Source organism: Syngnathus typhle, linkage group LG3 (assembly GCF_033458585.1).
Source record: "Syngnathus typhle isolate RoL2023-S1 ecotype Sweden linkage group LG3, RoL_Styp_1.0, whole genome shotgun sequence".
Classification (NCBI taxonomy): domain Eukaryota; kingdom Metazoa; phylum Chordata; class Actinopteri; order Syngnathiformes; family Syngnathidae; genus Syngnathus; species Syngnathus typhle.
The window spans coordinates 12,344,995-12,483,152 of record NC_083740.1 but is presented as its reverse complement, the minus strand read 5'-3'; the positions used below and the strand labels follow the sequence as shown (position 1 = coordinate 12,483,152).

Genomic DNA, 138,158 nt, shown 5'->3' with positions numbered 1-138,158 from the left:
CTTTATTTATTTTGCTACTATCGGCTCCATTTTATAAAAGTCTAGTTGGAGTGAAGTGGAAGTAAAAGAAGAAGAATAAAAGACAGAAGAAACGCAGGGAGTATGTGAGGGGAAAGCATTTGGGCAGATCAATAGTTCTTTCTCCCCCCCAACGGTAATGATGAAATATGGTGTAAGCAGATCTGGTGCATAATCATCTCTATGCTCCACCGTTGTTGGATTTTTTTTTTTGAGAGGGGGGGCGAATTTGCTGTAAGATGTGTCTCCTTGCTGTGTGTGTTAAATTAGCCCAAACTCCAAAGGTGTTTACCTCCCCGAGGAGAAATAAAAACAAATGCAACATAAACTAAATGTGGTTAAGAACCTGAAAGCTGGTTTAGTTGACGTGAAGCCACTTGTTTTACTGATCCAACCTCCAGTGCTGAAATGACTGCGGCGAATTCAAGATACCAATTATACAAAGCAGCTTCTATTTATCAGGAATCACGCTACAATCTGTGCTCGTGTTTGGCACCTCTAATGGTTTTCTTCCAAAGGCTCCGGCATTCACTTTGTAAATAAGATTGTTCGCACACAGAAGTGTTCCGAACCACCTTATTGCCTTTGCTTTTCATGCAACGCTTCGGTATTAGGAATGGTGTGTAGCGTTTGAGATGCAAGGTGTCGGTCAGGCGAGCATCTGTACGAGTGGTTTTCTACCAGTTGCATCATCTTGCGCATTTCTGACTGCAGTGTGACGATACCAGAATTGTGCTTGGAATTCATGAACCGTCCTTATTTGGAAACGTGCACATATTGTATCAAGTTCAGAGAGCAAAGAAAAGAAAAGCAAGCGCATCAACAGTTCTGGGCGGACTTGCAACAAAGCACATTCGTAATTGTCCTCTTTAAATGTTATAACAAGTTGTTGCATCATGTTCAATGGGAATTACTGCAAATAGTTAATTGACATTTTCACCTTGTGATGCTCACAAATACTGTAGTATTTATACACACTTTTAGAGAGCCACATTTGTATTTATTTGGTAATAGTTTACTTTAACAGACTACTTTCTGGTTCACGGAGGATGACTAAGTAGATGTAATCTCTTGTCTGATGAATCTTAAATAACCCGTTGAACGAGCTCCAGTAGATTTGCAACCTTAAAAGTCCGACAGACAGATGGATTGTTTTTAGTTTGAATACCCGACAACATGCATCACACTTGAGTAGCAACTGTCCGTTAGCCACACATGCAACCTCCTGGTGACATCTAACCTCACAGCTCAAGAGGAACTAGGCCAGCTACAAACTGTACGCTCATGTGTACACTTTCTGAGATGAGCATGTGCTCTATTTCCGAACTGCACACTTGTCAACAGAGAGCAGAGAGTGACAGATGCACTTCACAGCTCTACTGGGAGCTTTGCGCTACGGCAGTGTAATAATAGAATGTCATTATTGCACTTAGGAGTTCATACAGAAGCTTACACAACTAATGCCATTGGTGTCAAACTCAAGGCCCGGGGGCCATATATGAGCCGTCACATCATTTTATGTGGCCCGCGAAGACAAATTTTGCATTGACTTTGTGTCATTACTAAAATTACAAATTGTTTTCGCTTTAAAAAAAAAAAGAAATATTGTTTGCAATTTTTATTACCATTTGTCTTTTTGAAACATTTGAGTAGTTTTTTACTAGTCTCCAATTTCAAAACTAGTTATTAATCAGTTTGTTTTGCAGCCTATACTGTATATAGAAGACGTTGACAATCATAATGGCGCTCCGAGTGAAACTATGACTACGAGGCGGCTCGCGACAAAAATGAGTTTGACACCCATGACTAATGCAATCTGAGTAGACAGCCTCTCCTTATAATGTCACAAGGAAAACAATCTTAACTTACTATATGCAAGAATAGACATCATAAAATTCCAAATTTGACTTTGCAATTCCAAAATAGTGGCATTAAATCGTATACCTTAATTAGGACGGGCAGAATATGATGTCAAACTGAATTGTTTTCAACTGGATGAACATCATTTTACTTGCTTTTACTTGCCACTAATGTTTTCCTTGTGGCCCTCTGATTGTACAAGCCAAATGAGAACCAGTTTGACCAAGGATGATTTTCTCTTCTGGAAAAAAAAAAAAAAGCAGAGCCAGGGCTCAACAGTCTGACGATGCATTTTTTTTTGCTTGTGTTGGGAAAATAATCATCACACTCCGACTTACTACCTGCAATGGGAAAATCGTGTTGACGCCAGGACTTTTTCCTCACTTTTAATAACTCACTTTGCACAATCACTGGCTCATGCACTCTTAACCATCTTGCACACACAGATAACTCGATTTAAACTCTTGAGACAGTGATTATTCCTTCTCTACATTTACTGGCTAGTAGATTACAGACATCCACAAAGGCAAGACGATCCAAATGTGTCCCATTGACCTTTGATGTGCGAAGCGATACTGTTCCACTCTAGTCCTGTAGGTGTCCGTCATGCCTATAAAAAGTCGGGTAAACATTTGCAGCATGCAGCATTTTCTCTTTTTCTTTTTCTTTTTTCAAATTGTGAGTTTAAGTGTGACTGGAAACCAATCTAGCGTGAGCCCTGCTTCTCACTCAAAGTCAACTCACTGGGGCATAGAACACGAATGGATGGAGTTTATGTAGACTTTACGTAATCCTACTAATGTACTACTAAACTAATTAACTTACCAACTAATATCATAACAAACTAACGGAGGTCTCTCACATTACGCATTTTGTTCCATGCTTGGTCACTCTTGACACCGAAAGCAGATAAACCAAACTGAGGCACATATGTTCCTCATGCCAGTCATTAACGATATAGTGTAGTCACTTTGACGTGACAAAAACTTTTGTGGCATACTTGTTTTTATGACAGGCAAATTCATAGCTTGAGCTGTGCTCAGGGGGCCGGTTGGAACACTAAAACCAAATAAATGTATTATTGCTAGAAGCGTACTCCAAAAACTAAAGTTCAAAGTTCACTTTGCATTCAGTATAGTAAAGGGAAAAAATCCCAAACAAATGGGAACATTTAATTTCTTTTAAATAAATGTCTCAAATATATATTTTTTAGATTTAACTCAAATGGTTAGTGTTATTTTTTTGGAAATGAACAATACAGACAAGTACAGACAAGACTGTGATAATTAATGAAGACATAGAAAGTGAATGGATGGATAGAAAACATGGCTAGCCGTGACTTTTCCTCAGAAGCAAAGTTCCTTCCGGGTTCGACACTGCCCCTATAAATGGTCCCATTTTGCCCCTGAAATTTGAAAAAGCGTATTGTTCCCATCAAACAGCCACCCAAGTGTTCCTAATGATGTGGATGATATGTGCATATTGCCTTTCATGGGACAAGAGTTTTACTTTGTCTTCTTTGTCCCAATATGTTCCCCATGTCTTCCGCTTCTCTCCCCATTTCTTCACGCTCTGCAATCTTCCCATTTAATAGCTTCTGGCCCTCTTTTGCACTCCCCCATACACACACACACATATTTAAACACAGAAAATATATCCTTGTGTTGGCCTCCTCACTCTCTTCAAGATCTCTTGCTGGGATTACCAACTAAATCTAGATTTACCACTGCACCACTCTAACGAGCTATTCTTAATCATTCTCTGTGTTGACTTGTTTGTGCCTGCGTACATCCACGCTCGTAAGCCCTCGGGTTTATTTGTGTCTGTGTCTGTGGCGGTTGAATTGGACTGGAACTGGAAGAGGCTTTCTAAGAAACTTCTCTCCGTGTTGTTATTGGCCTGGCGCAGATGTTGTGCACAGTGCTTTCAGTCTGCACTACATAAAAATGTTTATTCTTTTGCTGTCTATGATTATCACTGTTTCACCCGGTCCAGGATTTTGTGTGTGTTATGTGTGTGTCAGATGGTCAATAGTAGTTTTGTTGCACTGGATCAGCTTCAGAACTTTTCTAATTGGAGGTTTTAGCCATGGTCGTTGCTGAGCTCAGTTCTTTTCTCCCCGACCCCAATCCCCCCGCCGCTACCCCCCCTCCCCTTGCTGGTGTTCTCTCTATCCTCCCTCCACCCACCTCCGTGCCCAACAGCTAAGCTCTTACAAATGTGTTGAGGATGCATTTTCCCCCAAACACCCTCCCACCCCCTCTGCCTCCTCCCTTGCTGTACCATCCCCACCTATAACCCCCCTCGCCTTGCACCCCCCTGCTCAAGTTCTTTTCTGTCTCCCTTGTCATTTGCACCCCCCAGCCGGTCCTCTCTCCATACTCAGCATTTTTCTCAGCTGTGGGTGTGATGTCTCCGCTGTAGCGCTAATCAGCTCTGGAGACGTCAGCATTCTTCCCGTCCTCCTTCACAACCTCCTCCAGCATCACCTCCTCACTTACCTCACAGTCTTATCTCCGCTTGTGTTTACCTATCTCCACGGCATGTCATCTGTTTGCGCGTGTGTGTTTGTATGTTTGTTTCTGTGTGTGCTGTCTTTCAGCGGTAACCATAAGCAGCTCCGCTCTTGAGTCGTCAGCGTTCTTTCTGTGGCTACATAAAAATACAGCCGAGCACAGCAGAAAAGCTGTCTGTTGTAGCAAGAGTGGCGGTGAGCGGCATTGACCACAGCACCACGACCACCCCACATGCACTTTGGGAAGGACGCCACTATCGAGCACAAGATGAATGGCGATGGCCTTGCTCAGCAGATGATCCCTAACCCAGGTGACACATGACCTGTGCTGTCCAAGATCATTTTACGCAGCAGGGCGGGCACCTTTTTTGTCGATTGAAAAAGAGCTTCTTTTGTGTGTGCAGTACATAACAATTCTTTCCCAACACGGTTAAACTTGTAGCAATCTACGATACATTATTACATGATCAAATAGTGCTGAGTGGTGCGCCTTCACAAATTGCTGAACAGCAAAGTGTGTATCCTTAGCGTCAATAGCACATTATGTCCACCTTCAAAAGCTTTTTTTTAAAAACCCACACAAAATTGATACAATTGATATTAAGGAGATGATGGATGCATTCCTGCCCTGAGGACACGATTTACGTAGACAACACACGTGCGCTCAGGCTTAAAAATGGGCATATCTTGATCTTCATGCAGGTGTTAGTCTTCTTTATCTTGTTTTATCGTGAATCTGGCAGACTGCTGCACCGTGCTGGGTTTTCTGGCCGGCTGAGAGCATTTCATTTTACACAAACCCCGACACACTCAATTTGGTGTCTGAAAGTAGAGTAAACTTTAGAACATCTGAAAGCAGGTCTAAGTTGTGGCGCAAGTGGTGTGATGCCATTTTGGTGAACTTGACGTAGGTGCAGGCAGACTGATTCTGAGGTCTGAAAATGTATACGGTGGATGTCTTTGAGTGCCACTTCACTTGCAAGTGGAAATCCTGCAGTCCCTTACTGTATAAACTCTGCGCATCAATGTCCTATAGGAACTCCAGCGAGTCGATTTATTATCTGACATGTAGACCACCTGCCTCTCAAGCGATGATGTTAAAGAGGACCCGCTACCATTGGCCGAGAGGCAAATCAGCTGGACTCACTCCCACAATGGTAATCTTAACTGCGTGCATCTATGAGAATAACAAAAAAAAAATGAAGATTCTACCCATGTGCACACTCATACTGTGCTTTTTTGCTAGACTTGTGCTGGGCTCATGTTTATCTTATAGACTGCGCTGTGACCTGAAACAAAACTGATATCGTGAGAGAGTCTTGTGTACAAATTATATAGGATGCATTGTATAGTTTTACATTGTGGAGAATCATTTAAAATGAAATATATTAATCTTTTTTTTGCATGGATTGCAATCAGTTCAGGTTGCCTACTGCCCCAAGTCAGTTGGGATAGGCGGTAGTGGTTTTTGGCACGGGTGGCCAAACAGGGCTTTTTTTTGTTTCTAATGGCACTTGGGGGGCGGCATGAGTTCCCAACACTGTAAATTAAGGGCTAATAATAATTTGTGATAGAGCCTACCTTTTAAGTTTGTTAGCATTCTGTTTAGGTTATTTTTCTGCCTTCCATTATGCTTGCTTTGCTTATAGGCTACAATTTATAATTCGATTTTAACTCGACAAATATGACATATAATGTTAAGATTATAAGATTGTGCTTTGCAACAAGAACTGTTACAAATTCAGTTATTAGGCCTACTTATTTCCCTTGGGTTAACGTTGTTCCGTGATTAGTTCATATTTGAAGCTAGTTTCATAGACAATAATTTGCCAATTGCTAGCACTACTATTTTGTATCATAACTGGAAGTGTGCCAAGCACAGAATTAAGAATCTTAGTAAGGAGCTAATTGTTCCTCCTTCCTTGAAAGACAGATTAAAGACATTTATGACATTTATTACATTATTATTTCTTATGATTATTTATTAAATTATTTCGTACATTATTACGATATTTACATTAATCACGTTTAGCACGTAAAAGCATATTTATATACATTTATAATTCATGGTGGGATGTTGTGTTGCAATTACAGGGGCGTTTCTAAAAATTTGGTTCTAAAAAAAACGTCTGTGCAAAATAAAATGTGTGGGGTTTTTTTACGTCGGGGGCGGGGTAGCGCTCGGAAATAGGGAGTAATTCAGTGTCGAACTGCCACTGGGGATAGGGACCAGCACATCCGCAACCTCCCTGAGGACAAGCGGTTCAGAAAATTGTCGGATGTTTTTATAAAGCGGAAACTATTGTAAAATCAATAAAAATGTATTATAATGTATTGTACATGAAGCTTCTTTTTTTACACTATTTTTTCGTTTCTGATTGAATTTAGTATAGTGATGCTCACAAAGTAACCAAGTAACAACACGATAATGAAAAATAAAGAAAGTCAATACTTGCTCAATATCTTATGTGACATAGAGACCCATAATAGCGCCGTGTTTGCTGGACTATTATTAAATTTAATATGACATCTGATATCTTCATGTGCCACAGCAGACATCTTTACCTCAACATCCGCCAACTAGAGACCAGAGGTGGTAACTGTAAAGCTAGAAATTGTTGCAAAGGGCTCAATTGCCATTAGACAAAAAAATGTAGTGGAATCTTTCCCTGTGAGATAAAATTAATTGGAAGAAAAACATAATTTTATTACCAATACGTATTAAAATACAATAAATCATAAATAAAAATGAGTGCAATATTGTAAAAAATGCATTTGTGTGATAAAGTTACTGCGAGGTTCTCAAAGGGACCTTTCCGTGCTCATAGGGTCATCATTTTTACGTCCCTCTTATATGGCTTGTTCCAAGTCACTGATGTCGTGACGAAATATGTATGGTCATCTTGTATTGTGTTTAACTTGATCGCATTTGCACGTTTGGGTTCTTGCAGTGGAACATGTGGATATTCTTGTGCCTCCCCGAGCAAGGTGGCAGGGGAATGTGTTGGCATGCTTTTTTGTTTGTATGTAGATGGGGGTTATGGAGGTTGGGGGTTGGGCACGGGGGAAATAAACCTGTGCCTGGCAGTAAAAAAACGCCTCCTTTTTTTGCCTCTCTGTTTTCACAACCCCCACCGTCTCTCCACCCGCAGCCCCAAAGGCACCCTTAGTCTTCATGTCTTTGATCCATCTATTGTGTGATGATGATGATGCATCTCCAACTGCGGGACGCTACAATGCATCCCAGCACACTGCATGCACAATTCAAGAGAGCTACCGCGACATCAAAAATTCCGCCTTTACAAACACAATAATACTCCGTTTTGATTGACCGTCACGGATAGATAGCGGTTCTACTTTGCTGTGTTGTAGAACTACACTATATCATACTGCATATATCGACTCTTTCATGTAGTTTATTGAGGTAACAAAAGTATTAAAATCTTTCTTTAAGTGGTCATAATGTTGGTGGCAGGTGGATGAATAGGGAAAAGCTGTTAAAAATTATGATGGGTATTAATAGTGGCAGCGGCAGCACAGTTGTGGGTTCTGCATGTACGCTGGCTATGCAACGTATGTGCGTGTAATGCACATTTCTTCTGATCTACTGCTATTTTTAACGATTGAATCTGTAGCATCACAGCGACGGAAGTGCACTGTGGGGGAGGTTGACTGCTCAGTGAGGCTGGGCCAAATTAAGAATAATAATAAAATGAAGAAGAATATGAATGACACAGATAGTGCTTTTCAAGAAACTCAATGATGTTTGTAAAGATTATCAATCATCTGCAGGCAAAATGTTTTTTCTCTTTTGGTAGTGATGTGTGTACTCATGTATTGTGTAGTAAAAGGTGGCCTGATAGCAAGTGAGATGAAATTTGCGCGGCAAAGAAAGGAAAGAGCAGAGGGGAGGAGAGTGAGGCCAGCTGGAATCTGCTGAGTCATCGTGACTGGTCTCATGATGATCGCTTAGGTCAGAGCAGCAACAAGAGACACCCTTTAGTGAACACACATACACACGCACACAGAGGTCTGAGAGATGAGACTCGCGCGCTCGAACACAAAGCATCCCCTTGTGGAGATGTGCACTTGGAGGGCTGATGTCATCTTTTGCCCGCCTGTGTTGACTTCTTCATCTCCAGGCTTTTGTCTTTTGTTTCCATCTTTAAGCAACGACATGTAGACCGTACCCGTGCTTTGTGCGTTTATTTCTGTTATCGTTAGACATTTGTATTCCTGTCTGATGGACTACGTAGCTCTGCTTTCTTATATGCTGCTTTCTCATACACTGCTAAGGTGTATGAAAGTGTAAGTTGGCTTTCCCCTGTAATCCTTCCCACAAATTCTATCACTTCCTCTTCGCTCAGTTCACTTCTTAGCCATTGGCCTGAAGCCAACCAAAAGCAGTTCAACGTAACAAAAGCTGTGGGTGTCATGCATCCGCATGAACGGTACTCTGGACAGCTCATATCTACTGCCCCTCCCGTTCCGTCGGCAACATTTACGATGATAACCCTAACCCCATGTTGCTTTCCTGTATGTTACCCGTCTGTTGCCCACCTTGCTATCCTTTATGCTACCCGTCTGTTCCCTGTTCTCCACTACCCCTTCAATAAATCTTGGTCCAAGCTGCACTTGGTGGCCCTGCTCCGTTCCGTGACAGTTGGTACTATCACTGTAACGATCGCCAAACAGGAAGTCAGGGAAATTCTAAGAAATATTGCATGTCACGTTCACTCATACGATCTGATATTGATGCGCAACGTTTAATATATCCAAACAACAGTCCTTGAGAGGTACTATTGGACTTGGTTCGTCTGGTGGGTAGTGACCCACAACTAAAAATAATTATGAAAATAATAAAGGCCTACTTTTTAAATCAAGCTTCTGTACACATAGTGGATAACGGTTGTATTGTTTTCTGCATTTGTGTAGGTCTGTTCAGAAGAGCAAGGCTCCTGTGGCATGACGACGACAAACAAAGGAAATAAAGCCTTAAAGGTGAGCGAGAACATCTACCGAGTGGTGCAGTTCAGGCAGGTTTACCAAGTAAACCCCGATTAAGCTGGAATTTACATTGCTGAGTGTTTAGACAGCATTGCTGTGTTAGCTCCATGAATAATATGACATCATAGCAGAGCAGCAAGGCAGCAGCTAATTTGACAATTTATTAATCAGTGCAGCATACTAACAATCAATTATGAGCATCCATGTTGTTAACCCATGTTGCGATGCCTAAATAGTATATCACTCAGGTTGTTGTTTTTGATTGACTGAACTGTATTTGATCGGATTCCTTCTTACTCGATAAAGGTGAAGCGAGAGCCGGGGGAGAATGGCACCAGCTTGACAGATGACGAGCTGGTGACCATGTCGGTGCGGGAGCTTAACCAGCATCTCCGGGGGCTCACCAAGGAGGAGATCCTGCAACTGAAGCAGCGGCGGCGCACCCTAAAGAATCGGGGCTACGCCGCCAGCTGTCGGGTAAAAAGAGTTACCCAGAAGGAAGAGCTGGAGAAGCAAAAGGCTCAGCTGCAACAGGAAGTGGACAAACTGGCCAATGAGAATGCTTCCATGCGCCTGGAGCTGGACGCTCTCAGGTCCAAGTACGAGGCTTTACAGACCTTTGCCAGGACTGTGGCGAGAAGCCCCAATGTAGGGGTCGGAGTCAGGGCCGGAGGGGGAGGAGGAGGGGGAGCATCATCCGTCATTGGTCCTCTCATACCCGGGAAGGCGGCAACGGCGACGAGTGTCATCACAATAGTAAAGTCCAAAACAGACGCACGGTCTTGAGGGAGGTTTTGATTGACAAAGGTGTGTCGGGATGGAATTCAGCTGCGTCTCCGAATTTCTTCTTCTCTGCTTGCCGCGCCTCCTTCACTGCCCTTGTGTCACGGCAGTCACTTGACACAGTTCACGAGGGCAGGGAAGGACTTGACGAAGGCAGTCAGTGCTTGGTAACAAAGAATCAGTCAATTTAAAGTTGATCATGAACTGATCATGAACAATGAACTCTTGTAGTGAGGATCCAACGTTCCCATTCCGTGGCTAAACAAACAGATGGTATTGGAACACTTCTGTGATGGATTTAGGGACAGAATAGTCTGCTAGATCATCCATCTCATGTGACCTGTTCATTTCATTGGCTGCAGATGAGTCCCATCCAGTTGCAACCTTTTCATATCAGTACGATGGAATATATATATGACGCGCAATTGTGTTACGTGTATTTTTACTGTTTTGTACCGTGTTGTCATTCACATGAGGTTCAAAATGTGTTCTCTGTGTGTGAATTGTTAAATATCAGGAATTCTGTGAAATTCGTGATTGCTTTGTTTGTTCAATTGTCTTTTTATTTCAGACTCTTCACTTGTCACTCATATTTGCCCTTCCCCATTTTTCTGAGTTACAATTGACTTTTTACGACTACACAGCAGTTAAAGAAATTAAAAACATAAGATTCAAACCCTTAAAATTTGGGTTAAGAAATTGGACCGACCCAATTGACCCAACTTCAAAGTTGGTTCAAATTGACCCAATTTTCTGGGTTGGTCCAATTTTTAACCCAGCAGTTTTAAGGATGTATAATTTTGGAAAACAAATATTGACATGTGTCATTCTCCACAAGTAGTGTATACATCTGGAAACAATTTGGAAGGGCAAGTAACGTGGACTACTAATTAAAATGTTGGGAGGTCTCAAGAGGAATTTGATTTGTAAAAAATTGTTTGTACCTGTGATCAATGAGATAATCTAACTGAATGTCTGAATGTCTTTGACATTTAACTCTGCATTGTCCTATGAACTGTGAAGTAGTCACAATAATAATAGAAACTGTAATGACATACATTCACGTGATTTTGCACTTGTACAAATTTGTTTTGTTGATGCATTTCCCTTATTTGAATAGTTCTTTAGGAAAGTTTCAACAAAGCTCCCTACAGTTTAGAAAATAATTGACATAATTATTATTATTTTTAAACGTGCATTCGCATAAATGAAGAGTCACTGACAAGATTGACAGTCAAAGTTATCTCCTAAGAAAAAATAACAATAAATAATCATTGTCCGTACATGGTAGCGTCAATTTTATAAAGACAATTAGCTTTGCATTGTTTGTATTGACCTGTGAAAAATAAGGTAACAAAATCAGTTTGATATACAGTCTCTCTCTATTTTGCAATTGTACCAAAAGTGGCTTAACTACTGAATAGCTTTGTTCTTTCTCTAGTGACTAGGCACTTGTGTGTAGCCGTGAATTAGCGTGTGGTGTGCTGTGTGCTGTGTATGTGATGGGGAAACTATAACGTAACTATATTTGATGGCTACTACTTGTTTGATTTCAGGGCGAGTGATGACACAGCTGGTAACTGTGCTTGTTCTCTCATTACGACGTGTGCTCCAGGACCATCTGAACTTGCCATAATTTGCATCTTTGTTTTTTATCTAGCTTTTTTTTTCCAGCTCTTTGTTTGCTTTATGTTCTGCTCTCAATAGTGGAGATTGTGACTAATCTTGGTGTGCAAGGGTCACATCGTTCCAAAAAAAAAAAAAACACCAGAAAAAGGAGAAATGTGAAGTTATTTTTTTTTATATTTAATTTAATTTTGGGTTAAAAGATTAAAAACCTGCCAAGAATGACATCAGATGAAGACAAGCAAATCATGTCCATACGTTTTACAAGTTTGTTTTTCTTTTCAATGTATTGCTTCCTCATAATTGTGTGTTTTCCTCTCTGTCTCGAGCTGCTTGTTTTTTGACTGTTGTGTTTGATATGGTGTACTTTTTTTAAAAAAAAGGATGAAACTGTTTTGTGAAAATTCTCCACGTTAAACATACTTTGCCAACTTTCAGGATGAATACCTTACATTGTGAGTGTAACAGTGTCAAGCTGGTGTTTAGTTGTCTTTTAATATGCAAACTGTGTAAGGCATAAGTAGAGCTGTCACCCAGGAGCTGTACTGCTGTTGTCACCTGTGTCAAATTGTTCAGGTTCAGTGTAATGTGGCAAGGTGAAAGAGTTTATATTTACAGTGTTTAACAATATGTGTCTGGGTATCAAATGTTTTTGCAATTTATTTGTTTATATCTGGATTATGTGTTGTGATTTATCTTGCTTCCCCCACAGCATATTATTGTATTTATTAATGTGCATAGACAAGAAAAATAGAATATTTTTCTACCAGTTTAAGTTTGAAAGGCGGTGCTTCTTAGTTGTGTTTTTGATCTTTGTTTTGTGATCTTGAATGGAGTTCATCTATGAGGCATTATCAAACAGGGTTTCCGTAACATATTTCATGAACTTGACATGTTTTACTGCTTCCTGCGTAGATGTTTTACCTTACTAATACAAAGGTGTTTCATCACCAGCCCAGGCAGCCACTCCTAAGTCGTATTCATAAATATTTTATGACACAGGAAAAGAAATAATAGTGACGAATATAACACGTTTTACAGACGGAATTAACTGGGCCCTCATTGAAAACATCTGATGATTGTGAAGAGAATGATTATCAATAACTTCGTACCATTCTGTGGGGCCAATTGATGCGTAGTCACTCAGTTATTTCTCTGAGCAGTCAATCACACGTCCAGATGAAAAGGCCTTTCACCCACCTCCAAAGTTGATCAATGAGAGTAAACGAACCAAACATTCCTTTGATCGTTTGTTTGGTGTGTTGATCAATAATAATGTTTGTTTTGCCTCTGCTGGCCTTCACCAGCATCAAATCATTAAAAAAAATTTTTTTTTTGCTGTTTTCTTCTTTTTCATCTCTCTGTTGACAGTTTTCCCTTCAAACTACATGTATTTAATGGTGATCATTTGGTCAGATTACATACATTGAAACTGGGGTATATTAGTGTCTGAAAGTAAATCAGTTTAAAGTTATAGAGAAGTAGTGAGTTTGTTCGACTATGACGCAGCCTGTTAAGAAAAAGTCCTGTAATAAGAAATTGTGTGTTTTGTACTATTTCTGTATGGGGTGTAATAAATTATTATACTGTTCTTTCTATGGGAAAATACTGAAAATGTGACAGTCTTTGTAAGTATTTATCTTCTACTAAATTATTGTGGGTTTTTTTTGTAGATACATAAGTGATGACAAAGTACTGGTGATTATGGAATTAATTGTTTCATCATCAGTCTAATGTTCTTTTAATTTATTGATGTATATACTGTATGTTTGTCAATAAACAGTTTACTTTATTTTATATATGACCAATAAACATGGTTTAAAGTAGAGTTTTGAATTCTCTTTGAATTTCTTAGTGAAATTAGTCAAAGTGAAATTACGTTAAATATTGCTCCATTTCAATTTAATGTGCAATTTCGACAGCACGGTTTTATTTCCACTTTCTTTTCACAGCGAGTAACAAACCAAATAAACATTTCAGATGAAAGAAAAAAAAAAAAAGACGTTTCGAGTGCTTGGCCATGAGAGTTAGTTGATGGCTGCTGTTGATTGAATCTGAATTCTGTTACTGCTCCTGGTAAAGTGCCTGAAGTACCTTCATTATCCTCCAACACATTACTTAAAATATTGTGAAGCAATTTGTTTTATTTCAAATCAAAAGTGAAACACAATACACATCACTTCACACGGTGAAATATTTATTGGTTCTGTAGTCGTGACGATTTGGGCTCCCAGCCAATGGAAATCCAAAGTTCACCATCTTAAGAAATTAGAATACAGTATGAAAAACAAAAATGCAATTTGAATTGAACCTCTGAAATGGAAAAAAAGAACGCAGTCCGATTTATTGTGATGTAATCTATACAAAATATATATGAAATAAATATAGTTAGTGCATCTTATTATTGCTTTCGTCAAAAATAGTTTTTCCTATGTTGGTTAAATTTATTATGTTATTGATTCCCCTAAACCTAAGGAAACAGTTTTGTGTGTATGTTGCGTGAGTGTAATTTTTGTCTACGGTAAAAGTGTCTTAACTTTGTATTATACTTTTATAAATACACGTGATCCCATCAACACTATTACAAAGTTTGTAATAGTGTTGATGGGATCACGTGTATTTTATGCAGAATACAAACTACAGTTTAAGAGGAAATAAAATGCACCCGTTGTGACTGTAGGGGGCGATAGCGTGTTTGTATTAGCAGCACTTCTTCGCGTCTTACGAACTGGAGTTTCTGAAAATATGGACTTCAATGACTTTTGTTTTTTAATTGATACTCTAAGTTTATAACCAATTTGCTCCGTGGTAACAAGGTCTTAATGAGCGAAGCTAAAGTACTATTTGTTACGTTTATGTACGTGTCATGTTTTTGACGATTTATGTTATTTGGTATAATAAATCCGCGAGCGTCCTGGAATCCGCTCCTGGTTTTGCAGCTTTCTAAACTGTCAACAGTAGTACTAGTTTCTCCGGGAAGAGAGGCGGGTAAAACTGGCTTGCACAAATTGCGTTAACCTTATTGATGAAAGTATGGTAGATTATCTTTGACTTTTCTCCCCACCGGTCTATATGAAATAGCGTTGCATAACTATCCAGCAAGCTATTTCGCTAGCTAGTTAGTTAGCTAGCTAGCAAGCATTTTCACGTCATCGCTTCCGTTATAAAAGACATAATCGCCTAATGTAATTCACGACCGCCTTCAGGAAGACTCCAATGGAGGACTACGATATATTTGTGCGGAATCGTCTGTCACATCTGCGGGTGAAAGAGGAGGAACACAAAAAGCCTGCGTCTTCTGCCATCCTCTTCCATGGGGCGCCCATCCTCCCCCCCGTGGTATGATCATTTGTTTCTACCAAGCTAGCACTAATTCTATTCCAGGCATTGAATTTGTTGCCTTTTGAGTACAATGAGACTTGTCACTATGGGTAGAAATTCTTGATAATCGACTCACTTGTAGTTTTTTGCCTTGAACATTTTCATGGGTCTGTCATCTATTGTGGATTTGGCCATTTAGCTCCTCGTTAGACAACATTTGGACAAGTGCATCCAAATGGTTACAAAGATTCTTCCTGTAAGAAGGTATCCCTAACTTTTTATGAGTAGTCTACACTGTGATCCATCTTTGGGTACTGAAGTGAGTTGGGTACACATAACTCAAATCATTGTGATAATGGTTATCTTGTCTGGCAATGTGTCACTTCTCATGCCTACTTTCTGTTGATAACAGCTCACAGGCAAAAGGAGAGAGGAAATGCAGCAGCACAAAGAAGCAGCTCAAAATGAAGCTGCCAGTCGAAGGATGAAGGCCATTGAAAGACTGGCATACGTGCAAGCAATTCTTCACAGTGTTCAGGTACTTGAAATTTGGCAATGTCCCTGTCACCACACTATGTTCCAGTCCGTTATATATTGTGGCACAGACTTGGGCTGAACGATTTTATGAAACGATTGAATTGCGTTTTTCTGGCAGATATTGCAAATTCGATTAGAGGCTGTATGAAGGAGGTTTTTCAAGATTTATTAAAAGGGTTAAGTTAATAAAGCAAGACCAACTTCTTGCCATCATATTTATAGTACACACACACACACATGCACACGTTGCATTCTGCCGGGGAGCCTTTTTCTTTTTTGAGTCAGGATGTTTTTGTGTGTGTGGTGTCTGGCCCATTGTAAATACACCACGTTATGTTTATTTATTTATTTATTTATTTATTTATTACAGACAAGACATTCATCAACACTGGAGGATTTGCGTCAAGAATTGAAGGGCACCCCAACATCTTTGGATTCATCATGCTCCAGTGCATCTAGTCAGCAAAGTATAAAGACTCTAGCAGAAATGAATAGTCCACACATTTGTCCAGTGCCATCTACTACAGATAGTGCCTTTTTCATCTCTCATGTGATTCCTCAACCAAGTTACAACGGAGGGTGTCTTGTTGAGCATCGTGAAAACCAACAAGCCTCTCAACCAAGCTCCTTTGATAGTGTGACTCACTGCTCTGTATCCTTGGGCTGCGTGACTCATGAAATTATGGAAAACACCAATGGTCTTTCAAAAAGTCTTGACGTAGGGAGTGTTGACCATACGCCACTGGGAATGACGAATGCAGCTGACTTTTTCCTTCACAAGACCCCAAAGACAATTGCCAATATGCCAGATATTATTAGCTACCCTCCCATAGATGGGGAGGAATTGGAGAGAAGTGGCCAAGAGTCATTCTTTTGTCATGATTCTATAACAATGAATGGCAGTTTTTGTACTGTATGTCAAAAGGATCCAGTGAGAGGTGATTATTTCCCTGGAGATAAAAGTGCTAACAGCCAAATGGAAAGTCATGAGAGTCAAGATAATCTTCCCTCTTCTGTTGGCGTTAACATGAAGGAAAGCCAACAAATTAAGCAAGTTGTGGTCCCTGTCCTCTCTTTGGACAGTTGTAGCACTTCAAACAGTCCAGTTTTACCTCAAACACCAAGCATCGAATGTTCACCAACCGATCAGCTCACTCAGAGCAGCCACGGAAATGTAGAATCAGTGGATACGCAGTCGCAGTCTCCGAATCGGTCAAGCGTCCAGGACCTGCTGAGGAAATCTCAGGAGTACCGCATGCAACAACGCATGCTGAGGAACCAAGCCAAAAATGCGAGAATCCAGGAGAAAGCCCAAGAACCATCAACAGTGGAGGAGAAGAGCCTCTCTGATAAGGAGAACAATGAGTTTCACTATAAATGTACAGAGGGGAGAAAAACTAAAGAGAAGAGGTTTGTCAAAACAATGAATCCTACCTGCAAAAGATACAATGAGAAGAATCCAGTTTTTCTGGATGCATTGATCAGCAAAAAGGCAAATCGTGATCCTGAACGAGTTTCCCAACTAATCACCCTTCCCCACCCACAGGCCTTGTCGCAATCACAAACTCAAAAGGTACATCTCACGACAAGTGATCAAGCAATCGCGGACCCAATTACTTGTCTGGAAGGGCATGAAACCCATCACTCTATCCCAGTTCCTCATTTCTGCCTGAGTCCGGTGTACAATAAGAGCTCAACTAGTTTACCAGATGAAGCAGATCACTTTGGGGGTAAAGTTTTGATGAACTCAATTTATCGTGTAAGCCACAAGGCTGATGAAGACCAAAGCCTGCGACTGCAACATGATGTACCTAGCGGTATAGTCCAGAGTTCACAGCCCATAAACCAGCTTGAGTTCTGCCTGTCCAACTTAAAAGAGGTGATCTCTGATCTGGGGTCATCCCTCATGGAAATTGGAGGGAAATGGCAGGATGAAGGCAGTGTAGGAAAGCAAGACCAAAAGAGTAATGAAGATCCAAATAGACAATCACTTGACTCTTGTAGCATGCTGGAAAGCACAGATGTGCAAAGCAACAAAGTTCCTCCGATCTTGCAGGATAAAGAAAAAAATGTGAATGAAGAAGTATTGAACGTGAGTTCTCGACAGTTCGAGGGAAACAGACAGCATCAACCACCAAATAAATTGGATGAAGACAGTTCTAGCTCCACTCATGACCTTTCTGTCAACCGTCGGTCGTTTGATGTGGACACACCCTCTGAGTTGTGGCTCCTCGAGGTTTCAGGATCCGAGCGGGACTCAGCCGAGCACTTGGATCAAGCAAACGAACTGACCCCTGTGACTGTGGCAGGTATTGAGGGCAACTCCTCCAAGGTCAAACGGAGACTACTTATGCCTATGGGCGATAACCTAGATGTGGCCGCAGCACCAAGTACTGAAGACTTGTCAGAGGTCAACCGCAGCTGCAGTACTTCCAGAGGTAAGACCTGCATGTCAAATGCAGTGCTGCATGTATTGCATCAGACATGAAATATATTGTTAGCTATCTTAGTAAGGCACCTTTTGTTGACTAAGGTATTTATGCTGTGTCAGAAATCTGAGGGCCTCTAAGAGCCTGATACACCAAAATATCAAATAGCAGGCACTAAATGGTGTGTTCACTGTAATATTGAAAGTTGCTTGTGCCCTACTCAAACTGCAGTCTTTTGCTAAGATCCAAAATAGTGTCTGCTAAACTGCGTTCACTCACAATAATGGTTTGCAAGACCATAGAGAATTTTAGAGAGCACCACGAGCACAAAATGAAGCTAGGAGGTGAGAGTGAAACAAATATTTCAAAGAAGTTCACCAAGCATTATAGAAGCAAATATCGTGAAGGAGACAGACACTCTCTTCATTCCTCCATCAGATGTGCAGATTATTTCTGTAATGCTGTATTGAAGTTCGACTTTTCATGTAAGGTCACCAATTATTAACAGCAAAGTAATGTCTTGTATTTCTGCGCCAACCTAAAAAATATACCAGCAGTTCAAAAAAAAGTTCATTGAAATGAAGTGATTCGTCAGAAGGATTAGAAAAAAGGTATTGAATGAAACCGCAGTTGCCTGGTGACCACTCCTGGCTGTAACCCATCTCTTGTCCAAGATCAGATGGAATAGTGTCTAGTGTCAAGTCTCAGCATGCATGGATTAGCCATGGATCAGGAGGTAGAGCAGGTCATTCAGTAACTTGAGGGTCAGCTGCTCTGTCCAAGTCATGTGGCGTCATGTTCTTGGCCAAGACACTCTGCCTCCAGTGCCACTCAGACTGCTTAACGGCAGGGGGGTTGAATGAGGTGGTGGTCACTTCCATCGGCCTGCCTCAGGGCAGCTGTGGCTCCATATGTAGTTTACCACCACCAAAGTGTGAATAAGTGAGTGCATACATAATGTAGCCATTGAAAAGCATTATATATACATAAATCTGATGTATTATTATTTTTAGTAGTAGTAGTAGTAGTAGTAGTAGTATATTACTATTGTTATCAATATTAATAGATGAAGGTTGTTTTAATAAGCTTTTTATTTTTATCACCTTTATCATTTTGCTTTTTCAGTGGCTTCACCAGGGAGTGATCATTTTGTGGAGGACCTAAAACAGGTCCACGCTGCTCAGGTCAGTGCCCTGCAAGAAGAGCACAGGAGACAGCAAGAAGAACTGTGCCAGGTAAGACTTAAGATATGTACATGATTGATTTTCAGTGTGAAAAAAAGTGCAGAGAAAAGAATTTCTGGGTTGTACTTATTAGGAATGTATGGATGTCAAGTTGCATGAGCAAAAAGCTAGAAAAGTAAATCATACTCTCCATGTTGAAACTACATAGTTATTATACTGAATATAATGGTCACACAAAACTCCTTCGTCTCAACAGGCCACTTCTTGCATGAGGTTGCATCACTTTCTGCAGGTGTAATAGTTCTTCCTGTAGAACAGCCGTAAAAAACATGGGCAAGGTCTGCGAGGGGTTGACAACAACATCATGAATGAATATTTGGGCCATACTTTAAAGATTACAACGCGAAGTTTAGATGAAAATGTTCTGTGATTCACAGCAATCCGAACCTTCTTTTGAGAAAGTAGCATGGTCCATATGTTCCCTGTCACACACACACTCAAAATGATGTTGCATTACCAGTTCAAGCCGTGGGCAGACTACAGACATCCGCTCATTACAAGAGACCTTCAGACTCGTTGTTTCCACGTAAAAAAGCTTAAGGGATTTCCACTTAAATGTTTCATCACATCCCTAAGAGCTGAGATTGTACGTCCGGTCGCTTGTGTGTTGCCTGCTTGTGTGCACTTCAAGGGCGCCGGCTGTTCTTTGCCAGCCATTTCTCCAGCTTGTATCTGTGCATGTTGTAGTTCGATTTTCTCGCCCTATTAATCACGGGCTCTGCTTAATTGATATATCACACAACACAATGAACTTAAGCCGTTAAATAAAAAGGCTTCTTTTCCCCTCCCCTCTTTCCCCTTTGTGATTTGTGATGAGATGGGATGGCCACCTTTGCTTCAAGGGAGGAGGGGAACGAGGGAATTGACACAGAAAAGAAAAGGATCATTTGTTTAATTCATGAGTGTTCACCGTTAAGTGCCAGATCGTCCTGCCGTTGCGCCACTGCTTATGATCCCTCCTTTTTTTTGGTATCTCATCCCTCTCCTTGTTTTGTCTCATGCCGCCTCTGCTGTCCTTTTTGCTCTCTGGCTGTATTATTTCTGCCCTCACCTGTCTCATTATCCTGCTCGTCTCTCTCCTATGCCCCATCCCTCCACTTCTTCCTCTATCCTCAATTAATTCCTTTCTGCTGCCTCATTTTCTCTCTGTTCCAATTCACTATTTGCCAACCTTGTCCACTTTTGCAAAAAGATGCTGGTATTCATGCACACGCACGCTCTTTCTGTCTTTCTAAATTGTGACTTCATGTCTGCCCGATTTTCCTTCTTAGTCACTCGGAGTGCGTTACAGCCTGCTCCAGGGTTCGTTCTTCCCGTGCTCTCTGTCAGGTTCTCATCATGGAAACACATTGACATCTGGAAAGCTCTCTCAGGTATGACTCTTGGGTTTGTCACTGATAGAAAATATTCTGCTGTTTACACACCAGTGGTTCTACCCTTTCCAATGAAATAGTAAGTTCCCCATGTTTTCTGTCCGTTCTTTTGAGAAAAAAAATGGCCTCGAAGGCATACCAATCAACAAGTGAGTGACAACAACCCATCAGTTGTTTATGATTCTGTATTAAAGCTGTGCACGTGCATGGACGCACTAAACAGATGCCAAACAGAAGACCTTGAGAGTCTGGAAAATTAATTGGTTGTCACTGATGGAATTAGCATTCTCCTCTCTCTTCTCCTCTTGCTTTCATTATTCACCCGACTCATCCGCTCTTCATTAGCCCCCTAGGCTGTACCTAGAGCAGTGCCGCCACCTGCTGTTAGCTGCTGTCAAAGGCTATCTGACGCGCAGGCTGCTTCGGACGGAGAGAGTGGCGCAGCTGGTGCGCACCATTGGGGTGAGTAAAGTCTGCCCTTGTGACACCTGCAATTGTCAAACACGGGTGCTTTGGTGAAATACCATTTTCACTTCAGTAGTTGTTGAAAGCGGACTGTACACGTTTCACATCCAGTTTTTACAACGTGAGATGAGGACAATGCTCTTACGGTCTTAAAGACAAAGGACTACACAGCACAATGACATCACGATTGTTTATTTTTAAATAAGGAAATATGAATTCACTCAATTCATTAATTCATTCAAAATATTAACCCTAACCCTATTACATATGTATATCGTGGTTTTCCTAACCCTTGGATGGACATTGTTTTGAGCACACATACAAATTTGCATCTTATAATCAGGCCTCTGCTGACTGTGATTGGATGATGGGGAAAATGCTCAAATTGGGCCCTATTATTTCTATGTGTGTACTCTGCTCAAGACGAAAGCGTACTGATAGCAAATGAAGCATTTAATTGAATTCCTTCATTATTAATGCTGTAGCAAAATATTTAATTTCTTCTGTGATTGTGTGTTTTTTTTCTTTCAGGACTCAAGACAATTCCTGCAGGCTTCCCAGCTGCCTCCTAACAGAGGGGATATCTGTAGCAAACAGGATCGTATCTTGCGGCAGAGAGTCTCTCTGCAGGTATTAAGTCAGCCACATGTTGCACCCATCTGTTGAGTTGCTTCCTGCCAATGTGCATTTATTCTTTAAATAGCGAGTTAGCAACAACAGATTTCTCACAAGTTTACTCAAAGAGGCGTCTGCTGTGTGCTTGTTTACCCCCAGCTGAGAGCAGCACGCTACGAATTGTACGATGTCTTCTTCTGCCTGTCAGTGGCGGAAAGGATGCACCTGATTAGTTCGGACAGAGAGCTGATCAAGGAGAGAGAGCTCAGACGACAGGTAACACAGCTTTCAAGCCAAGTAGGAAACAGACTGGCAAAGTCACTGAATGTCTTACCCAAGAGTGGTCCCTTGACATATAAGTACCCCAACTTAAGGTTATTAAGTTGTGAGCCAACATAAAAGCTTAAAATGCATCTTCTCGATTTAAACTGAAAAAAAGACTCCAGCATGTTTCATTCACATGGATGCACATTTGAACCTTTGAAGCAGTATTATGCACTGCATTTATTGTCCTTAAGTTTCCGTGGACTATACCAGTGGTCCTCGATCTTTTTTCTGTCATGGACCACTTCATGGTCGTACAGAATTCGTTTTTTTGTTTGTTTTAATTGATTGGCGACCTTTTGTGGATTGAAGGTGCTGCCATACATTTCCTTTAGGAACATATTGTAAATGTGTCGCCACAGTTTTATTTTATTCTTTTTTAAGTCATGATTTTTCTGTGTGGTGTGATCTGAGCTGAACTGGTGGTTGGGGACCTAACATAATAAAGCCTGGAAAAAAAAATAACTACCCCCAGTCTAAAAACTAACCAACCTTGACAAGGATTCTTGTTCCATCTTTCATGTTTTTATGCATCTATACTCTATTTCAATAAGTAGCATTTTTTCTTTATTAAAATCTTAGAACAAAACCTTTTCCAAAGGAATGGATTAGTGGCATTCAATTGTGGGACATTTTTATCTGTGTGACTTGAGTTACAGGTTTGGTGACGGAATGAATTAAAATAAAAAGTCGTTACCTCTATAGGTTAAGGAATTGCATTATTTGAACCGGTGTCATTGAAAACAGGAAACTGGCTTATGTGCGTCATTATAACATGAAAAACAAGTGAATGTTATTTGTCAGCACAGCTTTTGACGACAGTCTACAAAGATTGAATTGTTAGTTAAAACAGTTTCTGGGCTACATTTGGGGCGAGTCACACGAGGACAATTCTGACGTGTTTTTGTTTTTTCAGATAAGCCACACAAGCTGTCCAAAAGGAAGGAGTTTTCTGTCTGCTGCAACACAGAAGTCACTCATGAGGAAAAGAAACATCTTGTGAGTATTCTGTTGTAGATATCTGAGACGGAACCAGCTCGTTTTACGAGATTTCTAAAACCAGCATACACAAATAATGCCAGATGGAATACACAGCTACACAATCTCACTAAAGGGAGTGCAGTGCACCCATCATGTTTTTGTAGGTATTCCGTTCGAGCGATAACCGATAACGCCATGATTAAAACATGAGGATTTGTAACGCTAAGGAGCCACGTGATCAAGGATGAAAAAGGGCTTACTGGGATTGAATTTGAACTTTTTCCACTTCGAAGTGTACTCACATGTTTTGACATTAATCACTGTGCTGAGTTATATTAACAAAGCTATACACTAACTAGTTTATATTGCAGTAAAGCCACAGTTCTTGAGTGTTATCCCATCAAAAGATAAAATATTTACAAAAAATGTCTACTCATTTTTGTAAGATACTGCATGTATTCCTGGGTAACCATGTGCAATCTATGCTTTTATGAAATAGAACGTTTTGTACCACAGACAGAACCTTTAATCCGTTTTCTGAACCATTGCTGTCTTTTACACTCCAGGATCCAGAAGAAGGTGTCAGAAAGACGTAGGGGAGTTGTGACGCCTGAACACAAGACAGGATTCACGAGCAAGCAGCCACTTGAAAGCAAGCAAGGGCGGTCGAGAGCAAAGCCTGCAAGGAGCTCTCAGAGCTGGAGCTACTCCATATCCCGATGACACGTGCTCATTTAGACCCACTGAGAACTCAAGTTTACAGTTCTCAAATAAACTACTCGTGTCTTAATTATTAATTACAGGGTACTTTCGCATCAAAGCACTGAAATAGCTGAGTCTGGTTTCTGGAAGCCTGCCAATGGGTGCGTTGGATAAAAAAACACCAACTTCATCTAGGAACTATGCTTGTGACTTCACCAACAGCCTTGGTTTCAGCAAATTTTTGCTCTCTTAACATACAGAGGAAACCCTTTTTTTTTTTAAATTTAAAGATTGTTCTGTTTTTCTCATTTCAAGGTCAGCATGCCTTCTAACTAAGCAATGTCATCAAAACACTAATTCTTTATTTATATTGCTGTGTTTTGTGGTCCTAAATTGGATTATTATCCTTCAATAAATTCTCTCCTCAAGTGTTGCCTTAATTATCAGGCCTAGATTATTGGGTTGCATTACATATCTACCAAAATAAAGCCACCAGGTTTGTTTGATGCAGTGTGGCTATATGTTATTTATATTTGTTGGAATTCATTACTAGTATAATAAATGTTTTTACAACTTGACAATTGTATTTGAGTTATGCAAAGTAGACAGTGCCCTCAGGGCTAATGCATGGCATTTCAAGGTTGCGAATGGCATTTGCAATTGTAAATATTTGCCATCACACAGCACAAGAAGCCACAATTAGTTACAATAGAAATTTTGAGTTTTACATTCATGGCCTCAAAGTGTTTATCTTGCAAACGTGCTGTAATTATAACAATTGGAGCAATTAGCTCATTTGCTCAGCAGCAACAGAATGTGGCACTGGAAAACCCGCTAAATTACTGCTATACTTAATTTGCTAAATGCCGGAATGATGACAGACAGATCTGTTTCAGACAATTTTTCATTCCTGGGACTTTCATCAGTCAGATGATGACATACATTTCATTAGTATTTGGAACCAGTACATTAAACTTCAAACATTTAAGATGCAGTATTTTCCCACAAGCTTCTCACAATAATGGGCAGGAAGTTTGACATATTTCTCCTCAGCGTAACTGAGCCAAGTTTATCAGTATGTTTCTTGTTGCCCTTTCAGCCCATGTTGGTACAGTACTCATTTCAAACATGAGCATCAATCAGCATGCATGTTCCACAAGGCTTTTGTTCCTGGGTTGAAATGCACACTTCAGACTTGCAGTAAAAGGCTTTGGACAAAAATTGGCCTGTCACTATGAACAATTTTTCCACGTCATTAACAAACAGGTTTCTAAAACGCATGAATGCAACATATTAGTGTTTTCCCGCAAGATATTTTATCCTCCATGGTTTATGATTCAATCTCCCAATAATTTAAAACCACACAACTGTTTTTCCACAGTGCACACTGAAAGAAACATGCTACATTTACATATATAATAAGAATAAACCATTTTTTCCCAACACGTTCTGTTTTGTTACTGTTTCCCTCTGCTTACTTGTTATACCTGTTGGTTGAAGTTTTTGTTACAATATTAATTGAAAATACAATGTGATAGAATAAAATGTGTCTTCTGATTTTTATTCTTGTTTTCCCAAAACATTAAATTATGATCTGGGAAATTATGCTATGGCCAACGATATGAACGAGAGTGGAGTACTTTGGACTTAGGACTAAATTGCTATTCCTAAAAAAAAAAATGGTGCATACTCCGAGGCACAGGGGGCGCTATCAGCTGTACAGTCAACATAGACCAGAATCCGCCCGGTTGTAGTTAAAGGGAGCTTTGTTTTGAAAACACAGCCACCGGCTGGTTAAACCCGTAATGGCAAACGAGACGGACCGCGGTGTCTTTTCTAGGGCCGAGAGGAAAGCTTTACAAAAGGCAATGATACTGCAACGAGAAAACGAGAGGGAAAGCTTTAGATTGGTAAGATTAAAAATCTCCCATCTAACAAAATAAGTCGGCACTAGACCATTTGTATCAGCTCGTGGTTGCGCTTCTGTTTTGAACTTCAGGTTGGACGGATCCTTAAAAAACCTGAGGCTGAGAGGTCCGAAGAGGACACTTCCGTGCTTTTGCTACACAGAGACACGGTGGAGGAGCTCTGCAAAAGAAAGATCCGCCGAAATGAACTCAAGAGGAAGCAAGAAGAGGTAAGACAGTTAACAGGTTCCCACACCTTCATGACTTTTTCATGACATCATCCATTCATGATGCACGTTCGTTTGTTTGAAGATTCAAAATCCTTGATTTAGCTGCCACGACACTATAGACATGAGAGGGTTGATAGGACCTAGCTTAAATATTTTTGTTGTATAGAGTATTTTATTAAATTGTTTCTTCTTTTTCTTTCTTTCTTACAGGTGTTTGATACTGCTGATGCCCTGAAAAGTAAAGTACGACACCTAGCTGTGGCAATCAAACAAGCAAAACACTTGGTTCTTTACACTGGAGCTGGAATAAGCACCGTAAGAATCTCTCATTGCTCTTTGACAATTTTCATCTCCATCTTCTGCCTGGTTAAAATGTAATTTAATGATAGGCCGCCTCCATCCCCGACTACCGAGGGCCGAACGGTGTTTGGACACAACTGCAGAAGGGCCATGCTGTCAGGTGTCATGTCGATTCTCATCATTTGTGGGATTTTAATTGTATGCCATAATCTGTTTGATGGGATGATTCATTATTACCTTTTTTTTTTGTCTTTCCAAACAGCTCGTCTGACCTAAGCAAAGCTGAGCCGACGCTCACACACATGTGCATTAAGACGCTTTATGAGGAAAGGCTGGTATGTTTAGCCTCCGTGTACAAACGTGTAATAGTGGGTATTTCATCGATGTGTAAAAACGTGCGTGTTTTTAAAGGTGAAGCATGTTGTGTCTCAAAACTGTGATGGACTTCATCTACGTAGTGGTCTTCCCAGAGATGCCCTGTCTGAACTTCATGGAAACATGTTTATTGAGGTGATAGCATTGAGCTCCAAGAGGGATATTTCTTCACCAAATATTTACACAGAAAGGCTGAAATAACAGACATGTAAAAATACAAACATATAATCTTTCTTTTTGGTATTTCTAGTATTGTCCCTTGTATACAATATTGCTTTTCTTTTTGTGAAAATGCTACCTCTGTCTTTCAGGTGTGTACTCACTGTTCTCCAGTCAGGGAATACGTGCGTTTATTCGATGTAACGGAGCGGACATCCCTCCACCGGCATTGCACAGGCCGCAAGTGCTGCCACTGTAGCAGTGAACTCAGGGACACAATAGTGCACTTCGGGGAGCGAGGAACCTTGGAGAAACCTCTCAACTGGAAGGGAGCTGCAGAGGCGGCTAAGGCAGCTGATGTTATCCTCTGCTTAGGTTCCAGTCTGAAGGTAGTTCCTGTCAACAACTTTGGTCCATGTTTTTGTTAATTTTGTAGTGTTCATGAAATCCTGACATGGGCCTTATTCAGATCAGTTTTCAATTTATGTTATGACATTAGTTTTCATACGTAGCACTGTGAGTAATTTGCCAAGGACTTAAAAAAAATTCTAGACCAAATTCCTAATTTTCTTCCTTGTCCTACGCAAAGCTATAATCAATATATTTTCAATTTAAAACAATTTTGTTTTGTAAAACATTCAATTTTCACTGTGCAATACATTGTGGTACTTTGTGTTGCCATATCTATGATAGAACTTTCTGTCTGTGTAGGTGCTGAAGAAATACGCTTGTCTCTGGTCCATGAACAAACCAACAAGCAAACGACCCAAACTGTACATCATTAATCTCCAGGTACACTATTGCAGATAACATGTAATATACTGTCATTGGTCTTGAGCTGAAATAATAGTACTGCTGCACAAGTGCGCTCATTGAAACCTAATACTGCACTTCTCTTTTGTTTTAGTGGACACCAAAAGATGAATTGGCTGTAATAAAAATCAATGCCAAGTGTGATGATGTCATGAGTCTTCTCATGGAAGAGCTTACGCTCCCAATTCCTGTTTATGACAGGTATGTCTCGACAAGTCAAAACAAATCTGCGTTCTGTCGTCAATGGTGTCTCACCAAGAGAGGGCGCTAAGATGCCACCTTCGCCACCTTGAAATATTTTTTCATTATTTGTATCTGGTTTTCTATGTGCAGGCTAAATATTGTAAATTTTGCTGATGAGTTACAGATAGGCCTGCTCTTTAAAAGTGATCATTTTTGGATGGTTTAAGAATGGCAGTTGGTACTGTGACTTTATGGCCAGGTCATGAAATGAATGGCATTGGCTGTTACATGTGATGATTTTGGCAAGTTTGAGTTTGAACCCAGTGTGATGCTGGAGTACCATTGTGTTTATGTTCTTGTAACTTTTTTGTTGTGTCTCTTTAGGGCAGAGGACCCCATTTTCAGCCTTGCTGTACCTCTTCAGCCTGAGGATAAGGACAGCCACACCCGTGCGGTCATAGCTCCTCACGTCAGTCCCAACGACTCCTTCAGTAACCCCGAGGAGGCTGCAAAAGCTACGGCGGTTCAGGGTGGCTGGTTTGGAAGAGGCTATGGCAAAGGGAGGAAGAAGAAAAAAGCCTCCTAGATCTGAATTAAGGACAAGAACATTGCCTGTACCTGTGATGCATCATTTGGTGGACAAATTGAGGTGCTACTTTTGTTTACTACTTGTAATGTAGAAAAGATGATCATGGAATTTTGAAAGGTGTACAGGTACATTGATAACGCATCAGCTATTTATAAATGGATTAGTTTATTAGCTTAGTTTATCATTTGGGGGTAACTTTATTCATGTGTGACACAAGCTGCTTTCAGCATGTTTACATTAAAGTTGGTGAGGTGTTGGTGCTCTGGTGGGACCTTGCGTGGCAATGGATGTCATGTGTCATGTGACAAACTGCTTGCTCAAAGTATTATGGGGACTCTCCTCCCTGTGCTGCCATAAAGTGTGGCACAATATTGATTCATTGCAGCTATACGTGTTATGTCTGTTGTTTGTACTTGTATCACGGCAGATTAAGTTTCTACATCCACCAAACCAAGTAAACAAGTCCAGTGCAAAGTTGTCTTTTACCGGAAATTTAATTTTCAAGTATTAATATTGCGTAAAATGAAGATAGCTTCATTTCAGTAAGCAATGTTCATAAACATTAGCGGTTGTAGTGGTTCTTTGAGCTAGTACTACATGTTGTTTCCAAGTGGTAAATTACTGCAACAAGCTTTGGCAGCTAGTCCAAGTTTTCTACAAACCTTTTGTGTAAATAATTTGTAAACAATTTTTTTTCTTGCATCAATGAATGTACCAACCTTCCATATAGTTTTACTTTTTGCTGATGGCTTTTGAATTGTCGTTTACTTATTTCGTGACCTCTCAGACCAACCTTATTAAATGTTGATCTGTGCTGATTACATTCTATTTTGATGGAATTTAAAGATGGAGAGGTTCAAGACAGAACTATAAATTACAATTTCTATTCATGGTTAAGTATCATGGTGATTAGGTTTTTTTTTTTAACTGCATTGAGGTTGAAGTTAATTTGTCTCAGGAAATTGTATTTTGTATCATTTACCTCGAAGGTTTTGTGGGGCCAAAGTAACCAAATCAAGTGATGGACCACTTGTGCCACGGTTTCATCTAATATGTTATGTCTGTATTTTGCAAAAAGAAATTGAAAACATGGTTTGTGTGAATCAATAAAACATGCTTTTTGCATTGTTTTGTCAAGAAAATATCCAATACAATTTTTTTTAACTAATAACTCACTTGGGTTTATATAGTTAGCATTCACGCTTACCTCACAAGTGACACCCGATCACTTCACACCTGACTCACTCGTATAAGATAACATTCTTATGACTAGACTAGTCTACTCTACTCTTCTTTCATATTCACGCCCCTTGTGTATACAATTCCAAGACAAATGGTTTTGGCGTTCCAAATGCCGATGGCGAACATTTTGAGCTCAATGTATTCGTTGTTTTGCAAGTCGGCTTTTTCCGTAAAGCTGGTGACGTGTAGAATACAGGCACGTGCAACAACATTCGGTGCTAACACGTTGCTATTTGGCTTTATTTTCCCTGGAAATGGAGGATATAATCTCAAAGATAAGACATTTTTCAAAACTTGACTTTGCTATATGGCTTTATTTGCTCTGAAAATGGAGGATATAATCTTGAAGATAAGACATTTTTCAAAACTTGACTTTCAGTCAAAGCAAGAAATCATAAGTAAGGCAAGACCAACGCCAGATTTGCGAGGATTAATTCAAACTACGGGCCTCCCGGGACGGACTACAACACGTTCGTTTCAAAAGGATCGGTACTCTAAAAAAGACTGGCTTTGTGGTTGTGCTGCCAAAAATCGACTTTATTGCTTTCCCTGTCATCGAGATCTTCGTCCAGAAGGACAGGAGAATGGACTTCATTTACAAGTAAAGGTAAGAATACTGCAGTGGTGTGTTTAAGATGTTATTAAATCTAATCAAGAATGGGATAACAACCATGTATGCATGTAAATCTGACTTGTGAGTCAGTGCCTTAGCGTCATACAGTACGTTTGTAAATCTGACCCTGAGTCAGTGCCTCACCAACCCCAACCCTCACCGCACGTCACTGGTAGAATCTGAACCAGGTGAGAAACTCAACTGTAACCTGAAGTAACCAACGTCTTCACCTATGCAAAACGGAGGAAAACATTGCCACCTATAGGCGACAACGCGCAATTGCGGTATAGGCTACTTCGAACCACGTGATCGATCAGGCGTTTTCTGGAGGCGTCGTCCGACTCAGTGACGTCACTGCCCTAGTAGAACCTACCAGAGGGTGTACAGTACCTGGCATAATCCCCGTGAAGACAAACCCTATCGCGAGTGACCGGATTAGCCACTATTAATTTATATTACATTGTGTGGAAAACTCCGTTAAAATGATTAAAAACGGCCACCATGACACGGAGGGACAACTTGGAAAAGGCGGCCGTAGTAGTCCTACCGCAGGTTCAGAGTGCAGCCCGGAGAAAAGGAAGCGCGTTGTCCGGCTTTGGTGTGACGGCTGGTAAGTACATTGCATGGTACCTCCCCGTTATGTTTTACTCCGTGAAATTATCTCCACGCATATTGCAGGGTTGTCAGGACATGATAGATGATTAGTAGTCACGATTATGCTTGGTAGCATGCTAAACTTAGCCGCTTGGTACACGACGTAAATAAGATCAACATGTCATTGTTTGGGATCATCGAGCAACATTTATTTTTACGACCTTGGATAGAAACGCCAGTAGCACTGGTTAGTACATCCGCCTCACAATGCAGAGGTTTTGGGTTCGATTCCGACTCCGGCCTTTCTGTGTGAAGTTTGCATGTTTTCCCGTGCTTGCGTGGTTACGGGTACTCCGATTATCCCCCCCTAACCCCCCCCCCCCCAATTCCAAAGACATGGATTGTAGGCGGATTTAACGCTCCAATTAGGTGTGCGTGTGAGCGCGGATGATTGTTCGTCTATGTGCCCTGCGATTGGCTGGCAACCGGTTCTGGGTGGACCACGCCTACCGCCCGAATTCAACTGGCATAAATTCCACCGGTGCCCGCGACTCTCGTGAGGATAAGCAGGTCACACCTTGGACTGGTCGCCAGCAAAATCGTAGACCACAAATAGATGAGCAAACATCCACACTGACACCTACGGACAGAGTTGTCAATGAACCTACCTTGCAAATTTTGGGAATATGGGAAGAAGCCTGACCACTCGAATAAAACCCACCAAGAACAGCGAGAGATCACACTTTCGAGCCCAGAACCTTTCAACTGTGATGCAGATGTGCCAGCCACGTCTTCACCATGCTGCCCCATTTTAATGTCCATCCAACCCCTATGGACAATTTAGTCATATGTTTTGGAATGTGAGAAGAAGCACAAGCATAGAGAGTATATTCAAACTCGTGCCATGGGCTATTACAGTGATCCATCGCTACTTCGCGTTTCGTTTGTCGTGGCTTCACTACATCACAGATTTTTTTTCTAAATTAAAAAAAAAAACATTTGAAAGTCAAAATAAAACTTCTAAATTGAGCAAACATGTGTCTAACCTTTAGGGCAATGTAGAATTGCTCCAAATGTTATCATCCGCGATAAACGAGGGATTACTGTACTAACCTACACAGTAGTATTGTTTGAAAAAAGAAATAAAACAATACATTTTGTATGAAAAACACTTCTATGCCTAAAAAATAACAAAAATCCACATAGAAGAAACATATTATCAAACATCCCTATGTAAAACAATAATTTTGTGTGTCTTGTGCCGCGGCAACCTCAAACTGCGGACCCCCTTTATAAAATGCAGTCTATAAATACATTTGTTCAATCAGATGCTGCTCAAGTAAGTTTCGGACAGCATGCCTGACACCTATCTGTGTCTCTTGGTATTTATAAATAAGAAACATATTGCCCAACAGACTTGTTGATTTAGAGTTGGAGTAGAATGACCTGTTTAGAGTTAGCAAGACTTCACAGAACATATTTATTCGATCACTTGCTTGTTAATTCTTGGCAATGTAGAATGCTGCTGCTGCTGCTCTCAAAAATGAACACAGATTTTGTGATCTTTGTGGATTTTTGGGAGTAAATGGCACTCCAGGCTTGGCCCATTTGTATTATTGACTACTCTGGTCTCTTCAGCAAGTGCCAAGCGTAACGTGATCCCTATCCGGAGTCTTATCAATAATTTATTGTATCTTATCACTGGAGGGGAAATTCAGGTGAAGTGTTCAGGTTACGTCTTCCTTTACATAGATAATAATCCGTTTTGACTATGTTTAATATTGTGCCTAGACCTTGCATAGATAAAAAAAAAAAAAAACGACACTGCCTGCACTGTTGAGTGAGTTGTTTTTAATTTAATAAACAGTATTTTAGATCACACTATTAGTATAAACTTAAAAAGAAATATTTTCAAAGGCATGATTTATTTTTTTCAACACTTAATACACTGAATGTACTTAATGAAGTGGTTTGTGAAACACGCATAACGATGACATTTATTCTTTCTTTGCTTAGTTAAGAGGTAAACATCGTACCTCTAGTATGTCACCATTCTTCTATTAATCTTTGTCATGTGTGCATGCTCATTTTATGGGGTTTATGTAATATTTTTGCAAGTCTGCTCTGTTGTGTAATGTTGCAATAAAAAAAGTGCAGAAAGTCATTCGAAGAGCTGAGCAGTACAAAATAAATGATGTAATTTGACTCATGTACTATCTACTACAGTGCTTCTCAATTATTTTCTGTTACGCCCCCCCCTAGCAAGAAGAAAACTATTCGCGCCCCCCCTCTCCACCGTGACTATCCTAACTTGTCTTGTAAGTCGTAAAATGTTGCACTGTCGCAAACGTGACAGAAGTAACAATGAGAGCGCCACTGCCCCCTGCTGTAGTAAAGGCGCAAAACACTTTATTCTAGTACTGCCAAAAAAAAAGCCTGTTCCCCAGGGTCACACGCGCCCCCCCAGGTATAGCACTGCGCCCCCCAAGGGGCGCCCCACTATTTGAGAAGCACTGATCTACTATGAGGGGAAAAAATAAAGATCAATTCATGGATCCCTTCAATATGCATCTTAAAGTTATACTTTACGGCAGTTTAAATTTTAAAAAGTTAGAATGGAATTTTTTTGCAATCATTTAATTGATTAATCAATGCCTGAGTAAATTCACAACTTGTAAAGGGCAGCAAGCATGTATTTTCTGTCACTTACTGTGTGAAGTTTTTCATGCTGATTTGGTTTGTGCTGCGGTACTCTTTTTGTAGTTATGACATGGTCCACTATGGTCACTCAAATCAACTGCGGCAAGCTAAAGGCATGGGGGACTACCTTATCGTTGGAGTGCATACAGATGGTAAGGACCCGATTTACAGATTGCACACACTTGATTTCTGTGTTGTTTTAGTCTTTGCTCCATACTTTTGTTAAAACATAATTTACAAGGGCTGCTTTGTATTTTAAGCTACTTAGGGGTAAGTGGCTGAATTAATGAATAATTTGAAGGTCACCATAATATTCAAAGCAGCTCTTGATGAAATTAAAAGAGTGAGCGCCTCAACACCAATTCAAACTGCAAACGTCAAAATAAATTAAAATGATACAGCTTTCAAATGGGATGTAATGAGATTGTGAAGATGAGCCTAATGTTGGGTGATATTTAATGTTGATTAGCTGAAATTCTGAGGATTTGGACAATTTTAATTGGAAGAGTTTAACTAAACATTTGATCATAAAACAATCGTTATCTAATGATTTAATAATCAATGCATTGTCGATTATTATTCTTTTTTTACTTTGCAGCACTTCTAGTGATGTTTATTTCTGTATCTGTGCCTTCCTGCCAACATTTTTCAAGATAGAAAGAAAGTGAAGGTCTTGCTTTACTCTGTGACTGCCTTTGCAGTCAAGTTGAATTGGTGAGTTTGTTCCCGGCGGCATGTTGGGGCACTGGTTAGCACGTCCGCCTCACAGTTTGGAAGGTGTGGGTTTGATTCCACCTCCGGCCCTCCTTGTGTGGAGTTTTCATGTTTTCCCCGTGCCTGTGTGGGTTTTCTCCGGGCACTCTGGTTTCCTCCCACATCACAAAAACATGCATGGTAGGCTGATTGAGCACTCCAAATTGCCCGTAGATGTGAGTGCGAGTGTGGATAGTTGTTCATCTCTGTGTGCCCTGCGATTGGCTGGCGACCGGTTCAGGGTGTCTCCCGCCTACTGCCCGATGACTGCTGGGATAGGCTCCAACACGCCCGCAACCCCCGTCGGGACAAGCCGTACAGAAAATGTGTGGATGGGTAGTTGGTTTCCTGGGACTTATATATGAATCGTTAATATTGCTGTATATATTTTGCCATCAAAAGCGGAAATCTCCAAGCACAAGGGCCCACCGGTCTTCACTCAGGAAGAGCGCTATAAAATGGTGCGGGCCATCAAGTGGGTGGATGAGATCGTGGAAGGAGCACCCTATGTCACCACGCTGGATACTCTGGACAAGTACAACTGTGACTTCTGTGTGCATGGAGGTACAATAACCCTGTTGTCACAAATCTTCTGCCATGATGCCAGCAATTAATTTGGCCTGCCCCCCACCTCCCAACAGATGACATCACGCTGACTGTGGATGGCAAGGACACATATGATGAGGTGAAGCGAGCAGGACGTTATCGGGAATGTAAACGCACGCAGGGAGTGTCCACCACAGACCTTGTTGGACGTATGCTCCTCATGACCAAATCCCATCATAGCAACATGGTGAGTTTGCTTTTGCGGTCCTATAAAAAAATCTGAAGGCGCTAATAATATGTTGACTGGTATAATGTATGTTTGCATTGTCATCATTTACTGTAGATAATAAGATAATGTTTTTTTTGTAATCATTTTCTGCAGGATAACCCAGATTATCAGCAGCATACAGACAATTTTGGGAAGGTGCGAAAATCTGTTAGTTTTTATTCCATTTTAGGTGTGAGTTATATGATAAAACTTTGTCACAATAACATGTTGTCTTCTTGAGTTACAGGGCCCCAAAGGCCACAGTCCATGGACGGGAGTGTCCCAGTTCTTACAGACGTCCCAGAAAATCATCCAGTTTGCCTCAGGGAAGGAGCCTCAGCCCGGGGACACCATCATTTATGTCGCCGGGGCATTTGACCTTTTCCGTATCCTTGTGTGTTGTTTAAAGAGCAGCTACAAGGAAACCATCAACTTTTGAAATGCTTTTTATATCAGCCCCTGTGTGAACATTTTAAGTATGCCACGCTGGCGGAACACACACAGCTTCATAACACGTTTCCTGCAAAGTGATATTTACTGAAAGCAGCAGGAACACATTACTCGCATAACTCAAATCCGCCAGTCAAATATATGCCAAGTACTACATTTAAAAATGTGCTTTTGAATGAGAAGTGATCAGGGGAGCAATTGGGGTGCTTGACTACAGTATGGACACATTTTTATGTCTTGAGCTCTCTCTCTAAATGAGCATAAAAAAAAAAGTTCAATAGATGTAATTTATTGCCAACTGCTGGATATGTTGCATAACTGCTCCACTTGCCACTAATGCAAAATAGCTGTTGCCTTTACTTCTGACTCCCGGCAGACATCGGCCATGTTGACTTTTTAGCAATGGTCTCCAAGCTGGCAGAGAGACCCTACGTCATTGTAGGTCTACATTTTGACCAGGTATGTCAAATCAGGCACATCTTGGCAAACCTACCACATAACAGATCCTGTTTCTTGCCATAGCACCTTTAAGCCACTGATACAACTCTTTATTTTACTCAGGAAGTGAATCGGTACAAAGGAAAGAACTACCCAATCATGAACGTCCACGAGAGGACCCTGAGCGTCCTGGCCTGTCGGGTAGTAGCACAAGCACACATACACGTTTGCACACATTCTCGCGCACACACACGTGCACAAACAGGCTAATTGTCTCAGTCAAAGGGTTGTAGTGTCTCAGGTCCTATTCGGCTTTCGGTTAGCTGCCCTTCAGCAGTGAGAATCCGTGTTGTGATTTACACTCAGTCATAACAGTTCTGCGTGAGCACAGCTCATACCATTGCGTACTGTACTGTATGGATGAATTCATTCTGTTTAAAACTACTACACTGGTGTGCACTACCTTGACAGTTGTTTCTCCCTGTGTGCAGTATGTGTCAGAAGTGGTGATTGGTGCACCCTATGCAGTGAGCAGAGATTTACTGGATCATTTCAAGGTAGGTGGTTTGGTTTTATATTTTTTAGATATTTATAATAGAACACAGCCTATTTTAAAACCAACTTGAAATTTTCAACTGCATTCATCCCCCATTGGGAAAATCTTATATAATAGCCAATTAAGCAAGATATGATTATGTGAGGACTATGAGTTTAAAAACAATACTTAATATTGTTTGTATTTGGAATGTTGGAGGCTCCAGGTTCAAATGTTTTCATTTGAATTCAACAATATGCATTTGCAGGTGGACCTGGTTTGTCATGGCATGACCAAAGTATTTCCCGACAAGGATGGGTCGGACGCCTACGCTGTGAGTACAGATGCATTTTGCATCAAAATTTTGGGATTTTGTCATTTGTTATTATTTAAAGGGAAGAATGTTTATTTTTGCTAGAGTATATTCATGAGTGGCGGCTCGGTGGCGCACTTGGGTAGCACGTCCGCCTCACAGTTAGGAGGGTGCGGGTTCGATTCCACCTCCGGCCCTCCCTGTGTGGAGTTTGCATGTTCTCCCCGGGCCCGCGTGGGTTTTCTCCGGGCACTCCGGTTTCCTCCCACATCCCAAAAACATGCTTGGTAGGCTGACTGAACATTCCAAATTGTCCCTAGGTGTGAGTGTGAGTGCAAATGGTTGTTTGTCTCTGTGTGCCCTGCGATTGGCTGGCATCCGGTTCAGGGTGTCCCCCGCCTACTGCCCGATGACGGCTGGGATAGGCTCCAGCACGCCCGCGACCCCAGTGGGGACTAAGCGGTACAGAAAATGGATGGATGGATATATTCATGAGTGACATCTGTCTCTGGAGCTGATTCAAGTACAGAGACGAGGCCTTATTCATTCAAATCTACCCACATTTATTAAACTCATAATGCATTATTGCAGGAATTTTAATTACTGATTTGAGTGGAACTCATCAGAAATATTTTCTAATTGTGATCCTTTAGGCAGATGGCATGACCGTAGACCCTTATTGGTGGCAGACTGTGGTAATGATTTGTGTCTTTTCATCCCAGGAGCCCAAGCAAAGAGGGATATTTCGGACCATCGATAGTGCAAATAGTCTCACCACCGATGATATCGTTCAGAGGATCATTAAAAACAGGTCACCCTTTCATTTTCGTGCTTCTCCCACTCATTTCCAACTGCATATATTTGCCTCTGGTGAGGTCCTGTTGTGTCTGATGGTCACCGTCCCCCTGCACAGGCTGCAGTTTGAAGCCAGGAACCAGAAGAAGGAGGCCAAGGAGATGGCGGTGATTGAGGCCATGAAGAAGACAGAGGAGCAGAGTGAAACGGTTCATTAGAGAAATGGCACTCTTTAGACTCTATTGCTTCCGTATGGGATGTACTGGCTCTAGTTCGTTGGTGAGCTGACCCATGGTGGAAGATCCAATCTGTCTCAGCAATTCACAGCTACAGTCCATCCAGCTGGTTCCAGACACTTGTTTGGGAACAGAATCCTCGTTTGTGTCTCTCTGCTGCTTAATGGCTTCTTTCTGTGCTCTGCGTCAGACCTGTTTTAGAGTTATATTTTAATCCTCAATTTGTTCTTGTAATCACACAGTACATGCCCCATGGCTGTATAAGTAGTATGTTAAATCTCAAATTTATTAGAAAAATATTGACACTTATTTTGGAACATTACTTTTTTTAAGATGATCTATTTTAGACTTTTCATGGATAATGTTTATTTTAACACAATAAGAATAATAATGGATTTTAAATTGCTGAAGATTTTGTCAGTCTTAAGCGTCTTACACAGGATACATTTCTTTAGAAAGAGTCTTGTGAATATCATCTTACAAACTGGATCATTAACTACTACTTAATTACCTGGAGAGCTGTGTGAACTTGAATATCGCTTTTCTGCCTTTGGTACTCAAAGCGCTTGACGCTGCTTTCTCGTTCACTTACTGATGATATATCTTTGGGTCTTTGGGTTTTGGAAAAGCGCTATACAAATTTAATGAATTATTATTATTATCAGGAGCAACTGGTGGTTGAGTGTCTTGCTCTTGGACACTTTGATATGGTCACAACGGCAGAGTATCAAACAGCCAACCTCTGGGTTGGTGGACGACCACTCTACCACTGAGCCATGCTGCATGTTTGTTTGTGTGTGGGTGTGTGTGTGTGTGAGCTAAATACAAAGTTAAAGGAATGTTGCTTTCAAGGCTTCATTCTTAAAAGGTATAGCAATTATTAAGGTTATGTAAACTAATTAAAATGTTAACTCCGTGGCTTCCGTTTTTCTTCTTCCCCAGAGAAATGTGCCTTAGAAAATAAGACTAAGAAATATTTTTGTTGTAGAAAATGTCTGCAACGTTTTGCATCTTGCTGTGATAAAACAATGTAAACTAACTTTCTTTATTTGTCAGACAATGTATTTCTAAAGCGTTCTGGTGAACCCTGCTAATGACACAGCTCTTTGTTGCAAGCTCTTTGTTGCATCAGCGTGCATCACGACCCAGTGAGTTGGTGAAATGAGGCCACGGCCGGTCCAAACCTGCCAAATCTGATGGGTGCGGTTTGGTAGTGGCCGCTGGCAAAAAAAACACAAACTGTCAGCCTCATTATAAGAACAAAGAGTTGCGGAAGCGCTTATGTCACGATAATAGCATGGCCCAGCTGAGGGGAACCAAAAACCTGACGCTGTAGAAACCCTTCTGTTTGTGGGTAAACGCTGGACCGCACTCACGCTGTACGTGTGCCTTGATACCAAAAACCACTGAAGCTTTGGTCACCAAAATGTCCATTTCAGTAACGGAATTGTTTAAAACATGAAAGTTTGCATATTTTTATTTGTTTTTACATATTTTGGTAGTGTCTTTTGAAACATTGATTCATAGATGCTTCTTGTTTTTTGTCCAGTTAAACATTTTTTCAGGTCAGTGTGACTGAGCAGAGATTCCTGGTTTGATTGATGTCTATCTCACCAACTTGTTAGTTTTATGAGGGTCAAGTTAAAAAGTTGAAACGTTGGTGCAATTCCACCTAAGGATGTAGGCTCAAGGAATCCTTCTCTTGAGCATTTATTGTGGATTATCAAGCAATAACTTTAAATAATTGGCGCTGAGGTTGCGGGTACGATTCTGCCTCCGGCCTTCCTGTGTGGAATTTGCATGTTGTCCCTGTGCCTGTTTAGGGTTCCTATCATGTTCAGTTTTTTTAAATGACTTCTTAACTCAAAATTGGCGCTATTGGAATGCCCTTGTCTAAATCTGGTTAATTTGGTAAAAAAACAACTAATAAAACACTGATTACAATCTGATTCTAAAATGTAGCAACTGTGCGAATGTCAACTCGTATCACTACCGCATTTGTTTTACCCGCAGAAACTACCAAGAAAATTGATTGTCACGCATGCACACGATACAACGTTCAACGCATCGTGTTCTGAAGCAACCGCATGAAACGATAAAGACAGATCGTCACATTTCAAAGACCAAACGCGTCATTTTGCAAGACATGCCGCAGTTTTTATGCTTTACTTGCAACGTTCAAAGACTCACGAAATAAAGATCCGATCAATTAAATGGCGTAAAACAACGCACATGACACGTCAGTCACTTCTCAGAGGTGAAGTTATTTTTCCCCGTGTAAATGAATGAATTACAGTTATATGTAAGTACCAATAATAGACAGTTTAACCAGTGATTTTCCCACCCGTGATGGTAACCTGGGTGGAGGGCGTGTGCATGCTGACCTTTCCTGTCACACACTTAAAAGTGACAAATCTGATTGGCTCGATGATGACGTCACTTCCTAGCAACTCCAGAGCCTTCCCATCTGGAATGAGAGGGAGGAACTGTGGATTGTTTGGGGTGAACAAGCGCAATATTTTGGACTTGCGGTGAAATAATAAGCGAGAAAACCCGGGAGCGATGCTTCCAGGGAGTTTGGCTTGCAATAAAAACAACGCTAAAGTCGAGGAGCTGTAAGCATGCGCTTGAGTTTGAACAAACTCGCTCGGTTTAAACACAGTCAGGACTTTGTTTGAGTCCAACTCCGAGAGGAGGACATGTGTGCTCGGGATGGGACTGTGTTTCGGTACCGACGTTACAGAGGAGCAGAAGAAGGCGAGGACACTCAGTGCCAAGATTGACAGAGATCTGTACGAGGGTGCAAAGCGGGAGATGAATGTGGTTAAAATACTCCTGTTAGGTGAGATACAATCTTGACAACCTCTCTGGCTTTACTACTAACTCTCGTTTTTTTTTTTTTTTTAAATCACTTACTCGATGTTGGTTTTAACAAGCAACTTTTATTATCTTACTTGTGCTGATTTCTCTTTACAGCCACTTGTCGCAAGTTAGAGTTTATAGGACTTGGTCAACTGTTTCTCACAGACCAATGAAAAAAACGGATTTAAAACAGTCACGCCCACTGGGCATTTTGAATAAAATTTTACCAAATATATAGCCAAGGAACATACAGTATTTTACAAAATATCTCGTCTCACCACCAAACAAAAATGTCACAAAAACGGTAGCAGGCCAATTATGTAAAACAATTTCATCCAATGCAGGGGTGTAGGTGTCCAACTCATCTTTGTCATGGGCCACAATGTAATTTTCCTCAGGTAGTTGCTATAACCATGTAAATGGTGATTTCTTTTTATTATCATATGATTACATCTACAGAACAAATTGATGGAGAACTAGTTTTGAAATCAAGTAATGGATAAAACTATACTATAACTATTACTACTATTCAACAGTTCATTTTATTGTAAGATGTTTGGTAACACCATCAAATACTAAGTTGTAATATTGTATCACAATTTATTAATCATGGCAATTCAGTCCAGATTTGATTAAGAAACAAAGACATGGTTTGCTTTCATGTCAAATAAAATGTTGTCAAGGGCTTGAATTTTATGATACCCAGGCCTTGATGAAAAAAAGATATATTTGTAGTCATAGATCATTTTTAGACCACTTTAGTGAAACTGAATGAGTTCCCACCCCGCATTAGGAGTTGAATCAGCTAGTGGACTCGTCGACGCGTGAACGTTGTCATTTCTCATTGATAGTAATCGCCTCTCACGGATGCATCAAAAGAAAACATCCAACTATGTTTTCTCTGTCATGCATGCAATCTTCTGTCTCCTTAACCCCCACACCCCACCCCCGATTCACTTATCCAATCACAATCACAGATGCTTTCAGAGTCTCAAAGACAAAGCTTAATAAAAGAAAAAAAAATCTTGCAAGAATCCAGATAACAACTGAAGATTTGCTACAGCACGTTATTGATAGGGTTAGGGTTTCTGGAAAATCTGTCTCTAAAATTGCATTAAAATCATGTATGGTGTGATGCAGAAACTTGAGGTAAGCTCTGTAAATGTTTAGTTGTTTTTCTTATTTTATATTGTGTGGTAAAGAGGAAGCCATTACAACCATAGAAATATCAACTATGAGTAGGAAAAAATTAAAGAACCGAGCACAGCGCGATTTTAGAAATGACTATATACCTTGCGATGCTTTCCAGGTGCGGCAGAAAGTGGGAAAAGCACTTTGGTCAAACAAATGAAGATCATCCACAGCAATGGATTTACCAAGCAAGAACTCAGCAGCTTCAAGGTCAGCAACTATCAGAGAATAACATTTTATGACTTCTCCGTAATATATTTTGTATACTTGTCTCCCCTTTAAATTTCACTCAACTGGTCTGGCATTGACCTAGTAAGAAGAATTTTGTGGCTTCTCCGTCTTATTTCTCCGTCACTTGGTCTGGCATCGACCAAATTGGAACTTAAATAGTCCACTGTTCACCTGGAAACTTTTGTTATCTCTCCCTTTTACTTGCTCTGTGATCGGTAGATAACAATGGAAACACTTATGGAACGGAAACAGTTGTATTCTATTTTCCATCAACTCTTATCTTTAGTCACATGCCTCTTGTTCCCGCCCCGTTCCTGCAGTGTTTTACTCATCCTCTGGCCCACCAGTCATTTCCTATCTGCATTTCTCTGTATATCTTTCCACTCTGGATGGAGGCTAAAAGGTTCAATACAGGCGGATAATGGAGATTGAATTGACATTCAACACTGCACTCTGACTCATAACCATTGCAAAAAACTGATCTCACAAGGGTTGCACATAGACTCTTATGGAACAGCACAAGTAGAAACGTTTGAATTGTTCAAATGACTTATATGTAGAGTACAAACATTTACTCAGTACCCTTGTTGAAGCCATTCTACTCGTGTGCACCAATCGTAGCAGTACATGGACCTTAAGCTGGGTATCAAGTAAATACTCAAAATGATTTTCTGTTCACTTGAGCATTAGATCAAGTGTGGGAAAACATTTTGAGCTCAGTGGCATTCTGATTAATATTGCGTTTGTGGAACATGAGTTAAGCAGCAAAATTCACGTTTTTATTCATCTCAGGGGGTGGCCGTTATGCCAGTTACTGCAAGTGTACAATATCTATTCAAGTGGGTGTGTCCAATTTGTATCCCAAAATAGTCAACATGTACAGGCTTGCTGTAAAAAAAAATAAAAGAAAGAAACTGTTGTTTGTGCATTTGGGATTCGCTCTCATGTGGAAGCATTCATTTCTTTCTGATTAAAAACCTCACCCCCAATGTGCACTTTGGTGACATCCGATCACCCTTGCACACACCATCCCGCATCAGAAGTCAACTTGGCGTGCTTTAAAGTGAGCAGGTACTTCAAACTACGCAGGAGTTAATCCCCTTTGTGTTTTGAATTTCATTGATTATGCGTCCTATTGACTTTGTGTCACATTCGGACACCGACATGTCGAGTGTCTGGAATGGGGGAGCAAGGGGGCTGCGTCTCATCTAATCCTTCATTCAGCCAGAGGGCCCCAGTGTATTGTTTTGACTACTCACAAGCCAGTGGACTAACACTCCTCTACACACAACATTGTGTAAACAAGGGACTTGTCTGCAAATGTGTTTTCACACGATTGCATTGAACTCTTGTGCAGTATAGCTAGTAATTGTGTTGGTATTTTCATTGGCGGATCTATTTGATTTCTTCAATATGCAACTGCAGCAGTGTGTGGTTAATAAATATTAGGCTGATGCTATGACAACTATTGAAACTATAAAACTATTATTTTATGTGTTAAAAACGCTGACCAAAACAACTAGAATAGTGGTTCAGTGTGCCAAAATGGATTACTGAGAGTCATACAGCGGCTGACACTGCTGACGTTTCCACTCTCTTTCTCACACATACACACTCAGTGGATTCCAGGTGTCTTTTTTTTTTTTTTTCTATGTTCCCTGCAAAAGTGCGGTGGCAAAAAGAGGGATTCCAATAGAGGTTACTAGACTGCGTAATATACTTGAGGCTTCCTGCTGTTTTTTTTGTGTGTATGTGTGAGAGATTCATTTTCATGGTGGTGGTTGGACGAGAGAATCTTTCCTTTAATTTGTGTTTTTTGATCTCAAGAGATAACCCATGCGGAATGACCCAACAAAGATTGATCACTGATGTTTGCGTACCGTTGAGAACATTAAAGAAAGGTAAGCATGAGTCACGGAGGGAGAGGCAAAGCTGTACTGTCAATTGAATAAAAGGTGGAAGGGTCCAGGAAAAAAAAACATGAACGCATCCAAGGAATCCACCGTCTCTGCCAAAAAATTTCCGACAGATTTTTATCTGTGAAATGTTTTTTTTTCTTTCCCTCATATTGTTGCTCTCCAAAAACACATGAATCTCCAAATTTAGGCAAGGCAAAGCAGCTTTCTGCATTTCAAGATAACTAAATATGTGTCACATAATTCCAAGTAGTACATCATTTAAAATCACAGAAATTCTTGCTTTATTTTGAAAATCTTTGGTTTATATTATATTTATATAATATTATAGTTTTTTTTTCTAATTAGCATGATGTACTCCTCGGCTTGATGGAGGAATTAAGCCTAGATTACCTGAATGTATCGGGCTGATGCAGCGTACACCACGCTATAGATACTTGAAAAATTTCTTTTTTTGATCTTTAAATACATTTGCAATATTTAGTCTTTTAATGAGTGTAATTGCTTTCAAATATCACCAGCTCATAATAATTATATTTAGTCAACAAGAGGTCTTAAAAGAAACGGAAATTCCCTTAAAAAGGTCTTGAATTTGACTTCCTTAAATTTTGTGTTGACAAGCTTCTCTGGTGATTTTCATGCTCCTCTTGAGCCATTATGTTACATAATTACATATTATGCCAGTAGTTACATATTATGAAGCTACCCAGTAAGATAAATCAATGTTACTATTGTATTTAAATGATTGTGTTGCTCATAATGTATACTTCTAATGTTGACAAGTAGAGAACCATAAAAGCCGTCCAAAAGCAACCCACTTTTGGAATTAACGTGCACTGAACTGAATACATCTTGTGTAATGTCACACTTGAATGATGATATCCACTGTTTAACTTTGAGGTTCCTGCGCATTGGTGCTCCCGCTCCATTTTCAACCTAAATCATCATAGCGTTGGCAACAATGTTCTCGTAAAAGAGATTGATGTTTAAATTTGAAGTGGTGTAGCTTCAGGCACATGTTTTATTGAAACTGCAACCAGTTCCCATGTGGACAATCAAGAGAGCAGCCATCAGACTGTGAGAGAATTGGAATGGAATGCAAAGCTTAACGTTCACTGCCAGGAGACCGTCTGCTCAAAGTTTTTGTAAGTTACTGCTCTTGTGTGAGTTTTGTCATTTAACTAGAAGTTTAGACCCTGAATGGCAAAACATGATTTAAAAGATTATAAACAGTATTTATTAATTTAGTTATTCAAAATAACTTTATGTAACACAACATGATTTGCACATCGTGAAGCTACGACGATGTCTCCCTGCATGAAGTTATTTTGTGAAACTAATTAAATGCTTTTAAGACAATTATGAAGAAGGTTCGCTGGAGTTAAACTGTATTGTGAAGAACCAGAACAACAAACAAATTATCCGAATCAGCCATCTTTGTTGTTGACATTCACCTCAAACGCTTTGAGGGACAAACAAGGGTCAGATAGATTGGACTCCCAGTTTTCCTCGAATATATCATTTACTACTCTGTAGGTAAGGGGACTTTTGATTGTCTGACATCAATTTTGCCAACCAACCAATTGCAATAATGTTTGTTGACATCATCACATCTTCAGAGATGTGCATAAATAAGTAGCATCGCACCCAGCTACCGAGCAAGGCGGATAGACAGCAGCCATACCTGTAAAAGTTCCTAAACAGTTTGTCATGTTTAAAGTCAGTTTGGGTGTTTACGTGGCTAAAACAACCAAAATTCCAAGTAGTCGACATCGAGCTGGAGAGTAGTTTATGTTCTTTATTCATTGTTTTCCTCTTGAATTTATTAAGGATGCAACCCTGTCACTGATGATTATTTTAATAATAGATTGTTCTGTTGATTATTTGTTGATTTTAATTGATGAATCGGATGCATAAAAGCATCATGTTCAAAAAAAGAAACTTTCAAATTGACAGTGCAGAATATGCAAAATTATAAAATAAAATAAAAATCTGGGAATTTTATGAATTTAGAGGGGTTACGTATCTTTGCTGGTGATTCTTCACCATGAAGAAAAGTACAATTTTAAACTCATATTATTAACATTACTCCTAGGTCATCTGATCCAGTTAATTTTTTTTATGTTCATATTTTTTGTAGCCTGTAGCCTATATTAATATGTTTTGATATGTCAGCCTGCAGTATTGGATAACCTCCTGACATCTATGAAGTTTGTTCTTCACGGCATGGGCGTCCTCCGCATCAACCTGGCTAACAGCAGGAACAAGGTTAGACTGCTTTTATTGTATTTGCTACCCTATTCTGTACTTTTTTTTTTTTCCACTGCAACTTATGTCTTGTACTGACATCAGTTCACCACTAAGAAGCAGCATCTCACCACCGTGACTGCCCCATCCTACCTCTCAGCGCTCAATTGTATGCACGACTGTCACATTAAGATTCCTTAGGGGGTTGATTGGGAGGATTCATTTGATTATTAAGTCCTGTGTGAACATAATGGAGCTCACACACTTTCCACCCACTAATCACATCCTGTTGGGAGAAGATGTTTATCAAAGAATTTCCTCGAATAATTGCCACCAGTGTGTGTTTGTGTACGCGTGTGTATGCGTGTTCATTTATCAGTTTTATAGCGATAAAGTACGTCTATATATATTCATATGTCCTAATTTGTGCCTTTTCTTCCAGGTGCACGCCCACTCAGTTCTGTCATGTGGTCGCTGCTTTGACGAAGATCAGGTCTTTTTTCCCTTCTTGAGTCACGCCCTTGCCTGCTTGTGGGCTGACCACGGGGTGCGGGCGGCTGTGGCTCGGGGATATGAGTATGAGCTCAACGACTCAGCGCTGTAGTAAGTGCTCTCTGAGCATGCAAACACACACACACGCACACACACACACTGTGCTGTAAAGATGCAGGGGTCTAATTAGTTGGACTTTATGGCTGTTACTCAGCCATGTGCTTGCTGCCACTTGTTATTAATCTTACGGCGTAATGATCAACAAAAACTCCAATCGCACCCAGCACGGCACAGCCATATGCCATGGACAAACAAAACAAAAAATGTCTGAAATGTTACTATGCAGCTATTAATATTAGTGCATTCCAGGCCTCTGGGTGGCAGGAATTACAAAATGATGAACATACTCAGAAACCTTTTCAACATCTGCTGGCTGGTACCTCACTAACCCTCTCGGCATCAATGCAAGCCAAATGTAATGGCCAAAAGTGTTGTGCCATTGCTCAGTCTGCACGTTTATCTGGATCTGTACCAACATTTTAAAGCTCGTGTCTCACTTCTACAACAAATGGTGATCAAAACATGACCTCTTGCTTAGCATTGTGCATTTGGCGGAAGTCAAAGTGTGCATCCTCATAAGCCATTTGGCACCTTATACAGCATGCAACCCATAAACGTGTTTTATTTGTAAATCTATACTTTGAATTCAATTCTAATTCTCTTTGGCGGAAGATCGGAGCATGTTGAGAACTCAAAATGAAAGGTAACTGTCGAGATGATGGCGTGTGTATCGCACAAATACGTCAGAGCTGGGGGAGGTTGTCTGGTCTCATTCGCTACCTAGCGAGAGGCTGTGGCTCTTAAGTTATCTACCCCGACAGGCCACACTGGTCCCCAACTGAGCGCCACTAGAGGTGGTACAATTAGTCATACTCTGTACTTAAGTATTTAAGTACTTAAGTTCAGATCCTTGTGTAAAGTAAGAGTCTGGTCAAATTAATATATCAATTCAACGCTTGGACATAAGAAAAAATAAATCATTCATCACACGGTTTTCCATCCATACTGCTCCTACTATTTTCGGTATAGTAGCCCGTAATATACGTGAATAAAACATTTACCGTCGGATGCCTCTTTAGCAGACAAGGGATGAGAAAGTTCAGAAAAGGACAGACTGAAAATGTACGTGGGTCCGTGTTAATTGTCCCCAAGTGGCTCAAGTGCTGACGGACACCCATTTCTCTGATTATATTATGATTAAGGATGGACTGACGATAACGGAAGGGTGCCCAAGTCGTGAATGTATGTGTGAGTGGTGAAATTTTGTATATTGCTTACATCCACTAATAGCAAAACTACCTTTTTTTTTTTTTTGCCAAAGTCACTTTTCTTTTGTAAGGAAATGACTCCCCACCATCCAATTTAGGCGTTGCAAAAATGCCTAGCTCAAAGAACCAATCAGTGTCTGATTGGCATTTAATCTGATTGATATTTAGTAAACCAGTCTGAATCTGATTTACAGCTATCACAATGGTTTCCGTCCTGCTTCTTGAGTAAGCATTTGTCCTCTGGTACTTAGACTGGTGCTTTCTTTCTTCTGCATGAAATACAAGATGGTTGTATTGACTATAAACGTCTGTGCAATGTCTGCTAGCCATTTCTATCTACTTCACAATTCCTTTTTTTCACCCATGGACAGTTTGCTGATAGCTCACAGTTGTCGGAATAAAACACATTTGTGAAGGGACACACCTGGGCATCAAAACATAGTCAGATGCTCCAATACTATAGCTGTCTTGACACTGACACTCACCAATCTGACGCAAATATACTGTACTGATTATCTGAATGGGCAAAGCTCTGTGAATGTGCACGGCAAAGTCACACCTCAATGGGTTCTGTATGAAAGGCACATGTGAATAAATAGCTGATTGTAATATTACACCTCTAATGTGGCACTTACGTGGAAATATTGTCAGAGGCTATTTTTTTTTTGTCTACTTGTTCCATGAAATTGACTGTGATCAGTCCAGGGTTTACAGAGACCCAGCGTCAAGTAGGACAGACTCCAGCTCCAGCTAGATGCTAAACAGGATAAGTGGTAGAAAATGAATGAGTGGTTTGGCTCAAGAGTGGTTTAATATTCAAGTAAGCTATAAATGCACTTCATTGAGAAGTCTGTGAGTGTCTGCCTGTGTCCCAGTGGCAAGGAGAATCAGCTTCCATCATAAAACTCCTAATGTTTCATAGTGTCTTTGATGACTTCCGACATCAGCCGAGGCAGAGAAAATCATCAAATGCATTTTTGTGCCTGAATCTTTTTGCATTTATGTAGATTAGTCGGCTTCAGGGACTTCAAGGCAAAGTGCGTCACTGCTAAACGTATTTTCAAGCGGTTTTCAAAACGTCACGTATGAATATGTTCTATTTTGTTGGAGGGAGCCATTGTAGGAAGTTATCTTCAACCACCCAACTGAATCCAAGCGTAATCTACTGCTTTTCACATTTAAAGTGGAACCAAACAATTTATAAATAATTTGGCAAGTGATACCAAAAACTAGTGTACACTAACATAAAATAAATGATACTAACGTTCACCAAAAATAAATCTCGACCCTTTGCGGTCAATTTGGGGCCAGTCCACAGTCTACCAGTTGACCACGATCGACTGGTCTGGGACTCCTGCAAAAGATCATCCCTGACCATATTAAATAGAAGAGGACTGATACAAGTTTGATCTTAAATAATGAGAAGGTTTGTAGGGCATTGGGAGTTGTTCAATTCATTGTGGTGCTTGATTACTTAGTGCTTTATAGGCCAATAGAATAAATACATCCTTCCATTTTCTGTACGGCTTGTCCCCACGGGGGTCACAAGCACCCTGGAGCCTATCATTGGGCAGTAGGCGGGGGACACCCTGAACCGGTTGCCAGCCAATCACAGGGCACACAGAGACGAATAACCATTCGCACTCGCACTCACACCTAGGGACAATTTGGAGTGCTCAATTGGTCTACCAAGCATGTTTTTGGGATATAGGAGGAAACCGGAGTGCCCGAAGAAAACCCACGCAGGCACGGGGAGAACATGCAAACTCCACACAAGGAGGGCCGGAGGTGGAATCGAACCCGCACCCTCTGAACTCTGAGGCGGACGTGCGAACCGGTGCCCCGCCGTGCCGCCAGCATAAATACAATTTGTGACTAAATGTTTTTAAACTAAATTTAACAACTTAATATAGCGAGAAAATTACCAACCGACACAGGGCGGAAAGCAAATCGAGACACACAGCTTTAAATGTACATTTGACAGGAGTTAAAAAAAAAAAAAGACAACAAAGGGAAGTCTTCAGCCGAGATTGCTCTTTATGGAGAAACATCACTTTGAGTTGCGCAGCACCATCCAAGCCAGCGATGTTGTTATTGTATTTACCAAACAGCAGGATGCGACTTGCCTTCCAAGAAACTGATTCAGAATGACGAGTTGAGAATGTCACAGTGGGCCCAGCTACTTTTAGATGTCTCGTGTGTCGCATGTGTGCTTGTTTCCATTAGGATCGCACTTCCGCAGGCACAACGCACACTTGGTTGTGCTAATTGTGTTACGAGCAAATCTGTGTTTGAACGTTTGCCTCGGATTATCATGACGGTAAACCGCAGAGTGAATATTCATCATGAAGAGCCACTGCGCCCCCTGGGGCTTGACTCTTATCACTGCACACTCAACCTGCTGCATTGGCCTAATGGCCTTGTACATACGTATACACACTTTTAATTTATTCCTAGTTTTTTCTTTGATCTAAAGCTTGTCTGCAGGTTATTTGTCGTCCCCCACGTCTCTTCTGTTTTTGACCTTTTTGACCCTCTCCTTTTTTTTTCCAGTTTCTTTGAAAATATGAGCCGCATCTCGTCTCCAGACTACATCCCTACAGAGATGGACGTTCTGCGCGTGCGGCTGAGGACTACAGGTGTGATAGAGACCCAGTTCAAAGTCAAGCACCTCACTTTCAGGTAGAATGCATTAACTTTATTCACCTATACTATACGTGACATAGTGCAGTGGTGGACAGACGCGTCGGACAGGAGGTCTGAACGCCTTTCCTAAACACCTTTCATCCAAAGTTACTCTACTTTCTGAGCTGTGACACTCTTATCTCCGTCTACAACCCTGCGATGATGTGCAGATCTACGAAGGAGATGGGTGGCTTCATTCATCAATAAGTCAATACGGCCACACACACACGCATACACACGCGCACACAAAAAGTCAAAGGCGTCTCTGTCGTGGCCTTATCAGTATAGGAGCAGAGGGTAGATGTCAGATCATCATATTCATTCCTGATCAATGGGCCAGTGTCACATAATACTACCTGCTTCTTCATCCTCTCTCAATGGCTAAACTCATTTCCTCAAGCTGCTGATGGTCTTGACAGAATGACAGATAATGAGCTTGATTTCTTTGTGGCTTTAGTTGAACAACCCTGTCATAATTACAATGTTTGGTTTGAATGCTTCTGCAGATGTTTTAAATAATTAAAAATAGCAGTAATGTATTTGATTTATAGTGCAAACATACATTCTTTTATACCTGCTGTTTAAGGTCAAAATTAGATATTTAATGTACATTTTGAACAGACAAATTATCCATCCGTCCGTCCATCCATCCATCCATCCATCCATCCATCCATCCATCCATCCATCCATCCATCCATCCATCCATCCATCCATCCATCCATCCATCCATCCATCCATCCATCCATCCATCCATCCATCCATCCAAAACACAGGTGATCTTCCAAATTAATTTGAATTGGACGAGTCTTATTTAGTTGAGCGGATTGCTAGTTTTATTGTGACGACTAGACATACAGGCAGTGGTGGGCGGCATATGCATTACAACCGAATTGAATTATGTGCTTTCTGTTGTTAGTAATGTCTACCTGAGGACTACCTCGGCTGTGAAGCTTCCACAATATAACTTGTCCCTCATCCCCACATCTCATATTGAGTGATCATAATGCAACACATTAGGTCTGCTTTTACAAACAATGTAGCGTGAGTCAGTTTATCAGCCAATTACTGAAGTCGACATCTAAATGTTGTTTGTCTCTGGGTGCTGCTGACTTATGGTTCTTTCGGTTATGCTTCACTAATGTGTATTATGTTGAAGAACATTACCCGGCCCCCATGAAAGCCACACGCTCCTTTTCTTACAACTGACTTTACCTTGCTATATTTTGTGCAACACGTTTCCTTCCAGACTCGCATAGATTTTTTGATGGGTTTTAAGTCTTTGTTGGACATTCATGTGTCAAATTGTTGTATTGTGTGTGTGTTTTTTTTTTTTGCTATTTCTTTCTTTCTGTCAATGTTGGAAAAAAACCCTGTTCATTCAGCGTACTCACAATTAGACGTTGGAGCTGAGTGATTTATCGTTTTGGGGTCGAAATCATAATCTCAGACAACAAGATTTTGTGATCGATGGAAGCTGCTTTTTTTAAAACTTTTTGTGTCGGTTAATGAGGAAATTCCATAAAATATAAAATAATCTGTAATCATTGTAACACAGTATTTTAAGGTTGATGTGGGCATAATTAGCAATGTCCACATACATTTTGGTGACAAATGATTGCAGTTTTCCGACACATTACGCTTCACGTTGAGTTTTAGGGTCGTTTAACAACGATGTCCTCGTCTTGTGTTATTTACAAATATCTACATATTTTACAATTATCTAATGCCACATTACACAATGCCACTCAAAAAAACTCTTGCAGATAACATTGACATGTTTATTGCATACAAGCTTCTGCACTTGAAATTATTTTTAGTAAGGCTGTTTTAGATAATAACCTATCAGTTAAACAAAATCACACCTTTTTGACATATTTGTATTAGTATAATTCAGCATTAATTTTTTGATGCACAAAAATAGCCAGTATTATAAAATAAATATTGCATTTAAAATATTTATATATATATTTGTAGAGATCTGTTCCTCAAGTAGAGAGTCACAGGGATCTGGTGGGTGGGCACGGCATCAATGTGAGTAGTAGACTGGCCAGCCAGCAGTCCAGAGCTGTATCCCCTTTTTGGAACAGGCGTAGAACTCAAAATGAGTGACTGTCTGCAAAAAAAAAATTTGAAAAGCCTGATAATTAATTATCTTGTCTTTCTAGTGCATTTAATTGAATATAGATTGAAAAAGTACTTACTTTGTTTTTATGTTCTTGTTGTTAAATGTCCCGACTTTATTGTTTGTATTACTCACTGTTAGAAATGTGAAGAGAACACCTAAATCCCAGATCTTAATGATTGAAGCATTGCAGTTTAAAAGCTTTGATCACGTTGTGTCATTTGTTGGATAGAGGCGGCATGATGGGCTCCATGTCCCTGTATGTACTTGCTAAAATGTCACAAGGATGATGCTGGTAGAAGAATGTTCTCCACAGCATCCCTCTGGATCTCCCACAAATATCACATTAACTCAGTGTGAACCAACTCTCATCTGTGAAGTGAACGGCCCTGCCAGTGGCCAATCTGCCGCTTCTGCCATTTTCCGGCTAACGTGAATCGTACCGCATGGTGCCAGTTTCTGAGCAGTGAGCACAGGCCATACTTGTGGTTGCTCCAAATGAAACTCCAAAATTGTCAAATCTAGGGACCTTCTAGCTGTTGGATGCTGTGGACATGTCTGCTAAATGTGCTAAAGGGTGGTGGGGATTGTCCATGATGAATGTAAGCTTTGCTGACATCCTCCTCTCTCCCACCACCATCACGGGCCTCAGAGGATATTTCAGCAGAGAGCTTCTGTACCAGCTTGTCAATCCTGGCCCTTTCTCTCACTGTGCATTCACTCCCCCAGCAGACCACAGCATAGAACAGGGCTAATGTTAACAACCCAGGGTCAAATCTATTGAAGAACAGATCCAAGTCCCTACCCCTAACCCACCCACAGCCAGCAGGAACTGTAGCTCTCCCATGGTCCTCAAATTGGCCAGAGATTGTATTCATGTTTTTGCCAGACTTCTCCAACTTTGTTTTGTTTGAGCTGTTCCTCCGTCCTCCTCCTAAAGCTTTCTTTGCCCTTCCGGATCTTGTATTTAAGATCTTTTTGCACTCTTGTCGATTCCTCCTCTTCTTCTCGTTCAGCAGACCCTTCAGCTCTGGGGTCACCCATGGTTTGTTGTTGGAGAAATTAGTTGGTAGATGTTCACCACATAGAAGTTGATATACATAGTCTGTGATGCAGTGGGTGAGGCATCGATGTCGTCATTGTTGGCAATCTCACCAACAATGTCACATTTAATTAAGGAGAGCAAAGTCCCAGGTGGTGTTGCAAGACAATCTCCGATTCCTCCCTCTCAAACACCATCCCTCTTATCTGCCAGAAATCTTGAGGAGATACATAAATGAGTTTGGTGAATTTACACCCAGCATTGTGTGTATGTGCATACTCACCTTCCTTTAGGAACAAAATCCCGGGTGTTGCTTGGGGAGTTTAGCACGTTAAAGTTATTACTTTTAGATTTGCAACAATATTGACTGGTGTTTTTTTACAAGCTGTGTATATTAGAAAATGAAACATAAGGACTCTGATAAACAACAGTTTTCATCACAGTTGGTGCAGATAGTATGTTACTTTACAAAAAAAATGTAAATCAGAATATTAATCAGTAAAAATACCAACACGCTCCCTTGAAAATGTCGGTTAGCATATTTTAATAGTTATTTTTATTTTATTTTTTTTGCCTCCAGCTAACACCATGACATCATTGAGGCGTAGGCCATGAAAGGTTCTATAGCTCGCTTTATGTTGTGGGACACTATTAACTTCACTGACTGAATGAGTGTCTGGAACATTTCCATCTGAATTTTTTTTTCTCGTGGGCATAACATCCAATGTTTGCTTCCCTCTGTGTGTCTCTGTTTTGGTCCCCTCTTGATAAACGGCTACATTAGTTCCAAGGATGCTCCAATGAAAGGTGGCGCACCTGACCCACTGGTGAACAGCTAGTGCTCATCTCTGATTTTCTTTTGTTTGGTTTTGTTTTTTCTTTTTGTGCTATTGAATCAGATTGACCTCATATTTGTCTTTTTTTTTTATTCACCCCACCATCATGCTGCTTTTTTATTCCTGCACGTTGACATGAATGAAACCAGTGCAGTTTTTTACAAGCAAAAAAAGCAACACTTGTCATGTTGAATAGTAAACATTTTGAGTGTTGACTCTTGTGAGAAGCTTGGAGAGTCACCTTGCTAAATCCGAGGCACCTGGGTCCACCACTGCACAATAAATATCTTTACAGCTCCATCTGTTCTGTTCCCTAAGCTTATTTAGTTTCATGTTGACTTTTTAAGCCTTCTTTGTGAGATCAGATTGCTTGTTTCATTTCTTGGAAAGACAATAATAGTTTCATCTCACGGTAAAGCTTTTATTTGCGCCTGCAAACCGAGAATGTGAGAAAAAAGCTTGGATGAATTATGTTGCTAAAAAGTTGACTAATAAGACTTGAGCTCAAAACTGTGTGACTATTTACTTTTACTTGGCACATTTACAGCTTGTACAGGTATGTTGTGTATATTTCCATATTGAGAAAAAAAATGCTTAATGTTCCCCCCTCCTCCCCCCCCATATTTTGGTCTCCCCTGACTTTTCCATTGGGTGTGTGTAGGATGTATGATGTCGGAGGACAGCGAACGGAGCGGAGGAAATGGATCGGCTGCTTTGAGGACGTTCGGGCCGTGCTCTTTGTTGTGTCACTCAGTGGTTATGACATGACCCTGGTGGAGGACCCCTCTGTGGTAACCGTTTGATACAAAACCAAAAATTGTTCAATTCAAAGATGAATGCGCTCACTGCACCATTTGGCTTTCTTATGGCGCCGTGTGACATTGTGTCTGTTGTCTAGAATCGTCTGCAGGAGAGCATGAAGCTCTTCTCCTCTATCTGCAACAATGTCTTCTTCCGAAATACATCCATGGTGAGAAACTACTTTTGCTCCCTACATGTTTGTTCTATTCTGTACTTTGTCGAATGGATGGTGACGTAAGTAGTAGAGAGAGAAAGTCAAAAGTTGAAATCCTGGGGTGCTTACCTCGGGAAAAAACATGGTCAGTCGCAACACGAAGGGATGCAAACAAGGGAGCATTAAAGACGTAAATCAAGTTATTCCACACCCGTCGCCTTATTTGAGAAAATTGATGTCATAGGTTCTGATGCCAAATGGTAGAAAAAACACCACATTTTGGCATTCAAAAAAGCGTACAATGTGTATTTTTCAGTTGTTATCATTAGTTATTACTCATAGCATTTCATAGAATAGAATAGAATAGATCTTTATTGTCATTGTCACACATGTACAACAAAATTTAAAAAGTGCCAACCAATCAGTGCATAAAATAAAAAAAAAAATAGAATAAAGAGATAAAAAATACAAGCTAAAAACCCACAGAAGAACATAATTTATCATCATTCTAAAGCGTTTGTTACACACGCTCAGAATTAATCGTGGTAGTTCAGATCACAAAGACAACAGACTTTTTGAGTCGAAATACAAAACATCCAACTACATTACAATTCAACTATTGTAAATTCCCTGGCTACTGTACATACAGTATAAGACAATAACTATATACAATTATAAATTCTATATAATGATATGAACATAAAATTATAAATTGTATCAAAGACTTGGAAATCGTGTCCTTCAAGCACATTTGAGTTTGTCATTCCTTTTCTCAGACGCAATTTTCCACAGCAAATGAACTAATTAGCTTTGATGAAGTGATATTCAGCCTGAGCAGTGCGGCAGCGTTTAAAATATAGGTGGAACATATGCTCATTGTGACCCCTGCCTTTGAGCCTTTTGTCAGTTGTAATTAAACACTAATTACAATTAAGATGCGCTTTTCCATTCTCGAGTCTGCTAAATTATTCTATTAAGACAATCATGTGACAGGCTTGCTCAATTCTTTCCACTTAACTTGTGTTTCAATCCATTTGCGTTGCAAGAAAGTGCACATGTCTGTCAACGGAGGGGAAGCCTACACTTCCCTATACTTTGTTGTTGTGTTGTTGTTTGTTTTAAACCTGCAATCCAAGACTCTTATAAACAAGGAACATACATTTGCCAAGCAACACCTTATCTGAGTGTTTCGGTTGTTTGCTTCATGTGACTTAAACCAAAATGTTACCTTTTTAGTTCTTACTGAAAATACACTTTAGTGTGGAAACTAAAGAAACTGTGTGTGTGTTTGGAAAGTGGACAATGAAAAGTTTGTGTGCTGGAATTGTGTGTGTGTGTGGACCTGCATGGTGACACGACTAACTGGCTCATTACCCCTAAGATACTTTTTAATGGGGGAGGAAAAATTTGTAACCTCAATTAAGTCTTCCTCTAGCCTGCTCAGTTATAATGACACACCGCGTATTCATCTGGGCCTTTTTTAGGGGGATTTGATCACTGACATAATTTTAATTGGTCAACTACAAAGTGGATAATGTATTCTCGTGAGAACTGGCGTCTGACCAGGAGTTCATTTGAGCATCAAAAACACGTAAATGTGTAAGTGTGTGCGCAGCACTGCAACCGACAGGCGATTGATGGTACTACGACGTGTTAATTGACGTCACAATCAACTCCTGCCAGTTGGTGATATATATATATATATATATATATATATATATATATATATATATATATATATATATATATATATATATATATATATATATATATATATATATATATATATATATATATATATTTATTTATTTTTAGCCTACACAAGCGTGTCCAGAAAGTCATGAAGCCATAAGCATTTATCTCCCTAAGGTTTGCAGTTTTGGTAAGCATTGAATTACTTCGCTTGCTAATTGACCTTTGTGCTTCATTGGAAAATTGTCACCTGGCAAGATTTGCTTATTTTTCTTTTATTGGTCCCTGATTGCAGTTTAGTTTTTGGCGATCTCACTGCTACTGCATTTATACACCATGGATGTCAAATTCGACAAACTCAATTAATTCATTGGATGCTTTGGAGACTTCAGGTTGTTCAAAGGCTTCAAGTAAAAGATTTTGATGCTCAAAAAGTGCAAACCTACGATGGCCTCGTGTCTGTCCTATACCTTCAACGGAATTCAAAAAGCAAGGACTTGTATTGTGACTTTTGGACATTCTGGCACGTACATATCGACAGTGTAAAGAGACAACCTCATTTAAAACACTTGATGAATTGCTTTCATTGCTTGCTTCGTTATTGTTTTGCTCCACGTGGGAATATGTAATATGGTCCCCCTTGATGTTTGATCGGCTTTCAAATTGATTTTTATTTTCCATTTGAGAGAAAACTCTGACTCATAATGAACACCTTGAATGCTGATTTTTTTTTCTCTCTGCATGGTCTTTTTGTTTCAGATTTTATTCATGAACAAAATTGACCTTTTTCAAGACAAGATTCTATATTCAGGGCGACACCTGCGTCATTACCTCCCTCAGTTTAAAGGTTTGTCTAACGGTTACGCCTTTTATATTTACCTTTGGAACATGTGAAAATTCTGTCCATCACTCATTAGAAAAATTGACAGCTCATCATAACAACGTTTATGGGAATTCTCATTCAAATCATCAAATTCTTAAATTCACCCTGGCTACTTTAACAAATATTCTTATTGCTAGTTTTAAACTTGCCAATAAATGTTACTTTGTAAAATGTGGATGACCTTTTATGACTATTTTTATATCAGTTCTAGTCTGGGCATCGCAGTCCACTTTCTTCGAATTCCAGCTCCAGCCTTCCTGTGGAGTTTGCATGTTTTTGCTATGCTTGTGTTGTTTTCTCATGAGGCTTCTGGACCCGAGCAAGCGCTAATCTAAGCTTAACTTGAACCCCAAAAAATATTTGTTACCAATATCATCTTCCAGGAGCAGACTTCGACGTAGATTCGGCTGCCCGCTTTATCACCGCCACCTTTGTCTCACTCGACGCAGCTGCCAGTAAGCTCATCTATCACCACTTCACCACAGCCACAGACACCTCCAACATCGAGGTGGTCTTCCAGGTAGTTATGGACACGATTATAAAAGAGAACCTGGAGGCTGTATCTCTCCTGTAGCTGACAGAAGTCTGAGTTCCTAACAATTGAACCCCAAATGGACCTTTGCACATGATGCGGTAGTAACAATTAGTTAGTGCTTTAATAACCCATTTTTATTTTATAAAGGTATATCTTAAAAAAGTTGATTATTTACCTGTTTGAACTTTTTGGGATCACACTTAACCAAGTGCCTTTTAAATGTGATTTGTAATGTCTGACAGCAGCTTTTTTAAATGTCCTTAATATTTCATATCTTGACTGGAAGTAAAAGGAATTTGATGCCTTATGTTGATGATTTTCTATTATTGTTTTTCTTATTAACTAAAAATTGTTGTTCTTTATGTTCCCAGTGTCCTACTCAGTTCAGAATGTTCAACATTGTTCTGCAATGTGTAATACAAATGTGTGGCTGGAATCTTTAATTGTTTCCCCCCTTTTTTTTTTTCCCTTGACATGAAATTTAATTAGTCAAAGACACACAATAGGTTCCAAATATATGTTCATTTTTAATTGATACAATAAAAACGGATATACAGAAATCAACTTTCACACATACTGTCAGTGCACGACATGGTAGAGAACACTTGTGAAATCTATGACTTTAAATGATTCATACCAAACAAAAAAATAAATAAAATTTAAGTTAAAAACAAACATTCAAGTCTATACTGGGTGACATCGATCCTCCTTTCCTGTACAAGATGAGCACACTGTGAACTCATGCGGACAGGCAGTCCAGCGAGTCCAGGGTGAGGAAGACATCCGCCTTGCACTGGAAGGTGCCGCTCCCGTCCCGCAGCAGCTCGCAGCTCTTCAGGTTTGGGGAGATATCCTTCACGCAAATAGCCTTCAGTCCATTAATAAGAGAGAAGAAATTTGATTTTGAGCAACTTTAGTTATTTCCAGCGCTTTAAAATGCACAATTTTTTGAATTAACACCCTCATAATGTCACTCAGTTGCACCGCGTTAGCGCACGCTTGGCAAGCGCTTGACGCGCGTGCGTAAAACACGCTTTTACGCACGAGTAATTTACGCACAAAGATTACAATGATTGGATGTTTTAATATATTGTAGCTGTTTTGAGACTAGCAATTTAAGAATAAAGTGTGCTGCGCTGCAGACAAGCCCGTGGGAAAGAAATGTGGAACGAACCATCTCAATAGTACTCACCATACTTTTGAGCAAGGAGACCTGCCTGCCTGTTTCCGGAACAACGTTGGCACTGGCCGTCTCTCCGTTGTCCATCGTTTCTTGGGATTCGGACCTACGCACATAAGGCGACCTCCGGATTCCAGAGAGCAAACCGGAGGCGCGACCCACAGAGTAGTAAGTGGGGCCGGTGGACTGCTTGTACCAGGCCTGGACGGAGGGACAAGAGATGAGCAGGGACACTCCAACGCAGACCACAACAAACCTAAATGACCTCTCCATGTTTGTAAAGCACTGGTGCCGTGAGGTTGACGCTTTTGGGATCGAGCTCTTCTACAGGACGCGTTGCGTTTGGTTGCCTGTTGGGCAAAATTCCTGCTGCTTTTATAAGCGGGCTGCCAGACGTATCGTGACCCGGGATGTTCGTCAAATCAAATTGTAGGAGAGCAGATGATCTTCCGTCTTGATGCGTAAGGGGGGGGGGGGGGGGTTCCAATTGATTTGTGTTAGATTTAGAGGCGTGCGTGAAGAGAGAGCGAGAGAGACGTCACACGCGTCACGCTTGTGGGGGTAAAAGTACGATTTTACACCAGTAGTCCAAGACAGTGACGTAAATGGGCCAACTCAAAGAACTCATTAACCAGGACGACATTTAACCGTCTGTACCACTTGTCCTATGTCACAGGTAGCTGTGAAGGGAGGTAACAATTAACTTTAGTTTACCTAGTTTACTTTTTACTCATTAATTGTAAAAATTGGTTCTTTACTTTTTTTCACCTTTCATTGACCCTACCGTGTTGCATTTTTCATTGGAAATTTTCAGCCTCTTTCATTTTTTTTTTTCACTTTTTTACAGGTGTCCATATCCTTATGTCGGTAACCTGGAAACCTGGAGCAGTTAGTCCAGTGCTTCTCAATTATTTTTCTGTTACGCCCCCCCTAGCAAGAAGAAAACTATTCGCGCCCCCCCTCCCCACCGTGACTATCCTAACTTGTCTTGTAAGTCGTAAAATGTTGCACTGTCGCAAACGTGACAGAAGTAACAATGAGAGCGCCACTGCCCCCTGCTGTAGTAAACGCGCAATTACACTTTATTCTAGTACTGCCAAAAAAAAAGCCTGTTCCCCAGGGTCACACGCGCCCCCCCAGGAATAGCACCGCGCCCCCCCAAGGGGGGCGCGCCTCACTATTTGAGAAGCACTGGCCTAGGTGACTGATTCACAATTTGGTTTTGTCTGATATCAGAGATTAAATAAAGAAAACCAACTGGCTGATTGATTTGTTTTAATTGAGAGGGAAAAAAAACAGCAAAAGCATTTCACTAGCTGACCAGGAGATGGCGACAGCGTGGCATCTGAAGACCATGGATTGTTTGTTCTGCTATAGCCTAGGTGACGGATTCACAATTTGGTTTTGTCTGATATCAGATATTAAATAAAGAAAACCAACTGGCTAATTGATTTGTTTTAATTGAGAGAAAAAAAAACATCAGCAAAAGCATTTCACTAACTGACCAGGAGATGGCGACAGCGCGGCATCTGAAGACCATGGATCGTTCTGCTATGCCGGTTTAAAAAAAAAAAAAACGTAATTAGCTAGGGGTCAAAGGTCAAAGTTTACGGTTCAAAGTTCACCCAGGGGTCAAAGGTCGGTTCAAAGTTCACGGGGTCATGTGCACATTTTCGATTTTCAACTAGAGTTGAAAGTTCAGGGTTCAAAGGTCACCCAGGGGTCACCACGGGGTCACCGCGGGGTCACCGCGGGGTCACCGCGGGTTCAAAGTTCAGGGTTCACTTTTTTTTTTTTTTTTTTTTTTTTTTAGGTTAACCTTTATTTAACCCAGTGCTTCTCAATTATTTTCTGTTACGCCCCCCCCCTAGCAAGAAGAAAACTATTCGCGCCCCCCCTCCCCACCGTGACTATCCTAACTTGTCTTGTAAGTCGTAAAATGTTGCACTGTCGCAAACGTGACAGTAAGTAACAATGAGAGCGCCACTGCCCCCTGCTGTAGTAAACGCGCAATTACACTTTATTCTAGTACTGCCAAAAAAAAAGCCTGTTCCCCAGGGTCACACGCGCCCCCCCAGGGGGGCGCGCCTCACTATTTGAGAAGCACTGGCCTAGGTGACTGATTCACAATTTGGTTTTGTCTGATATCAGAGATTAAATAAAGAAAACCAACTGGCTGATTGATTTGTTTTAATTGAGAGGGAAAAAAAACAGCAAAAGCATTTCACTAGCTGACCAGGAGATGGCGACAGCGTGGCATCTGAAGACCATGGATTGTTTGTTCTGGCGCGCCCCACTATTTGAGAAGCACTGAGTTAGTCACAGAGGGTCAAGCGTCCATGTCAGACCATCATAACGGAAGTAAAACACGTAAATGTTATGACTACCTGTCCATCAACGACTGAATACACCTCAAGTGTGACGGTTGTCTACGAGGTCATGTGGAAAACACCAATTGCTGTTGTATTGTGTCAGCGTTGAACAAAGCAGAACAGTGAATGCATAGCTTTAAAAGACTTTCAAATGAGTCAACATGGATTTTAAGTTAAAGAAGAAAAAGGAGCACATCAATAAAAACAGGCCATCCCCTCCCTCACTGACCCACGATCAGCAGTCTTGCTTCAAAATTAGGTTCAGAGGAAAACAACAGAAACATATCAATGCAAAGTGATTTGCAGATTGATGAACTAATTCCTCTTGTTTTGCATCGGCAGCTCCACTCCCCTCCCGGGAAAAAAATAGCGAGGGATGCACTCGTCTAATGAAAAAATGAAACAGTTAAATGTCATGTTTGCCATTTTGCCTGTCCATAAGAGGCTCTAGTCTACATGATGAGAATACAGCACAGATGTATGGAAACTGATTAGAGACCCCATCCAGTAACATAGATACCTTAACATTATATAATTTAAGGAGATGTAACCATTAAAAGCAGCATGGCATACAAAAATATAATTTATTACTTATTGTCTACTGAGTGCAGATTTAATCAATCAAGGTAGACTATTAAAGTCCATTGTAAAGCGGTCTGCAGTGTGGCTCCAGCTTGTCCTCCAGGACATAGTCTGCTCCACAGACCCACGGATCCCCTGTCTCCCACTGCCATTTTTGTAAATTCTGCTTCAGGCTCTCCAATACGCCACTGTAGGACGGGTCTGGCGCCAGGTTCTTTGTTTCCAGAGGATCTCCTCTGCATCGGCCAAGTAAATAGAAAAGAAAAAAAAAAACACAGTTCATAAACACTTCAGAAATACAATACTTACAAATTAGAAACTGTACAGAGTAGGCCAGTGATAGGCAAAAAATGCAGCAAGGTTGAATTATGTACAAGTACTGCTGAGATTTTGGCACAACTATTGAGTATTTTGAGTTGAGCCCTCTGCCAGTTTAATGTGCATTAGTGAGGAGAATATTGCATTTTTGGTTGTTGGTCAATTGTCTTTGAATGAAATTGACTTTACACAATCACGTGTATGATAACTGAAAGGCATGGAGGACATGAGTCTCCTCTATACACAATGCAGAATATCAAAGTCAAAGTCAAAGTCAGCTTTATTGTCAATCTCTCCACATGTCACAACACACAAAGAGACCGAAATTACGTTTTTCTCTATCCCACGGTGACGAGACACATAACACGATAGACATACATGTACGCGACACAATATAAAAACAAGAAGGCAAAAATTCTACCAATCAATAGTAAGAGTGATGAATAAATAATAAATAAACAGATAACACAATAAATAACGGAGCCAGCAAGCATAGCGCAAAAGTAAAAAACATCATAAACAAAAAGGCACAAACAATAAATAAGAGTAATAACAAATAATAAATAATAAGAGCCAGTGTGCATTCAGACAGTCCAGACAGTAAAAGTACAGGACGCTACGCAGAACGGGGGAGCGGGTTCAGGATCCTAACAGCCTGGAGCATGAAGCTGTTTGAGAGTCTGGAGGTGCGGGAGACTATGTGCTGTCAAAGAAGGATGGATAAACTTTAAAAGGGTTCCTATAACATAGACCAGTGCAAATGTCAATTTGTAGTTTTCATCCGTCCCACAAAAATCTGAAAAAAATTGCTGACACATGGAATAATCACTAAAATGTCAGTTTTGGCCTCTCAGAAAACTTTCATCCTACAGCATACAGCAATAATTGTCATATTTGTGTTTTATTAAATGGTTTAGGCTCAAAAGTGTGAGTGTACAGCAATGCTTGCATATTTGTGTCTTATTAAATGTTTTAGGCCCAAAAGTGTGAGTGCATAGTGTTGCTGCAGACGAAGGCCAACCTGATATCGTACAGCTCCCATCGCTCTCTGTAGTAATACTGCTGCAGACTTTTGAACCAGTGTGTGGGCTCACTCAGCCTGGTGCGGTTCAGCAGGTCCTGGAAGGTGTCCGAAACATACAGGTCCTGGTCGATGGGAAAGGGCATGCGGTAGTGGAGGTTGTGGAGGAGGCGGTATGCCCCCTGGTGGACACAACGGATTGGGTAGTACATGGTGACCTGGATGGAAACAGACATCTGCTGAAACTCACTCATCTACTAAAATTACTAGCAAAAAAAGTATCGATTTAACACCCTCAGATTTCAAATGTAGGGAAAGTAAGTAAAAAGTTGTCTGAAAAATAAGCACTCAAGTAAAGCACAGAATGATACCTGACAAATCTGCCTATGTACAGTCAGGAAGTAGTATTTGTATTTCATTAGTTCCAATGACAGCTTGTGTTTGTCGTGTTTAAGAAAATCGCCTCATGTCTTTATGTTTCCGTGCTCACAGACCTCGTGCAGTGATTGGCTGGCGTAGACCGTATGCCAGCTTCTGGGCTCAGTGACCAGAACAGGAAGCAAAGAGCGACCAGTGAGGTGGACAGGGACAGTGCTGATCCCAGGGAGGCTGTATGATGGGTAGGGAACAGAAAACCAGTCCAGGATGGTGGGAGTGATATCTGCCAAAAGAAGCAATTACAATTACAATATTTACAATATTATTGGGGACATACTACTGATTCTCTTTTCAGAAATCATAATGGTAAAAAAATATTCACAAGAACGCAAGTGCTTTCAAACGTAGTTGCAAATATGTTCGAACGTACTCACAAATACATTCAAATGTATCTGTGGCTAAATGCAATGACTACACGTGAACAACCGATTTACGTACTTCTGCATGCATATACTCCTTGAAACATACTTTTATGCATACTATACTGACAATAAAATGAACATTTCAAATGCAGTATTGATAGATTGCCAAGAGGGGTGGAACAGGGGTGGAATCTGTGGTGCCACCTGGGTGCCAAGTCATTGGGTGAAAGTGGAAACTAGGTGAAACACTTGCCACCCTGTTAAGCGTGTACTACGAGGTATAAACTGTAAACAAATCAATACTATTAAGCCAAACAGCTTTAAAAGGGCATTATTTTTTAGTATGTGCTTGTAAATCAAATTAGGTCTACAAATTATCGGTTCATATGCAGACCTCTCAATTTGAGCCCAGGTTCTGATGTATAGTATGTAGTCTAGTCTCCCTCTAGTGGCCAATCAAGAACATAACCACGCAGAGTTCCTTGGTGAATCCTTTTTTGTCGTTCATTAATCATCAACAATTACTACACAGTGAGATGAAAGCAGCTGGCTTTTTTTCTCAAGAGAATATCTATGTATCCCACATCTTACCTAATAAGCTGACATAGGCCTGGCTGGTGCCTCCCCATCGCTCCCTGTGCTCTGGAGAGGACACCAGCATGGGCTCCGCTGTGCCAGAGTGATACAGGTTGGTCCTGCCATTAGGGAAGGGGATGCCATTATCGGAGCTGTAGATGATCAGGGTGTCATTTTCATAACCAGCATCCCTGAGCTCTTGAAGAACTAATCCAATGCCTACCCAGAAAAAATGCACAGTTTCACATGAATGGATTTGTGATGTACGCATGTGGTGCACACATTGTACCTTGGTCCAGTCGGCTAACTGTAGTATATAATGCGGCTAAATCAGCTCGGGCTGCCGGTGTGTCTGGTACAAAAGGGGGAACCTGGATTAGAACAACAGAAGACAGTTTATGATTTAGAGAGAAACAAAATTGGTATCATTACATTGACAAAAGAAACTAAAAAGTAAAAACAATGACAACCCAGTAATTGTCTGACCTTGACTTGCTCTGGTGTGTAATATTGTGGAGACCAGTCAGGAATTCTACCCATTCCCATCTCTCCATTCCCAAACTTCTCACAGAAAGCGCCATACTGGGGCTGGGAATGCCCACAACGGTGCGTGTCATGGAAAGCCACATAAAGGAAAAAAGGCCTTTCTTCTTCATTTTTCAAATTGCTGACTGTGTTGTCTTCCCCTTTTTGGTTTCTGACAAAAGCTTCCTCTTTATGGGTCTGGAAAAACTTTCGAACGAGAAGTTTGATGCGGGTGATGTTCCGCCCAACCTGAAGGACAGAGTTGTTTTCCTCCGTGTAAGCAAAGTCAAAAGGGTAGACAGAGCCAGGACCAACATGCTTTTTTCCAATTATACCTGCGAATGAAAATGAAAAGAAGGATTAACACATGTTTGCACATTGTACCTGAGTAGGGGGAATTAACTTTATTACTAACCCGTGTGTATGTTGGCTTGGCTGAGGAGCAGCGGCAGACTTTGGACACCATCGAAAGAGTTAAAATGATGGACACCTTGGTGAAGGCCATACATGCCATTCTGATGCTAAGAAGGCAGCAAACAAACATTATTTCCAGGCAAAATATTAGGACAAAATGAAAACCCAACTGTTTAAAAACTCTGTGTGTTTGCGCGTGTGTGGCGTTATGATCAGATCAGAAGATCAATTATCTGATTGAGGGAAAACTTCAAGACTTGGCTGCATATGGCGGCTCTTAAGCATTACCTGTGGCAAACCACTGAGGATGGTGGAGCGGCTGGGGGAACAGCTGCTGACAGAGGTGAAAGCGTTGTTGAACACAACACTGCGTTGAGCCAGAGAACGCAGATGAGGGGTGCGGACCACTGAGTTGTTGTACACCTCTGTTTCAAAACCGGCATCATCGGCTGGAAGAGGAGAAAACAAAGAGGAATAGATTGGTCGGGCTGATTATTAAGCAATATTGCCAATGTCGCTATCCATCCAAATATTTTTTTTTTTACATTTTTTAAATGTGACGGATGATAAAGACATCAATTGGATTAACTAAAGGGAGCTATTTGTTTATTTAAGTTACCTTCGCAAGAAATGCCACTGAGCCTTGGGACTCCCTGCACTGCTTTTGTTTTTGTTTGAAATTAAAAGAAAGATAAGTAAGTTAGATATTTTGAAGGTAAGACCTTTCAAATTGTTTGATGTTGTTGATTCTTAAGATTATTCTAGCAAATGTGCTGAAAACCACAAGTGTGTCCTCACTAATCTATAAAATAACAAACAAACAGATAAGTAAGGTGTATTTTTTAAGTCAACATTAGAAGCTTTAGCAAAGTTTTCATTGTGTCAACTTATCAAATGGGAATTGCATTGGGCAAGAAAGATTAATTGGTACTTTTGTACTAAATGTTAGTGCATTTTAATCTGGTTTACATACGGAGTCGATTACTTCTCTTTTTACCATAAAAAAAACTTCGATACATATTGCGAGTACTCCTGTCACCTCTGAGTTTATGGCGTCTTTCCAATTGCAACGCAGAAATGCACCACGGAGTTTCTTATTGCAACGTTCGACGTCAAACAATTAGTGTCATCACCGTTTGTACTATGTCAACGGAGACTCAAGCACATTTGCCTTAACTTTGTCGAAGTTTCAAACACTCACCGATTATTAGAAGAACATTTCTTCTCTTGGACTCCCCGAGGCGACAAAGAAGCAAGAACCAAATAAATACCTTGAGCATCTTCCTCGTGTGGATAATGTTCGGATTTGTAATTTGGAAATTTGATTTAGTTCACACTGTTTTGTATTGGAATGCAAGGTTCATTAGCTTGCAGTGAAAAAAATAAAAATAAAAAATGTCTTCCGCAAACATGTTATCACGTGACCGTTGGCATGTGACATTTCACAACAGGAAGACTCGCTAGGGATGCTTTTGGGAAGCGCAGAGCGGCGACCGAGAACTTGGCAACTTGCACTTGTAAGGTGGAATGACATATCTTGGTCATATTTAATAATGTATCCATTATTTCGTTTTGCGTTATTAATGCTTGTGACCTAATCACCACTTTTGTAGGATGATTTTAATGTCTTAGTAACAGTTTATTTACCCTTCGTGCAGCTCTCTTTTTTTTTATTTGAATGCTTTCATCCACACTTTTCAACTCGATGCACCCTGTGTAGCATAACTTATTTTCTATATGCAATATTGTAATAATGAATGTTATGACACCTTGTCAGAGTCGGTTTTCTATATGCAATATTGTAATAATGAATGTTATGACACCTTGTCAGAGTTGGTCACCGTACGTGTCATATGATTCTCATGTGCTCATAATCTATAAAGGATTGTAGCTGTGGTCTGACGCAATTTTTTTGGTTGAGAGTCCAGTTCGCTAAACTCCAAACTAAAATCTATCTGAGCATATCAATTCTCTGTCTGGCGTTACTCTAAACCTTTCGAGGAGTGGGTGAGGTTTAATGTGCTTCTGCACTAACTGACCATCCCAAATTGACCTTCCTAATTCGTGTTGTGTTGGTCTTTCAGGACACACAGACTGCTGCCACAGGCTGAGTGGTTAAATTGTTGCCTGCCACCGTGGGGACCATTAAAGCCAGCCCCAGCAAGCACTATCAGGGGTCAAATGTAGAGGTCAAATTTCATGCAAGTGTGTGTACATGAGTAATATAGATGCATCTTCTTCTTAACATGCAGAGAAGCTCTTTTACAGAATGCACAGGTCCCGAAAAAAATAAATAAAACAAAGGTAACATGAGCAAATCTCCAGTCCAATGACATAACATGAGTGAGATGTAAAACAAAAGGTGGACATTTAATCTCACTGTGTAAGTGGATTTGGTATTTGAAGTAAAATACAGTACTCATGTTGCTTTATGTAGTATATTTACATAACAAGGAGATTTCCCTCCAATTCTGTCATCATTGACCTCTGTAGGTTTTTGTTTCACACTCAAGGTTTTATTTACTATGGACCAACCTCTGCTGCAAAGAGAGAAGAGAGAAAGAATGACAGGCTGCTGCTCTAGCAGGATGTTAAAGGCGTGGTTGCCCATTCTCTCCTGGCTGCCCAAGTACAATCTTAAATGGCTTCAGATGGATCTCCTTGCTGGGCTCACTGTCGGGCTGACAACTGTCCCGCAAGCATTGGCCTATGCGGAAGTAGCAGGCCTTCCTGTGCAGGTGAGTCCTACAACAGTATCTAAACTATCAATCTGTCTTGTTCCCATCCGTGTTAAGAGATAAACTGATCATCTGTTGCATAGTTGAAGCTGATTTCAACACAATTCCTTTTGCACACACAGTACGGACTCTACTCTGCCTTCATGGGAGGATTTATTTATACTGTCCTGGGGACATCCAAGGATGTGACGCTGGGTCCCACAGCCATCATGTCTTTACTTTGCTTCTCATTGGTGGGGGGCGAGCCGCACCAAGCCGTGCTGCTTAGTCTCCTCTGCGGTCTCATCCAGGCTGCACTGGCATTACTGAGATTAGGTGAGGGGAGGGAACCACTTTAGTCATGTGAAATTGGAGTGATTTAATTTAGTAACACTTGACCTCACAAAAAAAAGAAGGTTGACACATTCCGTGTAAGGATTTATAGTCTAAGTATGAATGAATGGTCTTATTGTACATTTTGCACACTCTGTAGGTCAAAATGTGAAATGTCAAATTTTCCATTGCAGGCTTCCTCTTGGATTTCATCTCATTCCCTGTTTTAAAAGGCTTCACTTGTGCCGCAGCAATAACAATTGGCTTTGGGCAGGTGAAGGTGAGATAATGATTGTAATTGCAGAAACACGACGCAAAACACACAAAACGAGAGCAATATTATGCGTAATTGTCTCTTATAAACTAGCAACAAAAGAACATGAGAAATGGTTAGTTGAATAGTCGGCACATTATTTCACTACATTTTCCTTCTGGCATTTTTTAAAATATTATAAATTATATCTCTAGAATATCCTGGGACTTGAAGATGTGCCCCATGAGTTCTTCCCACAAGTCTACTACACATTTTACAAGATCCCCGAGGCACGACTAGGTGATGTGGTCCTTGGTTTTCTCTGCATAGCATTGCTGGTAATGCTGATGTCAATGAAGACAAGCTTGGGCTCCGATGATGATGATGATGACGATGCTCCCAGATTTTCCAGGGCTGCCAGAAGACTTGTCTACACTGTTGCTACCAGTCAGTATCAGTGTAAAACACTGCATTCATTTGACCTGCAAGTGTGTCTACACAATAGTTTTCCTTAAATGCCTTTTGTGTTTTGGCCAGTGCGTAACGCCCTCATAGTCGTGGCTGCTTCTTTTTGCGCCTTTTCGTGGGAAGCTTATGGTCTTCATGTCTTCACAATCACTGGGAAAACCTCCCAAGGACTTCCGCCCTTCAGTCCACCACCCACCTCGGACACCGACGTCAATGGCACTGTGATAACATTTGGAGAGATTGTAGAGGTAAGGAGTCCAGGTGAGGCTGTGGAATTGGCTATTAAAATCTCACGGCTGAGCTCTTAGTCTTCCTCTAAATATGGTGCACAGGGCTTTGGTGGAGGTCTAGCTGTGATTCCTTTCATGGGACTGCTGGAGAGCATTGCAATTGCAAAAGCATTTGGTGAGTTTTCCAAGGGGATGAAGGTCACAGTTATGTAATGTATAGAAATGAATCTATGGCCTCATTAAAGGGGAAGTCCACTTGCTGTGGACTGAAAATGACATCACAGTTGCCAACACTCAGGTCACAACCAATTATGACTCATCTTCAGAAAACCCGTGAGAAAATTGGGTGAATTTTGCTGCTTAACTCATATTCCACAAACACATTATTAATCAGAATGCTGCGTTTAAACTAGTGGGGGCACGTGTACATATCAATGAGAAAGAAGATTACTCTTTCTCCGTAACAATCTAATTTCATAGGTGTCATAAAAGGGTTTTTCTATTCAGCCCGATATTTTGGCCATTGTAATACTGGGCTAAGCGTTTGACTTGTTTGTCCTCAGCTAGGCAGAACAACTACAGAATTGATGCCAATCAGGAACTATTGGCAATCGGTATGACCAACATCATGGGTTCCTTTGTCTCAGCCTACCCTGTTACCGGCAGCTTTGGCAGGTGTGTTATTGTGTGTGTTTGCCTGCGTGCGTTTGTGTTTGACAAAGAGAGAAAAAATGTGTACTAATTGTACGGATGAATATTTTGTCATCTTTAGAACGGCAGTGAATTCTCAGACTGGGGTTTGTACTCCAGCTGGAGGAATTGTCACCAGTGAGTCCACACACTTTTGCATTGATGTTTTTAATCTTAAAAGTAATTTGTCTTAAAAGTTTGTATTCCGTTTATATAGTATATTGATTTTTTTTTCAGAAAGAGAATTCTATTTTTGAAAGTTCAGTAGAGAATTGAAAGCACTGACTAAAATGTTAACACATGGGATGGGTAACTTAAATGCAGAAGGGGCCCACAATTTTTCATCAGTGCTACTGGGAGGGGGCACATGGGACCACACATTTCCTAACCAGATGTTGGACCAAAATAAATAATTATGGACAAAATATTAAATATAGTTATTATGTTATGTTTGTCCTGCATATCAATCAGAATCCATAAAGAAAAGTATTATCTTACTCACTTTATCGTATAAAACCTGCCAGTATAAGACTTGGTGTAAGCAAAACTAAGCCATGTCTGCCATCTAGTGGTGAATAGGGATATTGCAACTTAAAACTACAGACAAAAAAAGATGACAAAAAACATGCATAGTCATAGATAGATAGATAGATAGATAGATAGATAGATAGATAGATAGATAGATAGATAGATAGATAGATAGATAGATAGATAGATAGATAGATAGATAGATAGATAGATAGATAGATTAACCTTGATTTTGTAATTTTATTAATTTAGCATGAAACATTTTTTTTCTTTTTACAGGTGTGATAGTGTTGCTGTCTTTGGCGTTCCTCATGCCAGCCTTCTACTACATCCCAAAAGCTTCTCTTGCTGCTGTTGTCATCTGCGCAGTCGCTCCTATGTTTGATTATCAAGTTGTGGCTAAGATGTGGAAAATACATAGTATGTTCCTACACTTACACCCGGGTAGTGTCCAAGGGTTTCACTGTTACATCTCACAACATTGTGCCTCTGTGTCATTCCTAGAGTTTGACCTTCTTCCCTTCATTGTGACATTCCTGATGAGTTTCTGGCGGGTGCAGTATGGAATCATAGGAGGTGTGGCTGTGTCTGGAGCTTTACTGATGTACACCCTGGCTAGACCTCGAATAGAGGTATTTCAATGGCGTTTATTGTTGATGGGAAATTGTTGAATTGTGGAATGGAGTCCTTTGGGCTTCTGTAACTTGTCACTGAGGAGCTGTTAGTGGGGGGTGATAGGCCGACCTTTCAGATATATATTTTTTTAGTAGTTGTGGGTTCTCTGTGGGTTTTGAACAGAGTGTGTTACTTTTACCTAAGGTTCCTTATTTTGATCAGTAATTTAATTGAAGATTGGATTTGTGGAGATTGAAGAGCTGAAGCTGGTCAGCATTTTTGAAGTGTATTGAAGCTGAAGTAAATCTAATCTAACATTATGAGGCAGCCAGTTCCGGACCTCGGCAACTGGTGTTCTGTTTTATATGTCTCCCTGCTACAGTACACCTGATTCAAATGATCAAGATCGTTGTCTAACTTTTGCCGACCTTGCTGATTTATCAGATAGTGGTATTTGGAACCGAAATACAAACAACAAAAATATAGAAGAATTATTACTGATGGGTATAGTGATAATAAAGAATAGTGACGGAGAGCAATTATCAATATCAAAAATGATTGAGGCAGACAAACCATTCTGAATAATGCATTTCTCACAACATAGATCTGCGCTTTAGATGACTGTTGTGTCTTCCATGTGCCTGTTGTGTGCAGGTATCTAATCAAAGTGTAATGCTAATTCAGTTGGCCAGCGGGCTCAGCTTTCCTGCCGCAGAACATCTCAGCCACGTCATACACACTCAAGCTCTGCAGGGTAGGTGTTCAATCAAAGTATCAAAACAGTAAACGGTTAAGAGTGATGATCAGTCTTTCACTTCCCAACATTCACCAGAGTCCCTTCCACGGTCAGTTGTATTGGATTGCCTCCATGTCAGTGTGATAGATTACACTGTGATTAATGAGCTGAGCGACTTGCTGAGGCAATTCAAACGGCAAGATGTGCATCTGATCCTTTCTGGATTGCAGGTATACTCAATGATCATTTCATGTAAGAGTACGTTTTTCAATTCTTACCATTGTCTGTTATTTTTTTACGGCTCCCTCTTAGAGCAGTGCAGTATTCTTTTCTCCTCCTTCACCAAGCCACCATGGATGGCTTTCGACTTATCCAGAAAGCAGTCCAACATCTAAAATCTTTCTTGTCTGTTTTTGGTTCCCCACCAGCCAAATGTCCAGGAGATTCTTTTAGCTGCAGATCTGGAGGGCCTCATATATGCTGACAGTGTTGAGTCAGCACTGCAAATGGAATCATGCAACCTCAATTTATAATGAAGAAAGTGTCCAGCCGCTGCCTGAGAAAGAGATGTTTCCACATACGCACAAAACTAAATGGGAGATCACACACGGGCACGAACGAACGGGGTGGCAGGCGGTCCCCAAGTACTCACTTAACAGATCTGTGAGCTCCAAAGTTATCGTCTGCTTTCACGTCTTTATAAATGAACTTGGCATACTTTGATCCTCATCTTCTCGTTTGAATAGAAAACTAAATTTTAATTCTCATTTGAATAGAAAACTAAATTTTAATTCTCATTTGAATAGAAAACTAAATTTCAATTCTCATTTGAATAGAAAACTAAATTTCAATTCTCTCAATGAGCTGGTAAATGCAACATATCAGCAGCTAAGGGCAATTCACCTCTGTGGATGTTTTGTTTATAAATAGCCTTTGAAAACACATTTTCAGGTAGTTTCATGTACCACCATAAGCAAATTTTTTGCGACGACATCCTCTAGCTAGAGGTTGACCTGCATGATATTTGTGTACGGAGTACATGTGGCTAAAACGCAATAATAGATACATTAATTTTTCCATTATGTTCCACGTGGGTGCTTAGAACGTCTTTGTACTGTAATGGACTAATCAAAATAAGAAACTACAGATTTTTGTTTGTTTTTACTATCTGTCAGCGGTCCACCCAAATGGTTCTGTGACCCACTTTTGGGTGCCAAGCCACCAGTATGTAAAATACCACATACCTCAATGCTGTTAATATTGTCTGTAAAACATTCTTAATAAGGTTTTTTTTACCCATGTTTTCTGAATTGAACCAAATACTTTGATGTATCTATTTTTTTAAATACTTTTGGTATAGGAATTTTGTACTGTCCTTACTTTATAATTAAGGAATTTGTCACGATGTTCATTTGACAGCTCGGTATGAATAATCATAGACTGGAAATACTTGTTTGTTTTAGTGAAAAGAATGACCTGATATTTTTGACAGCACCCGTGTACCATATCTTAAGTAGTACATACTTTTATTGTGCTTCGATTCTTCTGTGAATAGGGTTTTGTAATTCGGGTAATAAAAATACTGTACATATTGACTTATTGTAAATATAGTTGAATGGGAACTAAGGAAACTGGGCAAATATTTTTCAGTCAAATCTCAAAGAGGTCAATTTTTATTCAGATGCTCATTTACTGCTAGGTGAATGCACACACAAAAAAGTCCCATAAAATGTGGTCTATTTAATAGAATTGTACAGTAAGGCACACTGAGTTAATAGTTAGTGAAACTAACTTAGTTCCATAAGTTGCTAAAACTAGCGCGGATGCAAAAATACAGCTAGTGCCATAATGTCTGTCACAAAAATAATGTTCAGAATGTTGAATCTTATTCAACATTGTCCTCCTCCACTGAACTCTTTGATTTTGGTGACAATTGCCTTTCTCAATGGCCTGGTGGATGAAACATGGAGCTTATAGGTGAAGGTCAACCTAAAACAATGAGAATCTCCTGGGATCGAGAAAAGTGGCAAAAAAGACTAGTACTAAAAGACTAGTACTAAATATTTTAAAAGATGGCTCCCCTTTGGAGCCAGGCCTAGATAAGGGCCTCAATGGCGAATGCCTCGTGGGGGCACAGTGAACAACGACAATAGTTCCTTGGGCTTTTTTAGAATAACAATTTCAAATGCTTCTCTTATTTTGAATGTCATATAATAATTGAGTCAAAACTCAAATCAATTTAGCGGTACTTTTTCATAGCATTCACTGGCAAAACCTCCAATTGAAGGGATGTTCATTTTTGACCGTGTACATATGAAGTGGACATGACCGCATCAACATATACACTCAAACACAACTATGAGACTCAGCTCATTGAGGTTGATATCGCAAGTAAAGTTATAAAAAAATATTCACTCTGCTGCGAAAAATGGCTTAAATCATGCAGTCAATACGGATGGCTTGACATGGAAACCTAACCTTCATATTCAAACAAAAGTGACTCATGAATTCAGTGATTTTTTTAAAATCTTTTATTGTTGTCCAATGGCATGTTCTGTAACAACATTGGTGACAAGTGTTTGACCAAACATACTTACACAAAGCATCTTTTGAAAGAAAGGTATTACTTGATCCCTTCGTGTTTTTGTTAGTTTCACACTTTCAGTTTCAATTCATGTTGACCCCATTAACACTTACTGCAATGCAATGCCTCTTGAAATAAATCAAATAAATTTACTTAAGATGAATTGGTCCTTTTTGAAACTTTACTGGAAGGGGTACAATGCTCCTTTTTCTTATGATAAGAAGTGGCGGGCACACTATATGATCTCTTTATTCTGATAGCATTCTATGCGCTACATTGTGTCACTACTCTTGAGTGAAATGACTAAGCTTCATTCATCACACTGGTGTGTTGTTTCAATCTAATCCTAAATTGAATTTCTGTAATGTGCGTTGGCTTTATGCTTTGTTTGCCGGCTTTGTTTGATTATCATATTTACCAATCCTCCTGTATCAGTGGGGTTAAGGACCTATGTTATATGGGACAAAAGATTTCTTTGTATGATCTTTTGACACCAATAGCTGTCTTACAGTATAAATTCTCCCACACTCTTTTCACCTGCAACATTATCAACAGCTCCAGGGATTCCTTCATTTCTCAAGGTAACTCAAAGACGACTATTGTTTTTCGAGAGAATCTTAAAAAAAGTTCGATTTGTACATTTGCAATTTGCCTAACTTGGAAAAATGTATTTCAGTAATTTCTGCTTGTGGTCCATAATGATGATGTCTGGAGGGGTGTTATTGCCCCTAATCCTGCTGCTCAACACCGGAATGATTTCAGGTACACCATTTTTATAATCTTTTTTTCCTGGCAGAAAATTGTAAAATCAAATTTTGAAATATTATTTGTTTGACTTTGACTGTACGGCACATTTACTGTTGATTCATTGTAACATCAAAATGTCCTCAAAAAATGCAGATACTTAAATATACAGGATTTGGGAGTTAATAAACTCCACCAAAAGTCCATTTAAACAGCTTCTCTAGCAATTTTGCAGCCACATTGCTGCATAATTCACGTCTCTCTACTGATAAAGCAAAATTATAATTCTGATTTCCCATTTAGTGTATATCATTTATGCCTCTTTGGCGTGCTTCATCCATTTTCTATACCAGTTATACTTGCTAGGGTCACGATAGAAAATCTGCAAAATGACGTGAATAAATTAAAAGGCCGGAGAGAACTTTTTGAACACGATGTGGTGTCATTTGCACACAACGGTTTATCACATTCTTTTGACTTAAAAAAAAGTATTTTTTCTTCTTAGGTTCAGTTGTTTCCAGCTGTGGTACGTGCCATGAAAAAGCAACGTGCCAAGAGTCACAGATAAGAGGCGACGACTTTCCCAGCTTCTCCTGCGTCTGCAAAGATGGCTTTGTCGGCGATGGCCTCACTTGTTACAATCGCTTAATGTGCGCCGATGGCTCTTGTTGTGAGCGAGGCTATGAGTGGGCACCCGACAGTGGCTGCGTGGACACTGACGAGTGCTCGCTTTCCGACTCACCCTGCACGGCACCTCTGGTTGTTTGCCAAAACACACCAGGCTCTTATGAATGCCTAGCTCCGGCCGCACGCTCCAGATCCGGCCCTTCCTCACAATCGGTCCAGTTCCTTTGCGGAAATATAACGTGTCCAGCGGGGATGGACTGCATTGAAAATACATGCACTGACCCCTGTGAGAGCTACACCGTCCTGAATGATGACTGGCGTTCGACACAGTTTCGATATAATAATTCTAACCAGGCGAAATGCGACCGAAATGTTCAGTGGCAAGGCTGGTATCGTCTGGTTCTTGGGCACAACAGTGCACGTATACCTGACAGATGTATAGAGGAAAACATGTGTGGAACCCATGCACCATTGTGGATAACAGAACCTCATCCAACACAGTCGAATGTGATTGCAAGTCGTACTGTGTGTAACGCATGGGCTAGAGAATGCTGCCATTTTGCTTCTCACAACATCCATGTCAAGCTTTGCTCTACAGCAGCTAGCAGATACTACATCTACAAACTTGTGAAGCCATCTACGTGCCATCTTGGTTACTGTGCAGGTATTGCCCCATTTGAAAACATTTTACACTATATGGACACTCATAGTCAGTTGATGTAAATGACAATGTTCTTGAAAATATTTGAAAATACTCTTTTTTTTTTCCAGAGGTTACTGAAAGTGGTTATTCCACACCAGCACCTGAAGACTATTCCACATCATCACCTATTTTACCAACTTTCGATGGTGAGACGACCGGACCCAACCCCCCCCCAAACAACGGCAGCGGGGCCAGTAGAAGAGGGGGAGGTCCGTCTGGCGAACGGTGGTAACAGCTCCTGCTCTGGCAGAGTGGAAATCTTCCACCGTGGGCAGTGGGGGACAGTATGTGACGACATCTGGGACCTGAAGCATGCGCAAGTGGTGTGCAGGCAATTGGGCTGCGGCAGGGCCCTGGCGGCCCTCGACAGGGCCCACTTTGGACAGGGCAGAGGGCCCATTTGGCTGGACAACGTCAGATGCACGGGAAGTGAAGCAAAGCTGGGTGAGTGCGGTCACCAAGGGATTGGATCGCACAACTGTGGCCACAATGAGGATGCTGGAGTGGTTTGTGAAGGTAACAACTCGCATTTGAATTGCCATGGTATTTCCAAAATATGCAACATTCTTTAAAATACTTTTTTGGCTATGCTGTTGTATTAGCTGCTTCACCCGTGAGACTGGTCAACTCTGGCAGACGCTGCTCCGGAAGAGTTGAGGTCTACCATAATGGACAGTGGGGGACTGTGTGCGACGACATTTGGAACCTCCCCAACGCCAACGTGGTGTGCAGACAGTTGGACTGCGGCGAGGCTCGTTCAGCACTGCACAGTGCAGCCTTTGGACAGGGCACCGGACCCATCTGGTTGGACGATGTCCGTTGTTTTGGAAATGAAACCTCAATAACAAGTTGCAGACATCGTGGATTTGGGAGACACAATTGTGTTCACAGGGAGGATGCCGGTGTTGTTTGCGAAGGTAGCTTTTTATTTCTATTGCGATTTAGCATAATGATACAATGGAATTAATGAACCCATATAATATATATATTTTTTTTTGTTTAGACAAGCAACCATCACTCAGACCTTCTCACCTTATTTGTGGCCCTGACAAAATCCAAGTGGGTCTGAATTCAGCGAGCATAACCAGCGCTGGTTACAACCCGCTCTCTGGCAACCTGGCAGTCTACAACTGTTCAAGGGTCAGGGTGCAAGGTGGTGTTGTGTGGTACGAGGCTGACGCTAAGGCAAATGCCTGCGGAAACGTGCTGACGGTAAAAAAAAATACAGAAATGCTACATCTTGACACACACATTTTTTAAACGGCTTCCATACAATTCGGCTGGTAATGGATTGATTACATGTTAAGTCTGCAATAATTATACAACTTCACCCCATGTAATGACTACTTTTTTTTTCTTTTAGACCAACCGTACACATGCCATCTACTCCAACAGTTTATTCATTTACCCATTGAACAATGGATCTTTCTCTCCCGCTGTGAAGCTTCCTTTCTCGTGTGCTTATCCCTTGGACACAGAGAGCAGGCTGAATGTTGCCGTCAGGCCGTTCCTGGAGTGAGTAGTAGGGAAAATGTATTCATGTAAATTGCAGTGCGTTACTATCAATAGTCTTTGTCAGGTAAAGCGAAAAAAATCAATTTTGTAGATATTTTGGAGAATAGCAAAGAGAGACTATCATGATAATTGGTCTTTCTTGACAGACTGGAAGGTGGTAGTGTTGGCTCAGGTGTCAAAGCCAGAGCCTCCATGGTCCTGTTCCGTAACTCCAACTATACAGAGCCTTATTCAGCGGGTCCGGTGGTCCTTCCAGTGGGCTCACCATTGTATGTGGGGGTCTCTGTGGACAAAAACGATCCCAGCTTGGCAGTTGTTTTGGAGGATTGCTTCGCCTCCCACTCCTCAAACCCTGCAAACCCCGAGCGATACACTCTCATCCGCAACAAGTATGCGCCTGCTCATTAGGGATGACTGTACAGTGGATTGATATGTTTCAAAGGTGCAGCTAACCATCGATCTCCCCTTGGCCTGTTAGATGTCCCGCTGACCGCCAGCAAGTGTCAGTGGCTGAGAGCGGCTCATCCCTCCGCGCTCGTTTCGCTGCCCTGTTCTTCCTGCTTCAGGGGGAATACCGAGATGTTTACCTGCACTGTAGCCTCAGCTTGTGTGACCGGAGGAGGTACTCTTGCATTCCGGTGAGTAGCAAACTCTATTCAATTTGATTCACAGCATAACAACTCCATGTCTCTCATTACTTAGGGCCAAATTAAATATACTAATGCTTTCCTATTGCTTTTTACATTCTTCCACCACATAGCCTTGCACAAGGAGAGTACACCGATCTGTCTCGAACTCTGGTGTAATGGAGCCACTCAGCATTGGGCCGATCACTTGTAAGTATTCTCACTCAGGTATTAAGCTAGTACATAGTATACTGAGAAAATAGAAATAATTGCAATTACTTCTTCTTTTCTTTTTTTAATCTTCAGGGGATCAATTAGAGGAGGAGTGAGATACACCCTGGTCTGTTCAGCAGTCAAAAACAAGCCACAAATGAGCAAACAATCATTCACGCTTTCTTTCAAACTCATGGGTGATTCAGAGTAATTCATTAACCAGCGGAGCAAATTTTTTGGGATATGGTGTTCTGTGGAGGTTGGGGAGACTGGAAATTCCGGAGAAGATCCACTCAAGCATGCGGAGAAAATGCAAACATTCACACAGAGATGTTTGAACAGAAATTTGACCTCCTGAATTGTTAGCCGTACGTGTTAACAACAAATTCCACCGTGCTGCGACGTGATCATTTATCACAAAATTCCATCTCCAATCTCTGACTAATAATCAACAAATCATTTTAAAAATAAAGGATCATATCATTCTGAAAAAAAGTCTTTTCATTTTTATTCAAACAAAAAGAAGTGCAGTACATTAAAAGAAATGCTCAACAATACTCAATACATTCAGAATATAGAAGATGAATTGTTTAACAGAGCTTCATTGTAGGTATGCTAAATAAACTTAATTGGCCTTCTTTAAATCTTCATGTCAATATGTAAACTAGAGTGTTGTTAAGCTCATTCCAAATTTGATTGCTTAAAAAATCACTAAGAATATAAAATGAGGCTTCAAAATAGTTAAAAATCGAGTTATTGTTTCTGCTCCCAAGCGTTGTGAACTTGTCCCCTGAATGCATTGAAACAACAACCTGCTCAAGTCACAAGCATTATTCAAAGTCTAGCATCTTTCTTTTGTTTAGGCTACACATACCAAGATGTTAACCAACATGTTAGTTAAACTGTTAAAATATGTTTGATGAAAGCCTCTGGTGAGTGGTATAGTATATTTCACCAGAGCACCACGGAGTTTTCCATGCGATGAGATGCGCAAGGCTGGTTTCGTGCTTCGTGATAAGTTAGTATCTCCATAACAGTATTTGCACATGCTTTCAGCAATTATCTTCAAACACATATTGTATAACATTTTATCAAATAAATCATTGAATTCCCTTGACAGAGTCTTTCATTCTGTAATCAATGCGCAAGGCTGGTTTCGTGCTTGATGATAAGTTAGTATCTCCATAACAGTATTTGCACATGCTTTCAGCAATTATCTTCCAACACATATTGTATAACATTTTATCAAATAAATCATTGAATTCCCTTGACAGAGTCTTTCATTCTGTAATCAATAAATAGTCAGAGAAATATATCCTACAATATTTATGAACTGCAAGTCAAGTCATTTGTAATCATCTGCAGTCAAAGTCTTTTGTCTGTTATTGGCTCAACCTCAGGATAATGTGTTTGTTGTTGCATAACTGTACCCAAATTACGGTAAGTGCTTGCTTTATAGAATACATTCAGGAAAATGTAAGTGCAGTTTATTCTTATAAAATGATTTCTTATATTGGGTAAGCGTAACCAAGTTAATTATTTACCTTAGCTATTCAGTATAAAACATTTTCAGGAGTGTACTATTATTTAATTATTCAGAGAAACTATTGCATAACCACGGTGAAAGAAAAAAACAAGTGTGAAAGGATTTATTTTTTCATGTTTGGAGAAAAAAATATTTGACGAAGAGGGGCTCTTTTTGTTATTTATTTTTTTCAGTAGACACCAAACACTACACCACATACTGATTGTATTTATTCATAACGTTATTTCAGTGTTAGAACTAAATGATCTGTTTAACTAAGATTGTAGCCGATTTTAGCGGACGTGGTCAGCATACTGAGTTGATGTTTAAGGCAAAAACATTTTTTGTCAAAATATGTGAATGACTCGGGCCACTATTCTAAGAGGGTTAGGGATATGTATATTTCGTCTATAGAAACACAATAGCAGTATGGCTTAGAAAGGTTATGCTTTTAAAACCATACCCAAACAATTCCATTAAAAAAATGAAAGCCTGTATCTGTCAAAATAAATAGACAAATAAATAAATATGGATATACAATTATAAAAGTATTGTGAAGTGTGAGAAAATAAGAGTTATATACTTTTGTTGAAATTATATGCAGGCTTATATCTTCACAAATAGATATATCTAATATAATAACATCCTGGACTATAATCATACATAATATCCTTGTACATATTGTCATTTCTAGAAATGTAGGCAAACTGTTTTGGGTTTTATTAACTTAGTATCTACAATACATTTGATATTTTCTTGATAAGTTCTTGGTTTTGTGATATTCTATCATATATGTTCATTGCAAAAGCTATAAATCAATCATTTTAATATACTTTAGTTCTAAATTGTGACATTATACTTTAACTATAATACTTTTAGTATTTCTACAGAAATGTATAATTATTTCACATTTTCATTTGTTACATTTTTTAACTAAACTTTTATTCACATATTGTGTAATACTATACTTTGGCATTTTCTTAACATTAACAAGGGAATATAAAAACGACATTTATCACTGTCTATTGTCTTTTCAACTCTGCCTGACATTCATTGATTACCATAAAAGTTTGTTGACTCTGGGTGAGTTCTGTTTGAGGGCTATTTTGTGGGTATAGTTTTTATTAATATGTAACATTTCCCTGGAATTTCCCCATCCGAATCAGCTGTCAAGGAACCATTTGTGTTTGACAAATAACTGTTTTGTACGCCCTCTCGTATAGAAAATCTGGCCTATAAATTCTCGAGTTTTCTCACTTGAAACATCCCCACCAGCGCCTGGACTCACTCCGTGTCAAGCGAACAAGGTAAGCAAAGCAATGATTTTTATCCATCGCAGCACGATGAAAAAAAATCAAGAATGCTTATTATTCGGATCTAGCTAACATTTTACGTCCCATTGTTTTCTTTCTCTTAGAGGTCAACAAAGGGCCAATATGGGGATACCTAGTGAAGTTTTACTGTTCCTGGTTTTGCAGCTCGTGACAAGAGGATCAGGTACAGTGTTCATATTAGTTTTGTAATTTTGGTTTAATATCCTCTCACACAAAATTACAGAAAAGTGCAAGTCATTCAAAGAAAATTAATCAAATACAGTACAAGAACGTAGGGGAAAAAAACCTCATTCTAGGAAACGTACCCCTTTCAATAGTGCACAGATAAAGTCATCAGAGGTTGTTTTAAGGTACTATGTATATGTGCAAAGACTCTTGTGGAAAAATGCAATTCAATATGAATTACTCTTCTTAGGTACAGTTGTTTCCAGCTGTGGTGCGTGCCATGAAAAAGCAACGTGCCAAGAGTCACAGATAAGAGGCGACGACTTCCCCGGCTTCTCCTGCGTCTGCAAAGATGGCTTTGTCGGCGATGGTCTCACTTGTTACAATCGCTTAGCGTGCGCCGATGGCTCTTGTTGTGAGCGAGGCTATGAGTGGGCACCCGACAGTGGCTGCGTGGACACTGACGAGTGCTCGCTTCCCGACTCACCCTGCACGGCACCTCTGGTTGTTTGCCAAAATACACCGGGCTCTTATGAATGCCTAGCTCCCGCCGCACGCTCCAGATCCGGCCCTTCCTCACAATCGGTCCAGTTCCTTTGCGGAAATATAACGTGTCCAGCGGGGATGGACTGCATTGAAAATACATGCACTGACCCCTGTGAGAGCTACACCGTCCTGAATGATGACTGGCGTTCGACACAACATGGAATGTTATCACCTGCAAAGTGTGACAGAAATGTTGAGTGGCAAGGCTGGTATCGCTTATTTCTTGGACGAGATGATGCACATATTCCTGAAGGATGTGTCCATGGATTCAAGTGCGGAACCCATATCACCATCTCACTAAATGAACCTCATCCCACGCAGTCTGATGTCATAGTAACTCGTCCTGTGTGTAATACCTGGAGTGACGATTGCTGCCATTTTAACTCACAACGCATCCACGTGAAGCTCTGCTCGAGAGCAGCTTCCAGCTACTACGTCTACAAACTTGTGAAGCCTCCCACCTGTCATTGGGCATACTGCGCAGGTACAAAGAAAATTATGTTTTAATGGTGTGTTGGTGTGACTGCTTTGCAAAGTCATTCAATCTAACACAACTTTTTGGACTCTTGTTTTCAGAGGTTAACGAGACAAGTTATTTTACAACACCCGAACCTGATGGTTCTGGATTGGCGCCAACAACAATCACCACCGAAACGACAACTCATGCCATTGAGACAACGACAGAAGCTCACAGAAATTCAACGGCAACAACACCAGTGCAGCCAGGAAAAGAGGGGGAGGTCCGTCTGGCGAACGGTGGTAATAGCTCCTGCTCCGGCAGAGTGGAAATCTTCCACCGTGGGCAGTGGGGGACAGTATGTGACGACATCTGGGACCTGAAGCATGCGCAAGTGGTGTGCAGGCAGTTGGGGTGCGGCAGGGCCCTGGCGGCCCTCGACAGGGCCCACTTTGGACAGGGCAGAGGGCCCATTTGGCTGGACAACGTCAGATGCACGGGAAGTGAAGCAAAGCTGGGTGAGTGCAGCCACCAAGGGATTGGATCGCACAACTGTGGCCACAATGAGGATGCCGGAGTGGTTTGTGAAGGTAACAACTCGCGTTTGAATTGCCATGGTATTTCCAAAATATGCAACATTCTTTAAAATACTTTTTTGGCTATGCTGTTGTATTAGCTGCTTCACCCGTGAGACTGGTCAACTCTGGCAGACGCTGCTCCGGGAGAGTTGAGGTCTACCATAATGGACAGTGGGGGACTGTGTGCGACGACATTTGGAACCTCCCCAACGCCAACGTGGTGTGCAGACAGTTGGACTGCGGCGAGGCTCGTTCAGCACTGCACAGTGCAGCCTTTGGACAGGGCACCGGACCCATCTGGTTGGACGATGTCCGTTGTTTTGGAAATGAAACCTCAATAACAAGTTGCAGACATCTCGGATTTGGGAGACACAACTGTGTTCACAGGGAGGATGCCGGTGTTGTTTGCGAAGGTATCTTTTTATTTCTATTGCGATTAAGCATAATGATACAATGGAATTAATTAACCCATATATATTTTTTTTTTGTTTAGACAAGCAACCGTCACTCAGACCTTCTCACCTTATTTGTGGCCCTGACAAAATCCAAGTGGGTCTGAATTCAGCGAGCATAACCAGCGCTGGTTACAACCCGCTCTCTGGCAACCTGGCGGTCCGCAACTGTTCAAGGGTCAGGGTGCAAGGTGATGTTGTGTGGTACGAGGCTGACGCTAGGGCAAATACCTGCGGAAACGTGCTGACGGTAAAAAAACACAGAAACGCTACACTTTGACACACACGCTTTTGTCCCACTTTTTTTACAAACGGCTTCTATACAACTTGGCTAATAATGGATTACATGTCATGTCTGCAAGAGTTATACAACTTCATCCCATGTAATGACTACTTTTTTTCTTTTAGACCAACCGCACACATGCCATCTACTCCAACAATTTATTCATCTACCCATTGAACAACGGATCCTTCTCTCCCGCTGTGAAGCTTCCTTTCTCGTGTGCTTATCCCCTGGACACAGAGAGCAGGCTGAATGTTGCCGTCAGGCCGTTCCTGGAGTGAGTAGTAGGGAAAATGTATTCATGTAAATTGCAGTGTGTTACTATCAATAGTCTTTGTCAGGTAAAGCAAAAAAAATCCATTTTGTAGATATTTTGGAGAATAGCAAAGAGAGACTATCATGATAATTGCTCTTTCTTGACAGCCTGGAAGGTGGTATTGTTGGCTCAGGTGACAAAGCCAGAGCCTCCATGGTCCTGTTCCGTAACTCCAACTATACGGAGCCTTATTCAGCGGCTCCGGTGGTCCTTCCAGTGGGCTCACCATTGTATGTGGGGGTCTCTGTGGACAAAAAAGATCCCAGCTTGGCAGTTGTTTTGGAGGATTGCTTCGCCTCCCACTCCCCAAACCCTGCAAACCCCGAGCAATACTCTCTCATCCGCAACAAGTATGCGCCTGCTCATTAGGGACGACTGTACAGTGGATTGATACGTTTCAAAGGTGAAGCTAACCATTGATCTCCCCTTGGCCTGTTAGATGTCCCGCTGACCGCCAACAAGTGTCAGTGGCTGAGAGCGGCTCATCCCTCCGGGCCCGTTTTGCTGCCTTGTTCTTCCTGCTTCAGGGGGAATACCGAGATGTTTACCTGCACTGTAGCCTCAGCCTGTGTGACCGGAGGAGGTACTCTTGCGTTCCGGTGAGTAGCAAACTATATTCAATTTGATTCACAGCATAACAACTCCATGTCCATTGCTTCTTAACCACTTGTTTCTGATGTTATGCTATTGCTTTTCATTTGCTTCCATGGTCCGTCGTGTAGCCTTGCACAAGGAGAGCCCGACGCTCTGTCTCAAACTCTGCTCCGTTGAAGCCACTCACCATTGGCCCGATCATTTGTAAGCATACTCACTCAGGGATCAAGCTTTATGTTGACTAAATAGAATACGTAACAAATGTTTCCTATTTCCTTCCTCTTTCTTTTTTATTAGGGGAGAAATCATCTCAGTGACATGCTGTCAAAAAATAAATTTGAATGATCCATCCATCCATCCATCCATCCATCCATCCATCCATCCATCCATCCATCCATCCATCCATCCATCCATCCATCCATCCATCCATCCATCCAGCCATCCAGCCATCCATCCATCCATCCATCCATCCATCCATCCATCCATCCATCCATCCATCCCGCTTGCCCCCAGGGATAGGGGTTCCGCAGGTGTCATACAGAGACGAACAACCATCTGCACTCACACTCATGGGCAATTTGGAGTGTTCAATCAGCCTACCATGCATAGGAGGAAACCGGAGCACCCAGAAAAAACCCACACAGGCACAGGGAGAACATGCAAACTCCACACAGGGAGGGCCAGAAGTGGGATTGAACCTGAAACCTCAAAACTGTGAGGCAGACGTGCTCACCATTTCCACCGGGCTGCCCATCTGTTCAACTACTCAGTTATCATTAACCAACTCCAATTGGCAAAATGGTGAGATTAAATTTATATAAAATACTAAGCGGTTCAGAAAATGGATGGATGGATAATTGTATCATGGATGAATGTAATCAAACCATTACAGAATTATAATAAAAGCATATTACATATATCTGCCTGTCTGCATTTGTTTCCATTGATAAATAAATGTGCTGAATAACCAACTCAGGTAAGTGTATTTTGTCACAATTTGATAGTATGTGCAGGACGTATATTTATGCACGATATATATATATTAGATTTATGCACGATTCAGAGACCAGAAACCAGCACCCAGGATACGGAGACTCTTTCTATAGACTATAGACAGACTATTTACATTCCAATATCGATAACAAAAAAATTTACCCTTCTACTAGTAGTATAATATTATTATTGATTTTAAAGTAAATGAAACCCCTGACTTGCTCCCCGTGTGTTTGTGTGTGTGCACAGATTACAAAGCAAGTTTTAAGAATTTTCTTCTCCAGTACCGATGAACACTGAAAATAGTAGTACTTAGTGGCTTGCATTCACTCCAGCATGTTTTATCATTCTTGCATGGGGACACTAGGGGTCTATTTACACACACCTCCGCAAAAATAAACATGCCATTCAAGTTTCAACTTCAGCATTTCATTACTGGCGATGAACCAATACATCAAATTATTGTCAGGTCAGTCCTTTGCTCACTGACGTGTTCAACACGCACCATGATGTCCAAGTTTCTACAAGGAGTTTGATTGACATGCAGAAAACCAATTAGAACGCCCTGCTGGGAGGGACGATCTGCAGCCAAAGGATCCCATTCGGCGAAATGCTTACAAGTGTTTTGGACCAATTTCCTCTCGCTGGTAGACGTGTACTACTCATAAAGCGCTCCTGACTTTTCTCACCCACATCTCTCGTCATGTCCAATAACAACGCCAGCAACAACGTAATCGTCGCTCAAAGGGCCGTGAAGCAGCTCCGTTTGGAGGCCAGCATCCGGAGGATCAAGGTACCAGCGGCCGACGCGGACACACAAACGCCGAGAGAGCAACAAGCTAAGCGATCGACTGCTGAATGGCGGAGAAAACTGACAGTCTGGGGAATAAACAGGCTTCCCACATTGCCGTTTTACATGGAGGAGAGCGAAATCTTAGGTTAAGAGGGACTAAACGCTGTTGATCTTTTTGAACTTTGCCACCGAGCGTTCAAACTTTGAAATAATAAGTACCGCGTTGACACAAGTTTTACTGTGTGGGGAAGTTACTTTTTTTACGCGTCAGTAACTCGCTAATCACGTGAAAATAGTCGTCTGTAAACACTGTACGCATACTGTTGTACCGTTGCATGCAAATTGTGTGCAAATAACAGCCAGGCTTGTTGTTGTGTGGAGGTTTTGCGGTTTGCGTGACGTCAAGCTTTTTCTTTTTTTCCACCATATGCTGACGTCATATGTGACTCGCAGGTGTCTCAGGCTGCTGCCGAGTTGAGGAACTTCTGTCTGCAAAATGCCTCCAAGGACCCCCTCCTGGTCGGTGTGCCCTCCAGCGATAATCCCTTTAGACCACCAAAGTCCTGCTCCCTGTTCTGAGGTAGCCGTAGTGGGAAACTCGCAATGACACAACACGTAAACTGTAGCACGTCATGTACGGATTACACAAAATTTTAGATATGGCTGCTGCTGATCTATTGAGATCAAATACAGGAGTGTCAAAAATCCTTCTCAAACATGATAATGCTTACTTTTAAAGTGACATTGCCAGAGATGTATTCATTTTGTGTGATCTAGTAAATTGCATTAGAAATAACCGATGTTCTACTTGTGACACTGGCAAATCGTCTCTCGTAGTTTGTTGTAACGCAAATATGAAGATCAAAGCACGTGTTGCAGCTTGCTTTTTATCCACAAAACAAAATTGCACACATAGAATGTTAAGGTGGTCTTTTCAAATTCTCACCTTAATAATTCTTCCCCTGGGTTGGTGTTGAAAACTATTCATTATTAATATTTGCTCCTCATTTAGGGTGCTAGTTTAAAACATTTCTTAACTTCTGCTAGTTAGTACAACTATCAACAGTGCAACAAGTCTTATACAGTATGTTCATTCCAAATGCTATTAGTGTTGTCCTTAAGCATCCCATTTCCAAAATCACCGTAGTCAACTTGTGCACCAAAGCAACGACACAATACAGTACCGTAATTTTCGGACTATAAGTCGCGTTTTTTTTTTTTCATAGTTTGGGTGGGGGGGCGACTTATACTCAGGAGCGACTTATATACATATATATGTTGTTTTTTTTTTTCACTTTTTTGGGCATTTTATGGCTGGTGCGACTTATACTCCGGTGCGACTTATAGTCCGAAAATTACGGTACATGTTTAGGAAACTGTATTTTTTAACATTTGCTATTTTCTTTCTTCCCTTTTAGTTTGGCAAGAGCAATGAATAATTTCTGAATCTATATACCGAAGGCTGTCTTCAATTTTACTTAATGTTGCTGTAGATCTGCCAGCAGCTCCCTCCTGGACCTCTGGAAGGATGGATGGAAATGGGGGGGGGCGTTGGTTTGCCAAAACAATCCATGAATCACTTTCATGCTGCACCAAACTTGTGAAGTCTAAAAATAGTCATGAAATTGCACCAATATAACTAATACATTTAAAGTATTTCTTTATTTTGCTAGATATTTCCTTTCCAAACATATTATTTTATATTCAATGCCGTAGATAAAGCCAGGTATTAATTTAAAACCCAGTACTGTTATACAAGATACTCTTATTCAAACACTACAGACACAGAATTGAACTTGTGGTTAAGTTGTGATCCACTTTTCAGATATTTATAGCTATGCTTATGTTCTCACTATTGACACACTATGACATGGTACAGATCTAAATGTTTTTTAATAGCTTGTTGTTGTTGCTTTTATTAGCTTGTACTCTGTTACCATCTTTAAAACACATGCCTTATACCATTTGAATAATAACTGACTGTACATCACTTAATATATGCAAATAGCCAAACAGCAGCTATTTTGAAAATATCCAAATGTTCCTGTTCAATGAATCTTGCTGAAGTTGACCTGTTGCATGAGCTGTTTTCCACAATGGAATTTTATGCCAAGCGACTAGGTCTTTTACTACTGTTACCCTATGTAGTCCTTGTCTTTGCTACTGTGAGCAACAATTTTAGAAATTAAAATTCTTTTTCACACAGTAACAATTTGTTTTTATTTGAGTTTTTGGAACCATTTTGTTGTCACTGACAACAAAAAGGAACGTGTGAAGATAATGCTCTTTTTGGACATCTGAAATCTATAATATATATATCTATAATCTTTGTTCTTGTGGTGACTTAACATTTATTTACTGCTTTAAATTCATTTATCATCATTAATTGTCTTTTTAAACAAAAATAGGTCTGATGTTTTGTTATCCCTATGCCCATGGAAGTACCAAAATATCAGGAAAACAGTCCAGATTAAAGGAAAAGTAGCCATTGAGCAATAGATACTACTAAATGTTAGATCTGAACATTTTTATCTACAAAGCTGAACTTCAAGTTAGGTACGTGTGTAAAACATAAAAACAGAATGCATAGATATTTAATTAAATCTGCTATAAAGACAAGATATTAAATCCCTCAACTGGTGACCGTTATGTTGTTTTTGCAACTATTCTCGCATTTTTACTTTGATGCCGCAGCATGTTCCAAAAAGGCTGAGACGGGCAAAATGGATCTCTATGGATTTGCTTGCAATGATAGTCCTCTAATCTGTAATTTACAGGGCTCGGAATATTTCTTTTTAGTCACACACACACATTCACATTGTCATATGTGGGAATCGAACTCGCGGTGTCAGCACACCTGACAAGTATACCGGCCTACACCATCAGCCACTCCCGTTTTGGAATAAATGCTGCATTCCTGATCTCCAGTGGCCACCGTCTTCTCATGTGACAGCTACCTTGTCATTGCCTGCATATTAATAGAACAGCAAACACCTGAGTGGCCGCACCTAGCAGATGACATTGGAGTCCTCAAGGTAAGACAACACACATGATGGGAACCTGTCGTAGTTTTGTCTGGCATTTTTTTCAAATGACCTTATTAATACAAGTGTTACTGTTGTTACTATTTCTTACAGTTGTCGTTTTGTCTTGAAAACTTGTGAAATTTAACTTGCCTCAGTGTGACGCCCATATGTCTTCAAGTCTTGCTCAGACAAGAGCTGAAAAGAAGCCGCAGTTACCAGGTAATGGTGCCCATTTTATACAGGAACAAGAGTTCCAAAATTAAATAAAAATGGGATTAAATAATGGCATATCTAATGTATTTTTATTTTAATATTTATTTCATTATGTATTCTTTAATATTTACTTTATTATTTCATTACTTGGTTGCTTCAATTACTTATTTCAATGTTTATAATTATTCCAATATTTATTTCACTGTTTCATTTTGGCACTCGTTGCATGCATGTGCATCATTAAATACATTGATCTGTCATACTCACCCTTCAAACTCAGTGGGCTGGCACATGGTGGGACTGGAGCTGTTCCAGTCCCAATCATATTGCTTCTTACATTTAAAGAAACATCAGTCACCAATGTCATCTGGCATTTCTTCAGGCTCTTTTCGGAACACTCACAGTTTCCCCTCATGGGAATACCGCCATCAAACAGATTCCCTAAGGGTGAGTGAATTGACACTCAGGTATGGTGAAGAGTTTCAAACTCACTTGGCAAAATCTGCTCCCGTAGGAGCAACTGAAAGAGATGGATGAACATGTGGCTAGACTCCAGGACATGCTGAAGTGTGAACGGGCCAAAGTAAGGTGTCCGCTCTGTACGATCACTATCTGCAAGCTTCCAGTTTCAATTCCTTTATGCTAAGTGCATTGTGGGCTGAACAAAGTATTTGTCTTTTTTATAATCTTTTAACTCCCTCTTTTGCCAGAGTACGCGTTTGCAGCTAAGGGTCAACCAGCATGAAGCTGAGCTGAGACGCAGGGAGCAGCAAAGCAACAGAATGAAAGAACGACTTGCTCATTTGCCTGACAGAAACAAGGACAAAGGACCTTGTGAGATGATCAAAATCCATTTGCAGCTTGTGGGCTGTATGTCAAATAGTCTCAGCATTTTCTCTCTCTGTAGCCATTGAGGTGCTGAACTTTCCACCGGGAGGTCGAGGCAAAAATACGAAGTCAATAAAGTCGTCCCAGTCCACTGCAAAGTAAACTTTACTCTCATATCTTGCAATGTTTGGTATGAAGTTGCTTTAAACTTTGGTGGATGTTTTTTCGTTCCCTTGGCTAGGCAAGAAGAGGCAGCGCTGCGCCTGATGCTGGAGCGCAGAGAAGCGGAGCTCCGAGAAGCAATGAAACTGCGACATAGCCTTACCACCTTACTACATGCTATCAGAGTTGACATGGAGCAAGTGAGGGGAAGAAAAAGGCGATACTTATTATTTTTTTCTTAAACAATGGCAAGTTAAAATACAAGTAAAATCGAGTCACTGACACTTCATCATCGATGACAAAACCCGGTGCTCAAAGCAATCCCTGTATCCCAATATTAGCGTACACTCGGGTGACAGTGGGAACACAAATTCATGACAAGGGGAGAAAAAAAAAGATCTAGTTTGTTTTTACTGCTCTTACTGTGTTCTCTACGCTAGCAGCTCAGCACATTCAATCCATTACCCCACTTGAGCTCACTCCTCCAAACTAGTAGTCTGATCTAGTACATTGACTGACCTTTTAGAGGTAGCATGGGTCACCCAGACTTCCAGGAAATACAAAGAAATGGAAGAAGTTAGGATATCTGCTAATCTGATCCTGGTTATAATCTCTTCATGTTATTTTTACTGTAGTGAATTTCTTGTGAAACACACAAAAACATAACAGACAGTTGAACCTCAATATTTCTGTCAACAGTGCAAGTTTCAGGCCCCTTCAAAACAAGCCATTATTCTGTTAGTGATGTTATTGTAATACTGTCCGTTGTTCTCTTTTAAGACCTTGTCAAACGCTGAGGAGGACATGAGTGGATCCCCAAACGGGAACAGAAGGTTAACTCAAGCTGAGGGGGTGCTTGGTGACCATGTGACAGGAGGTGTAGTTCAGAGTTGGAAACGTGTGCAGCAAAGGCTGGTTGACCTTCAACGTGAGGGTGAAAACTTTTTCTTTTGTTTTAATTTTGTTGTCTTGTGCATCTTCACAGCTTGATGAGAACAAAAATCGACTAAATAAGTGCACCTGCTTCCTGGTATGATTTACTATGATAAACCTTGTTCTAATTGCTGTTTATCTGCAGGCCACATGGGCGATGGAACTGACCATGACAAACTCTTGGCTCAGCTTGAAAAAGAACTGAAAGAGAGTCAACAAATTGTAAAACTACAACAGCAATTGCTGCAGGTGTTATTGTCAATAATGTAGACACATGCAAAACTGTTTTGACGTGCACACCTCTTAATGATACTTTTTTTTTTTTTTTTAGGACAGTCTTGAATCATCCATGCCGTCTGAGCTGAGTAATTCTTACTTTTTGGAAGAATGGGAGCATCTCCAAGTGCACTGGGCAGACTTCAACCATCAAAAACGGACTTTTGAAAGGGAGAGACAGTCCTTCACGGAGGCTGCCATACGCCTAAGTCGTGAGGTGACAATCTTCAAAGTCTACTTGAAATTCTGTCCATTTGTCTGGAAATGCACATTTTTGTGTCAACAGCGTCAGAACTTTGAGAATCAGAAGGGCTCTCTCTTGAAGCAGCAGTATTTACATGATTCTTCTTTGTGTAGTGGAAGAGAAGCAAGCGACAAAAGTAACTGCACCCTTCTTAGTAAGTCGAAAGCTGTGTGGCTTTTATATGATAAAGACCCTGCTATTATCCCTATTGTCTTTTAATGCAGTGCACAAAATAAGCCCTCTGTATACTCTATTAAGCCTTGCATATGTACATCATCTGCAAAGTTGAGTTGTCTTAACTTTGCATGAAATGCTTGTGTAGGTAAAAAGCTACTGTATTTGATTTCTCAGGTTTGGGGCCTGCTAGCAAATATGGCTGTATTCCCATTTCCCCATCTTCCATCGAATCCAGCCCTGTTACGGTTTCAGGATGCCATCAGGGAAGTGTCAGTGTTTTAACACCCAGTACTCCAGAGCTCTATGCTGCCCTCAGTTTGTCATACAACCACAGGTCAGTCAAGTACATCGTTTATGGCTTAAGTGGGTCTCGGAGCCTTTCATGGTCTACTATTTTCCTCGCTGCCTTATCAGCAATTATGCCCCACACAAGCTAGTATAACTCAAGCCCATACACTTTGAGTCAAGTTTAGGGATACAAACATCACAAATGATCAACAAAAATGTAAGAAATTAAATTGAGTGAGTCACAGCAAATATTAGATCAATGGTTCTTAACCATGTAGGAGATACCGAACCCCTGAGACCGACACAACGAATCCCTAGGGTTCGATGGAACCCAGATTAAGAACAACCGTATTAGATACAAAAAATATTATTAGTAATAGTATATACTATGTGCTTGCTGTCTGCAGAGCCAAAAAGGGAGCAAATAAGTCGGAGAGATGGGATCGTAAGACAGACGAGATGCATGCAAACCCAGCTCCACCTTTGGATCAGTCATTTTGAGGTGAATTCCAAGGCCATTTTAAAATCGGCATGTTTTTAAATAAAAATAAAACTTTCCAAGATGTTATTTTTTTATTAAACCTTTTAATAATTAAAGGAAATTAAACCTTGCACTTGTATCATGTATATCATGTATATAAAAACAGAAGCACCAAGTAAGTTAATTTTCAAATCTAGTCGATTTGTTAATGGGCTTGACTTATTTGCGAACGATCGTCATTTTAATGCAAATACAACGTGGAGGCAGCTCATCTGCCTTGGCACGCCCCGCCCCAGTTGCAGCGTGACCTCAATTAGCAATTAGAGATTGGCGCCAAACACAACCTCGCCCTTTTTTTTTTTCTTCCCTCCATTGCGGCCACACGACAAAGAGGGAGCAGCAGTTCTAATTGAATACACCACAATTAACACCATGGAATGGAAGCGTTCCTTCACGGAGTATGATAGCAAAGGTTTTGAGCTTTGGAAAGACTACATGGGTCTGTCTGATGTAGTCCGAGAAGCCCAAGTTTCGAAAACCTCCATTCAGTCCTCTGTGGCCGCTGGTCCACATTCGAAATATGGCGATGGCACGAGTTTGGGTTCCCTGCGCGTTAACGCACTCGCAGGTAAACGCGACTTTGAAACCAGTGTTCCATCTGATCGTGTTGGATTTATAAACAGAGGGTTCTCCATTGGACAGCCACCCGACAGCCAGCGGGAGCTCTTGATTGATTCTGTCCTTCTGCCAAAAGAAGTTTGTTTGGGAGGAATAACAGGTGCGCTACAGCACTGGAGGAAGATGGCGCGTCATCAGAAATCCAAGCTTCCATCTCTGGAGGTTGCAACCATGAGGTGCAGCTTTTGTAAACATAACGGAGAGACCGAAATGATCTACAAATCTCACTGGCTGAAAAATCTCGCTGGAGAAGTTTTGTGCCCGTATTTGCGCAGGTATGTGTGTCCGCTGTGTGGTGCCACTGGTGCCCATGCCCACACCAAGCGGTTCTGCCCAAAGGTTGACCCCACGTACATGTCGGTTTACATCCGTCCAGACGATGAAGTCCAACTTGGCCGGTTTCGCCCAACTGAATCACAGAAATTTGACATCTATCAATGACTGTGAACTCGTTCAACACGTGTGTGCATTCGTGTGCTTTTTGTTTGTTGTTTTCGTTTTGAACACGCACGTGTATGTTTTGGAGGTGTGTTCGGTTTACATACTGTTTGCCAGCATGCTGGCTGCCAGGCCCCGCTTGGAAACTTTCAAATATTTTAAAACGTGTACAGCATGCTGTTTGAGGAAGAAAACGCGTAAGCAAGTTCCCTGTTTCACTTTTAGCTGATAACTCACTGTGTGTGTGTGAAAAATCTTATTACTAAGCATGTTCTTTTCAGTATTATGCATGTAACCTTGAAAAACTAAAGCGCTCTGAGATAGTGTGTGTGTGAAAAATCTTATTACTAAGCATGTTCTTTTCAGTATTATGCATGTAACCTTGAAAAACAAACGCGCTCTGTTGAGATAGTGTTTTGTGTGCATTCAAATAAACAAATGGTGTGTTGTAAAACTTACACTTTTAGTGTTTGATCTTTTGGTTCTGATTGAAAATAATTACCTTACACCATGAATATAATTTGGAAAAAACAGTTTTACTTTGCAACAAATTAACAGAAAAGCAGAAAAGTGAACATCAAAATGTAATTTTTTAAAGACTAAACTTAATGGTTAAATTGCGTGACAGATCCAATGTTTACATTGACCTTCAACTTAAGAACTCAGTCGGATCGCCTTTTGTTTGTATTCAAATAAAAAATGGTGTGTTGTGAAAACCAACACTTTTGGTGTTTGATCGTTTGGTTCTGTTGGAAAATAACTACCTTACATCATGAATCAGAAATTAATATAATTGGAAAAAACAGTCCCACTTTGCAACAAATTAACAGGAAAGCGAAAAAGGTGAATGTCAAAATGTAATTTTTTAACACTAAGTGAACTTAATGGTTAAATTGTTTAACATAGATCCAACGTTTACATTGACCTTAACTTAAGAACTCAGTTGGATTGCTTCTCAACGAGGTAAACTCCTTGTGTTCTTGCTGCCACGCCGCATGTTCTCAATCTCTCGATGAGCAGCCATAATTGTTCGACTGGAAGAGAATACATCTAAAATTTTCCACGAATGTATACAACACAGAAAAATGGAATGGTAAATTGACAAACTTTAAAAAGGAGAGTTCCTTAATGAGCCCACAAATCAATGGAGAGGCATCTTCTTCATGGCTTGAGGGTTTAACAATTTTCTCCATTATTGCCTGGCCGTCACTGGTGGGGACACAAATCACTTATTCACTCATTTAATATTGATTAAGGAAAGATAAAGTCCAAAGTACTAAATGCATTTGCAGTAACTAACTTATTTATCCTACATGTAAATCCATGTAGTGTACCTTTTTGTATTGGAATGATGCAAACATAAGTGAGGACTGTCCAATGAAGAACTTGTAGTAAATGGACTTGCATTATATTCTCATATTTCTAACAGTAAACATCTGCTTACATCAACTCGATGTTGTTGAGCTGCGAGTCTGAGACAAAATCGAAGCACCCAGATCCAAGAGAGTCACTGGAGTTTATGGTTTGCGGCTGCTTTGTGTTCACAGCACCAGGGCAATGGTCATCATCATGACCAAGCTGTGTGCAACAAAAATAAAGACAAATACAATTATTTTCATATAAAATCTAAAGTAAGGTATGTCAGCCCAAACTTAAGATCGTTTGCTTATTGGCCACGGTATCAGAGTCATGGCTCAGGTAACAGTCATGTTTTTCTTCAGGCTTTCACATGATTATAATTTAAAAGAAATACTTTAAATGAAATGAAACTACTGAACCTTTCTAGTAAGTAAAACAGTAAAACTCTTAAAGGGATTTTTTACTTACTATTTAGACATTTCTAGGAGTAAAAAAAAATACTTTGTCTCTAAATGACTGAGCACCACTATGGTTCTATATGTGGGTGTGCCTCAATGCTTGAACGGCTAACCCCTGGAGGAAAACTGGATGAACTACTCACCATGTTATTCGTCTCTGAGCCGCCAGAGGGGATGACTTCACAGAGTTTGACATGACAGTCTTCTTCTTGGGTGTTAACAGACAACGCATCTGCTTTGTCTTCCTCACAGTCCATAACATCACCATGCAGATCATGCATCTTCTCATCAGTTCCTACAGAAACACACTGCACCTCCTCATCGCTAGAAGTTAGACTGAATGATTCACAGTCCACTTCTTGGGGATTTGGTTTCTCCAAATGATGTTCCTTTCCCATTGCAGGTGGAGCTGATTCGGTGTCCACGGTTGGATCCGGAGCAAGAACTGAGCCCTCTTTGCAGACATGTCTTTCGCCGTCCAAACTACTTGACTTGCACACAATGTCACACCCATTACAGGGAACGTCAGGAATGTGGAGCTCTGTAACCGGCCTGTGTTTTAACAAACAAATTAAACAAACTCAACATGTTACTTATGGTTCATCATTACACTTTATCTTGACTTATTTGTTGGAACACATTTGACTTTGACTGACTTGTTGTAATTTTTCACTTCAAAATGTAAATGTGCACCCCATAAAATTTTGAACCACTATATTTTTGAGAATGTGAGCTTAATAAAAAGAAAATCTGTATTTTTAATTGAAATTCTTTAGCTGTTAAAAAAGACAAGACCTCTTGACTTACCTGTCCACTGCACTATCCTGACTGTTGTGCAGTACCTCTTCTTTCCTCAGTTCTGCAGGGATGGTCACCGGAGTTGAAAGCAGTGATGGTGGTAGGAGAGATGATTCAATGTCAACTTTGTTTGTGGATGTCTGCCGTTCAACTTTCTGTCTGCTGTTCTGTCCATTTACAGTCTTAGTCATCTGTAAAAAATGACTTCGCTCCTTTTCTGTCAGACCACACATACCCATCCTTTTCCTTTTTTTGGTTGGCTCCTCCGTCACTCTATCAGTTTTGTCCTCTTTGCTGTCACCCATACTCTCATTGCTCTGTGCACCAAGGCTCACCTTTTGGTTTCTTACTAAATTACACTGAAGGCCATTACTTGTTCTCTGCTGATCTTCTAAAGCAGTTGAACATAACTGACCTGAGTCTTTGGAGGTCAACGGAAAGACCTGGTTTTGCTCTGTTTGAGACAATATTTGGTCACATTTCTCTGTCATTTGATCTTCATCCTCGTCCTTTCCACTCATGGTATCATCCCTTACAGGAGACATCTCTAGTTGAGAATCACTGATGGGATGTGTGACTGTTTTCTCTTGTTCCTTTTTAACAGGATCATTCGGCTCTGACTGGTCAACGTTTTCATCAGAAATGTCATCTAGTTTGGTCAGAGAGGATTGTGCCACTTTCTGATCTTGCACAGAAATGACAATAGATACCTGCAGAGGGGAGACAGAGGTGCAGCTCGGCTTACTACTTTTTTTTTTTGGTATCCTTGAATTATGATGAACTATTGGTGGCTATTTAGAATATGGGTGTTTTTAAAAATGACCCGATCACCTGTTGAATAGTATGGTCAACATCTGTAGAGGAACGATCGTCAGATGGCCTTTTTCTTGTCCTGAGGGATGAAAGCTGTGGTGGATCTGCGCCACCTACAAAAATAAAGTATATGAATCAAAAGCTTTGTCTCAGTACCATAATAATAACAGCACAGTATTGTTATGTATACTTCAAAATTTTAAGCAAGATAAAATTGTGTTATGGTGCATTATGATGCATCCTTTACCTTCGTTGTGGTTCTTTGTGCTTGATTCTGGCATCTTTCAAATGTTACCTTTATGAACAAATTGAATGAATAAATTATATATACATAGTTCTAATTTTACATGCCTTCTAAAAGAAACTGTATCAGGGTTGCTGGATTTTGGATAGCATAAAGCTAATTATCACATTTATGGTTTTCTTGAGCTAAAGACGATTTAATTACTAAAAGTGTAAAGGTTTAAATATTTAATAAACTTAATAATATGTAACAATGGACATTTCGCGTTTATTTGTTTTTTGCTGGAGAATTGTGATAAAAAAAACTCCACTAAACTTGACTTTTCTAACTCACCTGAGCCCAAGTAAAAGCTCTTCACAAGACTTTACGTCAGGAACTGGCGTTTGCGGTCAGCCGTAAAGCGTTTTGTTCGTTGCTATTGGAGATGTAATGTAGGAAGTAATTCCACTGCTTGTCGGGCTTGTTTTGACGGCTCGACGTCTGTTGACACTCCACTGTTCTTATGACCTTTTACCATTTATTTCGGAACAGTATTTGACAACATTTGATATTCTTTCAGCTGTCGCTAAGTGCGTGAAAGTGAAAAGGTAAGGAGTTTACTTTAAAAAAGGCATTAGCCCCACAGAAAACTGCGACTTGCCTTACTCGACCAACACTGATGACTACACTTTAAATTGTTCTTTTCATCGAAAGTAAAAATGTCCATCACCTATCTTTTTGTCGTTGACACAAATAATCAGAAGCCACGTTTTATATAGGTAAGAGTCGATGAGTCGAAGTCGAAACCCACCTCCCCGAGGTCAAGGGGCAGCACGCGCTAGACAGGTAACTCATCTGAGGTTTTGAACGAGATGACGATTCTTGAACACCTGTCTGACCTTCGACCTGTGTAAATGTGATTAAGATGGGGCTGCTCCTTGACCTGACCCCGGATGGGGGGATGGATGATGACGGTAACGATGAAGAGTTTGAGGCTGAGCTACACAATTTGATGGGAGAAGGAGGAGGACCGCAAAGGAAAAAACGTGAAAATAAAGGTGCAACGATCACTTCATTGTCTTCCACCCCTATGTACATTTATGTTGCTTGTGTCTCATGGTACTGGTGCTTTAAAAAATTCTGGTGTCTAGGTCCCGTTGCAATGGCTGACATTGAGAGAATGGCCGCTCTTTGCATGAAAGACCTGGATGAAGAGGACATGAATGATGAAGATTTGGTTGATGATGAAGATCTGCTGGTAAAACAAACACTTATGTTAATTAATTGATAATGTAACTATTCTAGCACTTATATTTTGCTAACGTACTATGTCAGTTAAGCCTATCAACTGCACACTGAAGGAATAATAATTTAACTTAAATCATAATGTATTTGTCGATATTGTTTATTTCTTACTTTCCAAATGTCTTTGAATGCACTTGAATAGTGTGGCCCTTTTTATCACGGGAATATGTTAAATGGGTGACAGAAATAAATCTGAGATAAAGGTAATATAAAACTTTGTTGAAGGATAAGTTTACTGACTGACATAAAAATTAAATAAAATTAACCATGTAATCTAACAAAACTCTGGTAGTCCAATGAAAACTCAGGGTAAGATCTGTTGGTGCGTATCAACTTCATGTTTCATACGGAAATACCAAAATTCCAAATTATATTAATTTTTAATACTGTTGAGATATTGCAAGCATTTGTTAACAATTCATCTTTTAAACTAAATAAGAAAAAATAGAACAAACACTCTGACTGGCTTCTGATAACAAAACTGCTGTAGTTATCCATCAATTTGTTGTGTACAGGGAAACCAAAACTACAACGTGGCCTGCAACAACAAAATAAGTTTGGCACACCTGACATAAAGTACTAGTCAAAAGTTTCAAAACGAAATTGAAATGGTCTCAAACACAGTAATAGGTCAAGAAATGCCAGCCATTAAACTCTTGATAATGCAGAGCTGTGAGCTGAAAGTCATTTCTGGTCATAAAGTAACGTCCACATCATAAAGTTGATTGAGAAAATAGCAACATGTCCAAAACTGTTATGTTGACAAAAGATAGCTACTTTGAAGAATCTCAATGAATATAAAACAAATTCTGTTTTGATTAACATTCATAATGTCGATGACAAGTGTTTCCCCCAACCTTTTGTTTTGTTTGTGTACCCCCAACCCTTTTTGGCACACCCCTTGAGACTCCCCTGACTCATACATGTTGATGATGATCCAAAAGTATAATGTAACACATTTAAGCGAAAATCACTTCCTTAATTAGAATATTTAATTCTTAGGTAATTTCTTTCATTTTTTTTTTCTTTTTAACCGCTAATTGAACATTCAAATTATAAATATGAATGATGGTTCAGAAAATTGATGGTGGTGGAGTGAAGGATTCAGGACATTTTTAAGTAATTACAATAACACTGAACTTGAGGATGTTTCCAAACTTTTAACTGGTATTGTATTCTATAATATGATAATACTCAATATACAATACTCAGTGGCATCAATACTCTTTGCTATGTGTGGACGATGAACATTAAAACAGTAAAATGTGGTAACATATTTGACTGCTGCCCAGGATTTTGCATCATTATGGGATAACTACACTGAAGGGGCGCGAGTCTAAATTCGGATTTAGCAGTGTACTGTAAAAACCCATGAAATATCAATGACTTAAAAATCTGTTATTTCATTGGGCCCCAAATGTTTGGCCACGATATAGCGAGGACTCCCTCTAGTGACATTTAGCATTTCATTATCTGTGTTTGTTCACAGGCGGAACTGAATGATGTTTTGGAGGACAATGAAGAAAGCAGTCCTTCTCAGCTCTCACAGGCTCCTAGAGGCTCCCAATCTTCTCCTGCAAATTCCACTGGTGCAACTGGATTGGAAAGCCGTGTGTTGGAGCGCCTTGAGATGTACAAAACTGCCATCTCCAATGCAACTGCATCTGGGGAGACAAGCAAAGCTCGAAGATATGATCGTGGATTAAAGGTTTTGAACTGTTTCAATTTCAAGCCTTTTTTTTTTTTCATATCTCAACATGAGTGCCTCTTCTGCTAAAGTTGTAAATTATGCTTACAGTTCCTGTCCTTGCCATCCTCAGACATTGCAGTCCATGCTTGCATCAGTCAAAAAAGGAAAGCCAGTCAACGAAGAGGAGATGCCACCTCCTGTTGCTTTAGGCGGAAAAGCTGGTGCTGCAGCTGAGTCTGAATCCACAAACGAACAAGAAACGTCTGAGCCCATGCTGATTCCCTACCCTCCGGTCAATCAAAAACCTTCTTGGGAGACAGAGCCAGCAGCTCCTAATACTAAGCCACTCCATTTAGCTCCACCCCACAACCCAGCTGCTGCCATCACTCCGGAAACCCCGATAATCTCTCCATTGACACCCTCTCATCCTGGCACACAACACTCAGGTTACCTGATAGGATACGACTCTCAAAGTTTCTCTTTCTTTGTGAAGAGTAATGTAGATGTTTTTCTTCTATTCTTTCAGAACTTAAACAGACAGTGTTGTCCCGACAGAGAGAGTACAAGCTAGCGGCCATACAAGCCAAACAGAGTGGTAACATTGAACTGGCCAAACAGCACTATGTCACTGCCAAGGTAATAGGAGTAAAAATAATCATATTGGCATGTGTAGTTTACAGGTAGAACATGTTTTTAAAACACAAGATGGGCTCTTAATATGCAGAATCTGGAACCATTGGTGGAGGCCATTGATAGGAATGAACCAGTAGACCTGAGCTTGCTTCCTCCAAGCCCTGGTCAGTGTTCTGGTAAGCAGAATGTTGAGAGAAAAAAACTGTTTCCTTTGCATTTTGTCATTCATGCACCAGCCGTGCTAATCTCAGGTCAGTAAATTCTATTGACCTGCGCTTTATGTTGAATCTTTAAGTACCTTAATTACTTTAATTACCTTAAATACTTTAATTACCTAAACTCTACTGTTACTCTATTGTCAACAACTGTTGTGTCATGATTCACAGGAGACGTAGCCGAATCACACGCACCACCTTCCGCTAAACGACAAGCCACTGCTGCTCCAGCAACCACGCAGGAACCAGCCGCTGGCAAGTAGACATGATTCTTGTGACTGGTTAGCACTGTGGGATGAAGGTGATGATGATTGTTGAAATGTGTGTGTGCGCCTTTCAAAGACCTTGCCGCTCCCAGCAATGTGGCAGAAGCCTTGCAGCAAAGAATGGATATATACAAATCAGCAGCAGATGGAGCTAAGAGCAAAGGAGATGAGCGTAAAGCGCGTATGCATCAACGTATTGTTAAGGTACACGTCATGGAGCTCAACCTTATAAAGAATCCATTAACAACTTCAAAAGAATTTTCAAGGAACAATGTGCCACCTTTTGATAAGGACAATAATGTCACTATCATTGTTAACTTGGAATCAATTACATTGTTTTTGTTTTGCCTAATAGTACATCTTAAATGCTTTTATGTACAAATCTGGCCTTACGTTGAAATGATAAATATAATTGACAGTTCTTAACTGCACGGGGAGCCAGAAAGTAGAAACGAGTTTGCAGGGGTTGGGGTTAGGGCTTGCAAGTGTGCAAACCTTTTCATTTTGGCTGTGTTAAGTAGTAACCAGTCACATTCAAACTCAGTTTAAAGATCCTGTAAAGTGAACTCAGAAATGTGTGTGTGTGCAGCTATAATGCCAAATAAGGATACTCATAGACAGAACTCAAGGATTTTCATGGTTTTATTTGAAGTAATTTAAAAAGATTTACAGGACAGGGACTAAAAAAAAAAAAAAAAAAAAAGCAAGTGTCCCCTTGGCTTTACAAATTGGTCTCCGTTGGCAAGAATACCTACGTAACATAACAGCCATTTCCCGTGGTTTCAGATCAGATGTACACAAAATTGTTTTTATGAAACTGTTGCAATTCAGCAAAATCGTGTCCGGTGTGAGTAGTTCTGAGATCATGCGGCACAGCGTCTCAGTCGGATTGAGGTCAGGAATTTGACTGAGCCATTTCATAACATGCATTACTTCTTCCATCCTTTATTAAGCCTTAACGTTTTGAACAGATGGCCTTAAGGCAGGGGTGGGCAAACTACGGCCCGCGGGCCACATCCGGCCCACGGGACCGTTTAATCCGGCCCGCCAACCCTGAACAAATTGTATTATTAAACTTTTTTTTTTTTTGGTCATTTTGCCTGCAATGACTGCGTTTTCCCAGTAGATGGCGCAGCGCTCGCCTGCGCATTTACTACCGGAAGCCGTGTCAGAAAGCTCGGTGCACACTCACAAGTGCGTGTACGTACTCAGTAGTACGGACTTGGCGCACTCTCGCTCTATTCGTATCAGTCCCGAATTTAGAGCGTGGGCTTTGACGACAGCATTCTTATAATTCGCGCGCTGAGCTTTCAGATGCAGTTTTGCGCTAAAGCCACCCACAAACCTTCCCCTGGAATCCTTCCATTAAAATGAGTGGCCCGAAAAAAAGAAGTGAGTGCCGAGTGTTTAAAAAAGAGTGGCCGATTTGGCTCGACGTACGCGACGTGACGTTCAGCCACATCAACATCAACCCGTCACAGATCAAGGTAAACGGACCAACACCTCGGATCTCGCCTAAGAATTGCCACAACAAATTTTACTCCAGACTATGACGCACTAGCAAAAAAGGGACACCAACAACACTGTTCCCACTGAAAATGAACGGGAAGCTCTCAAGTTTATTGTAAAAAAATGCATTTTGAATATGATTTGTACACATAGCAGGGATTGAAACTAGCGACCATTCTCATTTTCAAACAATGCAGGATGCTCAAGGACATTGATGCACCACCTATTTGCGACTAATCTTAACCTGTAAAGTTCTTAAGTGTTTCCCGTTTCCTCACCTCTGTTACCAGGTGTTTGCGAGTTAAAACTCTGCTCTGATTTTCAGATACCCCTCACCGTTGATTACTTTATTTGAGTGTATGCTTTCACCGATTCTTCAAGATGATATATTTGGTCAGAATGTTTGCCGTTTGATGTGATCCCATAAGATAAACATCTTTCATTAATCTGACCTGCAGGCACTGAAGTGATGGAGATTGTTATTCATAATAACAGTGTCGTATTTTATGAGAATCACTGATAGCAGTTTTTTAGTGAATTTTTTTTTTTTTTAATGCTGTTAATAAATGCATTTGTTTTCAAAAAACTTGTTTGGAATATCCATGCTTTACTACCTACTAAAGGCCAAGATCTTTTATGCAATGACCTTTACAGGTCGCTTATATGACTTCACACAACGCCTATACCATCTGCTCCTGGTCCGGCCCTCCGGTCCAAATTTAGAACCCAGTTCGGCCCGCGAGTCAAAAAGTTTGCCCACCCCTGCCTTAAGGTCTTCTGCAAAATATCTTGATAAACCTATGAATTCATATCATGCTTACAAATCCGTCATTTTTACGTTTTAATCATTCATTTGTGCTCTCTATAAAGTGGAACAGCAATGCTTTTGTCTGAATTTCTCATTATAATAACATCATAATTTTACCCCTGTTCTGAGTAGCGTCTGAGAGCAAGTCGTTTTTTTGTGCAGTCACTTTAAATGCAAATAAGATACTTCACATCTCCCCCCCCCCCTCCAGGCCGCAAATTATCCGCCTCCACTCCGGTCGGACATATTTGTAGTTTGTTAGGAGAGGTATAGTTATCTTGTGGCGCACAAACATTTTTGAACGAATAAAATATGTCAACAACTAAAAGACTCTGCAAGGAATAAAGAGAGAGCTTTGGCCACATCCATTACCTTATTTATTTTTTATTAAAAAATATCTCCAAAACTGATTCTAAAAGTATCTCTTTAATGATAGCAAACTATTCAGGACCTGAGTAAGCAAGTCACACCCATACGATTATGCTCTTTCTACCATGTTTCACACACAGTTGGGATAAGATTTTGATGTGAGTGTGCTGTGTGATTTTTTTTTTACTTCACACAGTTCTCTCCAAACAATTGTAGACATACGGTAGATTTGTCAACAGAAATGTTGGAACAATTTTCATCAAAATTCATTCTAATGATTGTGTATTTCTGATCTACAGCTATAGGAAATGTTTGGTTGTAGGCTATTGGTGCCAAAGGAGGCTCAAGCAGTTACATGGAATCGCCATAACTAGTGTTGGAATGAGTCAAAGTGACAATCTGCCCTTAGTGACATTTTTTATCACAAATGATTTCAAAGGCTAATGGCAAACTTCTGCTTTTAACAGCAATACCAAGATTCTATTAAAGCACACAAAGCTGGCCGACCTGTCAGCTTGTCGGATCTACCTGTACCACCAGGTACATTTCCGATTTCACACATTTACAGTTTGCTTTTAGTGTGTACCAATTATATACTGTGTAATATTGTGTATTTCTTTTCTAGGTTGTCCACCATTACAGGGCTCAGAGAAGGATCCGCAAAACTTTATGGGTGTCCTGGAAACAGCTATGAAAATAGCAAATCGGGATCCAGACGCAGAAGAAGACGAGGACAGTCCAAAAGAGACTGCCAAGGTAAAGAAAACCTAATAAATATACTGCCAAGTGCTCTAATTGATATACAGCCAGGGATTTTGATTGGGTTGCCTTTAGACTCCAGATAGAAATACCATCTGTTGTATTTACTCGCATGCATTGAATCTTGACCTTTTTTTATTTTTTTTATGGTACCTTAATGTGATGTAGCATAATGTAATCTTTATATGTATTTCTGTTAATTTTACATTATATATTATTACGCAGTTTTTATTAAATAACAGTCACTATTCTTATCTCATCACTCTCTCATATCTCTATCTGGATCCTTATTAAATACAGTTATTTCTCCTCAGTCCTCTGCGCGTGGAGTTGCCCAGAAAGCTAAATCTCCAGCGTCTCAAGCCCCTGGGGTTTCCACAATACCAAAACTGGGAGGCAAAGGTGTGTTGGCAGTATAACTCTGAACCATGCCTGCATATTCATGCTTTTACTGCTGCATAATGCCATCACTTATTTTTTATTCATCATTGCAGCACAACAGCAAGTGGATTTCCTGTTGCTACGGCGACAGGCATTTTTGCGTGCAGCACTACACTCAAAAAAGATGAAGGTATTCCATACAGTTGTTTCTCCCTGGTAGATTGAGTGGATGACGTTTTTGTGTTTCTATAAGATTTATAACCACAATAGCCGTAGAAGTCTCAAATATATGTTGCAGGACATGACGGCAGCAGCGCAGCACCTCAGACACGCTAAAGGACTCGACCCCATGATCGAAGCAGCAAAGTCTGGCCTCCCTATTGATATCACCAAGGTTCATCATTTATGCATTTAAACTAATGAAAGACAAGATGTTATGGTAGTCCTTTGTACCTGACACAAGAAATTGAATGTGTGAGGTGTACCAAAAGCCATGGTGTGAGTTTGCGTGCGCACATGTGTGAAATCCACCGTTCAGCCTGCATGTTGTCTGTGACTCTAGAATATAGCCCACGACTGCTTTGGTCTCGCATTTTGTGTCCTATACCTCACAGGTTTCTCTCTCACTGAGTCACAATGTAATTATAAAAAACAATATTATTGCTGTGGCTCTCTTTGTTTGCTTCTAGTAGTAACTTGTAATAGAAAATGGAAAGTTGATTTGAAAGGGGTGCATGTACCTGATAATTTTGCCCATTTTAGATACCCAGCAGTCCAATCAGTGAGGAAGACTTTTTGCTGACTCGTTCCCGTACATCACCTCATTCTTCTCGTATCAGTGGACAATACCAGACCCTCATGGATCTTTTGCGAAAGCAGCATGAGGTTGGCATTCATATTTCCTTGCACTGTACAGCAGCTCGAATGTATTCATAAACATGTGGACAAGGTTGTTGGTACTCCTACGTTAATAAAAGAAAAAGTATTCAGGGCAAGGGTACCGTTGTTTTTGTCCAGGCCTCTTTCAATCATTTGCTTTTAAAAAGGAATCTGTTGAACCACAATTCGAAAGCAATGTTTAATTTTTATTGGGTACATTTCCATACATTTTTTATTACTTTTGTCCGACTGAGGTTATTTCTGTGACCATAGTGGGTTTGCATTTGATTAATAGACCAATAGCTTTGTCCACTTGGGTACAATATATTGAATTGTCTAAATGTGGCTGTAAACCTTTCCTCTACACGTGTTTCTGTTTCTCTCTCCCAACTATATCTCCAGAAATGTCTGAGTCGCTCACAGCAGTTCATACTCATGGGCAATATTGGCGAGGCTCTCAAGTAAGACCATGTTGTGCAAAGTTTTTTTTTTGTTATCTTATTTTAGTTTAATTGGCCAAAGCATATTATTCGTGGACATGCAGTAAAGTATAAATTAACTGCACAATCTAATTACATCCAATGTTTGGGACATTTTATCCTGTTGCAAAATAACAGTAACCAACTATTTAGAATTAAATGCTCAAAAAATTATAAATTCATTGGTAATGGTTGATTGTGATAGTTTAGGCAATAGGAGTCCAGAGTCACTCTTAATCTTGTTTGAACTGATTAATGAATGACAGTCAATAAAAATAATGTGTATGTGCTTAATACCAAGACCGTATCCCATGCTATTCTTTCCACAGTACAATACAAAAGATAAAAAAAATGAGAAAAGATACAATTGAGGCAAGTATAATTGATAAATAAAGAAAAAAGTTACTACGCATATTCATATCGTAATTCTCAACTGTGGGGGACCCCGAATCCATTTGGGTGGGTTGTGGACAGCTTTTAAAATAAATTACATGTATTCTTATTTTGATTATGTGTGACTGCTTCGTGCTTTCGCCACTAGTCTATTTTGTAAATACGTAAATACATTACAATACAATACATCATTGCGAGCAATATGCTTTTGGCAGTAATGTGCATGTTTTTATAGGTTATATTTTTTAACAAATCATGTTTGAAAAACTGGGAAATGACTGCATTAATAAGAAAATGCGGGTTTCAGGTGACAACAGTTGAGAACCACTGTATTTGTATAATATTGTTTTTGAAAAAAAAAAAGCATTCCTTTAACAGAACCTGTAAATTGTTAGTGCGTTTTCTTTCTTGAAATAAGGAGGATTATTAATTTGTCAAGTCCTAGCATCTTGAAATCTTGTTTCTTGTGCCTTTCTTGTATTGAGAAACTAGTTTTATGGGATTACATTTGTTCTTAACAGCTACACCGTAGTCACGCCATGAATATTGTGCAAATATTTTGTGCTTTAGGGCTGTCTCTCTTTCTTTGCAGGTGTGAAAAGCTTGTAGAAGATTCCTTAAAAAATGTAGAGATACTGAAGGATTCCTACACCAAGGGCCATCCAGTGCCCAACTGTCACACGAAAGAGAAGACCTTCAGTGTTGTCAAGTGAGCAGTAAATGCATTTAAATCTACTGCAAATGGTCTATGACCTATTATTAGATTCTTATTTTCAGACAAATGATAAAAATAAATTTGTTGTTACCTGCTGGTATATCATATATCAGACAGAAACCCTATCAGTCACATTTTGATGAATTTCATCTTTATTTTCAAAACTATTGAATTGTTCTCACAGTTTAATCCATGTTTTCAAGTAGTTGATTCACAGTGAGTCAGTGTGACAGATTTTTCTCGGGCTTCAGTAACCCATCAAGCTGGCAGCTAAATGACTCATTTAACAGTCCGATTTGTTTGGATCACAGTAATGCTGACTGATGTCTGTCACTCATACTGGGCTCAAGACACCTGTCTGTTTGTGTAGGAACTACCCCAATCTGACTCCCAATGAGATGATACTGTACATCATCAGAGGCATCAACCTACCAGTTCCCCCTGGTAGGCAGTTTTCCTGCCAATCTGCTCCAAATGAAATTGAATTTGAATTTAGACCTCTGTCTTTGCCTTCAGGTGTCTCGTCTAATGATCTGGATGCCAGTGTGAAGTTTGAGTTTCCTTTTCCCAGTGTGGTAAGGAGCTGTAATATCAAGAGAGAAAAGAAGTGTTATTTAATAATTTCCCTTCATGCATGTGTAGGAGGAGGCACAGAGGGACAAAACCAGCACGATAAAAAGTACTACCAGTCCGGAGTTTAAAGAGCAGTTCAAACTCAACATCAACCGAGCGCACAGAGGATTTAAACGAGTCATCCAGTCCAAAGGCTTCAAATTTGAGATCATCCACAAGGGGTACAAATCCGAACTACTTTGATGTTGATGCCCAAATGATCCCTTTGAAATGAATGATATGCTGCGTGTGTACAGAGGCCTCTTTAAAACAGACAAGGTTGTGGGCACAGCTCAACTGAAGCTTGAGGGTCTAGAAAACCATTGTGATGTCAGAGAAATTATCGAGGTGAGTTGTTTTGATCTAAAAAAATAAAAGTAATTTGAATGTATATGTTAATGAGTACATTCGTATCATCCACAAAAATTGAATCGTGGCAACTGGAGTCTTGGTTGTTGAGGATGTTTTTCTTTTTACTAGCGGTTTCTCCATATAGAATTTGGACATTGTTACCCATGTAAACAAGGTCTTTATTTTTAGGCGCATATGAACAATTGACTCTGAACCCAAAGAGGCAGCTTTCCAATGTTCAAAGTCAAAGTCTGCTTGGTTTCTCCAATCTAGAGGTCACTGCACTACTACACTCATGAACACCATTGCTCCATTTGCATTTGGGGATTTTGTCCCTAGGGTGAACCATCTTTTATCTGTGGGTGCCACCAACTTTGAAGTATATTGGTATGTTTACGTTTGGAGAAAATACTTGTGTATATATCTGAGAAATCAGATAAACTGATAACAGATCTAGGGTGAGTCCTGTAGACTGCAGTTATGGTACCCTGACTGCTTCAACAGCTGGAGTGCTCAGGTTCCGGACCTTGTTTGTGGAGTCATTGGAGGTGTGGATAAGGTGTGGGCTATTTCCAGGCTGTGGAGGTAGAATGATGGCAAGATGTTTGGCAATGATCTAGGTGCTGCGGTCGATTCTATGAGCAATTGGCTCAAGTGGCGCACCTTCCTTGGGAAATTTTGGAATTTTTATAAATGCCAGGTATTTGGCATAAGTGGTAGTACAAGTGGTCGATTCCTTCTCTTTTCATTTCTGAGGATATTAACGTATATGCACACCTTTGCTTGCATGTGGATCGTTTGTTACTCTTAGGTGATGGATGGACGTAAAGCCACAGGTGGCAAGTTAGAGGTGAGGGTGAAGATCAGAGAGCCCATATCCGGGGTAGAACTCCAGCCTACGACAGAAAAGTGGCTAGTCCTTGAACCAGTCTCTCCTGTCTCACCTCCAGAGCGACAAAAAGAACGGGTAAGTCAATGACCTGTATTGCTGTCCTTGTTGAAAAGTTAGCTCAGGATGACATTGAAAACCTTATTTACTGCTAAACACTAATCCAAGATTCTCCCATCAATTCATGCACAAGTGTCAAGGGCTCAGTGTTGAAGATCATCACAGGTCCCAAATTATGCATTACTAAGTAGAGGATTTTGTTGAGAGCCTTTGCTATGGTGGTAAATAATTATTTTGTATTAATGCAGAATGGTATAAGAATGCGAACATATAATGAAGTTTCAATAACTTTGTGTGTATTTTAATGAACCAGGTTCCAAATTTTGGATCTAAACCTAAACGTGAGGTGAGCAACAGAAGCAGCCACTCCAGCAGCTCTCCCCCTCAGTACAAGCTGCACAGCTTCAGCCTCCTCAACTACGACAAGGAACGATTAGAGAGAAAGGTATTTTTATGCATGTGGTTTGCATTTAATTCCTTTCAGATCCCATCAGTCACCATGTCCTCTCTCAGATTGCGGAGTACAGTAAGAACCGGCGGGATCCCCCAACTGATGTCTTGCATCAGTACAAAGAGATCACACACAGGCTGCAGTGGCAAAAGGCTCAGTTAGAGGGAGCCTCTCCTTCTCTGCTCTCAGGTAACCTGATAACATCTATTTTTCTATTAAAAAAAACCATACATAAATATAATTCTCTTTCTCCTTGTCCATGAGCAGAGTATGAAAGTGTGCTGCAGCGCTTCACCCAAGGACTCGCTGACTCTGTGAAGAAATTTTCAAGTCAAGGCAATCGGGTGAATGCGGTGTCAGGGTTGACTCCTGTTCAAACATGATGTTGGCTAATTACCGTATTTTTGATGCATCAGTTTGTCCCTGTGTAAAGTCTCCATTCTTTATGCTCTTTATAGGATGCTGCCAAGGATGCTCTGAGCAGGATGAAGATGGTAGAGGCTGAGGTGAGGGTTCTGGTGCAGTGTGATATGTTTGCCTGTAAAAAGGCTTGATCTTGTGTGTCTTTTTTATTCATCAGCTGGAATCACTGAAGAGGAAACGCACTAGATAAGGGGAGACTAGTTTGGCCAAGGATTTGCTGGAGTAAAGTTGTCTTCTCTCTTCTTGTACACAAAGATACAAACACTAGCACTCCACACTCAAGACCTTTGTCATGGTTCTATGCTGCACGACCATAACAAATGCAGGGAGCCACGTGTTAATTAAGATTATATTTTGTTGGGGGAAAAAAAAAACACAAAAAAGGGAAACCTAAATAAAAACAAATAGAATAGTTTTACACTAAAAAGACAAGAGGTATTTGTTGTTAAAAGGACAAACACTACTGTAAACCTTCTCAAAAATCCCCATGATTGTTTTATGTGTGCTTTCAAGTGCACATAACCAAAATGGGTACGTGCTTGATCAATACTCTGAGGTATTTTAGCACCTTTCCTCGTTATTTTATGGGTATAAGGATTTTAATCTAATCTGTCTGGTTCAATGTTCTCAGATTATAGTAATCTGCTGCATTTGCAGTGGTGTGATATGGGAGTGAAAAAACAACAAAAACGGGGCTTTGGGGCACCATAGCCTACATCCCATAATGAGGGATTAGTGTTTGTGTCACCAAGGAGACAACTACATCAGACATAAAGTCGCCTTTGGGGTTGCAGAAGGGCGGAGTGTTAACAGTGTGCTGTGAATGTTGTAGCAGTTTAGCACTGCCTTCTTCATCAGCCACTTGCTTTTTGACACCTCCTTCACCTTCTCTGTCTTCACACTAATTCCCTTCACATACTTTCAGGCATTACTCAGCGTTACATGCAGCTCCATTTGGATTTTCTTCTAAATCTCAAACAGAGTTAAATCCTCGGTGCCGTCTAATAGAAAATAATTAGCAGCTTCTACCGCTATAACTGTGTATTCATTCATATAAATGCTGGGCAGAGCCATCAATTTAAGATCTCTTTGATTATGTCTCATGTACTTTTTTGGTGCTCTTAATTATAATTTGTCAATTGAAATGGTGTTAGAAAAGATTACCGTCAATCCAACCATTTTCAAATGCTTCTGCTGTCGATGGTGGTGGGGCGCTTCCTTTCATATCGGTGACATGCTGTATTCACGCGTGCTTGCTTACTGCCTCGATTCGCTCTGACAGTTAAGAGAGCATCATTAATGGCGGTCCATACTTGTGCTCTCTACGATGACGAACGGGCCTAAATGTTTGCTGTTGTGTTGGTTTACATTTGGAAATTATAATTTACATCACAGTTTTTGTCAAAATTATCCTGAGAGTTTTTTTTTTTTTGACAATGTTTTCTTTCTTTATGGAGCAGACAAAAAATAATCCGCGTGGATAGTGCTGAATTTAGATGATGTTCATTTGTTCTTGGCCTGAAATGTTAAAACCAAATTAAAAAACAATTAAAATGCCACTTTCACTTATAAATTCAAGCAGATTGCTGTTGCTATGGAAACAGTTTCGCAAAAACTATCATTTTTACTGATAGTGAAGCACTATATCGTTAATACTTTTCACCCAATGAATTAAACAATTATGTAGTATGTAAAACTGCTTTGATGCATCAGTGAAATAGCCAGAATCGCTCAAACCGACTTCAAGAAATATGAATGTATTTTACCCATTTCACCTGATCTCCCACCTGCTTACAGAAGCTTTTAACTCTACATCAGCTCAAAACACACAAACACAACTTGACACATTACCCGCTCTTTGAGTAAGAGGCTGTGTTGTTGTCATGGTGACAAGATCATCAGCATTCAGTGAGGATTTTGGATGGTTTGAGTTGTGCAGAATTACATACATACTGTAATTCAAAACTTTGCTCATCTGATAAATAAATTACTTTCTCAATCACACACGCACACATATATTTTATGTGTATGTACGTATGTATGTGTAATGAGGCTCCATCGTCAGAATGACTGCAGGGAAAGCGGTGTGGCTTATTATTGTCATTATTTTGTCTAGTTGTATGTATTTCATTGGGTTGCGCTTGTTGAACAAATCACCTTTTTTTATTCTGTTCTTCCATATAAGTGCAATCAGAAACTATTTATATACAGAACAATGGCATTTGATGCTTTTTCTCTATTTTCAAACGTGTCATGACGATTTGTGCATCGCAAAGCGGGAATGAATCAAAAGTGTAATATGTACAGGGTTTGTTTTAATATGAATAAATGGTAAACTCTGTGTTTGTGTCACTACACTGTTCACAGTTAATCTCATTGTTTCTCAATGTTTGGTAAAAGGCATGATCCTTTAGAGGCCATATTCAGATTTCACACACTGTTATACATTATTTATGTAATTAGAATGTAATTTATGTTCATAAAATTTGGCACTGACAATTCATGGGGATATCCCCACTCTATGCAGTGCATACCACAATAGTTTAATACATAGACCCCAAATCAGATGTAAAACGTCCACACACCCTGGTTCAAATAGCTAGGTGTTTGTGATGATTTAAAGAAATACAGACCAAGATAAATCATTTATAAATTCTCCATGAATTTGACCTATGTACGTACAACACAATTGAAAGTTTTATTTTTTGAGTGGGAAAGTAAAAATATGGAACATCAAACTGACCTCTTTGAATACAATTTAACCGGACAATGACTGCATTTATTACATGTTCACATATAGAAAAATGTCTGAAAGATGGAGGCTCAGTGTTGTTGTGTCCTAGGGTGGTTTTAATTGCTCAATCTGGCACATTTAAATCTGTCCCGTGTACAATAAAATCTCAAGACTACCAATATAATCTCGAAAGGAATGTACTGCCTAGAATCAGAAAGCTTGATCGCAATTGCAGGTCACAGGGCTTGCAACATCATAATGACAGAAATAAAAACAACTATTAATGGCTAAGAGCAAAACAGATTATGTTGAAGTGGTCACTGAACACTGATCTAAATCCTATTGAACATCTTTGGAGCGAACTAAAATGTGCCATCTGCAGGAAGCATTCTTCAAACCTGAGACAATTGGAACAGTTTGTTCATGAAGTATGGGACAACAGTCAACTGAGAGATGCAGTTTCACAGAAACTTAGAAAAATCGTTTCATTGCAGTGCAATAAAATATTTTTATTCAATTCTTTCGCAAAAGCAATATTGAAGCTCATTGCAAACAAAAATAAGTGTAAACAGAGCGACCGTGTGCAGCAAAAATAGAAGTATTGTTGGTGGAAAATGCTTGCCATTGTCGGGGGAAACGGGGGGCTTTGCTGTTATGCTAATAACGGCTTTGAATGCGAAATTTCCCTTGACAAAGGGGCTGAAAGAGAGACAGGGGGGATGGTGTAGGGGGCACAGTGAGGGAGCAGCGATCACATTGGAAAGAGCTAGGGTGGGGTGGGCGCGGCTAACAAGGCGAGGACTTCCTGCTTCGTGGACACGTGGTTCCGTGTCTTTCTGCCTGTCAGTGTAGGTGAAGCTCTCCAACCCTTCTCTCCCTTGCCCCTTATCTTCCTCCTTCCTATTGCGTCTCATCTTCCTCCTTCTCTCGTCAACTTTGTTCGTGTCGACACCAGCCGACCGCCAGGCCTCGCTCACTAGTTCAAGAGACGAGTGAAGTGTGCGTGTGTGATAGTGTATGTGTGCGTGCCAACTACCCGCCCGTGTTATCCTCCCCAACATCCCGCCTCGTTTTGTCAGTCATGACGCTGGAAGCGATCCGCTATCGTGCCGGGTCTCTGCAGATCCTCAACCAGCTGCTGCTGCCTCACCAGACCGTCTACGATGACATCCGCTCGGTGCAGGACGCCTACGAGGCCATCAAGTCCATGAAGGTAAGACTCTTCCATCACCTCGCCCCCTCCCCTCCATGCACGCCGGCTGCATGTGCATCTTCTTCCGTCGTCTATGCGCGCCTCTGCCGTCGACTCCTTTGTGCTCCCGCCACTGCCGGTGCACGCATGTGTAGCCCCCCTCTCGCTTACACTCGGCCTGGATTTCTTTTTTGTACCCCCCCTCAACACCAAAACCAAATCTTTTTTGTAGATTACTTAAAAAGTGCAAGCTAGACAATCGACTTATATACAGTCACCCATCAAGCGGTCCCCTCCTTTCTCTAGCACGGCTTATTGATGAATTATTAATGCCCCTTGCTTGGGTTTTTGTTCGCATTTTTTGGTCCTGTGCTGCACTCCGTGACACCCCCACTGCATTTATTATTGCACACTTGAAGGCCAGAGTTGAAGAAGATGTGTGCACGTGCAAGCTGTTGGACTTCTTTAGCAGCTAAGAGCAAATTCACAGATGTTTCAGACCCTCTTTCTTCCACCCACTTAGACAAATATGCGGCAGTTAAGTGTGATGTTGTGGTTGTGTCAGCATTCTGAATTGTACTATGAGCTGATAGGTGATGTCATGATGATGAGAGGGTGAAATGAGTAACTGTTGTCAGAATTTCAGAGCAATGATTCAAAGCGTTTTACTCGCACTCAATTAAGGGGACAAAATTAAATTGATATAGAAACAATACAGGGCAGCAACTTATAAGCTGTTGAAGTGACAAGCAATCCCTTGGTCAAAATATTTATTTGTATAGATAATTTTGCTTTGTGGTGTGAGCTTCTCCTGATGTTGCTCACTAGGCCACAGAAACGTGTGACCTCTACCTTATCCCAATGTACATATACAGGTATGTTTTATATAATCAATTTATTTCTTTAGTTTGTATTTTATTGTTATTTACTGTTGGTTTTATTAACAAATACAAGTTTTTTTTCTGTGCTGTACATAGATCAAAACTCGCGCAACAAAAGTCACGCAACAAAACAGTCTCTTGAACACGGCCGTTTCTCTTTACCAGGTACGGGGTGCCCCAGCCATCGCCATCGTAGGTTGCCTCAGCTTGGCTGTGGAGTTGCGAGCTGGCGCGGGTGGTGATGACCCCGTGACGTTCATCCGTGAATCTTTGTGTCACCTGACATCAGCAAGGCCCACCGCTGTCAATATGGGTCGTGCCGCCCGTGAATTAATGGAGTTTGCCGAGAACGAGAGCATGGAAAAGAACTCCGAGCAGCTGAGAGAAAGGTGGGCAAGTTTGATTTCAATTAAGGCGCCAGCATGCCTTCTATTATTTGCTCTGGTATCATTTAATAAGCATATATGTATGTAAATTGTAAAGTAGTTTAGTTTGGTAGTTGAAAGAAAGTCCAATCAATGTATTAAGAAAAAGCGGCACCTGCTTTTATTAACTTCATACTTTTATTGCAAACTACACCCAGTAATACAAGAAGACAAAACATCGCCTTTCCCCACCGAAGCAACAAACTTTTCTTTTTCCTCTGACACAAATATGAACATCACGTGTCAATCACGTGGTTTGTCTTGTGCTAATTGCCGGCACAATCTTGGTTCACTGTTTAACACCAGTAAACAAGCAAATACACTTAACCTAATACGCCAACATCCACACTCACCATTCTCCAAACCGGCGCCCCCCCCTTTTTTTAAATTTTATTTAACCTATAGTAGTCCCGCTGTGGTGTACAGCTCCTGGTACCCACGAACCACATTAAATATTTTGTCTTTTTTTTTCAGGACGCCGTAATGTGTCTCCTCCAGTTCAAATTGACCAATTTGAGCAAATGTGATCACTGCCACTCGCGTCGGCTCGAATGTGTCAGTTGTGAATATAATCTGTCTTCCATTGCTTGAGACTCTTCATGTTGTCCTAAGCAGATCACATGGGTTGATGAACCCTCATGCTCTTTTTGCGTCATTATACAATATACGATGCAGATCCATCACACATTAGAATTTGTCTTGCTCCTCGACACCACATCATCAATACACTCAGGTGACCCAGTTCTACTGGTAATAATGCTGCCTCAGCAATGATTGACAGGGACTGTGGTGCTTTGGATCACACTCTTCTATTCGCAGCATTATGCTACAAGTTCTTAATTCTGTCTGTCCAACAATTCATTTTGAATATGTTGAATCTATTATTTGTGCTTTTTAAGTCTCAACTCTGTGAACTCTGTGGTAAGGAGCTGAACTTTTATTGCCCCTCTTCATGAATGTCAAAGTTTCAGGGTTGAGTCAACTATTGTGCGACTGCTCGACTGCCAGTTTCTGTAAAGGCCATGTGGCAATCTTTGCAGAGACTACATTTTGTTAATATGCCCCATCACATAAAACTGGAAATTTGTGTTCATTTAAATTTTAAACCTTTGGCTGCTGCAGTGGCTGCCAATGCATTCTTTCTTGTTAACAGTGTAGCAGATTGGAGATTTGGTAACTTCTACAGTTAATGCCATGTGCCTTGATGGATTTTTGTTCTTTCTTTTTCAAGCATAATAATAATAATAATAAGCTATTTCTCTTGCCTTGGCAATTCTTTTAAGTAATTCCCTGAAAAGCTACTAAATCTTTTTTCAAAACGGAATCACCTCATCAAACCTTTTAATGTCCTGTGACTGAGGGAAAGAAGGCCACAAGGACTTGCCTACTTTACGTTTGAATCTTAGCAATCAGATGACAAAGTGGCTACCAATTTTGTTAAATTATATACTTCGTTTTGAATTCCTTGTATTTGTTCACGGAGGCAAAGTTATTGCTGTTTCTGCTTCACCTCTTCTGTTTCCACCAACTCAGACGTAAAGACCAGCAACTTGGGCTTTTCTTTCACATTTAGGTAGCAGCTGTTACAAGACAAATGTATTCCAGAAGCTACATAAACTTAAGCAGATGAAAGAAAGTGAAAATCGGAAAGCCTTCTCTCTGAATGTTTAATTGAAGATTTTAACAGTCAGCGTGAAGAAGAAATATGGCTGCGTGAGATGCAATAGCTGCATAAATAGAAAGAAATACTTTCATAATAAAGTAATTCAACTTTGATGACCTAATCATGAAATTATTCAATGAAAAGATGATTGTTCTGATGGCAATCAATCTACGCATCATCCGCTCCAACATGGCCGCCCTCATATTTTCCCTCACTCCATCGATCAACCTTCTCCAGGTTTCCTTGTAGCTTCCTTACCTGGCTGCTCCATCCGCTTTGGGATAGTTTGATTGTTTAGTTCTTAGTCATTCTTTGTGGATCTACCTCTGTGTGGCTCTGATGTAATTTGTCAAAAAGTTCCACTTTTGTCTCTTTTATCCAAAAGGCGTTCTCTCAGACGCTTTATGGTTTGTCAGCATGCATCTTGTCAGGTTCATGGCCCCCCTCAAGGCTTCTGGCAATTTTACCTGCGCAGAGTATATACAAACAATTGTACTAACATTTGTGTCCATGTATGCAAACTGTAGTGAGTCCATCAAGTGCTCAGAGGGAGTCTAACCTTTTGTTCCCCCCCACAGTGTTATTGCCTGGATTGAAGCCATGCTGGAGCGAGATGTCAATGACAACAAGAAGATTGGAAACTTTGGCGCCCAGCACATCCTTTCGGGCGTCCCTAGGGAATCCGTGACCATCCTCACACACTGCAACACTGGCTCGCTCGCCACGGCTGGATACGGGACTGCACTAGGTAAGAGTTAATTGTGTGAGGTGGCTGTTTGGACCGGGCAACTGTAAGCAAGAGTTTGGGTGTGTACTGTAGGTGTGGTGCGAAGCCTCCACACACTGGGCAGGCTGAAACGAGTCTACTGCACAGAGACGAGGCCGTACAACCAGGGGTCTCGACTCACGGCGTACGAAGCTGTAGCAGATGGAATCCCCGCTACGCTAATCACAGACAGCATGGCGGCCCTCACTATGAGAGAAATGAACATCACAGGTTTGGGTTTCTCACTTCTTTTTTCCTCTCATTTCACAACATCTTAACCCTGTTTGTCCGTTGCCTTTGGCCTACAGCTGTGGTGGTAGGTGCAGACAGAGTGGTTGCCAATGGCGACACAGCCAACAAAGTGGGAACATACCAGCTCGCCATTGCTGCTAAGCATCATGGGATTCCTTTCTATGTGGCCGCTCCCAGCACTTCATGTGACTTAAGCCTGGAAAGTGGCAGGGACATCATAATCGAAGTTCGCCCGCCTGAGGAACTCACAAGTATAAACGGAGTCCCAATTGCTGCTTCAGGTATGGAAAAACTATGCATGCTCATGTAGCTTTAGATATAAAGTGGGGCCAGTGGGCATACCCAATGTACTCTTTTTAACACCATTTTACCATCTTCATGACACCGGGGTGTACTCAAATTTTGGTTCACAACATAAGCAACCAAGCCACAGTTCGTAATAAGAAAAGCTCTTAACCTGCGGTACTCGTAAGTCTAGGTACCTCTGTACTTGCATTAAATCAGATGACTAATAATAAAATTATACATCCTATAGCTACATTATAGACAGTCATCACTTAAGGGAATTCATTTACTCCAGTTTATTTTAAACAAAATCCCCCAAGTTTCCATGGAAAGCATCCACCACTGATTTTCTTTTATTCCTTAAGGAAGCTGAAAAAACAAAGGAAGTTCAAATGATTATACAGCACATGGCATGTTTATCATCATCCCAAAAAAAAAAAAAGGGTATTTATTGTTTTAGCATACAGTACATCTTCTGCACTCTCCTAAAAAACAATAAGGATAGCATGGACGCTAGCGCTAACACAATATGACAGCTGTCGCAGCTGGTCTACCAATATTGCAGACCAAAGCTGTGTGTGGTCCAGGGTCACCATGGAAATAACAGAGATGTTGTTCACTTCACAAGGTAATATAGACAGTAAAAGAATATTTGCAAAACAATTTTATGTAAAAAAAAAAATGTCTGATTGATTTATGTTGCTTTGGTGTCCAGCATAATTATAGACTGGGACACTGGCAATTAAGGATAAAGGAGACTTTTGAACATAGTTTAAATGGCACTTGTAAGTGTCCTAGCATAAGCACTTTTGAGTTGAATCTGTAGATAGCGGTTGTGGGTGTGTTTAAGTTCATTTTGTTAGTGCTGGGCAGACTCATTGATCTATAATTACATTTGTAGAGCAGAGAGAGAGCTGCTCCGCAGTAATTAAAGAACACTCATTTAATGGGGACAACAGTCCTTGGATGAGAGGATGAGCAGTTGTATTTTACACATACTCTTCTTTGCTATCATTGTCAACAGAACCTCAGAACCAGATGTTAACAGTAACACTAAAGTAAGCAATTTGTAGCCGTTTTCTATCGCAATAGTCCACATTCGGATCGTGGCTGAGCAGCCAGTCCAAACTGATTGAGAAGTTGGCTTGAGTTTAAAAAAAAAAAAAAAAAATCAATAATCAAGTACAGTTACATGAAAAAAATCTACATAATATATTGACAAAATGTTTATATTTTTCTTCCTATCATTGCCCTTCTCTTCAAATCCTCTGCTTTCTCTACTTGTGCTATGAATCTGCAGGTATTGAGGTGTGGAACCCGGCGTTTGACGTGACTCCCCACCAGCTCATCACTGGAGGCATCATCACAGAGCTGGGGGTCTTCCTCCCCTCAGAGCTTCAAGCAGCCCTCACTGGCCGCCTCACTGCCCTCTAGAGCCCCACCTTTTGGCACTTTGGCGCCACTGCACCTTACTTTCAGACACTAATTTTGTCGTAAAACGCACGCACACACACACGCACACGCACACACACACACGGACATGATGCGATTCAATATTGGTTTGAAAAAAAAATGTGGTCACATGTCAGCAGAAAAAAAAACTTCTATTCTTTGTCTATCTTTCATACACGCAATCACTTGCAAGGTGAATGAAACACGTTGCAGGACAGGGCACCCCTACCTCCATATGTTTTCATATTTTTCCCATAATTACTCCTATCACAGTTTTCATGCTGCTCCTAATTTTTTTGTCCGCTTCTTTCTCTATTCAAAAGAACTTCGTGAATGCTAATTTGACTCTAATCTTTCAGCGGTGTATGGCAACAAATAACTGGGCAATTTTCAGGGCAACTACAAACAATAATAATGACTAGACTGATTTTAACATTAAAGTTAATATTCTGATCAACTATGGTATCTGAAAGTGCTGCAGTCTACTTGTAAATACAAATGTGTTCTTGTTGGTAGCGTGTACATAATGTAGAAATCAAACCCACTGCTACGGCTGATTTCTCAAGTTAAAATGACGCACGAGTCGGTGGCATCAAAATGTTATATTAACATTTCATTTTTGTCTTTCTGTAGATACTTTAGTAGGAGTGTCATCCAAATTTGTAGCGGTAATATCAAACAATCATTAAAATATTCAGCCCATGTGGCAACATTTTATAAAAGTGCATATCTCGATGGGCCCCAAAGATGACACATAGCTATATTTATACGGTACTTAATTTTCAATACACGCTTGATTATTACAGTACATAATGTAGCCACGCTTCTTTCAGAACCATTGTCACCATGTTCATCGCACATGAAATAAAAAATTTCCAAAGGGGAAAAAAACATCACCAAAACAGCTTTTGCTGTATATACACAGTGAGGAGTAGACTATCACAAAATAAAAGTTTGACATTCAAGTGTTAATTGGTTCTCTTTTTTTTTTCTTCTTCTTCTTCTTCCAAGAAGATCTTCTTCTTCACTGTCCACCAAACATAAGATGACTGTAAATTACTTTCACAAACAGAAAATGAAACTGAATGATTGATTGATTGACTGACCGAAATTCAAACTACTCTGGATGATTTGGTCCTGTTTATGCAAGGGTAATATCTGACTTTTTCTATTATTTTATGTTTTTTTAATGTGTGTATAGCTACAATGCAATCAGGTACTGTCTTTTCACATAAGAAAAAAATAAAAGTACAGTAAAATCGTTTGTTTTCATCGCATGGTTGCACGATTTTAATATCGTAATCAACCAATAGATGGCGGTAAGTAGGAAGCTAGACCACGGGCTGAATGACAGAAGAAGACCTTTGGCTTTTTATCTTCCGGTTCGTCAACATGGCTCAAGGTTCGCAGAAGTTTAAAGCTCAACGTCCCGGAGCCCCGAAAAAGCATCAACAAAACAAACAGAAGGGCCCAAAGAAAGGAGGTATGAATGTCATATTTTGCCAGTTAGCAGCTGGGATAAAAGACAAAAGGTGAAACAATTAATGGTTGAATGTCACCTGCACGTGGGTCTGTTGACACCGTTCGTACTACCAACTTTCCCAAACAATTACCAACCTAAAATGTCTTGATTTGTTCACAGTTCCCTGGAAAAGGTTTATATTGGGAAATAGCCTTTTGCGGGGAGGTACAGAAGCATCTGGCCATTCGGCCGGATCATGTATTAGACGGAGTGGCAGATGTCCCCCTTGGAAAATCATTGTTTTTGTAACGCGTAAAGGAATTCCTGTAACCACTGAATGTGACGTCATTTGGAAAAGCTTTAGACTGGCCTTCGTTTTGTTGCATATCAATTAATTGAAATTTTGATGATTGATGAAGGAATTCTCAAATCCTACTCAAAAGTACTGTTGTTTTTTTGTCGACGGCAAAACTCACTCACAACCGTTACTTTAGTGCTTATTTACAGAAAACGAAACATGGTCCAAGTGTATTTTTTTAGTCTACTCATTCTTCCAGGCTGTTTAAAAAGCTTGTCCTGAGTAAAAGAAATTTTTTTCTCTCTCTTAAAGGGAGGATCATTGCACCCAAGAAGACACAGGTTATTCAACAACAAAAACTCAAGAAGGTAAGGTTTCTCTCAGCTCTCATTTATAACCATCCCAATAATCATATACTCTATCTTGATGATGCTATAGAAATAATTCCACTAAAATATGCTTTTATTGAACTATAATCAATCTTCAATATATCAGCCAACTCAAATCCATTGGTATAATTGTAGCGAGACACTCACACTATTGTTTTTTATGTAATGTTTTACAGTTGTGGCCATATGTGTTCTTTCACCCCAAGAATTACTGGGAATACCATTTTACAACTGCATTAAGTTAGTGATCCGGAGGCTACCACGCATTATGATGTAACTACGAATTTAGGATTCTATGAAGAGAACTCCATCATTTGTATTTAGGCCATATTTAATTCTGCACACTTGTGTTGTAGTTAAGACTTACAGTGTGGGTGATTTGCATTTAGTTAGATGCTGGTGTTTTTTATGAGACCAAACTGAATAGGGCACTCCTTTTCTTTTTTTTTTTTTATCATGAAGTATACGTTCATGATTTATCCCGCTCATGACCTTTAAACACATTCAAACTTACTAAAAGACACAGTATTTCCTTAGCGCCAGTGCTCCTTCTCAAAAAGTAAGCTTGCTTTAAGCTGTTTGTCAGTCCCACTGTAAAACAGAAATAAATAAAAGTGAATTAAACATTGAACACAACAATGGTCACCCAAACAGTATAATTTTGTCTCAAGAAAGTATGTTAATGTACTACTAACAATGATTATATTTAAATAACTATTGTCTGTGTCCCCTGCAACCTGGCTGGCAACCATCTCAAGGTGTACCCTGCCTACCGCCCTACGCCAGCGCGATAAGACAAAAGTAACATTGCTTTGTTAGTGTAGCAACAGTATGTGACCTACCACTTCTTGACCATTCATCTTTGTTTTCCTCCTAAGTATCAGGTTTTGCCTTTTGTGCGCTTTTATTATGTTATTTATACCTTGAGATTTTTTCCCCCCTCAGTATTGAATTGAATGGTGAATTCTACCATCGTCTCAAGTTTATGAGCCATTTGTTGTTTTCCCAAAAGGGTCTGGAAGTTGCCATCAGGAACAAGATTGAACATGATGTGACCCACAAGGCAAGCTTATCCCTGCACAAGCCCCTCAGCGTGGTCAAAGGTGCTGAAAAAAGCCACCCTGGAGCCGCTCGGCCAGGAAGCAGTTCCAAATAGGACATGAAGAACATTAAGACTCTACAGGGAACACAAATCTTCAAAGTTGTTAAGTCCCCAAGTGTTACATCTTTACAATGATGTGTTTTTGTTGCTCTTGTTTCAGTTTTCTGTTCTATAAAAAGAAGAATAACTTGTGAGATTTTGTAGTGGTGAAAATACTTTACTTGAAGCTGTATATCTGGGGAATGTATCTATTCATTAAACAAAGTACATAATTTGTATAGTAAGCAAGAGTTGTGACCTGAAAACCTAGAATGCCAGAGAGAGGGTGCCCACACCCACAGTCTTATAGCAACAAAAAAAATGTCATTAAACATGTAATACATTAACAAACATTTAATTGCTTGCCGTATCATTTCCTGATTATTTCTGCTTGAATTTTTAATACAGAGCAGTAAAACTGTAAGACTTTGTAATTTTCAGAATCTGTCATGGTGGTTTTATTGCCACCTGGTGGTGTACATTAGTCACAACATAGTCAACATCCAATACAGTATTTATGAATTAAGGGTTAGGTTTAGCAATAGGTGGATTCTTTTTCTAAAACGTCATAGGTATAAATGCCAATGCATGGTAAAAACTCAAATGAAAATTTGCGGTTGACTAGTATACGGCTTTAACATTCTCGCTCTAGTTTGCTTTAGACACACAATGCTCTCATGTGGCTTTGTAAACTAACCCCCCCCCCCCCCCCCAAAAAAAAAAAAATACACAATGCTCACTCATGGCCAGTGCCTTCACAATTAATCATTTCTCATCACTGCAGTTCAGATGGATTTTTCCCAAGTAAACAAGCATATGTCTTAAAAATCAGGAGTGAGATTGCATATTTTCTTTATTTCTTCCATGCATGACCCAGGATGGTTCCAACTTCTGTGTTAGTGGACTGTGACACGAATCTCCTCGAATCTCCATGATGGCAAATTGTGCGTGCACTCTGTTGCGCTGTTAAAAATACTCTGGCTGCAGCTCTCACAGGAGCAAAAAAAAAAAAAAAAAAAGAAGGGCTACAATATGGCAAAACATATTGTACAGTATAAAAAGTCTTCTCAGGATGCCAAATGGAGCTGTGCCACCTCACAATACAAAACATCAAATAACATTTTTATAACTCTTATTTATTAATTATAATTATTATTTATATTATTTAACTTTTTTTACTCTCAGAAATGCAGTTGTGGTACGTTAGCAGTCTGTTTCGGCTTACTTAGGTTATTGCCAGTCGTCATCTTTTATACTTTTAGTTATCTACCTATCTACTTTTCGAAGGCCAGCACCCTCATGACCTTCAGTCTGCCCCCCCCCCCCTAAGTCATTGGCACAAAAGCAATTCGAAACCGCTCTCCCCTTAAAAAAAAGATAAAAACAACAACCTTTTATTGAGAGCCAGACACAGCATTGTAATTTTGAAATACACCTTTAATAGGTTTAGAGCATTGTTGTCAAATCCAAGGACTGAGGGCTACAACCAGCCTGCCAAATCACGTTACATGGCCCAAATTTATTTATCAAAAAATCTGTACTGACATTGAAATTTCGCTTCACATTTAACCCCAACCCAACCTGGCTCCCTGTGATTTTTTCCCCTCTGCCACACGCTTACCAGTGTCATCAAATTGACTCATTTTAAAGACATGGTTGACATCAAGAATGCACTAACAACAGAACTGCGCAGGATACTCAAAGTATCCTTGTAGTACTGCCTGAAGGTGGGGCAGAGAAGGCTGGGGAAGAAATCCTTTTGAAAAGGAACACTTAGTTTTAATGTGAAATATATCTTTTGTGACACCAGTCCTAGAACTTTGCACGCACATACAGTTAAATATTTGTGTGCCACAATTTTTCATGACTTGAATTTCAAATTCAATTTATTGCTAACAATAGCCATTAAATATTTTCTAGGACATTGGTGTATGCGATGAGTTGGCTATGAATTTATCGTGGTTTTTTTTCATATTCATAACCACCCTGTGAGTGAAACCATAACTGTGACAAATGTGACAATTGACTCATCTGATTTGGAGTGTGTTAATATTTTGTCATGCTGCATGGCTTATTTTCTTATTGCCTTTTTTTTTGTTTAGGTGACTCACTGTTGGACATTTCTTGGCTTTTAATGCATTCAAGAACGAGAAAGGCCAGTTGGGCACAAACTTGGAGTGTGTTAATATTTTGTCATGCTGCATGGCTTATTTTATTATCCCCCCCCCCCCCTTTTTTTTTTAAGGTGACTCACTGTTGGACATTTCTTGGCTTTCAATGCACAAGAAGGAGAAAGGCCAGTTGGGCACAAACTGAACAATGAATCCAAATTATGACGTGACTACAGACCCCCCCACCCCACCCCATCCCCCTCCAAGTCCGAGCTTCGTTTTAAACCTGAAGTGGCTCAAGTGGGGAGGTGCGTGCGCGCCCTCGGAAGACGCATCCCAAATACATACAAATTAAACTACTTTGTGAAAAAGGAGAGAAAGGGATCTAAGATTTTAAGGTAAGCGCTGATATTCCCCTCAGAATATAAGACGAACCAATAAAAGTACGCGTAGTGACATTTTTTTTTTAGCGAGCATGCTGTAATATACAAAAGTCAGAACTCTTGTTTGTATGCCTGGAACTGCGAGGGCGCATTCCTGCCGCAAACAGCTGGAGGAGCTTTAAAGCCACCAGTGCGAAAGTTGGACGAGAACAGCCATATAGAAGGACTTTCTTTCTTTCTTTTTTATTTTAAGATTTTCACCAATTGTTCCCATTTATCTCAAGTTTGATCGAGGATGGGGATGAGAATCAACGCCGTTCTCCTTCTTGCTACACTCTGTTTTACAAGTAAGATGGACTTTATATTCTATATTTTCAACTGATGTGAGGATGTGTTTTTCGTCTTGTTGCTATATACATGGGGCGTAAACGCACATGCATGCACCGTGCATCAATGTTTTATTTAAATAGGGATCATTGTCCTTAATTCTTTATTCTCGGAATTATTTTTCGGTTAGATGTTTGGACTGGGCAAAGAACGAATTTCATCCAAGGAACACTTAAGCGGACATACAGTGACATTAAAACTCCTCCACAATGTATTAAATAATTGGGGGTCATATTGATCAGAGATTACCTTCCCTCCAAAACTACATCCAAGATCAGTATAAAAACAGCAAGGATAGCAATGCGCAGTTTTGAATAATCTGTCAAAGAGGTACTACGCATTTAATTACCAGAACAGTATGGTATCATCATAAACAATAAAAAACATCCATGCGTTTATTATTGCGGATGGTGTTTGATGTAGTTTATGACTGCATTGCATCATAACTGAGATGATTTGTAGCTTTTATTCTTCAGCAATATCCTTCTCCAGCAATATCAGCTTGAACAATGAGGCTATTAAAAATAAACGCCCAGCACTGCAATATTATCTTTGCCGAGGAAAATTCTGGGCTGCAGCTTTTCCATGAAATTGTGTTGGATGTTGCAGGTAAACTATAATGAAAAAGTCCAGTGAGCGTGTGCAGAAATGGCTGTGTGGTGTTTCCTCAATTTCTTCACTTTACATAGTAGCCAAATGCTGGTTGTATGTGGTGTCCATTAACTTAAAATATCTCTACCTAGAGGCAGATGGGTGCCTTTAATAATTTACCAATGGTCCTTTCAACCTATAATCAAGGAAGCAGAAATCTGATCGGAAGAAAGGATGGCTGACTTGCTTTATTTTACGGAGACTTTTCTTTTTTTTTTTCAACATAAATAAGTTGTTTTGGTTTAAATCATATATCCCTACAAATTGACATCTGCTCCACAACCATTCATCTGACAAAGATGTCAGATGACAGAAACCAGAGTAACACATTGTACTCAAGACAACGATACCCTCAAGTCATGGTCTCAATTATTTAAATGATGGAATCCATGTTTGTATCTTCCAGCATGTTGTTTTTGATGTGTGGTGGCACGGTGCACAAACATTCAAATCTTGCCATTTTTATGCAGACAATTTTAATACATTTACAATGAACACGTTGAATGCATTTCATCGTATAAACTATTGTGTCAATTTTAAGGGCAACATTATTTTTCACAATAATTTAAGCAAATTTAGTGGGATGCAACTATATTTACACTAACATTCCGTATTATGCATTTGCAAAACTTAAGAGGTCCTGCTTTCGAATCTCAGCTCAGGCTCAGTTCAGCACAGCATGCGAATGAAACAAATTACATGCTATATTTTAATTTCATGATACCCGTCAATTTATTGGAGTACACTTTTACACCACTTAAACTCAATCATGACCCTGACTATGATGAGCGCAAAAAAATAATTAAATCAAATAAATGGAAGAATGAATGCATGAAACGTGTTGTTGCTGTGTTGCGATTCTTCAGGCAGCAGAGCAGAGAGTGCTGAGGAGCGGCTGGTTAATTTCTTGTTAGGTCCTGAACGCTACAACAAACTGATCCGACCGGCTGTCAATAAGAGTCAACAGGTCACCATCTCTATTCGAGTGTCACTGTCTCAGCTCATCAGTGTGGTGAGTATAACCATCATTGTCATTGTCTTACTCAAGTTGGATTTCAAATCCAATTGCCAGTGGTCAAGCACCATTCGATACATTTTATTACAGCTGGCGTGCAGAATAACTGACTGACTAATGACGCAGATGATTTCATGAACTTGATTTTATTATCTTCAGATATGGTAGTTGTTTTATAGCCTGAGAAGTACAGAAGCCAACAAAATGTTTCCTTATCTTAACTCAGGATTTTGGATCTGGTCCTTAATTGACCTAATCCATCTCTTAATTCCACCACCATCACATTGTAATTTTACAAAACGATATACAAAAATACAATACATAATAGAGACAGAGGCATTTTGCGTACTGCCATTTACTGTTGCACCGATTGCAACAAAAATATCCTCCCTATATTTTAGCCAGAACAAAAAGAACTCCCCAAGAAAACATGCTGCTTTAAATATTTCTTAATCTATTGTTATTTATTAAATCCACTTTAGCATTTTTAAATGAGGCCTCAGGGCATGAATACAAAAATATTCAACTGACCAACCCACAGAGCTGAAGAAAACACTTTTCTTTCTAGCTTTTATACAATCCATCGCAACCTCCCATACAACTCTTCACAACTAATATTGAATTTCATCATTGATCATCGTGTTGCTTTGATTTGATGGAACCAAATTTTACAAGCCATTTTGATGGTTAATTGTAACAACTATTCATCAATGAGAAGGTAATATGGGACTGTTCTCTTGCAGAATGAGCGAGAGCAAATAATGACGACCAACTTGTGGCTGTCTCAGGTAAATGAAACTAATTGTGCACAAGTATTTCATTACATAAAAGGGATGAAATTTGATTTGGTTGACTAAAGCATCTTTCCACAGGAGTGGAATGACTATAGGCTGAGATGGGACCCAGAAAAATTTGAAGGCATAAAGAAACTTCGAATACCCTCCAAACTCCTCTGGCTTCCTGACATTGTGCTGTACAACAAGTGAGTGCGAGGATGTTATATATATTCATTTATGTTTTCAAATTGAACATAGGGCAGAATGGTTGGCTGGTGGCTACCGCCTGATGCATACTCCAACTCTCACCTGGTGCCAGCTGGGCTATCCTTCAGCTAACCTTAATGAAAAATATCAGTATGGAAAAAAAAAATACTCGTGATGTGGTTACGCACCAAAAAATAGCTCATTACATTTTGGTGCAAAAATGGTACACATGTATCGTAAAAATCAATCTATAATTATCTCAGACAATCAACAACTAACTGGATTTGTGTTTGTTCCTGGATGATTTTTTCTTGTCCCACCACTACGTTACTAATCCTTACCCTTTCCTGCCCCACATGTGGTCACAGTGCGGATGGTGTGTATGAAGTGTCCTTCTATTGCAACACTGTGGTCTCCAACACGGGGGACATTGTTTGGCTCCCCCCGGCCATCTACAAATCAGCCTGCGCCATTGAAGTGCAGAACTTTCCCTTTGACCAGCAGAACTGCACCCTCAAGTTTCGCTCCTGGACGTACGATCACACAGAAGTTGACCTGATTCTCACTAGTGACTTCGCCAGCCGCGATGACTTCAAACCCAGTGGAGAGTGGGATATCGTCTCACTCCCAGGACGGAAAAATGAGGACCCGAATGACATCACTTACCTTGACATTACCTATGATTTTGTTATCAAGAGGAAGCCGTTGTTTTATACCATTAATATGATCATCCCTTGTATTCTGATCACCTCTCTGGCTATTCTTGTGTTTTACCTGCCATCAGACTGTGGCGAGAAGATGACCTTGTGCATCTCAGTGCTGCTGGCACTCACTGTGTTCCTGTTACTTATTTCAAAGATAGTACCGCCCACCTCCCTTGCAGTACCTCTCATTGGTGAGTTCTATTTTCATTCACATGTGCACAATAAGTGAAAACTTACATTTGGATGTTTTTATTTTTACAATACAAGACAAGGGTTCAGGAACAGCACCATGTTCCTAGTCATAAAGTAAAATTGAGTAAGTTATACTTGCAATTGTGGAAGTGACGTGCACTTTTTCTGTTTCTTAATTAGGGTGCATTCAAAAATTAAACCTAACCCCTCAAAATTCAAAATCTGATTTTAAACTCAGTGAACTCTGGAAGAGCTGATTGTTTGTAATGAGATGAAACAATGAATATAAACTTAAATGACACAAAATAAATTATTTTTGCAACATGGGGGTCAGACACAACATACATTAATTTGTGTTGAGGAAATTGCTGTAAATTAGTTCGGCTTATAATTAATTTTTCCACTTGACGTTGAATCAGTTCAGAGTCCAGTTCTCATTCAATTACGGATTTGGGTGCATTGTTCACATTATAGTTTATTCTCAAGGCATATGACTGCACTGTGTAATTAGTCAAACATTTCAACTGCTATGATTGGTTCATTGATATCTTTGCAGTGTGTGGAAGTATACCCTTCCTTCTCATAGCATGGTACATATTACAACAAAAATTCAACTCAAAGGAGTTATTAAATTTAATGGTGAATGTAGTAAGACATCATCATGTAATAGAAAGGACCAATAATATGCATAGCTCATTTTTATGCATGACTTTTAATGTGAAGTTGGAAAAAATGGAAATGTTACATTCTGTTTTGGGAATTCTGTGTGAATATTATTCCTGGTTATGGCTCTTCTTCCGTTTTAGGTAAATACCTGATGTTCACCATGGTGCTAGTCACGTTCTCCATTGTGACCTCCGTGTGTGTTCTGAACGTCCATCACCGCTCACCGTCCACTCACCATATGCCTGAATGGGTGAATCGCCTCTTTCTAGTACAACTTCCTACTTTGCTTCTTATGAGGCGTCCAGGTGCAAATAAAGTCCGTGACAAGCTCAGGCGGAAGTATCGTGACCGCAGCGCGGCCAGAAAAAGTCCTTCTCAGACTGCAACTGATAGACATCGTTTCTCAAATATAAGACTTGGTGGGATTCAAGAAAATTCTGACTCATTCTATGTGAATGCGGATTGGGCCCACAAGTATTGTTGGAGGGTGTCAGACATTCCGGATGCAAGTGGTGGATGTTCAGACACCCCAAGGCCTTTGCGCTCTCAATGGGATGCCGACCTTGAGGAGGCAGTGGAAGGTGTGAAATACATCGCTGAGCACATGAAGACAGAAGAGGATGATGAAGGAGTAAGGGCAGTAATATTTTGTGGAAAAAAAAAGATAAAAGTCAATGTATTGATTCAACTTGTGTATTTTTGAAAATTAGGTAAAAACACAGACTCAAATATACAAAAGTACCAAAGTAAAAAGTTAAAAGCGCTTAGAGATAATACTTGTTTTGATAACTTGGAACAATAACAAGAAAAATAACCTCACTGCACTCAAAGGGTTTTCTCTTTTTTATTAATATCATAGTGCGCATACTGAAAAGAAAGGTCCTGCTGGTAATCTTCACTTTTAAGTATTGAAACTATTTCCTATAGCTCTGCTATACAGAAATTTATTATTAATATTGTTATTATTATTTTTACACAATGCATAGAAAGTAAAGGTACCTGTTTTATAATGTAAGGGAAAATGTAAAAAGTTGATGGAAAAATAATATGTAAAGTACTGGTACCTGAAAAATCCATCCAGTGAAGAAGTATTTATATTCTGGTTCGTCTGGTGGAACAACCAAATTGTTACAGCTTGGTCTATCAAATTTCCAAATACGTTTGCACCTGCACGAAGATCAAGATCTGCCCGTTTTTACGCCCGAGCGCATATGAGCTCTTTACAAAAATAGAGCCCCATTTGTGCAACTTTAGATTCAAAAACTTTCAGAAAGCTCCCTTGCTTAATAAATATTACAGAATCTTAATTGCATGTTAGTTTAGTGGATCTTGAGCATTTGGTGCGCTGGTGCAGTCACAATCTCAGCAGCCATTAATAAAACACAAGCCTTTCCTTATAATTCAGCTTCAACACCCTAAAGCACAGAAAACATTGTTATTGTGTGTATTGTTATTGTGTGTGTTGTGTTTCAGATAATAGAGGACTGGAAGTATGTAGCCATGGTGATAGACCGTTTGTTTTTGTGGATCTTCATCCTGGTGTGTGTGATAGGAACACTCGGGCTCTTCATGCAACCTCTGTTCCAAAGCTACAACACACCAACTGCTGATAATGCTGAGTAAGTCATGAACATACTACAACTACATACAGCAAAGACTATGCTTTCCTCTCATAGATGTTTGTTGGAAATTTCTGAAAAATACATAGGCCTATACATAAACTCAAACAAAATAGCTTGACTAGAAAGCACTCAAATAGCACAAAACAAAACCCTGATTCTTCATGCAGCAATTCCCCTAATCCTGTTAACACGGACGAAAAAACCAATTACATTAAATATATATGTATATTTTTAAACAAGGTTCAGTATTAATTCCAGTTAGGTACTGTAGCTAATTGGCTGCAAACTTTATGGGAGGAGGATGCATGGCTGAAAGGATAATTGATACATTTTGGTACAGATTAATCTGGTACATGTGCAACCAACTTCCTTACAGAATAAAAACATTCCAGAACAAACTACCTGTAGAAACTTGAAATGATTGTTGACATTTAATATGTTTCTTTTTACACAAAATGTCTTCAAGAGGTACCATAGACAATAATATCCAACACAATGTTTAAGATTAGTCTGTATTTATTGCATTTTTATAAATAAATCCTATACATGAATTTCTATACATGAGCCGTCAAATAAAAAAAGTTTGGGTTCAAACCAATCACGACTAGCATTGTTATGCTGGTTATTTTGGCATATAAAGGAAGTCAGCTAAACCAGTTTTCAGTTTGGTCACATGACATTGTGAATTTCACTAAATGCCATACAGCGGTGGTTATAAAGGTTTGTATGTTAACCTTATCAGTGTCGTGCGGGCAGGTTCATGACTGGGGAGGCGACTACGTCACCCCCCCCAGTGATGTCCATTCCAGTTCTTTTAAGTGAACTGAATCTTTAGAATAAGTTCACTCAAAAGATTCGTTCAAAATAATCGTTCAACGAATCGTCCCCCCCGACACAGATCCGTTTTTTAAAATTAAAGATTAAATTCCCAATGATTGTCACGCACACATCTACGTGTGGTGAAATCTGTCCTCTGCATTTAACCCATCCCCGTGTGATTTTATTCCATCCCCTGGGGGAGAAGGGAGCAGTGAGCAGTCACTGCAGCAGCGGTGCCGCGCTCGGGAATCATTTTGTGATCTAAACCCCCAATTCCAACCCTTAATACTGAGTGCCAAGCAGGGAGGCAATGGGTCCCATTTTTATAGTCTTTGGTATGACCCGGCCGGGGTTTAAACCCACGACCTTCCAGTCTCAGGGCGGACACTCTACCACTAGGCCACTGAGCTGTTTTTTGTTTGTTTTTTAACTTCAATAGGACACAACTAAGCAATACACCAGACAAAAAACAATCAAGTAAACATACGGTAACGTCGACAAAGGCAACGCACACATCTTTCTCTATATTACAACATCCCGTGGGAACAACAAATACATCAAACAATACAACTACCCCCCCATATTTTTCTTTTTATTATATATAATAATAATAATAATTGGCTCGGGTAATTCACACATTTCTTTCCATAATACAGCACCTACACACTAATCCGTTGGCAACAGTCTCTCACCCGGTCGTGAACGGGAAGTTGTGTCACTGACTGAATTTATTTTTTTTCTCCCCCTTTTCATGATGGCAGGGGAGGCCTCTTCTGCCCGCACGTCCCTGGTACTTATAGATTAAACGTAGACACACCTAGTTCAAACGATCAGGATGTTACCAGGTTCCTTCACAGCTTGCTGATGAGATGATCATTTGGATCAGGCGTGTTGAAGGAAGAAAACATGCAGGATACTGGCTCCTGACGTCATAGATTAAGGCCAAGTGGGGCCAAGTGTATGTCATGCCACCTTTCAATGCCTTACTAATGCAAAGTAACTCCTAAAAAAGATAACTCTTGTTAAGATGCTACACGAAAAGAAGAACAGTGTACTGCAGACATTCTTTTCTTTGAGTTCATTACTGCATTTAGGCAGGTGATTCGTTTTACAGTGTAAAATATTGATTCAGCCTACTTCACAGAGTGAGCAGCAGAGCAGATACAACCTTAATCCTGAAGATAGATCCAATTCGTGATGGTTGCTTCTTTTTGTGTTCTATTCCAAGACCTACTATCATACATCCCAATGTAAAATTAGAAGTTGCTGAGATCTGGATCTTGGTCATCTGAGGCTTAAAAAAAAAAAAAAAAAGTTCTTTACAAAGACAGATTTTTTTTAGAGTTTTTTTTTTTTTTTTGTGAATTTGTTCTGTAAACATGCACTGATAAAAATACTGACATGAAATTAGGCCTCAACTTGTAAGCAATAGCATTCAATGTGATAATACTTATGCAATACAAGAATGAATAATACATTCTAACTCAACTTGTGTTTTTCTTTCCATAGGTATGGAGATTTCTAGGATGCAAGAATAAAATTGTCTCTCATTGACCAGAGTTGGCACACTATACCTACTACATATATCCTATACCTATATACACTCTACTTTTCTGATCTGCTATGTTGGTGGAAATTACACTTTAAACTCTGTTGTGCAGTGGCAGCTGGATGAGTTTTCTCTTCCAGCGATATGGACAGATTTGTATGTACGGTACATATGTACATTCTTTTAATTATATGTCATATGTATGACAAATGTGAAAATAAGTCATAGTTTCTATATTGAAAGCTTCAAGGTAGAAACAATGACAAGGAAACTCTTTTGGCCTACCTTTTAATTTGACTAGACTGCACTTCCACTGCTCTACCACCTTTGTTCTACTTTTTAACACAATGTAATCGTAGTCTTTTGAAATAGATGGTTAACTTTCATAATGTAGAGACTAAATGTTAACTACAGCAGTGGTAACTTTCCCATTTTTAGTTCATTCCTACTATGAAATTAGGTTTACCAAACACAAATGATTTAACGAGGTGTATGTTTTTGCTGTGGCACTACTGGCACAAAAAAATGTATGTATGAATTTATATTCTATCTGTTGTTCCATTACCAGGCCTTGAAATACAAGATTAAAAAGAGGCATAAATTGTAATGTTGGATGTTATGCAAATTTCACTACATGTTCTAAAATGTATTGTACAAAGTATTGACCACTTCCTTTGTTCTATACTCAACAGTGGATTCATTTTGACATTGTAAACCAGTAAATAGCAAGACAGATAGCATTACACAACATTTGCAAATCCCTCAAAATTTTACTTTAGGGTAGGGTGCAAAGAATGCACCGATACAGGTATTTTAAAGTATGCTTCTTCTTCTAGTAGGCAATAACAAGGCTGTACAACTGCCTTGAACATCGTTGAATAGGTTTTGAGAAGTGAGTATCCAGTATAACTTGTTAATCAGTTAACAAAAAAAAAAAAAAAAAAAAAAATCGCTGACGGTATGTTGAATAAAATTGATGTATGTACATGTTTTGACTCTGATGTTTTCTTTAAAATGTGTTGATCTGAGAATGAGTGGAACTATTAATCTGACAAGTGTATGGTTTCAATAATTACGCTTTTCCTCTGTTGCCGGAATAATAACTAACCAGGTCAGTACAAATGGACCTTCTCAGTCTGTCACTGATGGACTCCCCTTTCGATGGCACCTGAAGGAAACACCCCATGCGTGTCTCACCCATGTTTGTTTGCATGGCTGAGTTCACCAGGCTCAAGCGTATAGGAGGGGCTCCACATCCTCAGACGGAAAAAAAGATTTGAACCTGACTAGAT

The 138,158-nt window shown here is 40.2% G+C and overlaps 17 protein-coding genes across 27 annotated transcripts in view; 14 read left to right on the top strand and 3 right to left on the bottom strand.

Moving 5' to 3' along the window:
• Positions 1–13,637, top strand: part of mafgb (v-maf avian musculoaponeurotic fibrosarcoma oncogene homolog Gb) — a 17,180-nt gene extending 3,543 nt beyond the window's left edge. For 2 of the 6 annotated variants that reach the window (XM_061274831.1, XM_061274832.1), the window contains exons 2-5: positions 4,481–4,704; positions 5,430–5,550; positions 9,329–9,394; positions 9,707–13,637. In XM_061274831.1, coding sequence (XP_061130815.1) covers positions 5,485–5,550; positions 9,329–9,394; positions 9,707–10,186 — 612 coding nt within the window. In that variant the 5' untranslated portion in view covers positions 4,481–4,704; positions 5,430–5,484 and the 3' untranslated portion in view covers positions 10,187–13,637. The other 4 variants (XM_061274835.1, XM_061274833.1, XM_061274834.1 and 1 more) reach the window with 3 other exon arrangements.
• Positions 13,638–14,532: 895 nt separating this feature from the next.
• si:ch73-100l22.3 (uncharacterized) lies at positions 14,533–23,961 on the top strand. Its single transcript, XM_061274562.1, has 10 exons — positions 14,533–15,148; positions 15,543–15,668; positions 16,038–18,105; positions 19,222–19,331; positions 20,612–20,713; positions 21,059–21,175; positions 21,710–21,808; positions 21,953–22,069; positions 23,034–23,116; positions 23,665–23,961. Exons 1-10 carry the CDS (start codon positions 15,026–15,028, stop codon positions 23,819–23,821), a joined length of 3,102 nt encoding a protein of 1,033 aa, XP_061130546.1. The 5' UTR covers positions 14,533–15,025; the 3' UTR covers positions 23,822–23,961.
• A 1,580-nt stretch (positions 23,962–25,541) lies between these two features.
• Positions 25,542–29,498, top strand: sirt7 (sirtuin 7). The gene is made up of 10 exons (XM_061274563.1): positions 25,542–25,710; positions 25,800–25,937; positions 26,148–26,252; positions 26,327–26,397; positions 26,500–26,572; positions 26,649–26,747; positions 26,924–27,160; positions 27,483–27,563; positions 27,679–27,785; positions 28,152–29,498. Exons 1-10 carry the CDS (start codon positions 25,606–25,608, stop codon positions 28,351–28,353), a joined length of 1,218 nt encoding a protein of 405 aa, XP_061130547.1. The 5' UTR covers positions 25,542–25,605; the 3' UTR covers positions 28,354–29,498.
• A 1,110-nt stretch (positions 29,499–30,608) lies between these two features.
• pcyt2 (phosphate cytidylyltransferase 2, ethanolamine) lies at positions 30,609–38,878 on the top strand. The gene is made up of 12 exons (XM_061274069.1): positions 30,609–30,821; positions 33,569–33,657; positions 34,661–34,822; positions 34,900–35,051; positions 35,187–35,228; positions 35,320–35,458; positions 35,899–35,981; positions 36,084–36,161; positions 36,452–36,517; positions 36,764–36,829; positions 37,531–37,619; positions 37,722–38,878. Exons 1-12 carry the CDS (start codon positions 30,694–30,696, stop codon positions 37,819–37,821), a joined length of 1,194 nt encoding a protein of 397 aa, XP_061130053.1. The 5' UTR covers positions 30,609–30,693; the 3' UTR covers positions 37,822–38,878.
• A 1,395-nt stretch (positions 38,879–40,273) lies between these two features.
• Positions 40,274–59,299, top strand: gnav1 (guanine nucleotide binding protein (G protein) alpha v1). Its single transcript, XM_061274070.1, has 9 exons — positions 40,274–40,681; positions 42,011–42,102; positions 46,215–46,307; positions 46,729–46,889; positions 50,660–50,788; positions 55,453–55,582; positions 55,690–55,761; positions 58,198–58,285; positions 58,705–59,299. The coding sequence occupies exons 1-9, from the start codon at positions 40,552–40,554 to the stop codon at positions 58,893–58,895; spliced, it is 1,086 nt and encodes a 361-aa protein (XP_061130054.1). The 5' UTR covers positions 40,274–40,551; the 3' UTR covers positions 58,896–59,299.
• A 12-nt stretch (positions 59,300–59,311) lies between these two features.
• On the bottom strand, positions 59,312–60,488 carry npb (neuropeptide B). Its single transcript, XM_061274071.1, has 2 exons — positions 60,049–60,488; positions 59,312–59,724 (listed from the first exon to the last, which is right to left on the bottom strand). Exons 1-2 carry the CDS (start codon positions 60,307–60,309, stop codon positions 59,596–59,598), a joined length of 390 nt encoding a protein of 129 aa, XP_061130055.1. The 5' UTR covers positions 60,310–60,488; the 3' UTR covers positions 59,312–59,595.
• A 1,721-nt stretch (positions 60,489–62,209) lies between these two features.
• sgsh (N-sulfoglucosamine sulfohydrolase (sulfamidase)) lies at positions 62,210–68,065 on the bottom strand. Of its 2 annotated transcripts, none has more exons than XM_061274544.1 (9): positions 67,846–68,063; positions 66,933–67,093; positions 66,646–66,751; positions 66,192–66,565; positions 65,995–66,076; positions 65,721–65,924; positions 64,824–64,990; positions 64,330–64,547; positions 62,210–63,226 (listed from the first exon to the last, which is right to left on the bottom strand). In XM_061274544.1, exons 1-9 carry the CDS (start codon positions 67,922–67,924, stop codon positions 63,043–63,045), a joined length of 1,575 nt encoding a protein of 524 aa, XP_061130528.1. In that variant the 5' UTR covers positions 67,925–68,063; the 3' UTR covers positions 62,210–63,042. The 2 variants fall into 2 exon arrangements, with proteins under 2 accessions (XP_061130528.1, XP_061130529.1); XM_061274545.1 differs by lacking the exon at positions 62,210–63,226 and adding an exon at positions 63,293–64,011 and having other exon boundaries at positions 67,846–68,065.
• A 660-nt stretch (positions 68,066–68,725) lies between these two features.
• Positions 68,726–74,809, top strand: slc26a11 (solute carrier family 26 member 11). Of its 2 annotated transcripts, none has more exons than XM_061274542.1 (14): positions 68,726–69,027; positions 69,158–69,382; positions 69,505–69,697; positions 69,889–69,974; positions 70,163–70,394; positions 70,485–70,663; positions 70,748–70,820; positions 71,209–71,320; positions 71,418–71,473; positions 72,143–72,283; positions 72,368–72,495; positions 73,133–73,232; positions 73,311–73,444; positions 73,643–74,809. In XM_061274542.1, the coding sequence occupies exons 2-14, from the start codon at positions 69,170–69,172 to the stop codon at positions 73,745–73,747; spliced, it is 1,752 nt and encodes a 583-aa protein (XP_061130526.1). In that variant the 5' UTR covers positions 68,726–69,027; positions 69,158–69,169; the 3' UTR covers positions 73,748–74,809. The 2 variants fall into 2 exon arrangements, with proteins under 2 accessions (XP_061130526.1, XP_061130527.1); XM_061274543.1 differs by having other exon boundaries at positions 69,138–69,382.
• A 2,881-nt stretch (positions 74,810–77,690) lies between these two features.
• LOC133151087 (deleted in malignant brain tumors 1 protein-like) lies at positions 77,691–86,736 on the top strand. Its single transcript, XM_061273838.1, has 18 exons — positions 77,691–77,833; positions 77,941–78,388; positions 78,475–78,789; positions 78,876–79,084; positions 79,236–79,387; positions 79,534–79,776; positions 79,866–80,025; positions 80,148–80,223; positions 80,320–80,338; positions 83,169–83,248; positions 83,501–84,280; positions 84,373–84,843; positions 84,930–85,244; positions 85,325–85,533; positions 85,692–85,843; positions 85,990–86,232; positions 86,322–86,481; positions 86,605–86,736. Exons 2-18 carry the CDS (start codon positions 78,016–78,018, stop codon positions 86,719–86,721), a joined length of 4,074 nt encoding a protein of 1,357 aa, XP_061129822.1. The 5' UTR covers positions 77,691–77,833; positions 77,941–78,015; the 3' UTR covers positions 86,722–86,736.
• Positions 86,737–88,062: 1,326 nt separating this feature from the next.
• Positions 88,063–90,474, top strand: si:ch211-286b5.5 (uncharacterized protein LOC100003596 homolog). Its single transcript, XM_061274456.1, has 3 exons — positions 88,063–88,262; positions 88,716–88,842; positions 89,681–90,474. Exons 1-2 carry the CDS (start codon positions 88,173–88,175, stop codon positions 88,839–88,841), a joined length of 216 nt encoding a protein of 71 aa, XP_061130440.1. The 5' UTR covers positions 88,063–88,172; the 3' UTR covers position 88,842; positions 89,681–90,474.
• Positions 90,475–91,859: 1,385 nt separating this feature from the next.
• On the top strand, positions 91,860–94,977 carry si:ch211-286b5.4 (afadin- and alpha-actinin-binding protein). The gene is made up of 11 exons (XM_061275152.1): positions 91,860–91,948; positions 92,016–92,084; positions 92,212–92,335; positions 92,409–92,487; positions 92,571–92,691; positions 93,272–93,425; positions 93,570–93,673; positions 93,756–93,917; positions 93,987–94,098; positions 94,296–94,455; positions 94,817–94,977. The coding sequence occupies exons 1-11, from the start codon at positions 91,862–91,864 to the stop codon at positions 94,908–94,910; spliced, it is 1,266 nt and encodes a 421-aa protein (XP_061131136.1). The 5' UTR covers positions 91,860–91,861; the 3' UTR covers positions 94,911–94,977.
• A 294-nt stretch (positions 94,978–95,271) lies between these two features.
• Positions 95,272–96,056, top strand: nanos3 (nanos homolog 3; the record flags this gene model as incomplete). The annotated part of the gene is made up of 1 exon (XM_061273837.1): positions 95,272–96,056. A coding segment is annotated over one exon (738 nt), but the record flags the coding sequence as incomplete, so codon positions are not given.
• Positions 96,057–96,523: 467 nt separating this feature from the next.
• Positions 96,524–100,121, bottom strand: LOC133151390 (uncharacterized). Of its 3 annotated transcripts, XM_061274365.1 has the most exons (8): positions 100,012–100,121; positions 99,682–99,729; positions 99,453–99,547; positions 98,631–99,331; positions 97,967–98,375; positions 97,451–97,584; positions 97,114–97,215; positions 96,524–97,040 (listed from the first exon to the last, which is right to left on the bottom strand). In XM_061274365.1, the coding sequence occupies exons 2-8, from the start codon at positions 99,713–99,715 to the stop codon at positions 96,962–96,964; spliced, it is 1,554 nt and encodes a 517-aa protein (XP_061130349.1). In that variant the 5' UTR covers positions 99,716–99,729; positions 100,012–100,121; the 3' UTR covers positions 96,524–96,961. The 3 variants fall into 3 exon arrangements, 2 of the variants coding, with proteins under 2 accessions (XP_061130349.1, XP_061130348.1); XM_061274364.1 differs by having other exon boundaries at positions 96,524–97,215; XR_009713900.1 differs by lacking the exon at positions 96,524–97,040 and having other exon boundaries at positions 97,102–97,215; positions 97,341–97,584.
• cc2d1a (coiled-coil and C2 domain containing 1A) lies at positions 100,122–115,185 on the top strand. 2 transcript variants are annotated; one of them, XM_061274363.1, is made up of 28 exons: positions 100,122–100,265; positions 100,437–100,472; positions 100,596–100,715; positions 100,809–100,915; positions 102,452–102,670; positions 102,783–103,098; positions 103,179–103,288; positions 103,377–103,461; positions 103,672–103,755; positions 103,843–103,970; positions 106,920–106,992; positions 107,078–107,208; positions 107,526–107,613; positions 107,706–107,782; positions 107,891–107,986; positions 108,355–108,477; positions 108,874–108,932; positions 109,936–110,052; positions 110,429–110,502; positions 110,575–110,633; positions 110,701–110,852; positions 110,928–111,018; positions 111,833–111,988; positions 112,284–112,415; positions 112,484–112,610; positions 112,689–112,765; positions 112,880–112,927; positions 113,002–115,185. In XM_061274363.1, the coding sequence occupies exons 3-28, from the start codon at positions 100,619–100,621 to the stop codon at positions 113,032–113,034; spliced, it is 2,859 nt and encodes a 952-aa protein (XP_061130347.1). In that variant the 5' UTR covers positions 100,122–100,265; positions 100,437–100,472; positions 100,596–100,618; the 3' UTR covers positions 113,035–115,185. The 2 variants fall into 2 exon arrangements, with proteins under 2 accessions (XP_061130347.1, XP_061130346.1); XM_061274362.1 differs by having other exon boundaries at positions 100,128–100,265; positions 100,437–100,503; positions 100,583–100,715.
• Positions 115,186–116,372: 1,187 nt separating this feature from the next.
• On the top strand, positions 116,373–123,466 carry mri1 (methylthioribose-1-phosphate isomerase 1). The gene is made up of 6 exons (XM_061275291.1): positions 116,373–116,791; positions 117,817–118,040; positions 120,318–120,487; positions 120,560–120,736; positions 120,814–121,038; positions 122,343–123,466. Exons 1-6 carry the CDS (start codon positions 116,660–116,662, stop codon positions 122,474–122,476), a joined length of 1,062 nt encoding a protein of 353 aa, XP_061131275.1. The 5' UTR covers positions 116,373–116,659; the 3' UTR covers positions 122,477–123,466.
• Positions 123,467–123,851: 385 nt separating this feature from the next.
• lg3h19orf53 (linkage group 3 C19orf53 homolog) lies at positions 123,852–126,142 on the top strand. Its single transcript, XM_061275391.1, has 3 exons — positions 123,852–123,977; positions 124,567–124,622; positions 125,656–126,142. The coding sequence occupies exons 1-3, from the start codon at positions 123,887–123,889 to the stop codon at positions 125,797–125,799; spliced, it is 291 nt and encodes a 96-aa protein (XP_061131375.1). The 5' UTR covers positions 123,852–123,886; the 3' UTR covers positions 125,800–126,142.
• Positions 126,143–128,155: 2,013 nt separating this feature from the next.
• chrnb5a (cholinergic receptor, nicotinic, beta 5a) lies at positions 128,156–137,473 on the top strand. Its single transcript, XM_061275431.1, has 9 exons — positions 128,156–128,293; positions 128,563–128,625; positions 130,183–130,328; positions 131,075–131,119; positions 131,204–131,313; positions 131,683–132,209; positions 133,017–133,507; positions 134,350–134,495; positions 136,827–137,473. The coding sequence occupies exons 2-9, from the start codon at positions 128,574–128,576 to the stop codon at positions 136,840–136,842; spliced, it is 1,533 nt and encodes a 510-aa protein (XP_061131415.1). The 5' UTR covers positions 128,156–128,293; positions 128,563–128,573; the 3' UTR covers positions 136,843–137,473.
• Positions 137,474–138,158: the final 685 nt, after the last annotated feature.

Bases quoted from the DNA above. Each gene is read 5' to 3' on its own strand.
- chrnb5a (XM_061275431.1), top strand. From the start codon at position 128,574: ATGGGGATGAGAATCAACGCCGTTCTCCTTCTTGCTACACTCTGTTTT. The intron at 131,120-131,203 runs GTAAATGAAACT...ATCTTTCCACAG, and splicing joins CCAACTTGTGGCTGTCTCAG to GAGTGGAATGACTATAGGCT. The intron at 133,508-134,349 runs GTAAGGGCAGTA...GTTGTGTTTCAG, and splicing joins CAGAAGAGGATGATGAAGGA to ATAATAGAGGACTGGAAGTA.
- sirt7 (XM_061274563.1), top strand. From the start codon at position 25,606: ATGGCAAACGAGACGGACCGCGGTGTCTTTTCTAGGGCCGAGAGGAAA. The intron at 26,253-26,326 runs GTAAGAATCTCT...ATTTAATGATAG, and splicing joins CTGGAGCTGGAATAAGCACC to GCCGCCTCCATCCCCGACTA. The intron at 26,398-26,499 runs GTGTCATGTCGA...CTTTCCAAACAG, and splicing joins CAGAAGGGCCATGCTGTCAG to CTCGTCTGACCTAAGCAAAG.
- mri1 (XM_061275291.1), top strand. From the start codon at position 116,660: ATGACGCTGGAAGCGATCCGCTATCGTGCCGGGTCTCTGCAGATCCTC. The intron at 120,488-120,559 runs GTAAGAGTTAAT...TGTGTACTGTAG, and splicing joins TGGATACGGGACTGCACTAG to GTGTGGTGCGAAGCCTCCAC. The intron at 121,039-122,342 runs GTATGGAAAAAC...ATGAATCTGCAG, and splicing joins AGTCCCAATTGCTGCTTCAG to GTATTGAGGTGTGGAACCCG.
- lg3h19orf53 (XM_061275391.1), top strand. From the start codon at position 123,887: ATGGCTCAAGGTTCGCAGAAGTTTAAAGCTCAACGTCCCGGAGCCCCG. The intron at 123,978-124,566 runs GTATGAATGTCA...TCTCTCTTAAAG, and splicing joins GAAGGGCCCAAAGAAAGGAG to GGAGGATCATTGCACCCAAG. The intron at 124,623-125,655 runs GTAAGGTTTCTC...TTTTCCCAAAAG, and splicing joins AACAACAAAAACTCAAGAAG to GGTCTGGAAGTTGCCATCAG.
- slc26a11 (XM_061274542.1), top strand. From the start codon at position 69,170: ATGGACCAACCTCTGCTGCAAAGAGAGAAGAGAGAAAGAATGACAGGC. The intron at 69,698-69,888 runs GTGAGGGGAGGG...TTTCCATTGCAG, and splicing joins ACTGGCATTACTGAGATTAG to GCTTCCTCTTGGATTTCATC. The intron at 69,975-70,162 runs GTGAGATAATGA...TTATATCTCTAG, and splicing joins TTGGCTTTGGGCAGGTGAAG to AATATCCTGGGACTTGAAGA.
- cc2d1a (XM_061274362.1), top strand. From the start codon at position 100,447: ATGAGTCGAAGTCGAAACCCACCTCCCCGAGGTCAAGGGGCAGCACGC. The intron at 107,987-108,354 runs GTTCATCATTTA...TGCCCATTTTAG, and splicing joins TCCCTATTGATATCACCAAG to ATACCCAGCAGTCCAATCAG. The intron at 112,611-112,688 runs GTAACCTGATAA...GTCCATGAGCAG, and splicing joins CTCTCCTTCTCTGCTCTCAG to AGTATGAAAGTGTGCTGCAG.
- LOC133151087 (XM_061273838.1), top strand. From the start codon at position 78,016: ATGGTGAGACGACCGGACCCAACCCCCCCCCAAACAACGGCAGCGGGG. The intron at 80,026-80,147 runs GTGAGTAGCAAA...TCCACCACATAG, and splicing joins GGAGGTACTCTTGCATTCCG to CCTTGCACAAGGAGAGTACA. The intron at 85,534-85,691 runs GTAAAAAAACAC...TTTTTCTTTTAG, and splicing joins CCTGCGGAAACGTGCTGACG to ACCAACCGCACACATGCCAT.
- si:ch211-286b5.5 (XM_061274456.1), top strand. From the start codon at position 88,173: ATGTCCAATAACAACGCCAGCAACAACGTAATCGTCGCTCAAAGGGCC. The intron at 88,263-88,715 runs GTACCAGCGGCC...TGTGACTCGCAG, and splicing joins CCAGCATCCGGAGGATCAAG to GTGTCTCAGGCTGCTGCCGA.
- npb (XM_061274071.1), bottom strand. From the start codon at position 60,309: ATGGAGAGGTCATTTAGGTTTGTTGTGGTCTGCGTTGGAGTGTCCCTG. The intron at 59,725-60,048 runs GTGAGTACTATT...AATGGACTGAAG, and splicing joins TCTCCTTGCTCAAAAGTATG to GCTATTTGCGTGAAGGATAT.
- si:ch73-100l22.3 (XM_061274562.1), top strand. From the start codon at position 15,026: ATGGAGGACTACGATATATTTGTGCGGAATCGTCTGTCACATCTGCGG. The intron at 18,106-19,221 runs GTAAGACCTGCA...TTGCTTTTTCAG, and splicing joins CAGCTGCAGTACTTCCAGAG to TGGCTTCACCAGGGAGTGAT. The intron at 21,176-21,709 runs GTGAGTAAAGTC...TTTTTCTTTCAG, and splicing joins AGCTGGTGCGCACCATTGGG to GACTCAAGACAATTCCTGCA.
- pcyt2 (XM_061274069.1), top strand. From the start codon at position 30,694: ATGATTAAAAACGGCCACCATGACACGGAGGGACAACTTGGAAAAGGC. The intron at 35,459-35,898 runs GTATCCTTGTGT...GACTCCCGGCAG, and splicing joins CGGGGCATTTGACCTTTTCC to ACATCGGCCATGTTGACTTT. The intron at 36,830-37,530 runs GTGAGTACAGAT...TTTTCATCCCAG, and splicing joins ATGGGTCGGACGCCTACGCT to GAGCCCAAGCAAAGAGGGAT.
- gnav1 (XM_061274070.1), top strand. From the start codon at position 40,552: ATGGGACTGTGTTTCGGTACCGACGTTACAGAGGAGCAGAAGAAGGCG. The intron at 40,682-42,010 runs GTGAGATACAAT...GATGCTTTCCAG, and splicing joins GGTTAAAATACTCCTGTTAG to GTGCGGCAGAAAGTGGGAAA. The intron at 50,789-55,452 runs GTAGAATGCATT...GGGTGTGTGTAG, and splicing joins GTCAAGCACCTCACTTTCAG to GATGTATGATGTCGGAGGAC.
- si:ch211-286b5.4 (XM_061275152.1), top strand. From the start codon at position 91,862: ATGTCATCTGGCATTTCTTCAGGCTCTTTTCGGAACACTCACAGTTTC. The intron at 92,085-92,211 runs GTAAGGTGTCCG...CTCTTTTGCCAG, and splicing joins TGAAGTGTGAACGGGCCAAA to AGTACGCGTTTGCAGCTAAG. The intron at 93,674-93,755 runs GTGTTATTGTCA...TTTTTTTTTTAG, and splicing joins TACAACAGCAATTGCTGCAG to GACAGTCTTGAATCATCCAT.
- LOC133151390 (XM_061274364.1), bottom strand. From the start codon at position 99,715: ATGCCAGAATCAAGCACAAAGAACCACAACGAAG. The intron at 99,548-99,681 runs GTAAAGGATGCA...TTATTTTTGTAG, and splicing joins CACAAAGAACCACAACGAAG to GTGGCGCAGATCCACCACAG. The intron at 97,216-97,450 runs GTAAGCAGATGT...TGTCCCCACCAG, and splicing joins CTCAACAACATCGAGTTGAT to TGACGGCCAGGCAATAATGG.
- sgsh (XM_061274544.1), bottom strand. From the start codon at position 67,924: ATGCTCAAGGTATTTATTTGGTTCTTGCTTCTTTGTCGCCTCGGGGAG. The intron at 66,077-66,191 runs GTCAGACAATTA...GTTCTAATCCAG, and splicing joins ACACACCAGAGCAAGTCAAG to GTTCCCCCTTTTGTACCAGA. The intron at 64,991-65,720 runs GTAAGATGTGGG...TTCTTTTGGCAG, and splicing joins GGCCTATGTCAGCTTATTAG to ATATCACTCCCACCATCCTG.